Source organism: Crinia signifera, unplaced genomic scaffold (genome assembly GCF_055691185.1).
Source record: "Crinia signifera unplaced genomic scaffold, ASM5569118v1 HAP2_SCAFFOLD_153, whole genome shotgun sequence".
NCBI classification, from domain to species: Eukaryota; Metazoa; Chordata; class Amphibia; order Anura; family Myobatrachidae; genus Crinia; species Crinia signifera.
In genome coordinates this window covers 24,754-165,671 of record NW_028142046.1, presented here as the reverse complement: position 1 = coordinate 165,671, position 140,918 = coordinate 24,754, and the positions used below count along the sequence as shown (strand labels likewise).

General features: G+C 41.4%; 41 non-coding genes across 41 annotated transcripts; all 41 read left to right on the top strand.

Moving 5' to 3' along the window:
• Positions 1-10,208: 10,208 nt before the first annotated feature.
• On the top strand, positions 10,209-10,281 carry TRNAN-AUU (transfer RNA asparagine (anticodon AUU)). Its single transcript has one exon. It is a non-coding gene; the product is annotated as a tRNA-Asn (tRNA).
• A 12,963-nt stretch (positions 10,282-23,244) lies between these two features.
• TRNAN-AUU (transfer RNA asparagine (anticodon AUU)) lies at positions 23,245-23,317 on the top strand. Its single transcript has one exon. It is a non-coding gene; the product is annotated as a tRNA-Asn (tRNA).
• Positions 23,318-24,488: 1,171 nt separating this feature from the next.
• On the top strand, positions 24,489-24,561 carry TRNAK-UUU (transfer RNA lysine (anticodon UUU)). Its single transcript has one exon. It is a non-coding gene; the product is annotated as a tRNA-Lys (tRNA).
• Positions 24,562-35,519: 10,958 nt separating this feature from the next.
• TRNAK-UUU (transfer RNA lysine (anticodon UUU)) lies at positions 35,520-35,592 on the top strand. The gene has a single exon. It is a non-coding gene; the product is annotated as a tRNA-Lys (tRNA).
• A 91-nt stretch (positions 35,593-35,683) lies between these two features.
• On the top strand, positions 35,684-35,756 carry TRNAK-UUU (transfer RNA lysine (anticodon UUU)). Its single transcript has one exon. It is a non-coding gene; the product is annotated as a tRNA-Lys (tRNA).
• Positions 35,757-35,847: 91 nt separating this feature from the next.
• TRNAK-UUU (transfer RNA lysine (anticodon UUU)) lies at positions 35,848-35,920 on the top strand. Its single transcript has one exon. It is a non-coding gene; the product is annotated as a tRNA-Lys (tRNA).
• Positions 35,921-36,938: 1,018 nt separating this feature from the next.
• Positions 36,939-37,011, top strand: TRNAK-UUU (transfer RNA lysine (anticodon UUU)). The gene has a single exon. It is a non-coding gene; the product is annotated as a tRNA-Lys (tRNA).
• Positions 37,012-41,646: 4,635 nt separating this feature from the next.
• On the top strand, positions 41,647-41,719 carry TRNAR-UCU (transfer RNA arginine (anticodon UCU)). The gene has a single exon. It is a non-coding gene; the product is annotated as a tRNA-Arg (tRNA).
• Positions 41,720-48,955: 7,236 nt separating this feature from the next.
• TRNAK-UUU (transfer RNA lysine (anticodon UUU)) lies at positions 48,956-49,028 on the top strand. Its single transcript has one exon. It is a non-coding gene; the product is annotated as a tRNA-Lys (tRNA).
• Positions 49,029-50,374: 1,346 nt separating this feature from the next.
• Positions 50,375-50,447, top strand: TRNAK-UUU (transfer RNA lysine (anticodon UUU)). The gene has a single exon. It is a non-coding gene; the product is annotated as a tRNA-Lys (tRNA).
• Positions 50,448-52,938: 2,491 nt separating this feature from the next.
• TRNAK-UUU (transfer RNA lysine (anticodon UUU)) lies at positions 52,939-53,011 on the top strand. The gene has a single exon. It is a non-coding gene; the product is annotated as a tRNA-Lys (tRNA).
• Positions 53,012-53,102: 91 nt separating this feature from the next.
• TRNAK-UUU (transfer RNA lysine (anticodon UUU)) lies at positions 53,103-53,175 on the top strand. The gene has a single exon. It is a non-coding gene; the product is annotated as a tRNA-Lys (tRNA).
• A 4,588-nt stretch (positions 53,176-57,763) lies between these two features.
• Positions 57,764-57,836, top strand: TRNAK-UUU (transfer RNA lysine (anticodon UUU)). Its single transcript has one exon. It is a non-coding gene; the product is annotated as a tRNA-Lys (tRNA).
• A 2,604-nt stretch (positions 57,837-60,440) lies between these two features.
• Positions 60,441-60,513, top strand: TRNAK-UUU (transfer RNA lysine (anticodon UUU)). The gene has a single exon. It is a non-coding gene; the product is annotated as a tRNA-Lys (tRNA).
• A 1,017-nt stretch (positions 60,514-61,530) lies between these two features.
• TRNAK-UUU (transfer RNA lysine (anticodon UUU)) lies at positions 61,531-61,603 on the top strand. The gene has a single exon. It is a non-coding gene; the product is annotated as a tRNA-Lys (tRNA).
• A 91-nt stretch (positions 61,604-61,694) lies between these two features.
• On the top strand, positions 61,695-61,767 carry TRNAK-UUU (transfer RNA lysine (anticodon UUU)). Its single transcript has one exon. It is a non-coding gene; the product is annotated as a tRNA-Lys (tRNA).
• Positions 61,768-65,100: 3,333 nt separating this feature from the next.
• On the top strand, positions 65,101-65,173 carry TRNAK-UUU (transfer RNA lysine (anticodon UUU)). Its single transcript has one exon. It is a non-coding gene; the product is annotated as a tRNA-Lys (tRNA).
• Positions 65,174-66,191: 1,018 nt separating this feature from the next.
• On the top strand, positions 66,192-66,264 carry TRNAK-UUU (transfer RNA lysine (anticodon UUU)). Its single transcript has one exon. It is a non-coding gene; the product is annotated as a tRNA-Lys (tRNA).
• A 3,285-nt stretch (positions 66,265-69,549) lies between these two features.
• On the top strand, positions 69,550-69,622 carry TRNAK-UUU (transfer RNA lysine (anticodon UUU)). The gene has a single exon. It is a non-coding gene; the product is annotated as a tRNA-Lys (tRNA).
• A 1,017-nt stretch (positions 69,623-70,639) lies between these two features.
• Positions 70,640-70,712, top strand: TRNAK-UUU (transfer RNA lysine (anticodon UUU)). Its single transcript has one exon. It is a non-coding gene; the product is annotated as a tRNA-Lys (tRNA).
• A 91-nt stretch (positions 70,713-70,803) lies between these two features.
• TRNAK-UUU (transfer RNA lysine (anticodon UUU)) lies at positions 70,804-70,876 on the top strand. The gene has a single exon. It is a non-coding gene; the product is annotated as a tRNA-Lys (tRNA).
• Positions 70,877-72,273: 1,397 nt separating this feature from the next.
• TRNAK-UUU (transfer RNA lysine (anticodon UUU)) lies at positions 72,274-72,346 on the top strand. Its single transcript has one exon. It is a non-coding gene; the product is annotated as a tRNA-Lys (tRNA).
• Positions 72,347-72,953: 607 nt separating this feature from the next.
• On the top strand, positions 72,954-73,026 carry TRNAK-UUU (transfer RNA lysine (anticodon UUU)). Its single transcript has one exon. It is a non-coding gene; the product is annotated as a tRNA-Lys (tRNA).
• A 1,018-nt stretch (positions 73,027-74,044) lies between these two features.
• On the top strand, positions 74,045-74,117 carry TRNAK-UUU (transfer RNA lysine (anticodon UUU)). Its single transcript has one exon. It is a non-coding gene; the product is annotated as a tRNA-Lys (tRNA).
• Positions 74,118-74,725: 608 nt separating this feature from the next.
• On the top strand, positions 74,726-74,798 carry TRNAK-UUU (transfer RNA lysine (anticodon UUU)). Its single transcript has one exon. It is a non-coding gene; the product is annotated as a tRNA-Lys (tRNA).
• A 1,018-nt stretch (positions 74,799-75,816) lies between these two features.
• On the top strand, positions 75,817-75,889 carry TRNAK-UUU (transfer RNA lysine (anticodon UUU)). Its single transcript has one exon. It is a non-coding gene; the product is annotated as a tRNA-Lys (tRNA).
• Positions 75,890-78,657: 2,768 nt separating this feature from the next.
• TRNAK-UUU (transfer RNA lysine (anticodon UUU)) lies at positions 78,658-78,730 on the top strand. The gene has a single exon. It is a non-coding gene; the product is annotated as a tRNA-Lys (tRNA).
• A 1,017-nt stretch (positions 78,731-79,747) lies between these two features.
• Positions 79,748-79,820, top strand: TRNAK-UUU (transfer RNA lysine (anticodon UUU)). The gene has a single exon. It is a non-coding gene; the product is annotated as a tRNA-Lys (tRNA).
• A 255-nt stretch (positions 79,821-80,075) lies between these two features.
• On the top strand, positions 80,076-80,148 carry TRNAK-UUU (transfer RNA lysine (anticodon UUU)). Its single transcript has one exon. It is a non-coding gene; the product is annotated as a tRNA-Lys (tRNA).
• A 1,181-nt stretch (positions 80,149-81,329) lies between these two features.
• On the top strand, positions 81,330-81,402 carry TRNAK-UUU (transfer RNA lysine (anticodon UUU)). Its single transcript has one exon. It is a non-coding gene; the product is annotated as a tRNA-Lys (tRNA).
• Positions 81,403-82,744: 1,342 nt separating this feature from the next.
• TRNAK-UUU (transfer RNA lysine (anticodon UUU)) lies at positions 82,745-82,817 on the top strand. The gene has a single exon. It is a non-coding gene; the product is annotated as a tRNA-Lys (tRNA).
• Positions 82,818-87,753: 4,936 nt separating this feature from the next.
• Positions 87,754-87,826, top strand: TRNAK-UUU (transfer RNA lysine (anticodon UUU)). The gene has a single exon. It is a non-coding gene; the product is annotated as a tRNA-Lys (tRNA).
• Positions 87,827-89,171: 1,345 nt separating this feature from the next.
• On the top strand, positions 89,172-89,244 carry TRNAK-UUU (transfer RNA lysine (anticodon UUU)). The gene has a single exon. It is a non-coding gene; the product is annotated as a tRNA-Lys (tRNA).
• A 7,596-nt stretch (positions 89,245-96,840) lies between these two features.
• Positions 96,841-96,913, top strand: TRNAK-UUU (transfer RNA lysine (anticodon UUU)). The gene has a single exon. It is a non-coding gene; the product is annotated as a tRNA-Lys (tRNA).
• Positions 96,914-97,930: 1,017 nt separating this feature from the next.
• On the top strand, positions 97,931-98,003 carry TRNAK-UUU (transfer RNA lysine (anticodon UUU)). The gene has a single exon. It is a non-coding gene; the product is annotated as a tRNA-Lys (tRNA).
• A 6,526-nt stretch (positions 98,004-104,529) lies between these two features.
• Positions 104,530-104,602, top strand: TRNAK-UUU (transfer RNA lysine (anticodon UUU)). Its single transcript has one exon. It is a non-coding gene; the product is annotated as a tRNA-Lys (tRNA).
• A 91-nt stretch (positions 104,603-104,693) lies between these two features.
• On the top strand, positions 104,694-104,766 carry TRNAK-UUU (transfer RNA lysine (anticodon UUU)). Its single transcript has one exon. It is a non-coding gene; the product is annotated as a tRNA-Lys (tRNA).
• A 6,026-nt stretch (positions 104,767-110,792) lies between these two features.
• On the top strand, positions 110,793-110,865 carry TRNAK-UUU (transfer RNA lysine (anticodon UUU)). The gene has a single exon. It is a non-coding gene; the product is annotated as a tRNA-Lys (tRNA).
• Positions 110,866-112,211: 1,346 nt separating this feature from the next.
• Positions 112,212-112,284, top strand: TRNAK-UUU (transfer RNA lysine (anticodon UUU)). Its single transcript has one exon. It is a non-coding gene; the product is annotated as a tRNA-Lys (tRNA).
• A 1,014-nt stretch (positions 112,285-113,298) lies between these two features.
• TRNAK-UUU (transfer RNA lysine (anticodon UUU)) lies at positions 113,299-113,371 on the top strand. Its single transcript has one exon. It is a non-coding gene; the product is annotated as a tRNA-Lys (tRNA).
• An 11,402-nt stretch (positions 113,372-124,773) lies between these two features.
• On the top strand, positions 124,774-124,846 carry TRNAK-UUU (transfer RNA lysine (anticodon UUU)). Its single transcript has one exon. It is a non-coding gene; the product is annotated as a tRNA-Lys (tRNA).
• The last annotated feature ends 16,072 nt before the right edge of the window (positions 124,847-140,918 follow it).

Sequence of the window (140,918 nt, the reverse complement as noted above, 5' to 3'; positions counted from 1 at the left end):
ATCTGCACTGTAAACCTAGAGGCATATCCTTTGTGTTTTGTCAAGAGGTCCTACAAGTCAAACTTGTCAGTTTATACTTTCAGTAACACAGATCTTTTTCCATTTTTGCGTACTAAAATTTTCCCTTTTTTATAGTTTGCAAAACCTTCTAAACTGGCATCACTTTCCTACCAGAGCCTGGATAGCTCAGTCGGTAGAGCATCAGACTTTTAATCTGAGGGTCCAGGGTTCAAGTCCCTGTTAGGGCGAGATCTTTTTAAACAATACTGTTGTGCGTTTAATAAACAGCTTTTCTAAGTAAAATATTTCTTTCTGGGATGGCACAATGAGAGCATCAGAGCCTGGATAGCTTAGTCGGTAGAGCATCAGACTTTTAATATGAGGGTCCAGGGTTCAAGTCCCTGTTCGGGCATGTATATTTATGGTATCTAATGATCTGCAGCATAAGCTCAGATGCAGAAAAAAATATTTCATCAAGAGACTCTAAAAGCTAAACTTCTCTGTTTATTCTATCAATAATACAAATCTTTTTCCATTTTCAACAAAGAAAATTTTCTTTGGCATATCCCGGTTCAGGTGAGTATCTTTTTCCATTTTTGCGTACTAAAATTTTCCCTTTTTTATAGTTTGCAAAACCTTCTAAACTGTCATCACTTTCCTACCAGAGCCTGGATAGCTCAGTCGGTAGAGCATCATACTTTTAATCTGAGTGTCCAGGATTCAAGTCCCTTTTCGGGCGAGATCTTTTTAAACAATACTTTTATGCGTTTAATAAACAGCTTTTCTAAGTAAAATATTACTTTCTGGGATGGCACAATGAGAGCATCAGAGCCTGGATAGCTCAGTCGGTAGAGCATCAGACTTTTAATCTGAGGGTCCAGGGTTCAAGTCCCTTTTCGGGTGAGATCCTTTTAAACAATACTGTTGTGCATTTAATAAACAGCTTTTCTAAGTAAAATATTACTTTCTGGGATGGCACAATGAGAGCATCAGAGCCTGGATAGCTCAGTCGGTAGAGCATCAGACTTTTAATCTGAGGGTCCAGTGTTCAAGTCCCTGTTTGGGCCAGATCCTTTTAAACAATACTGTTGTGCATTTAATAAACAGCTTTTCTAAGTAAAATATTACTTTCTGGGATGGCACAATGAGAGCATCAGAGCCTGGATAGTTCAGTCGGTAGAGCATCAGACTTTTAATCTGGGGGTCCAGGGTTCAAGTCCCTGTTCGGGCGAGATCCTTTTAAACAATACTGTTGTGCGTTTAATAAACAGCTTTTCCAAGTAAAATATTACTTTCTGGGATGGCACAATGAGAACATCAGAGCCTGGATAGCTCAGTCGGTAGAGCATCAGACTTTTAATCTGAGGGTCCAGGGTTCAAGTCCCTGTTCGGGTGTGTATATTTATGGTATCTAATGATCTGCAACATAAGCTCAGATGCAGAAAAAAATATTTCATCAAGAGACTCTAAAAGCTAAACTTCTCTGTTTATTTTATCAATAATACAAATCTTTTTCCGTTTTCAACAAAGAAAATTTTCTTTGGCATATCCAGGTTCAGGTGAGTATCTTTTTAAAAACAGATTGTTCTTTGTGAAATGGAGAACTTTGCAAAGTGGAAAATCACCCATTGAGGCAGGCATCTTTTAATTGTTGTTGCTTCATATACTTATTGTTCATTGAGTATCTGTACAGGCTGGCAAATTCCAGTGAAAATTTTAAATGGACTATTGGTTTCATTGTCTTCACTCATTAAAATGATAAAGAAACTATTGAATATGCAGAGGCTAAATGTCATTTCATCTGAAATAATCTCCAGAAACAAATGTTTTACAACTGCAAAACTTTATTTAATTCTTCTTTCCTTCAGTATTTAGGTTCGTTTTAGCCTCATCACATGAGCTAGGGAGAATATGTTTTGAGCCAAGAAAAGTCTGTACATTATTTGTCAAATTTCAAATAACCACATAATAGACAATCATTTGGCCTCATTTTACATTGGACTCTACTTGATCTCTTTTCAATTGGCAGACATTAACATCTTTAGGCAGTAATTAAATCATCGCCAAGTTGTACAGTTAAAAATTAAATCTGGAAGGCTACATTTCATCAGAGACTCAAATTCATCGTACTGTGAGAGGCACACAGCATTTCAATTAGACTAGTAACAAATCAATTTTCTTTATCTATTAGAATGGAAAGACATTTTTGAAGGGTGCTAATATTGATGGCATCTAATGATCTGCACTGTAAACCTAGAGGCATATCATTTGTGTTTTGTCAAGAGGTCCTACAAGTCAAACTTCTCAGTTTATACTTTCAGTAACACAGATCTTTTTCCATTTTTGCGTACTAAAATTTTCCCTTTTTTATAGTTTGCAAAACCTTCTAAACTGTCATCACTTTCCTACCAGAGCCTGGATAGCTCAGTCGGTAGAGCATCATACTTTTAATCTGAGTGTCCAGGGTTCAAGTCCCTTTTCGGGCGAGATCTTTTTAAACAATACTGTTATGCATTTAATAAACAGCTTTTCTAAGTAAAATATTACTTTCTGGGATGGCACAATGAGAGCATCAGAGCCTGGATAGCTCAGTCGGTAGAGCATCAGATTTTTAATCTGAGGGTCCAGGGTTCAAGTCCCTTTTCGGGCGAGATCCTTTTAAACAATACTGTTGTGCATTTAATAAACAGCTTTTCTAAGTAAAATATTACTTTCTGGGATGGCACAATGAGAGCATCAGAGCCTGGATAGCTCAGTCGGTAGAGCATCAGACTTTTAATCTGAGGGTCCAGTGTTCAAGTCCCTGTTTGGGCGAGATCCTTTTAAACAATACTGTTGTGCATTTAATAAACAGCTTTTCTAAGTAAAATATTACTTTCTGGGATGGCACAATGAGAGCATCAGAGCCTGGATAGCTCAGTCGGTAGAGCATCAGACTTTTAATCTGAGGGTCCAGGGTTCAAGTCCCTGTTCGGGCGAGATCCTTTTAAACAATACTGTTGTGCGTTTAATAAACAGCTTTTCCAAGTAAAATATTACTTTCTGGGATGGCACAATGAAAACATCAGAGCCTGGGTAGCTCAGTCGGTTGAGCATCAGACTTTTAATCTGAGGGTCCAGGATTCAAGTCCCTGTTCGGTCGTGTATATTTATGGTATCTAATGATCTGCATAAGCTCAGATGCAGAAAAAAATATTTCATCAAGAGACTCTAAAAGCTAAACTTCTCTGTTTATTCTATCAATAATACAACTCTTTTTCCGTTTTAAACAAAGAAAATTTTCTTTGGCATATCCCGCTTCAGGTGAGTATCTTTTTAAAAACAGATTGTTCTTTGTGAAATGGAGAACTTTGCAAAGTGGAAAATCACCCATTGAGGCAGGCATCTTTTAATTGTTGTTGCTTCATATACTCATTGTTCATTGAGTATCTGTACAGGCTGGCAAATTCCAGTGAAAATTTTAAATGGACTATTGGTTTCATTGTCTTCACTCATTAAAATGATAAAAAAAACTATTGAATATGCAGAGGCTAAATGTCATTTCATCTGAAATAATCTCCAGAAACAAATGTTTTACAACTGCAAAACTTTATTTAATTCTTCTTTCCTTCAGTATTTAGGTTCGTTTTAGCCTCATCACATGAGCTAGGGAGAATATGTTTTGAGCCAAGAAAAGTCTGTACATTATTTGTCACATTTCAAATATCCACATAATAGACAATCATTTGGCCTCATTTTACATTGGACTCTACTTGATCTCTTTTTAATTGGCAGACATTAACATCTTTAGGCAGTAATTAAATCATCGCCAAGTAGTACAGTTAAAAATTAAATCTGGAAGGCTACATTTCATCAGAGACTCAAATTCATCGTACTGTGAGAGGCACACAGCATTTCAATTAGACTAGTAACAAATCGATTTTCTTCATCTATTAGAATGGAAAGACATTTTTGAAGGGTGCTAATATTGATGGCATCTAATGATCTGCACTGTAAACCTAGAGGCATATCATTTGTGTTTTGTCAAGAGGTCCTACAAGTCAAACTTCTCAGTTTATACTTTCAGTAACACAGATCTTTTTCCATTTTTGCGTACTAAAATTTTCCCTTTTTTATAGTTTGCAAAACCTTCTAAACTGTCATCACTTTTCTACCAGAGCCTGGATAGCTCAGTCAGTAGAGCATCAGACTTTTAATCTGAGGGTCCAGGGTTCAAGTCCCTTTTCGGGCGAGATCTTTTTAAACAATACTGTTGTGCGTTTAATAAACAGCTTTTTTAAGTAAAATATTACTTTCTGGGATGGCACAATGAGACAATCAGAGCCTGGATAGCTCAGTCGGTAGAGCATCAGACTTTTAATCTGAGGGTCCTGGGTTCAAGTCCCTGTTCGGGTGAGATCCTTTTAAACAATACTGTTGTGCGTTTAATAAACAGCTTTTCCAAGTAAAATATTACTTTCTGGGGTGGCACAATGAGAACATCAGAGCCTGGATAGCTCAGTCGGTAGAGCATCAGACTTTTAACCTGAGGGTCCAGGGTTCAAGTCCTTGTTCGGGTGTGTCTATTTATGGTATCTAATGATCTGCAGCATAAGCTCAGATGCAGAAAAAAATATTTCATCAAGAGACTCTAAAAGCTAAACTTCTCTGTTTATTCTATCAATAATACAAATCTTTTTCCGTTTTCAACAAAGAAAATTTTCTTTGGCATATCCCGGTTCAGGTGAGTATCTTTTTCCATTTTTGCGTACTAAAATTTTCCCTTTTTTATAGTTTGCAAAACCTTCTAAACTGTCATCACTTTCCTACCAGAGCCTGGATAGCTCAGTCGGTAGAGCATCATACTTTTAATCTGAGTGTCCAGGATTCAAGTCCCTTTTCGGGCGAGATCTTTTTAAACAATACTTTTATGCGTTTAATAAACAGCTTTTCTAAGTAAAATATTACTTTCTGGGATGGCACAATGAGAGCATCAGAGCCTGGATAGCTCAGTCGGTAGAGCATCAGACTTTTAATCTGAGGGTCCAGGGTTCAAGTCCCTTTTCGGGTGAGATCCTTTTAAACAATACTGTTGTGCATTTAATAAACAGCTTTTCTAAGTAAAATATTACTTTCTGGGATGGCACAATGAGAGCATCAGAGCCTGGATAGCTCAGTCGGTAGAGCATCAGACTTTTAATCTGAGGGTCCAGTGTTCAAGTCCCTGTTTGGGCCAGATCCTTTTAAACAATACTGTTGTGCATTTAATAAACAGCTTTTCTAAGTAAAATATTACTTTCTGGGATGGCACAATGAGAGCATCAGAGCCTGGATAGTTCAGTCGGTAGAGCATCAGACTTTTAATCTGAGGGTCCAGGGTTCAAGTCCCTGTTCGGGCGAGATCCTTTTAAACAATACTGTTGTGCGTTTAATAAACAGCTTTTCCAAGTAAAATATTACTTTCTGGGATGGCACAATGAGAACATCAGAGCCTGGATAGCTCAGTCGGTAGAGCATCAGACTTTTAATCTGAGGGTCCAGTGTTCAAGTCCCTGTTCGGGCGTGTATATTTATGGTATCTAATGATCTGCAGCATAAGCTCAGATGCAGAAAAAAATATTTCATCAAGAGACTCTAAAAGCTAAACTTCTCTGTTTATTCTATCAATAATACAAATCTTTTTCCGTTTTCAACAAAGAAAATTTTCTTTGGCATATCCCGGTTCAGGTGAGTATCTTTTTAAAAACAGATTGTTCTTTGTGAAATGGAGAACTTTGCAAAGTGGAAAATCACCCATTGAGGCAGGCATCTTTTAATTGTTGTTGCTTCATATACTCATTGTTCTGTAAAGGCTGGCAAATTCCAGTGAAAATTTTAAATGGACTATTGGTTTCATTGTCTTCACTCATTAAAATGATAAAGAAACTATTGAATATGCAGAGGCTAAATGTAATTTCATCTGAAATAATCTCCAGAAACAAATGTTTTACAACAGCAAAACTTTATTTAATTCTTCTTTCCTTCAGTATTTAGGTTCGTTTTAGCCTCATCACATGAGCTAGGGAGAATATGTTTTGAGCCAAGAAAAGTCTTTACATTATTTGTCACATTTAAAATATACACATAATAGACAATCATTTGGCCTCATTTTACATTGGACTCTACTTGATCTCTTTTCAATTGGCAGACATTAACATCTTTAGGCAGTAATTAAATCATCGCCAAGTAGTACAGTTAAAAATTAAATCTGGAAGGCTACATTTCATCAGAGACTCAAATTCATCGTACTGTGAGAGGCACACAGCATTTCAATTAGACTAGTAACAAATCAATTTTCTCCATCTATTAGAACGGAAAGAAATTTTTGAAGGGTGCTAATATTGATGGCATCTAATGATCTGCACTGTAAACCTAGAGGCATATCATTTTTGTTTTGTCAAGAGGTCCTACAAGTCAAACTTCTCAGTTTATACTTTCAGTAACACAGACCTTTTTTTTCATTTTTGCGTACTAAAATTTTCCCTTTTTTATAGTTTGCAAAACCTTCTAAACTGGCATCACTTTCCTACCAGAGCCTGGATAGCTCAGTCGGTAGAGCATCAGACTTTTAATCTAAGGGTCCAGGGTTCAAGTCCCTGTTCGGGCGAGATCTTTTTAAACAATACTGTTGTGCGTTTAATAAACAGCTTTTCTAAGTAAAATATTACTTTCTGGGATGGCACAATGAGAGCATCAGAGCCTGGATAGCTCAGTCGGTAGAGCATCAGACTTTTAATCTGAGGGTCCAGGGTTCAAGTCCCTGTTCGGGTGAGATCCTTTTAAACAATACTGTTGTGCATTTAATAAACAGCTTTTCTAAGTAAAATATTACTTTCTGGGATGGCACAATGAGAGCATCAGAGCCTGGATAGCTCAGTCGGTTGAGCATCAGACTTTTAATCTGAGGGTCCAGGGTTCAAGTCCCTGTTCGGGCGAGATCCTTTTAAACAATACTGTTGTGCATTTAATAAACAGCTTTTCTAAGTAAAATATTACTTTCTGGGATGGCACAATGAGAGCATCAGAGCCTGGATAGCTCAGTCGGTTGAGCATCAGACTTTTAATCTGAGGGTCCAGGATTCAAGTCCCTGTTCGGGCGTGTATATTTATGGTATCTAATGATCTGCATAAGCTCAGATGCAGAAAAAAATATTTCATCAAGAGACTCTAAAAGCTAAACTTCTCTGTTTATTCTATCAATAATACAACTCTTTTTCCGTTTTAAACAAAGAAAATTTTCTTTGGCATATCCCGCTTCAGGTGAGTATCTTTTTAAAAACAGATTGTTCTTTGTGAAATGGAGAACTTTGCAAAGTGGAAAATCACCCATTGAGGCAGGCATCTTTTAATTGTTGTTGCTTCATATACTCATTGTTCATTGAGTATCTGTACAGGCTGGCAAATTCCAGTGAAAATTTTAAATGGACTATTGGTTTCATTGTCTTCACTCATTAAAATGATAAAAAAACTATTGAATATGCAGAGGCTAAATGTCATTTCATCTGAAATAATCTCCAGAAACAAATGTTTTACAACTGCAAAACTTTATTTAATTCTTCTTTCCTTCAGTATTTAGGTTCGTTTTAGCCTCATCACATGAGCTAGGGCGAATATGTTTTGAGCCAAGAAAAGTCTGTACATTATTTGTCACATTTCAAATATCCACATAATAGACAATCATTTGGCCTCATTTTACATTGGACTCTACTTGATCTCTTTTTAATTGGCAGACATTAACATCTTTAGGCAGTAATTAAATCATCGCCAAGTAGTACAGTTAAAAATTAAATCTGGAAGGCTACATTTCATCAGAGACTCAAATTCATCGTACTGTGAGAGGCACACAGCATTTCAATTAGACTAGTAACAAATCGATTTTCTTCATCTATTAGAATGGAAAGACATTTTTGAAGGTTGCTAATATTGATGGCATCTAATGATCTGCACTGTAAACCTAGAGGCATATCATTTGTGTTTTGTCAAGAGGTCCTACAAGTCAAACTTCTCAGTTTATACTTTCAGTAACACAGATCTTTTTCCATTTTTGCGTACTAAAATTTTCCCTTTTTTATAGTTTGCAAAACCTTCTAAACTGTCATCACTTTCCTACCAGAGCCTGGATAGCTCAGTCAGTAGAGCATCAGACTTTTAATCTGAGGGTCCAGGGTTCAAGTCCCTTTTCGGGCGAGATCTTTTTAAACAATACTGTTGTGCGTTTAATAAACAGCTTTTTTAAGTAAAATATTACTTTCTGGGATGGCACAATGAGACCATCAGAGCCTGGATAGCTCAGTCGGTAGAGCATCAGACTTTTAATCTGAGGGTCCTGGGTTCAAGTCCCTGTTTGGGCGAGATCCTTTTAAACAATACTGTTGTGCGTTTAATAAACAGCTTTTCCAAGTAAAATATTACTTTCTGGGGTGGCACAATGAGAACATCAGAGCCTGGATAGCTCAGTCGGTAGAGCATCAGGCTTTTAACCTGAGGGTCCAGGGTTCAAGTCCTTGTTCGGGTGTGTCTATTTATGGTATCTAATGATCTGCAGCATAAGCTCAGATGCAGAAAAAAATATTTCATCAAGAGACTCTAAAAGCTAAACTTCTCTGTTTATTCTATCAATAATACAAATCTTTTTCCGTTTTCAACAAAGAAAATTTTCTTTGGCATATCCCGGTTCAGGTGAGTATCTTTTTAAAAACAGATTGTTATTTGTAAAATGGAGAACTTTGCAAAGTGGAAAATCACCCATTGAGGCAGGCATCTTTTAATTGTTGTTTCCTTCATATACTCTTTGTTCACTGAGTATCTGTACAGGCTGGCAAATTCCAGTGAAAATTTTAAATGGACTATTGGTTTCATTGTCTTCACTCATTAAAATGATAAAGAATCTATTGAATATGCAGAGGCTAAATGTCATTTCATCTGAAATAATCTCCAGAAACAAATGTTTTACAACTGCAAAACTTTATTTAATTCTTCTTTCCTTCAGTATTTAGGTTCGTTTTAGCCTCATCACATGAGCTAGGGAGAATATGTTTTGAGCCAAGAAAAGTCTGTACATTATTTGTCAAATTTCAAATAACCACATAATAGACAATCATTTGGCCTCATTTTACATTGGACTCTACTTGATCTCTTTTCAATTGGCAGACATTAACATCTTTAGGCAGTAATTAAATCATCGCCAAGTAGTACAGTTAAAAATTAAATCTGGAAGGCTACATTTCATCAGAGACTCAAATTCATCGTACTGTGAGAGGCACACAGCATTTCAATTAGACTAGTAACAAATCAATTTTCTTCATCTATTAGAATGGAAAGACATTTTTGAAGGGTGCTAATATTGATGGCATCTAATGATCTGCACTGTAAACCTAGAGGCATATCATTTGTGTTTTGTCAAGAGGTCCTACAAGTCAAACTTCTCAGTTTATACTTTCAGTAACACAGATCTTTTTCCATTTTTGCGTACTAAAATTTTCCCTTTTTTATAGTTTGCAAAACCTTCTAAACTGTCATCACTTTCCTACCAGAGCCTGGATAGCTCAGTCGGTAGAGCATCATACTTTTAATCTGAGTGTCCAGGGTTCAAGTCCCTTTTCGGGCGAGATCTTTTTAAACAATACTTTTATGCGTTTAATAAACAGCTTTTCTAAGTAAAATATTACTTTCTGGGATGGCACAATGAGAGCATCAGAGCCTGGATAGCTCAGTCGGTAGAGCATCAGACTTTTAATCTGAGGGTCCAGGGTTCAAGTCCCTTTTCGGGTGAGATCCTTTTAAACAATACTGTTGTGCATTTAATAAACAGCTTTTCTAAGTAAAATATTACTTTCTGGGATGGCACAATGAGAGCATCAGAGCCTGGATAGCTCAGTCGGTAGAGCATCAGACTTTTAATCTGAGGGTCCAGTGTTCAAGTCCCTGTTTGGGCCAGATCCTTTTAAACAATACTGTTGTGCATTTAATAAACAGCTTTTCTAAGTAAAATATTACTTTCTGGGATGGCACAATGAGAGCATCAGAGCCTGGATAGCTCAGTCGGTAGAGCATCAGACTTTTAATCTGAGGGTCCAGGGTTCAAGTCCCTGTTCGGGCGAGATCCTTTTAAACAATACTGTTGTGCGTTTAATAAACAGCTTTTCCAAGTAAAATATTACTTTCTGGGATGGCACAATGAGAACATCAGAGCCTGGATAGCTCAGTCGGTAGAGCATCAGACTATTAATCTGAGGGTCCAGTGTTCAAGTCCCTGTTCGGGCGTGTATATTTATGGTATCTAATGATCTGCAGCATAAGCTCAGATGCAGAAAAAAATATTTCATCAAGAGACTCTAAAAGCTAAACTTCTCTGTTTATTCTATCAATAATACAAATCTTTTTCCGTTTTCAACAAAGAAAATTTTCTTTGGCATATCCCGGTTCAGGTGAGTATCTTTTTAAAAACAGATTGTTCTTTGTGAAATGGAGAACTTTGCAAAGTGGAAAATCACCCATTGAGGCAGGCATCTTTTAATTGTTGTTGCTTCATATACTCATTGTTCTGTACAGGCTGGCAAATTCCAGTGAAAATTTTAAATGGACTATTGGTTTCATTGTCTTCACTCATTAAAATGATAAAGAAACTATTGAATATGCAGAGGCTAAATGTAATTTCATCTGAAATAATCTCCAGAAACAAATGTTTTACAACAGCAAAACTTTATTTAATTCTTCTTTCCTTCAGTATTTAGGTTCGTTTTAGCCTCATCACATGAGCTAGGGAGAATATGTTTTGAGCCAAGAAAAGTCTTTACATTATTTGTCACATTTAAAATATACACATAATAGACAATCATTTGGCCTCATTTTACATTGGACTCTACTTGATCTCTTTTCAATTGGCAGACATTAACATCTTTAGGCAGTAATTAAATCATCGCCAAGTAGTACAGTTAAAAATTAAATCTGGAAGGCTACATTTCATCAGAGACTCAAATTCATCGTACTGTGAGAGGCACACAGCATTTCAATTAGACTAGTAACAAATCAATTTTCTCCATCTATTAGAACGGAAAGAAATTTTTGAAGGGTGCTAATATTGATGGCATCTAATGATCTGCACTGTAAACCTAGAGGCATATCATTTTTGTTTTGTCAAGAGGTCCTACAAGTCAAACTTCTCAGTTTATACTTTCAGTAACACAGACCTTTTTTTTCATTTTTGCGTACTAAAATTTTCCCTTTTTTATAGTTTGCAAAACCTTCTAAACTGGCATCACTTTCCTACCAGAGCCTGGATAGCTCAGTCGGTAGAGCATCAGACTTTTAATCTGAGGGTCCAGGGTTTAAGTCCCTGTTCGGGCGAGATTCTTTTAAACAATACTGTTGTGCGTTTAATAAACAGCTTTTCTAAGTAAAATATTACTTTCTGGGATGGCACAATGAGAGCATCAGAGCCTGGATAGCTCAGTCGGTAGAGCATCAGACTTTTAATCTGAGGGTCCAGGGTTCAAGTCCCTGTTCGGGCGAGATCCTTTTAAACAATACTGTTGTGCATTTAATAAACAGCTTTTCTAAGTAAAATATTACTTTCTGGGATGGCACAATGAGAGCATCAGAGCCTGGATAGCTCAGTCGGTTGAGCATCAGACTTTTAATCTGAGGGTCCAGGGTTCAAGTCCCTGTTCGGGCGAGATCCTTTTAAACAATACTGTTGTGCATTTAATAAACAGCTTTTCTAAGTAAAATATTACTTTCTGGGATGGCACAATGCGAGCATCAGAGCCTGGATAGCTCAGTCGGTTGAGCATCAGACTTTTAATCTGAGGGTCCAGGATTCAAGTCCCTGTTCGGGCGTGTATATTTATGGTATCTAATGATCTGCATAAGCTCAGATGCAGAAAAAAATATTTCATCAAGAGACTCTAAAAGCTAAACTTCTCTGTTTATTCTATCAATAATACAACTCTTTTTCCGTTTTAAACAAAGAAAATTTTCTTTGGCATATCCCGCTTCAGGTGAGTATCTTTTTAAAAACAGATTGTTCTTTGTGAAATGGAGAACTTTGCAAAGTGGAAAATCACCCATTGAGGCAGGCATCTTTTAATTGTTGTTGCTTCATATACTCATTGTTTATTGAGTATCTGTACAGGCTGGCAAATTCCAGTGAAAATTTTAAATGGACTATTGGTTTCATTGTCTTCACTCATTAAAATGATAAAAAAACTATTGAATATGCAGAGGCTAAATGTCATTTCATCTGAAATAATCTCCAGAAACAAATGTTTTACAACTGCAAAACTTTATTTAATTCTTCTTTCCTTCAGTATTTAGGTTCGTTTTAGCCTCATCACATGAGCTAGGGAGAATATGTTTTGAGCCAAGAAAAGTCTGTACATTATTTGTCACATTTCAAATATCCACATAATAGACAATCATTTGGCCTCATTTTACATTGGACTCTACTTGATCTCTTTTTAATTGGCAGACATTAACATCTTTAGGCAGTAATTAAATCATCGCCAAGTAGTACAGTTAAAAATTAAATCTGGAAGGCTACATTTCATCAGAGACTCAAATTCATCGTACTGTGAGAGGCACACAGCATTTCAATTAGACTAGTAACAAATCGATTTTCTTCATCTATTAGAATGGAAAGACATTTTTGAAGGTTGCTAATATTGATGGCATCTAATGATCTGCACTGTAAACCTAGAGGCATATCATTTGTGTTTTGTCAAGAGGTCCTACAAGTCAAACTTCTCAGTTTATACTTTCAGTAACACAGATCTTTTTCCATTTTTGCGTACTAAAATTTTCCCTTTTTTATAGTTTGCAAAACCTTCTAAACTGTCATCACTTTCCTACCAGAGCCTGGATAGCTCAGTCAGTAGAGCATCAGACTTTTAATCTGAGGGTCCAGGGTTCAAGTCCCTTTTCGGGCGAGATCTTTTTAAACAATACTGTTGTGCGTTTAATAAACAGCTTTTTTAAGTAAAATATTACTTTCTGGGATGGCACAATGAGACCATCAGAGCCTGGATAGCTCAGTCGGTAGAGCATCAGACTTTTAATCTGAGGGTCCTGGGTTCAAGTCCCTGTTTGGGCGAGATCCTTTTAAACAATACTGTTGTGCGTTTAATAAACAGCTTTTCCAAGTAAAATATTACTTTCTGGGGTGGCACAGTGAGAACATCAGAGCCTGGATAGCTCAGTCGGTAGAGCATCAGGCTTTTAATCTGAGGGTCCAGGGTTCAAGTCCCTGTTTAGGTGTGTATATTTATGGTATATAATGATCTGCAGCATAAGCTCAGATGCAGAAAAAAATATTTCATCAAGAGACTCTAAAAGCTAAACTTCTCTGTTTATTCTATCAATAATACAAATCTTTTTCCGTTTTCAACAAAGAAAATTTTCTTTGGCATATCCCGGTTCAGGTGAGTATCTTATTAAAAAAAAAAGATTGTTCTTTGTGAAATGGAGAACTTTGCAAAGTGGAAAATCACCCATTGAGGCAGGCATCTTTTAATTGTTGTTTCCTTCATATACTCATTGTTCACTGAGTATCTGTACAGGCTGGCAAATTCCAGTGAAAATTTTAAATGGACTATTGGTTTCATTGTCTTCACTCATTAAAATGATAAAGAATCTATTGAATATGCAGAGGCTAAATGTCATTTCATCTGAAATAATCTCCAGAAACAAATGTTTTACAACTGCAAAACTTTATTTAATTCTTCTTTGCTCCAGTATTTAGGTTCGTTTTAGCCTCATCACATGAGCTAGGGAGAATATGTTTTGAGCCAAGAAAAGTCTGTACATTATTTGTCAAATTTCAAATAACCACATAATAGACAATCATTTGGCCTCATTTTACATTGGACTCTACTTGATCTCTTTTCAATTTGCAGACATTAACATCTTTAGGCAGTAATTAAATCATCGCCAAGTAGTACAGTTAAAAATTAAATCTGGAAGGCTACATTTCATCAGAGACTCAAATTCATCGTACTGTGAGAGGCACACAGCATTTCAATTAGACTAGTAACAAATCAATTTTCTTCATCTATTAGAATGGAAAGACATTTTTGAAGGGTGCTAATATTGATGGCATCTAATGATCTGCACTGTAAACCTAGAGGCATATCATTTGTGTTTTGTCAAGAGGTCCTACAAGTCAAACTTCTCAGTTTATACTTTCAGTAACACAGATCTTTTTCCATTTTTGCGTACTAAAATTTTCCCTTTTTTATAGTTTGCAAAACCTTCTAAACTGTCATCACTTTTCTACCAGAGCCTGGATAGCTCAGTCGGTAGAGCATCAGACTTTTAATCTGAGTGTCCAGGGTTCAAGTCCCTTTTCGGGCGAGATCTTTTTAAACAATACTGTTGTGCGTTTAATAAACAGCTTTTCTAAGTAAAATATTACTTTCTAAGATGGCAAAATGAGAGCATCAGAGCCTGGATAGCTCAGTCGGTAGAGCATCAGACTTTTAATCTGAGGGTCCAGGGTTCAAGTCCCTGTTTGGGCGAGTTCCTTTTAAACAATACTGTTGTGCGTTTAATAAACAGCTTTTCCAAGTAAAATATTACTTTCTGGGATGGCACAATGAGAACATCAGAGCCTGGATAGCTCAGTCGGTAGAGCATCAGACTTTTAATCTGAGGGTCCAGGGTTCAAGTCCCTGTTCGAGCGTGTATATTTATGGTATCTAATGATCTGCAGCATAAGCTCAGATGCAGAAAAAAATATTTCATCAATAGACTCTAAAAGCTAAACTTCTCTGTTTATTCTATCAATAATACAAATCTTTTTCCGTTTTCAACAAAGAAAATTTTCTTTGGCATATCCCGGTTCAGGTGAGTATCTTTTTAAAAACAGATTGTTATTTGTAAAATGGAGAACTTTGCAAAGTGGAAAATCACCCATTGAGGCAGGCATCTTTTAATTGTTGTTTCCTTCATATACTCATTGTTCATTGAGTATCTGTACAGGCTGGCATATTCCAGTGAAAATTTTAAATGGACTATTGGTTTCATTGTCTTCACTCATTAAAATGATAAAGAAACTATTGAATATGCAGAGGCTAAATGTCATTTCATCTGAAATAATCTCCAGAAACAAATGTTTTACAACTGCAAAACTTTATTTAATTCTTCTTTGCTCCAGTATTTAGGTTCGTTTTAGCCTCATCACATGAGCTAGGGAGAATATGTTTTGAGCCAAGAAAAGTCTGTACATTATTTGTCAAATTTCAAATAACCACATAATAGACAATCATTTGGCCTCATTTTACATTGGACTCTACTTGATCTCTTTTCAATTGGCAGACATTAACATCTTTAGGCAGTAATTAAATCATCGCCAAGTAGTACAGTTAAAAATTAAATCTGGAAGGCTACATTTCATCAGAGACTCAAATTCATCGTACTGTGAGAGGCACACAGCATTTCAATTAGACTAGTAACAAATCAATTTTCTTCATCTATTAGAATGGAAAGACATTTTTGAAGGGTGCTAATATTGATGGCATCTAATGATCTGCACTGTAAACCTAGAGGCATATCATTTGTGTTTTGTCAAGAGGTCCTACAAGTCAAACTTCTCAGTTTATACTTTCAGTAACACAGATCTTTTTCCATTTTTGCGTACTAAAATTTTCCCTTTTTTATAGTTTGCAAAACCTTTTAAACGGTCATCACTTTCCTACCAGAGCCTGGATAGCTCAGTCGGTAGAGCATCATACTTTTAATCTGAGTGTCCAGGGTTCAAGTCCCTTTTCGGGCGAGATCTTTTTAAACAATACTGTTATGCGTTTAATAAACAGCTTTTCTAAGTAAAATATTACTTTCTGGGATGGCACAAAGAGAGCATCAGAGCCTGGATAGCTCAGTCGGTAGAGCATCAGACTTTTAATCTGAGGGTCCAGGGTTCAAGTCCCTGTTCGGGCGAGAGCCTTTTAAACAATACTGTTGTGCGTTTAATAAACAGCTTTTCCAAGTAAAATATTACTTTCTGGGATGGCACAATGAGAACATCAGAGCCTGGATAGCTCAGTCGGTAGAGCATCAGACTTTTAATCTGAGGGTCCAGGGTTCAAGTCCCTGTTCGGGCGTGTATATTTATGGTATCTAATGATCTGCAGCATAAGCTCAGATGCAGAAAAAAATATTTCATCAATAGACTCTAAAAGCTAAACTTCTCTGTTTATTCTATCAATAATACAAATCTTTTTCCGTTTTCAACAAAGAAAATTTTCTTTGGCATATCCCGGTTCAGGTGAGTATCTTTTTAAAAACAGATTGTTCTTTGTGAAATGGAGAACTTTGCAAAGTGGAAAATCACCCATTGAGGCAGGCATCTTTTAATTGTTGTTGCTTCATATACTCATTGTTCATTGAGTATCTGTACAGGCTGGCAAATTCCAGTGAAAATTTTAAATGGACTATTGGTTTCATTGTCTTCACTCATTAAAATGATAAAGAAACTATTGAATATGCAGAGGCTAAATGTCATTTCATCTGAAATAATCTCCAGAAACAAATGTTTTACAACTGCAAAACTTTATTTAATTCTTCTTTCCTTCAGTATTTAGGTTCGTTTTAGCCTCATCACATGAGCTAGGGAGAATATGTTTTGAGCCAAGAAAAGTCTTTACATTATTTGTCACATTTCAAATATCCACATAATAGACAATCATTTGGCCTCATTTTACATTGGACTCTACTTGATCTCTTTTCAATTGGCAGACATTAACATCTTTAGGCAGTAATTAAATCATCGCCAAGTAGTACAGTTAAAAATTAAATCTGGAAGGCTACATTTCATCAGAGACTCAAATTCATCGTACTGTGAGAGGCACACAGCATTTCAATTAGACTAGTAACAAATCAATTTTCTCCATCTATTAGAATGGAAAGACATTTTTGAAGGGTGCTAATATTGATGGCATCTAATGATCTGCACTGTAAACCTAGAGGCATATCATTTGTGTTTTGTCAAGAGGTCCTACAAGTCAAACTTCTCAGTTTATACTTTCAGTAACACAGATCTTTTTCCATTTTTGCGTACTAAAATTTTCCCTTTTTTATAGTTTGCAAAACCTTCTAAACTGGCATCACTTTCCTACCAGAGCCTGGATAGCTCAGTCGGTAGAGCATCAGACTTTTAATCTGAGGGTCCAGGGTTCAAGTCCCTGATCGGGCGAGATCTTTTTAAACAATACTGTTGTGCGTTTAATAAACAGCTTTTCTAAGGAAAATATTACTTTCTGGGATGGCACAACGAGAACATTAGAGCCTGGGTAGCTCAGTCGGTAGAGCATCAGACTTTTAATCTGAGGGTCCAGGGTTCAAGTGCCTGATCAGGCGAGATCCTTTTAAACAATACTGTTGTGCGTTTAATAAACAGCTTTTCCAAGTTAAATATTACTTTCTGGGATGGCACAATGAGAACATCAGAGCCTGGATAGCTCAGTCGGTAGAGCATCAGACTTTTAATCTGAGGGTCCAGGGTTCAAGTCCCTGTTCGGGCGTGTATATTTATGGTATCTAATGATCTGCAGCATAAGCTCAGATGCAGAAAAAAATATTTCATCAAGATACTCTAAAAGCTAAACTTCTCTGTTTATTCTATCAATAATACAAATCTTTTTCCGTTTTCAACAAAGAAAATTTTCTTTGGCATATCCCGGTTCAGGTGAGTATCTTTTTAAAAACAGATTGTTCTTTGTGAAATGGAGAACTTTGCAAAGTGGAAAATCACCCATTGAGGCAGGCATCTTTTAATTGTTGTTGCTTCATATACTCATTGTTCATTGAGTATCTGTACAGGCTGGCAAATTCCAGTGAAAATTTTAAATGGACCATTGGTTTCATTGTCTTCACTCATTAAAATGATAAAGAAACTATTGAATATGCAGAGGCTAAATGTCATTTCATCTGAAATAATCTCCAGAAACAAATGTTTTACAACTGCAAAACTTTATTTAATTCTTCTTTCCTTCAGTATTTAGGTTCATTTTAGCCTCATCACATGAGCTAGGGAGAATATGTTTTGAGCCAAGAAAAGTCTGTACATTATTTGTCACATTTCAAATATCCACATAATAGACAATCATTTGGCCTCATTTTACATTGGACTCTACTTGATCTCTTTTTAATTGGCAGACATTAACATATTTAGGCAGTAATTAAATCACCGCCAAGTAGTACAGTTAAAAATTAAATCTGGAAGGCTACATTTCATCAGAGACTCAAATTCATCGTACTGTGAGAGGCACACAGCATTTCAATTAGACTAGTAACAAATCAATTTTCTTCATCTATTAGAATGGAAAGACATTTTTGAAGGGTGCTAATATTGATGGCATCTAATGATCTGCACTGTAAACCTAGAGGCATATCATTTGTGTTTTGTCAAGAGGTCCTACAAGTCAAACTTCTCAGTTTATACTTTAAGTAACACAGATCTTTTTCCATTTTTGCGTACTAAAATTTTCCCTTTTTTATAGTTTGCAAAACCTTCTAAACTGGCATCACTTTCCTACCAGAGCCTGGATAGCTCAGTCGGTAGAGCATCAGACTTTTAATCTGAGGGTCCAGGGTTCAAGTCCCTGTTCGGGCGTGTATATTTATGGTATCTAATGATCTGCAGCATAAGCTCAGATGCAGAAAAAAATATTTCATCAATAGACTCTAAAAGCTAAACTTCTCTGTTTATTCTATCAATAATACAAATCTTTTTCCGTTTTCAACAAAGAAAATTTTCTTTGGCATATCCCGGTTCAGGTGAGTATCTTTTTAAAAACAGATTGTTCTTTGTGAAATGGAGAACTTTGCAAAGTGGAAAATCACCCATTGAGGCAGGCATCTTTTAATTGTTGTTGCTTCATATACTCATTGTTCATTGAGTATCTGTACAGGCTGGCAAATTCCAGTGAAAATTTTAAATGGACTATTGGTTTCATTGTCTTCACTCATTAAAATGATAAAGAAACTATTGAATATGCAGAGGCTAAATGTCATTTCATCTGAAATAATCTCCAGAAACAAATGTTTTACAACTGCAAAACTTTATTTAATTCTTCTTTCCTTCAGTATTTAGGTTCGTTTTAGCCTCATCACATGAGCTAGGGAGAATATGTTTTGAGCCAAGAAAAGTCTTTACATTATTTGTCAAATTTCAAATAACCACATAATAGACAATCATTTGGCCTCATTTTACATTGGACTCTACTTGATCTCTTTTCAATTGGCAGACATTAACATCTTTAGGCAGTAATTAAATCATCGCCAAGTAGTACAGTTAAAAATTAAATCTGGAAGGCTACATTTCATCAGAGACTCAAATTCATCGTACTGTGAGAGGCACACAGCATTTCAATTAGACTAGTAACAAATCAATTTTCTTCATCTATTAGAATGGAAAGACATTTTTGAAGGGTGCTAATATTGATGGCATCTAATGATCTGCACTGTAAACCTAGAGGCATATCATTTGTGTTTTGTCAAGAGGTCCTACAAGTCAAACTTCTCAGTTTATACTTTCAGTAACACAGATCTTTTTCCATTTTTGCGTACTAAAATTTTCCCTTTTTTATAGTTTGCAAAACCTTCTAAACTGGCATCACTTTCCTACCAGAGCCTGGATAGCTCAGTCGGTAGAGCATCAGACTTTTAATCTGAGGGTCCAGGGTTCAAGTCCCTGATCGGGCGAGATCTTTGTAAACAATACTGTTGTGCGTTTAATAAACAGCTTTTCTAAGGAAAATATTACTTTCTGGGATGGCACAACGAGAACATTAGAGCCTGGGTAGCTCAGTCGGTAGAGCATCAGACTTTTAATCTGAGGGTCCAGGGTTCAAGTCCCTGTTCGGGCGAGATCCTTTTAAACAATACTGTTGTGCGTTTAATAAACAGCTTTTCCAAGTAAAATATTACTTTCTGGGATGGCACAATGAGAACATCAGAGCCTGGATAGCTCAGTCGGTAGAGCATCAGACTTTTAATCTGAGGGTCCAGGGTTCAAGTCCCTGTTCGGGCGTGTATATTTATGGTATCTAATGATCTGCAGCATAAGCTCAGATGCAGAAAAAAATATTTCATCAAGATACTCTAAAGGCTAAACTTCTCTGTTTATTCTATCAAAAATACAAATCTTTTTCCGTTTTCAACAAAGAAAATTTTCTTTGGCATATCCCGGTTCAGGTGAGTATCTTTTTAAAAACAGATTGTTCTTTGTGAAATGGAGAACTTTGCAAAGTGGAAAATCACCCATTGAGGCAGGCATCTTTTAATTGTTGTTGCTTCATATACTCATTGTTCATTGAGTATCTGTACAGGCTGGCAAATTCCAGTGAAAATTTTAAATGGACCATTGGTTTCATTGTCTTCACTCATTAAAATGATAAAGAAACTATTGAATATGCAGAGGCTAAATGTCATTTCATCTGAAATAATCTCCAGAAACAAATGTTTTACAACTGCAAAACTTTATTTAATTCTTCTTTCCTTCAGTATTTAGGTTCATTTTAGCCTCATCACATGAGCTAGGGAGAATATGTTTTGAGCCAAGAAAAGTCTGTACATTATTTGTCACATTTCAAATATCCACATAATAGACAATCATTTGGCCTCATTTTACATTGGACTCTACTTGATCTCTTTTTAATTGGCAGACATTAACATATTTAGGCAGTAATTAAATCACCGCCAAGTAGTACAGTTAAAAATTAAATCTGGAAGGCTACATTTCATCAGAGACTCAAATTCATCGTACTGTGAGAGGCACACAGCATTTCAATTAGACTAGTAACAAATCAATTTTCTTCATCTATTAGAATGGAAAGACATTTTTGAAGGGTGCTAATATTGATGGCATCTAATGATCTGCACTGTAAACCTAGAGGCATATCATTTGTGTTTTGTCAAGAGGTCCTACAAGTCAAACTTCTCAGTTTATACTTTAAGTAACACAGATTTTTTTCCATTTTTGCGTACTAAAATTTTCCCTTTTTTATAGTTTGCAAAACCTTCTAAACTGGCATCACTTTCCTACCAGAGCCTGGATAGCTCAGTCGGTAGAGCATCAGACTTTTAATCTGAGGGTACAGGGTTCAAGTCCCTGTTCGGGCGTGTATATTTATGGTATCTAATGATCTGCAGCATAAGCTCAGATGCAGAAAAAAATATTTCATCAATAGACTCTAAAAGCTAAACTTCTCTGTTTATTCTATCAATAATACAAATCTTTTTCCGTTTTCAACAAAGAAAATTTTCTTTGGCATATCCCGGTTCAGGTGAGTATCTTTTTAAAAACAGATTGTTCTTTGTGAAATGGAGAACTTTGCAAAGTGGAAAATCACCCATTGAGGCAGGCATCTTTTAATTGTTGTTGCTTCATATACTCATTGTTCATTGAGTATCTGTACAGGCTGGCAAATTCCAGTGAAAATTTTAAATGGACTATTGGTTTCATTGTCTTCACTCATTAAAATGATAAAGAAACTATTGAATATGCAGAGGCTAAATGTCATTTCATCTGAAATAATCTCCAGAAACAAATGTTTTACAACTGCAAAACTTTATTTAATTCTTCTTTCCTTCAGTATTTAGGTTCGTTTTAGCCTCATCACATGAGCTAGGGAGAATATGTTTTGAGCCAAGAAAAGTCTTTACATTATTTGTCACATTTCAAATATCCACATAATAGACAATCATTTGGCCTCATTTTACATTGGACTCTACTTGATCTCTTTTCAATTGGCAGACATTAACATCTTTAGGCAGTAATTAAATCATCGCCAAGTAGTACAGTTAAAAATTAAATCTGGAAGGCTACATTTCATCAGAGACTCAAATTCATCGTACTGTGAGAGGCACACAGCATTTCAATTAGACTAGTAAGAAATCAATTTTCTCCATCTATTAGAATGGAAAGACATTTTTGAAGGGTGCTAATATTGATGGCATCTAATGATCTGCACTGTAAACCTAGAGGCATATCATTTGTGTTTTGTCAAGAGGTCCTACAAGTCAAACTTCTCAGTTTATACTTTCAGTAACACAGATCTTTTTCCATTTTTGCGTACTAAAATTTTCCCTTTTTTATAGTTTGCAAAACCTTCTAAACTGGCATCACTTTCCTACCAGAGCCTGGATAGCTCAGTCGGTAGAGCATCAGACTTTTAATCTGAGGGTCCAGGGTTCAAGTCCCTGTTCGGGCGTGTATATTTATGGTATCTAATGATCTGCAGCATAAGCTCAGATGCAGAAAAAAATATTTCATCAATAGACTCTAAAAGCTAAACTTCTCTGTTTATTCTATCAATAATACAAATCTTTTTCCGTTTTCAACAAAGAAAATTTTCTTTGGCATATCCCGGTTCAGGTGAGTATCTTTTTAAAAACAGATTGTTCTTTGTGAAATGGAGAACTTTGCAAAGTGGAAAATTACCCATTGAGGCAGGCATCTTTTAATTGTTGTTGCTTCATATACTCATTGTTCATTGAGTATCTGTACAGGCTGGCAAATTCCAGTGAAAATTTTAAATGGACTATTGGTTTCATTGTCTTCACTCATTAAAATGATAAAGAAACTATTGAATATGCAGAGGCTAAATGTCATTTCATCTGAAATAATCTCCAGAAACAAATGTTTTACAACTGCAAAACTTTATTTAATTCTTCTTTCCTTCAGTATTTAGGTTCGTTTTAGCCTCATCACATGAGCTAGGGAGAATATGTTTTGAGCCAAGAAAAGTCTTTACATTATTTGTCACATTTCAAATAATCACATAATAGACAATCATTTGGCCTCATTTTACATTGGACTCTACTTGATCTCTTTTCAATTGGCAGACATTAACATCTTTAGGCAGTAATTAAATCATCGCCAAGTAGTACAGTTAAAAATTAAATCTGGAAGGCTACATTTCATCAGAGACTCAAATTCATCGTACTGTGAGAGGCACACAGCATTTCAATTAGACTAGTAACAAATCAATTTTCTCCATCTATTAGAATGGAAAGACATTTTTGAAGGGTGCTAATATTGATGGCATCTAATGATCTGCACTGTAAACCTAGAGGCATATCATTTGTGTTTTGTCAAGAGGTCCTACAAGTCAAACTTCTCAGTTTATACTTTCAGTAACACAGATCTTTTTCCATTTTTGCGTACTAAAATTTTCCCTTTTTTATAGTTTGCAAAACCTTCTAAACTGGCATCACTTTCCGACCAGAGCCTGGATAGCTCAGTCGGTAGATCATCAGACTATTAATCTGAGGGTCCAGGGTTCAAGTCCCTGTTCGGGCGAGATCCTTTTAAACAATACTGTTGTGCGTTTAATAAACAGCTTTTCCAAGTAAAATATTACTTTCTGGGATGGCACAACGAGAACATTAGAGCCTGGGTAGCTCAGTCGGTAGAGCACCAGAATTTTAATCTGAGGCTCCAGGGTTCAAGTCGTGTATATTTATGGTATCTAATGATCTGCAGCATAAGCTCAGATGCAGAAAAAAATATTTCATCAAGAGACTCTAAAAGCTAAACTTCTCTGTTTATTCTATCAATAATACAAATCTTTTTCCGTTTTCAACAAAGAAAATTTTCTTTGGCATATCCCGGTTCAGGTGAGTATCTTTTTAAAAACAGATTGTTCTTTGTGAAATGGAGAACTTTGCAAAGTGGAAAATCACCCATTGAGGCAGGCATCTTTTAATTGTTGTTGCTTCATATACTCATTGTTCATTGAGTATCTGTACAGGCTGGCAAATTCCAGTGAAAATTTTAAATGGACTATTGGTTTCATTGTCTTCACTCATTAAAATGATAAAGAAACTATTGAATATGCAGAGGCTAAATGTCATTTCATCTGAAATAATCTCCAGAAACAAATGTTTTACAACTGCAAAACTTTATTTAATTCTTCTTTCCTTCAGTATTTAGGTTCGTTTTAGCCTCATCATATGAGCTAGGGAGAATATGTTTTGAGCCAAGAAAAGTCTGTACATTATTTGTCACATTTCAAATATCCACATAATAGACAATCATTTGGCCTCATTTTACATTGGACTCTACTTGATCTCTTTTTAATTGGCAGACATTAACATCTTTAGGCAGTAATTAAATCATCGCCAAGTAGTACAGTTAAAAATTAAATCTGGAAGGCTACATTTCATCAGAGACTCAAATTCATCGTACTGTGAGAGGCACACAGCATTTCAATTAGACTAGTAACAAATCAATTTTCTTCATCTATTAGAATGGAAAGACATTTTTGAAGGGTGCTAATATTGATGGCATCTAATGATCTGCACTGTAAACCTAGAGGCATATCATTTGTGTTTTGTCAAGAGGTCCTACAAGTCAAACTTCTCAGTTTATACTTTCAGTAACACAGATCTTTTTCCATTTTTGCGTACTAAAATTTTCCCTTTTTTATAGTTTGCAAAACCTTCTAAACTGGCATCACTTTCCTACCAGAGCCTGGATAGCTCAGTCGGTAGAGCATCAGACTTTTAATCTGAGGGTCCAGGGTTCAAGTCCCTGTTCAGGCGAGATCCTTTTAAACAATACTGTTGTGCGTTTAATAAACAGCTTTTCCAAGCAAAATATTACTTTCTGGGATGGCACAATAAGAACATCAGAGCCTGGATAGCTCAGTCGGTAGAGCATCAGACTTTTAATCTGAGGGTCCAGGGTTCAAGTCCCTGTTCGGGCGTGTATATTTATGGTATCTAATGATCTGCAGCATAAGCTCAGATGCAGAAAAAAATATTTCATCAATAGACTCTAAAAGCTAAACTTCTCTGTTTATTCTATCAATAATACAAATCTTTTTCCGTTTTCAACAAAGAAAATTTTCTTTGGCATATCCCGGTTCAGGTGAGTATCTTTTTAAAAACAGATTGTTTTTTGTGAAATGGAGAACTTTGCAAAGTGGAAAATCACCCATTGAGGCAGGCATCTTTTAATTGTTGTTGCTTCATATACTCATTGTTCATTGAGTATCTGTACAGGCTGGCAAATTCCAGTGAAAATTTTAAATGGACTTTTGGTTTCATTGTCTTCACTCATTAAAATGATAAAGAAACTATTGAATATGCAGAGGCTAAATGTCATTTCATCTGAAATAATCTCCAGAAACAAATGTTTTACAACTGCAAAACTTTATTTAATTCTTCTTTCCTTCAGTATTTAGGTTCATTTTAGCCTCATCACATGAGCTAGGGAGAATATGTTTTGAGCCAAGAAAAGTCTGTACATTATTTGTCACATTTCAAATATCCACATAATAGACAATCATTTGGCCTCATTTTACATTGGACTCTACTTGATCTCTTTTCAATTGGCAGACATTAACATCTTTAGGCAGTAATTAAATCATCGCCAAGTAGTACAGTTAAAAATTAAATCTGGAAGGCTACATTTCATCAGAGACTCAAATTCATCGTACTGTGAGAGGCACACAGCATTTCAATTAGACTAGTAACAAATCAATTTTCTCCATCTATTAGAATGGAAAGACATTTTTGAAGGGTGCTAATATTGATGGCATCTAAGGATCTGCACTGTAAACCTAGAGGCATATCATTTGTGTTTTGTCAAGAGGTCCTACAAGTCAAACTTCTCAGTTTATACTTTCAGTAACACAGATCTTTTTCCATTTTTGCGTACTAAAATTTTCCCTTTTTTATAGTTTGCAAAACCTTCTAAACTGGCATCACTTTCCTACCAGAGCCTGGATAGCTCAGTCGGTAGAGCGTCAAACTTTTAATCTGAGGGTCCAGGGTTCAAGTCCCTGTTCAGGTGAGATCCTTTTAAACAATACTGTTGTGCGTTTAATAAACAGCTTTTCCAAGTAAAATATTACTTTCTGGGATGGCACAACGAGAACATTAGAGCCTGGGTAGCTCAGTCGGTAGAGCACCAGAATTTTAATCTGAGGCTCCAGGGTTCAAGTCGTGTATATTTATGGTATCTAATGATCTGCAGCATAAGCTCAGATGCAGAAAAAAATATTTCATCAAGAGACTCTAAAAGCTAAACTTCTCTGTTTATTCTATCAATAATACAAATCTTTTTCCGTTTTCAACAAAGAAAATTTTCTTTGGCATATCCCGGTTCAGGTGAGTATCTTTTTAAAAACAGATTGTTCTTTGTGAAATGGAGAACTTTGCAAAGTGGAAAATCACCCATTGAGGCAGGCATCTTTTAATTGTTGTTGCTTCATATACTCATTGTTCATTGAGTATCTGTACAGGCTGGCAAATTCCAGTGAAAATTTTAAATGGACTTTTGGTTTCATTGTCTTCACTCATTAAAATGATAAAGAAACTATTGAATATGCAGAGGCTAAATGTCATTTCATCTGAAATAATCTCCAAAAACAAATGTTTTACAACTGCAAAACTTTATTTAATTCTTCTTTCCTTCAGTATTTAGGTTCATTTTAGCCTCATCACATGAGCTAGGGAGAATATGTTTTGAGCCAAGAAAAGTCTGTACATTATTTGTCACATTTCAAATATCCACATAATAGACAATCATTTGGCCTCATTTTACATTGGACTCTACTTGATCTCTTTTCAATTGGCAGACATTAACATCTTTAGGCAGTAATTAAATCATCGCCAAGTAGTACAGTTAAAAATTAAATCTGGAAGGCTACATTTCATCAGAGACTCAAATTCATCGTACTGTGAGAGGCACACAGCATTTCAATTAGACTAGTAACAAATCAATTTTCTCCATCTATTAGAATGGAAAGACATTTTTGAAGGGTGCTAATATTGATGGCATCTAAGGATCTGCACTGTAAACCTAGAGGCATATCATTTGTGTTTTGTCAAGAGGTCCTACAAGTCAAACTTCTCAGTTTATACTTTCAGTAACACAGATCTTTTTCCATTTTTGCGTACTAAAATTTTCCCTTTTTTATAGTTTGCAAAACCTTCTAAACTGGCATCAGTTTCCTACCAGAGCCTGGATAGCTCAGTCGGTAGAGCGTCAAACTTTTAATCTGAGGGTCCAGGGTTCAAGTCCCTGTTCAGGTGAGATCCTTTTAAACAATACTGTTGTGCGTTTAATAAACAGCTTTTCCAAGTAAAATATTACTTTCTGGGATGGCACAACGAGAACATTAGAGCCTGGGTAGCTCAGTCGGTAGAGCACCAGAATTTTAATCTGAGGCTCCAGGGTTCAAGTCGTGTATATTTATGGTATCTAATGATCTGCAGCATAAGCTCAGATGCAGAAAAAAATATTTCATCAAGAGACTCTAAAAGCTAAACTTCTCTGTTTATTCTATCAATAATACAAATCTTTTTCCGTTTTCAACAAAGAAAATTTTCTTTGGCATATCCCGGTTCAGGTGAGTATCTTTTTAAAAACAGATTGTTCTTTGTGAAATGGAGAACTTTGCAAAGTGGAAAATCACCCATTGAGGCAGGCATCTTTTAATTGTTGTTGCTTCATATACTCATTGTTCATTGAGTATCTGTACAGGCTGGCAAATTCCAGTGAAAATTTTAAATGGACTTTTGGTTTCATTGTCTTCACTCATTAAAATGATAAAGAAACTATTGAATATGCAGAGGCTAAATGTCATTTCATCTGAAATAATCTCCAGAAACAAATGTTTTACAACTGCAAAACTTTATTTAATTCTTCTTTCCTTCAGTATTTAGGTTCATTTTAGCCTCATCACATGAGCTAGGGAGAATATGTTTTGAGCCAAGAAAAGTCTGTACATTATTTGTCACATTTCAAATATCCACATAATAGACAATCATTTGGCCTCATTTTACATTGGACTCTACTTGATCTCTTTTCAATTGGCAGACATTAACATCTTTAGGCAGTAATTAAATCATCGCCAAGTAGTACAGTTAAAAATTAAATCTGGAAGGCTACATTTCATCAGAGACTCAAATTCATCGTACTGTGAGAGGCACACAGCATTTCAATTAGACTAGTAACAAATCAATTTTCTTCATCTATTAGAATGGAAAGACATTTTTGAAGGGTGCTAATATTGATGGCATCTAATGATCTGCACTGTAAACCTAGAGGCATATCATTTGTGTTTTGTCAAGAGGTCCTACAAGTCAAACTTCTCAGTTTATACTTTCAGTAACACAGATCTTTTTCCATTTTTGCGTACTAAAATTTTCCCTTTTTTATAGTTTGCAAAACCTTCTAAACTGGCATCACTTTCCTACCAGAGCCTGGATAGCTCAGTCGGTAGAGCATCAGACTTTTAATCTGAGGGTCCAGGGTTCAAGTCCCTGTTCGGGCGAGATCTTTTTGAACAATACTGTTGTGCGTTTAATAAACAGCTTTTCTAAGTAAAATATTACTTTCTGGGATGGCACAACGAGAGCATCAGAGCCTGGATAGCTCAGTCGGTAGAGCATCAGACTTTTAATCTGAGGGTCCAGGGTTCAAGTCCCTGTTCAGACGAGATCCTTTTAAACAATACTGTTGTGCGTTTAATAAACAGTTTTTCCAAGTAAAATATTACTTTCTGGGATGGCACAATAAGAACATCAGAGCCTGGATAGCTCAGTCGGTAGAACATCAGACTTTTAATCTGAGGGTTCAGGGTTCAAGTCCCTGTTCGGGCGTGTATATTTATGGTATCTAAAGATCTGCAGCATAAGCTCAGATGCAGAAAAAAATATTTCATCAAGAGACTCTAAAAGCTAAACTTCTCTGTTTATTCTATCAATAATACAAATCTTTTTCCGTTTTCAACAAAGAAAATTTTCTTTGGCATATCCCGGTTCAGGTGAGTATCTTTTTAAAAACAGATTGTTCTTTGTGAAATGGAGAACTTTGCAAAGTGGAAAATCACCCATTGAGGCAGGCATCTTTTAATTGTTGTTGCTTCATATACTCATTGTTCATTGAGTATCTGTACAGGCTGGCAAATTCCAGTGAAAATTTTAAATGGACTTTTGGTTTCATTGTCTTCACTCATTAAAATGATAAAGAAACTATTGAATATGCAGAGGCTAAATGTCATTTCATCTGAAATAATCTCCAGAAACAAATGTTTTACAACTGCAAAACTTTATTTAATTCTTCTTTCCTTCAGTATTTAGGTTCATTTTAGCCTCATCACATGAGCTAGGGAGAATATGTTTTGAGCCAAGAAAAGTCTGTACATTATTTGTCACATTTCAAATATCCACATAATAGACAATCATTTGGCCTCATTTTACATTGGACTCTACTTGATCTCTTTTCAATTGGCAGACATTAACATCTTTAGGCAGTAATTAAATCATCGCCAAGTAGTACAGTTAAAAATTAAATCTGGAAGGCTACATTTCATCAGAGACTCAAATTCATCGTACCGTGAGAGGCACACAGCATTTCAATTAGACTAGTAACAAATCAATTTTCTCCATCTAATAGAATGGAAAGACATTTTTGAAGGGTGCTAATATTGATGGCATCTAAGGATCTGCACTGTAAACCTAGAGGCATATCATTTGTGTTTTGTCAAGAGGTCCTACAAGTCAAACTTCTCAGTTTATACTTTCAGTAACACAGATCTTTTTCCATTTTTGCGTACTAAAATTTTCCCTTTTTTATAGTTTGCAAAACCTTCTAAACTGGCATCACTTTCCTACCAGAGCCTGGATAGCTCAGTCGGTAGAGCAGGCTTTCCCAACCACGGTCCTCAAGGCACACCAACAGTGCAGGTTTTAGTGATATCCAGGCTTCAGCACAGATGGTTTAATCAGAATCCCTCAGATACTAATTAAGTCACCTGTGCTCAATCCTGGATAGCTACAAAACCTGAACTGTTGGTGTGCCTTGAGGACCGTGGTTGGGAATGCCTGCGGTAGAGCATCAGACTTTTAATCTGAGGGTCCAGGGTTCAAGTCCCTGATCGGGCGAGATCTTTTTAAACAATACTGTTGTGCGTTTAATAAACAGCTTTTCTAAGGAAAATATTACTTTCTGGGATGGCACAACGAGAGCATCAGAGCCTGGGTAGCTCAGTCGGTAGAGCATCAGACTTTTAATCTGAGGGTCCAGGGTTCAAGTCCCTGTTTGGGCGAGATACTTTTAAACAATACTGTTGTGCGTTTAATAAACAGCTTTTCCAAGTAAAATATTACTTTCTGGGATGGCACAATGAGAACATCAGAGCCTGGATAGCTCAGTCGGTAGAGCACCAGACTTTTAATCTGAGGGTCCAGGGTTCAAGTCCCTGTTCGGGCGTGTATATTTATGGTATCTAATGATCTGCAGCATAAGCTCAGATGCAGAAAAAAATATTTCATCAAGAGACTCTAAAAGCTAAACTTCTCTGTTTATTCTATCAATAATACAAATCTTTTTCCGTTTTCAACAAAGAAAATTTTCTTTGGCATATCCCGGTTCAGGTGAGTATCTTTTTAAAAACAGATTGTTCTTTGTGAAATGGAGAACTTTGCAAAGTGGAAAATCACCCATTGAGGCAGGCATCTTTTAATTGTTGTTGCTTCATATACTCATTGTTCATTGAGTATCTGTACAGGCTGGCAAATTCCAGTGAAAATTTTAAATGGACTATTGGTTTCATTGTCTTCACTCATTAAAATGATAAAGAAACTATTGAATATGCAGAGGCTAAATGTCATTTCATCTGAAATAATCTCCAGAAACAAATGTTTTACAACTGCAAAACTTTATTTAATTCTTCTTTCCTTCAGTATTTAGGTTCGTTTTAGCCTCATCATATGAGCTAGGGAGAATATGTTTTGAGCCAAGAAAAGTCTGTACATTATTTGTCACATTTCAAATATCCACATAATAGACAATCATTTGGCCTCATTTTACATTGGACTCTACTTGATCTCTTTTTAATTGGCAGACATTAACATCTTTAGGCAGTAATTAAATCATCGCCAAGTAGTACAGTTAAAAATTAAATCTGGAAGGCTACATTTCATCAGAGACTCAAATTCATCGTACTGTGAGAGGCACACAGCATTTCAATTAGACTAGTAACAAATCAATTTTCTTCATCTATTAGAATGGAAAGACATTTTTGAAGGGTGCTAATATTGATGGCATCTAATGATCTGCACTGTAAACCTAGAGGCATATCATTTGTGTTTTGTCAAGAGGTCCTACAAGTCAAACTTCTCAGTTTATACTTTCAGTAACACAGATCTTTTTCCATTTTTGCGTACTAAAATTTTCCCTTTTTTATAGTTTGCAAAACCTTCTAAACTGGCATCACTTTCCTACCAGAGCCTGGATAGCTCAGTCGGTAGAGCATCAGACTTTTAATCTGAGGGTCCAGGGTTCAAGTCCCTGATCGGACGAGATCTTTTTAAACAATACTGTTGTTCGTTTAATAAACAGCTTTTCTAAGGAAAATATTACTTTCTGGGATGGCACAACGAGAACATTAGAGCCTGGGTAGCTCAGTCGGTAGAGCATCAGACTTTTAATCTGAGGGTCCAGGGTTCAAGTCCCTGTTCGGGCGAGATCCTTTTAAACAATACTGTTGTGCGTTTAATAAACAGCTTTTCCAAGTAAAATATTACTTTCTGGGATGGCACAATGAGAACATCAGAGCCTGGATAGCTCAGTCGGTAGAGCATCAGACTTTTAATCTGAGGGTCCAGGGTTCAAGTCCCTGTTCGGGCGTGTATATTTATGGTATCTAATGATCTGCAGCATAAGCTCAGATGCAGAAAAAAATATTTCATCAAGATACTCTAAAAGCTAAACTTCTCTGTTTATTCTATCAATAATACAAATCTTTTTCCGTTTTCAACAAAGAAAATTTTCTTTGGCATATCCCGGTTCAGGTGAGTATCTTTTTAAAAACAGATTGTTCTTTGTGAAATGGAGAACTTTGCAAAGTGGAAAATCACCCATTGAGGCAGGCATCTTTTAATTGTTGTTGCTTCATATACTCATTGTTCATTGAGTATCTGTACAGGCTGGCAAATTCCAGTGAAAATTTTAAATGGACTATTGGTTTCATTGTCTTCACTCATTAAAATGATAAAGAAACTATTGAATATGCAGAGGCTAAATGTCATTTCATCTGAAATAATCTCCAGAAACAAATGTTTTACAACTGCAAAACTTTATTTAATTCTTCTTTCCTTCAGTATTTAGGTTCATTTTAGCCTCATCACATGAGCTAGGGAGAATATGTTTTGAGCCAAGAAAAGTCTGTACATTATTTGTCACATTTCAAATATCCACATAATAGACAATCATTTGGCCTCATTTTACATTGGACTCTACTTGATCTCTTTTTAATTGGCAGACATTAACATCTTTAGGCAGTAATTAAATCATCGCCAAGTAGTACAGTTAAAAATTAAATCTGGAAGGCTACATTTCATCAGAGACTCAAATTCATCGTACTGTGAGAGGCACACAGCATTTCAATTAGACTAGTAACAAATCAATTTTCTTCATCTATTAGAATGGAAAGACATTTTTGAAGGGTGCTAATATTGATGGCATCTAATGATCTGCACTGTAAACCTAGAGGCATATTATTTGTGTTTTGTCAAGAGGTCCTACAAGTCAAACTTCTCAGTTTATACTTTCAGTAACACAGATCTTTTTCCATTTTTGCGTACTAAAATTTTCCCTTTTTTATAGTTTGCAAAACCTTCTAAACTGGCATCACTTTCCTACCAGAGCCTGGATAGCTCAGTCGGTAGAGCATCAGACTTTTAATCTGAGTGTCCAGGGTTCAAGTCCCTGATCGGGCGAGATCTTTTTAAACAATACTGTTGTGCGTTTAATAAACAGCTTTTCTAAGTAAAATATTACTTTCTGGGATGGCACAATGAGAGCATCAGATCCTGGGTAGCTCAGTCGGTAGAGCATCAGACTTTTAATCTGAGGGTCCAGGGTTCAAGTCCCTGTTCGGGCGAGATCCTTTTAAACAATACTGTTGTGCGTTTAATAAACAGCTTTTCCAAGTAAAATATTACTTTCTGGGATGGCACAACGAGAACATTAGAGCCTGGGTAGCTCAGTCGGTAGAGCACCAGACTTTTAATCTGAGGGTCCAGGGTTCAAGTCCCTGTTCGGGCGTGTATATTTATGGTATCTAATGATCTGCAGCATAAGCTCAGATGCAGAAAAAAATATTTCATCAAGATACTCTAAAAGCTAAACTTTTCTGTTTATTCTATCAATAATACAAATCTTTTTCCGTTTTCAACAAAGACAATTTTCTTTGGCATATCCCGGTTCAGGTGAGTATCTTTTTAAAAACAGATTGTTCTTTGTGAAATGGAGAACTTTGCAAAGTGGAAAATCACCCATTGAGGCAGGCATCTTTTAATTGTTGTTGCTTCATATACTCATTGTTCATTGAGTATCTGTACAGGCTGGCAAATTCCAGTGAAAATTTTAAATGGACTATTGGTTTCATTGTCTTCACTCATTAAAATGATAAAGAAACTATTGAATATGCAGAGGCTAAATGTCATTTCATCTGAAATAATCTCCAGAAACAAATGTTTTACAACTGCAAAACTTTATTTAATTCTTCTTTCCTTCAGTATTTAGGTTCATTTTAGCCTCATCACATGAGCTAGGGAGAATATGTTTTGAGCCAAGAAAAGTCTGTACATTATTTGTCACATTTCAAATATCCACATAATAGACAATCATTTGGCCTCATTTTACATTGGACTCTACTTGATCTCTTTTTAATTGGCAGACATTAACATCTTTAGGCAGTAATTAAATCATCGCCAAGTAGTACAGTTAAAAATTAAATCTGGAAGGCTACATTTCATCAGAGACTCAAATTCATCGTACTGTGAGAGGCACACAGCATTTCAATTAGACTAGTAACAAATCAATTTTCTTCATCTATTAGAATGGAAAGACATTTTTGAAGGGTGCTAATATTGATGGCATCTAATGATCTGCACTGTAAACCTAGAGGCATATTATTTGTGTTTTGTCAAGAGGTCCTACAAGTCAAACTTCTCAGTTTATACTTTCAGTAACACAGATCTTTTTCCATTTTTGCGTACTAAAATTTTCCCTTTTTTATAGTTTGCAAAACCTTCTAAACTGGCATCACTTTCCTACCAGAGCCTGGATAGCTCAGTCGGTAGAGCATCAGACTTTTAATCTGAGGGTCCAGGGTTCAAGTCCCTGATCGGGCGAGATCTTTTTAAACAATACTGTTGTGCGTTTAATAAACAGCTTTTCTAAGTAAAATATTACTTTCTGGGATGGCACAATGAGAGCATCAGATCCTGGGTAGCTCAGTCGGTAGAGCATCAGACTTTTAATCTGAGGGTCCAGGGTTCAAGTCCCTGTTCGGGCGAGATCCTTTTAAACAATACTGTTGTGCGTTTAATAAACAGCTTTTCCAAGTAAAATATTACTTTCTGGGATGGCACAACGAGAACATTAGAGCCTGGGTAGCTCAGTCGGTAGAGCACCAGACTTTTAATCTGAGGGTCCAGAGTTCAAGTCCCTGTTCGGGCATGTATATTTATGGTATCTAATGATCTGCAGCATAAGCTCAGATGCAGAAAAAAATATTTCATCAAGAGACTCTAAAAGCTAAACTTCTCTGTTTATTCTATCAATAATACAAATCTTTTTATGTTTTCAACAAAGACAATTTTCTTTGGCATATCCCGGTTCAGGTGAGTATCTTTTTAAAAACAGATTGTTCTTTGTGAAATGGAGAACTTTGCAAAGTGGAAAATCACCCATTGAGGCAGGCATCTTTTAATTGTTGTTGCTTCATATACTCATTGTTCATTGAGTATCTGTACAGGCTGGCAAATTCCAGTGAAAATTTTAAATGGACTATTGGTTTCATTGTCTTCACTCATTAAAATTATAAAGAAACTATTGAATATGCAGAGGCTAAATGTCATTTCATCTGAAATAATCTCCAGAAACAAATGTTTTACAACTGCAAAACTTTATTTAATTCTTCTTTCCTTCAGTATTTAGGTTCGTTTTAGCCTCATCACATGAGCTAGGGAGAATATGTTTTGAGCCAAGAAAAGTCTTTACATTATTTGTCACATTTCAAATATCCATATAATAGACAATCATTTGGCCTCATTTTACATTGGACTCTACTTGATCTCTTTTCAATTGGCAGACATTAACATCTTTAGGCAGTAATTAAATCATCGCCAAGTAGTACAGTTAAAAATTAAATCTGGAAGGCTACATTTCATCAGAGACTCAAATTCATCGTACTGTGAGAGGCACACAGCATTTCAATTAGACTAGTAACAAATCAATTTTCTTAATCTATTAGAATGGAAAGACATTTTTGAAGGGTGCTAATATTGATGGCATCTAATGATCTGCACTGTAAACCTAGAGGCATATCATTTGTGTTTTGTCAAGAGGTCCTACAAGTCAAACTTCTCAGTTTATACTTTCAGTAACACAGATCTTTTTCCATTTTTGCGTACTAAAATTTTCCCTTTTTTATAGTTTGCAAAACCTTCTAAACTGGCATCACTTTCCTACCAGAGCCTGGATAGCTCAGTCGGTAGAGCATCAGACTTTTAATCTGAGGGTCCAGGGTTCAAGTCCCTGTTCGGGCGAGATCTTTTTAAACAATACTGTTGTGCGTTTAATAAACAGCTTTTCTAAGTAAAATATTACTTTCTGGGATGGCACAACGAGAGCATCAGAGCCTGGATAGCTCAGTCGGTAGAGCATCAGACTTTTAATCTGAGGGTCCAGGGTTCAAGTCCCTGTTCAGGCGAGATCCTTTTAAACAATACTGTTGTGCGTTTAATAAACAGTTTTTCCAAGTAAAATATTACTTTCTGGGATGGCACAATAAGAACATTAGAGCCTGGATAGCTCAGTCGGTAGAGCATCAGACTTTTAATCTGAGGGTCCAGGGTTCAAGTCCCTGTTCGGGCGTGTATATTTATGGTATCTAATGATCTGCAGCATAAGCTCAGATGCAGAAAAAAATATTTCATCAAGAGACTCTAAAAGCTAAACTTCTCTGTTTATTCTATCAATAATACAAATCTTTTTCCGTTTTCAACAAAGAAAATTTTCTTTGGCATATCCCGGTTCAGGTGAGTATCTTTTTAAAAACAGATTGTTCTTTGTGAAATGGAGAACTTTGCAAAGTGGAAAATCACCCATTGAGGCAGGCATCTTTTAATTGTTGTTGCTTCATATACTCATTGTTCATTGAGTATCTGTACAGGCTGGCAAATTCCAGTGAAAATTTTAAATGGACTATTGGTTTCATTGTCTTCACTCATTAAAATGATAAAGAAACTATTGAATATGCAGAGGCTAAATGTCATTTCATCTGAAATAATCTCCAGAAACAAATGTTTTACAACTGCAAAACTTTATTTAATTCTTCTTTCCTTCAGTATTTAGGTTCGTTTTAGCCTCATCACATGAGCTAGGGAGAATATGTTTTGAGCCAAGAAAAGTCTGTACATTATTTGTCACATTTCAAATATCCACATAATAGACAATCATTTGGCCTCATTTTACATTGGACTCTACTTGATCTCTTTTTAATTGGCAGACATTAACATCTTTAGGCAGTAATTAAATCATCGCCAAGTAGTACAGTTAAAAATTAAATCTGGAAGGCTACATTTCATCAGAGACTCAAATTCATCGTACTGTGAGAGGCACACAGCATTTCAATTAGACTAGTAACAAATCAATTTTCTTCATCTATTAGAATGGAAAGACATTTTTGAAGGGTGCTAATATTGATGGCATCTAATGATCTGCACTGTAAACCTAGAGGCATATCATTTGTGTTTTGTCAAGAGGTCCTACAAGTCTAACTTCTCAGTTTATACTTTCAGTAACACAGATCTTTTTCCATTTTTGCGTACTAAAATTTTCCCTTTTTTATAGTTTGCAGAACCTTCTAAACTGGCATCACTTTCTTGCCAGAGCCTGGATAGCTCAGTCGGTAGAGCATCAGACTTTTAATCTGAGGGTCCAGGGTTCAAGTCCCTGTTCAGGCGAGATCTTTTTAAACAATAATGTTGTGCGTTTAATAAACAGCTTTTCTAAGTAAAATATTACTTTCTGGGATGGCACAATGAGAGCATCAGAGCCTGGATAGCTCAGTCGGTAGAGCATCAGACTTTTAATCTGAGGGTCCAGGGTTCAAGTCCCTATTCGGGCAAGATCCTTTTAAACAATACTGTTGTGCGTTTAATAAACAGCTCTTCCAAGTAAAATATTACTTTCTGGGATGGCACAATGAGAACATCAGAGCCTGGATAGCTCAGTCGGTAGAGCATCAGACTTTTAATCTGAGGGTCCAGAGTTCAAGTCCGTGTTCGGGTGTGTATATTTATGGTATCTAATGATCTGCAGCATAAGCTCAGATGCAGAAAAAAATATTTCATCAAGAGACTCTAAAAGCTAAACTTCTCTGTCTATTCTATCAATAATACAAATCTTTTTCCGTTTTCAACAAAGAAAATTTTCTTTGGCATATCCCGGTTCAGGTGAGTATCTTTTTAAAAACAGATTGTTCTTTGTGAAATGGAGAACTTTGCAAAGTGGAAAATCACCCATTGAGGCAGGCATCTTTTAATTGTTGTTGCTTCATATACTCATTGTTCATTGAGTACCTGTACAGGCTGGCAAATTCCAGTGAAAATTTTAAATGGACTATTGGTTTGATTGTCTTCACTCATTAAAATGATAAAGAAACTATTGAATATGCAGAGGCTAAATGTCATTTCATCTGAAATAATCTCCAGAAACAAATGTTTTACAACTGCAAAACTTTATTTAATTCTTCTTTCCTTCAGTATTTAGGTTCGTTTTAGCCTCATCACATGAGCTAGGGAGAATATGTTTTGAGCCAAGAAAAGTCTGTACATTATTTGTCACATTTCAAATATCCACATAATAGACAATCATTTGGCCTCATTTTACATTGGACTCTACTTGATTTTTTTTTAATTGGCAGACATTAACATCTTTAGGCAGTAATTAAATCATCGCCAAGTAGTACAGTTAAAAATTAAATCTGGAAGGCTACATTTCATCAGAGACTCAAATTCATCGTACTGTGAGAGGCACACAGCATTTCAATTAGACTAGTAACAAATCAATTTTCTTCATCTATTAGAATGGAAAGACATTTTTGAAGGGTGCTAATATTGATGGCATCTAATGATCTGCACTGTAAACCTAGAGGCATATCATTTGTGTTTGGTCAAGAGGTCCTACAAGTCTAACTTCTCAGTTTATACTTTCAGTAACACAGATCTTTTTCCATTTTTGCGTACTAAAATTTTCCCTTTTTTATAGTTTGCAGAACCTTCTAAACTGGCATCACTTTCCTGCCAGAGCCTGGATTACTCAGTCGGTAGAGCATCAGACTTTTAATCTGAGGGTCCAGGGTTCAAGTCCCTGTTCAGGCGAGATCTTTTTAAACAATACTGTTGTGCGTTTAATAAACAGCTCTTCCAAGTAAAATATTACTTTCTGGGATGGCACAATGAGAACATCAGAGCCTGGATAGCTCAGTCGGTAGAGCATCAGATCTTTAATCTGAGGGTCCAGAGTTCAAGTCCGTGTTCGGGTGTGTATATTTATGGTATCTAATGATCTGCAGCATAAGCTCAGATGCAGAAAAAAATAATTCATCAAGAGACTCTAAAAGCTAAACTTCTCTGTCTATTCTATCAATAATACAAATCTTTTTCCGTTTTCAACAAAGAAAATTTTCTTTGGCATATCCCGGTTCAGGTGAGTATCTTTTTAAAAACAGATTGTTCTTTGTGAAATGGAGAACTTTGCAAAGTGGAAAATCACCCATTGAGGCAGGCATCTTTTAATTGTTGTTGCGGTACTTATGTAGTAACTGGGCTGCCGATTTTGAAATCGGGTCCATCGCATCGCATCGCACCCGACCAAATCGCATGCGATGCGATGCGATGGACCCGATTTTTCCATAGGATTCAATGTTAAAATGGACTGAGTCCATTTTAACATGGAATTCAATGGGAAAAAGGGGTCCTTTTCATACCCCTACTATCCAAGTGGGCATGGAGTTGGATATAAACCTGTGGCGAGCGTAGCGAGCCACCGAGCCCGAAGCGTGGCGAGCGTAGCGAGCCCCGCGAGGGGACACAGAATACCGGCCCCTCGCGGGGCTCGCTTCGCTCGCCACGCTTCGGGCTCGGTGGCTCGCTACGCTCGCCACAGGTTTATATCCAACTCCATGCCCACTTGGATAGTAGGGGTATGAAAAGGACCCCTTTTTCCCATTGAATTCCATGTTAAAATGGACTCAGTCCATTTTAACATTGAATCCTATGGAAAAATCGGGTCATCGCATCGCATCGCATCGTATGCGATGCGATGCGATATCGCATCGCATCGCATCTGATTGTATGCCTTAACTTAAGGCATACAATCAAAAAATCGGCAGCCCAGATACTACATAAGTACCGTTGTTGCTTCATATACTCATTGTTCATTGAGTACCTGTACAGGCTGGCAAATTCCAGTGAAAATTTTAAATGGACTATTGGTTTCATTGTCTTCACTCATTAAAATGATAAAGAAACTATTGAATATGCAGAGGCTAAATGTCATTTCATCTGAAATAATCTCCAGAAACAAATGTTTTACAACTGCAAAACTTTATTTAATTCTTCTTTCCTTCAGTATTTAGGTTCGTTTTAGCCTCATCACATGAGCTAGGGAGAATATGTTTTGAGCCAAGAAAAGTCTGTACATTATTTGTCACATTTCAAATATCCACATAATAGACAATCATTTGGCCTCATTTTACATTGGACTCTACTTGATCTCTTTTTAATTGGCAGACATTAACATCTTTAGGCAGTAATTAAATCATCGCCAAGTAGTACAGTTAAAAATTAAATCTGGAAGGCTACATTTCATCAGAGACTCAAATTCATCGTACTGTGAGAGGCACACAGCATTTCAATTAGACTAGTAACAAATCAATTTTCTTCATCTATTAAAATGGAAAGACATTTTTGAAGGGTGCTAATATTGATGGCATCTAATGATCTGCACTGTAAACCTAGAGGCATATCATTTGTGTTTTGTCAAGAGGTCCTACAAGTCTAACTTCTCAGTTTATACTTTCAGTAACACAGATCTTTTTCCATTTTTGCGTACTAAAATTTTCCCTTTTTTATAGTTTGCAGAACCTTCTAAACTGGCATCACTTTCCTGCCAGAGCCTGGATTACTCAGTCGGTAGAGCATCAGACTTTTAATCTGAGGGTCCAGGGTTCAAGTCCCTGTTCAGGCGAGATCTTTTTAAACAATAATGTTGTGCGTTTAATAAACAGCTTTTCTAAGTAAAATATTACTTTCTGGGATGGCACAATGAGAGCATCAGAGCCTGGATAGCTCAGTCGGTAGAGCATCAGACTTTTAATCTGAGGGTCCAGGGTTCAAGTCCCTGTTCGGGTGTGTATATTTATGGTATCTAATGATCTGCAACATAAGCTCAGATGCAGAAAAAAATATTTCATCAAGAGACTCTAAAAGCTAAACTTCTCTGTTTATTCTATCAATAATACAAATCTTTTTCCGTTTTCAACAAAGAAAATTTTCTTTGGCATATCCAGGTTCAGGTGAGTATCTTTTTAAAAACAGATTGTTCTTTGTGAAATGGAGAACTTTGCAAAGTGGAAAATCACCCATTGAGGCAGGCATCTTTTAATTGTTGTTGCTTCATATACTTATTGTTCATTAAGTATCTGTACAGGCTGGCAAATTCCAGTGAAAATTTTAAATGGACTATTGGTTTCATTGTCTTCACTCATTAAAATGATAAAGAAACTATTGAATATGCAGAGGCTAAATGTCATTTCATCTGAAATAATCTCCAGAAACAAATGTTTTACAACTGCAAAACTTTATTTAATTCTTCTTTCCTTCAGTATTTAGGTTCGTTTTAGCCTCATCACATGAGCTAGGTAGAATATGTTTTGAGCCAAGAAAAGTCTGTACATTATTTGTCACATTTCAAATATCCACATAATAGACAATCATTTGGCCTCATTTTACATTGGACTCTACTTGAACTCTTTTCAATTGGCAGACATTAACATCTTTAGGCAGTAATTAAATCATCGCCAAGTAGTACAGTTAAAAATTAAATCTGGAAGGCTACATTTCATCAGAGACTCAAATTCATCGTACTGTGAGAGGCACACAGCATTAAAATTAGACTAGTAACAAATCAATTTTCTTCATCTATTAGAATGGAAAGACATTTTTGAAGGGTGCTAATATTGATGGCATCTAATGATCTGCACTGTAAACCTAGAGGCATATCATTTGTGTTTTGTCAAGAGGTCCTACAAGTTAAACTTCTCAGTTTATACTTTTAGTAACACAGATCTTTTTCCATTTTTGCGTACTAAAATTTTCCCTTTTTTATAGTTTGCAGAACCTTCTAAACTGGCATCACTTTCCTACCAGAGCCTGGATAGCTCGGTCGGTAGAGCATCAGACTTTTAATCTGAGGGTCCAGGGTTCAAGTCCCTGATCGGGCGAGATCTTTTTAAACAATACTGTTGTGCGTTTAATAAACAGCTTTTCCAAGTAAAATATTACTTTCTGGGATGGCACAATGAGAGCATCAGAGCCTGGATAGCTTAGTCGGTAGAGCATCAGACTTCTAATCTGAGGGTCCAGGGTTCAAGTCCCTGTTCGGGCGTGTATATTTATGGTATCTAATGATCTGCAGCATAAGCTCAAATGCAGAAAAATTAATTTCATCAAGAGACTCTAAAAGCTAAACTTCTCTGTTTATTCTATCAATAATACAAATCTTTTTCCGTTTTCAACAAAGAAAATTTTCTTTGGCATATCCCGGTTCAGGTGAGTATCTTTTTAAAAACAGATTGTTCTTTGTGAAATGGAGAACTTTGCAAAGTGGAAAATCACCCATTGAGGCAGGCATCTTTTAATTGTTGTTGCTTCATATACTCATTGTTCATTGAGTATCTGTACAGGCTGGCAAATTCCTGTGAAAATATTAAATGGACTATTGGTTTCATTGTCTTCACTCATTAAAATGATAAAGAAACTATTGAATATGCAGAGGCTAAATGTCATTTCATCTGAAATAATCTCCAGAAACAAATGTTTTACAACTGCAAAACTTTATTTAATTCTTCTTTCCTTCAGTATTTAGGTTCGTTTTAGCCTCATCACATGAGCTAGGGAGAATATGTTTTGAGCCAAGAAAAGTCTGTACATTATTTGTCACATTTCAAATATCCACATAATAGACAATCATTTGGCCTCATTTTACATTGGACTCTACTTGATCTCTTTTTAATTGGCAAACATTAACATCTTTAGGCAGTAATTAAATCATCGCCAAGTAGTACAGTTAAAAATTAAATCTGGAAGGCTACATTTCATCAGAGACTCAAATTCATCGTACTGTGAGAGGCACACAGCATTTCAATTAGACTAGTAACAAATCAATTTTCTTCATCTATTAGAATGGAAAGACATTTTTGAAGGGTGCTAATATTGATGGCATCTAATGATCTGCACTGTAAACCTAGAGGCATATCATTTGTGTTTTGTCAAGAGGTCCTACAAGTCAAACTACTCAGTTTATACTTTCAGTAACACAGATCTTTTTCCATTTTTGCGTACTAAAATTTTCCCTTTTTTATAGTTTGCAGAACCTTCTAAACTGGCATCACTTTCCTGCCAGAGCATGGATAGCTCAGTCGGTAGAGCATCAGACTTTTAATCTGAGGGTCTAGGGTTCAAGTCACTGTTCAGGCGAGATCTTTTTAAACAATAATGTTGTGCGTTTAATAAACAGCTTTTCTAAGTAAAATATTACTTTCTGGGATGGCACAATGAGAGCATCAGAGCCTGGATAGCTCAGTCGGTAGAGCATCAGACTTTTAATCTGAGGGTCCAGGGTTCAAGTCCCTGTTCGGGTGTGTATATTTATGGTATCTAATGATCTGCAACATAAGCTCAGATGCAGAAAAAAAATATTTCATCAAGAGACTCTAAAAGCTAAAATTCTCTGTTTATTTTATCAATAATACAAATCTTTTTCCGTTTTCAACAAAGAAAATTTTCTTTGGCATATCCAGGTTCAGGTGAGTATCTTTTTAAAAACAGATTGTTCTTTGTGAAATGGAGAACTTTGCAAAGTGGAAAATCACCCATTGAGGCAGGCATCTTTTAATTGTTGTTGCTTCATATACTTATTGTTCATTGAGTATCTGTACAGGCTGGCAAATTCCAGTGAAAATTTTAAATGGACTATTGGTTTCATTGTCTTCACTCATTAAAATGATAAAGAAACTATTGAATATGCAGAGGCTAAATGTCATTTCATCTGAAATAATCTCCAGAAACAAATGTTTTACAACTGCAAAACTTTATTTAATTCTTCTTTCCTTCAGTATTTAGGTTCGTTTTAGCCTCATCACATGAGCTAGGGAGAATATGTTTTGAGCCAAGAAAAGTCTGTACATTATTTGTCACATTTCAAATATCCACATAATAGACAATCATTTGGCCTCATTTTACATTGGACTCTACTTGATCTCTTTTCAATTGGCAGACATTAACATCTTTAGGCAGTAATTAAATCATCGCCAAGTAGTACAGTTAAAAATTAAATCTGGAAGGCTACATGTCATCAGAGACTCAAATTCATCGTACTGTGAGAGGCACACAGCATTTCAATTAGACTAGTAACAAATCAATTTTCTTCATCTATTAGAATGGAAAGACATTTTTGAAGGGTGCTAATATTGATGGCATCTAATGATCTGCACTGTTAACCTAGAGGCATATCATTTGTGTTTTGTCAAGAGGTCCTACAAGTTAAATTTCTCAGTTTATACTTTCAGTAACACAGATCTTTTTCCATTTTTGCGTACTAAAATTTTCCCTTTTTTATAGTTTGCAGAACCTTCTAAACTGGCATCACTTTCCTACGAGAGCCTGGATAGCTCGGTCGGTAGAGCATCAGACTTTTAATCTGAGGGTCCAGGGTTCAAGTCCCTGTTCGGGCGAGTTCTTTTTAAACAATACTGTTGTGCGTTTAATAAACAGCTTTTCCAAGTAAAATATTACTTTCTGGGATGGCACAATGAGAACATCAGAGCCTGGATAGCTCAGTCGGTAGAGCATCAGACTTTTAGAAAATTTAATTTCATCAAGAGACTCTAAAAGCTAAACTTCTCTGTTTATTCTATCAATAATACAAATCTTTTTCCGTTTTCAACAAAGAAAATTTTCTTTGGCATCAGAGACTCAAATTCATCGTACTGTGAGAGGCACACAGCATTTCAATTAGACTAGTAACAAATCAATTTTCTTCATCTATTAGAATGGAAAGACATTTTAGAAGGGTGCTAATATTGATGGCATCTAATGATCTGCACTGTAAACCTAGAGGCATATCATTTGTGTTTTGTCAAGAGGTCCTACAAGTCAAACTTCTCAGTTTATACTTTCAGTAACACAGATCTTTTTCCATTTTTGCGTACTAAAATTTTCCCTTTTTTATAGTTTGCTGAACCTTCTAAACTGGCATCACTTTCCTGCCAGAGTCGGTAGAGCATCAGACTTTTAATCTGAGGGTCCAGGGTTCAAGTCCCTGTTCGGGCGAGATCTTTTTAAACAATACTGTTGTGCGTTTAATAAACAGCTTTTCCAAGTAAAATATTACTTTCTGGGATGGCACAATGAGAACATCAGAGCCTGGATAGCTCAGTTGGTAGAGCATCAGACTTTTAATTTGAGGGTCCAGGGTTCAAGTCCCTGTTCGGGCGTGTATATTTATGGTATCTAATGATCTGCAGCATAAGCTCAGATGCAGAAAAAAATATTTCATCAAGAGACTCTAAAAGCTAAACTTCTCTGTTTATTCTATCAATAATACAAATCTTTTTCCGTTTTCAACAAAGAAAATTTTCTTTGGCATATCCCGGTTCAGGTGAGTATCTTTTTAAAAACAGATTGTTCTTTGTGAAATGGAGAACTTTGCAAAGTGGAAAATCACCCATTGAGGCAGGCATCTTTTAATTGTTGTTGCTTCATATACTCATTGTTCATTGAGTATCTGTACAGGCTGGCAAATTCCAGTGAAAATTTTAAATGGACTATTGGTTTCATTGTCTTCACTCATTAAAATGATAAAGAAACTATTGAATATGCAGAGGCTAAATGTCATTTCATCTGAAATAATCTCCAGAAACAAATGTTTTACAACTGCAAAACTTTATTTAATTCTTCTTTCCTTCAGTATTTAGGTTCGTTTTAGCCTCATCACATGAGCTAGGGAGAATATGTTTTGAGCCAAGAAAAGTCTGTACATTATTTGTCACATTTCAAATATCCACATAATAGACAATCATTTGGCCTCATTTTACATTGGACTCTACTTGATCTCTTTTTAATTGGCAAACATTAACATCTTTAGGCAGTAATTAAATCATCGCCAAGTAGTACAGTTAAAAATTAAATCTGGAAGGCTACATTTCATCAGAGACTCAAATTCATCGTACTGTGAGAGGCACACAGCATTTCAATTAGACTAGTAACAAATCAATTTTCTTCATCTATTAGAATGGAAAGACATTTTTGAAGGGTGCTAATATTGATGGCATCTAATGATCTGCACTGTAAACCTAGAGGCATATCATTTGTGTTTTGTCAAGAGGTCCTACAAGTCAAACTACTCAGTTTATACTTTCAGTAACACAGATCTTTTTCCATTTTTGCGTACTAAAATTTTCCCTTTTTTATAGTTTGCAGAACCTTCTAAACTGGCATCACTTTCCTGCCAGAGCATGGATAGCTCAGTCGGTAGAGCATCAGACTTTTAATCTGAGGGTCTAGGGTTCAAGTCACTGTTCAGGCGAGATCTTTTTAAACAATAATGTTGTGCGTTTAATAAACAGCTTTTCTAAGTAAAATATTACTTTCTGGGATGGCACAATGAGAGCATCAGAGCCTGGATAGCTCAGTCGGTAGAGCATCAGACTTTTAATCTGAGGGTCCAGGGTTCAAGTCCCTGTTCGGGTGTGTATATTTATGGTATCTAATGATCTGCAACATAAGCTCAGATGCAGAAAAAAAATATTTCATCAAGAGACTCTAAAAGCTAAAATTCTCTGTTTATTTTATCAATAATACAAATCTTTTTCCGTTTTCAACAAAGAAAATTTTCTTTGGCATATCCAGGTTCAGGTGAGTATCTTTTTAAAAACAGATTGTTCTTTGTGAAATGGAGAACTTTGCAAAGTGGAAAATCACCCATTGAGGCAGGCATCTTTTAATTGTTGTTGCTTCATATACTTATTGTTCATTGAGTATCTGTACAGGCTGGCAAATTCCAGTGAAAATTTTAAATGGACTATTGGTTTCATTGTCTTCACTCATTAAAATGATAAAGAAACTATTGAATATGCAGAGGCTAAATGTCATTTCATCTGAAATAATCTCCAGAAACAAATGTTTTACAACTGCAAAACTTTATTTAATTCTTCTTTCCTTCAGTATTTAGGTTCGTTTTAGCCTCATCACATGAGCTAGGGAGAATATGTTTTGAGCCAAGAAAAGTCTGTACATTATTTGTCACATTTCAAATATCCACATAATAGACAATCATTTGGCCTCATTTTACATTGGACTCTACTTGATCTCTTTTCAATTGGCAGACATTAACATCTTTAGGCAGTAATTAAATCATCGCCAAGTAGTACAGTTAAAAATTAAATCTGGAAGGCTACATGTCATCAGAGACTCAAATTCATCGTACTGTGAGAGGCACACAGCATTTCAATTAGACTAGTAACAAATCAATTTTCTTCATCTATTAGAATGGAAAGACATTTTTGAAGGGTGCTAATATTGATGGCATCTAATGATCTGCACTGTTAACCTAGAGGCATATCATTTGTGTTTTGTCAAGAGGTCCTACAAGTTAAATTTCTCAGTTTATACTTTCAGTAACACAGATCTTTTTCCATTTTTGCGTACTAAAATTTTCCCTTTTTTATAGTTTGCAGAACCTTCTAAACTGGCATCACTTTCCTACGAGAGCCTGGATAGCTCGGTCGGTAGAGCATCAGACTTTTAATCTGAGGGTCCAGGGTTCAAGTCCCTGTTCGGGCGAGTTCTTTTTAAACAATACTGTTGTGCGTTTAATAAACAGCTTTTCCAAGTAAAATATTACTTTCTGGGATGGCACAATGAGAACATCAGAGCCTGGATAGCTCAGTCGGTAGAGCATCAGACTTTTAGAAAATTTAATTTCATCAAGAGACTCTAAAAGCTAAACTTCTCTGTTTATTCTATCAATAATACAAATCTTTTTCCGTTTTCAACAAAGAAAATTTTCTTTGGCATCAGAGACTCAAATTCATCGTACTGTGAGAGGCACACAGCATTTCAATTAGACTAGTAACAAATCAATTTTCTTCATCTATTAGAATGGAAAGACATTTTAGAAGGGTGCTAATATTGATGGCATCTAATGATCTGCACTGTAAACCTAGAGGCATATCATTTGTGTTTTGTCAAGAGGTCCTACAAGTCAAACTTCTCAGTTTATACTTTCAGTAACACAGATCTTTTTCCATTTTTGCGTACTAAAATTTTCCCTTTTTTATAGTTTGCTGAACCTTCTAAACTGGCATCACTTTCCTGCCAGAGTCGGTAGAGCATCAGACTTTTAATCTGAGGGTCCAGGGTTCAAGTCCCTGTTCGGGCGAGATCTTTTTAAACAATACTGTTGTGCGTTTAATAAACAGCTTTTCCAAGTAAAATATTACTTTCTGGGATGGCACAATGAGAACATCAGAGCCTGGATAGCTCAGTTGGTAGAGCATCAGACTTTTAATTTGAGGGTCCAGGGTTCAAGTCCCTGTTCGGGCGTGTATATTTATGGTATCTAATGATCTGCAGCATAAGCTCAGATGCAGAAAAAAATATTTCATCAAGAGACTCTAAAAGCTAAACTTCTCTGTTTATTCTATCAATAATACAAATCTTTTTCCGTTTTCAACAAAGAAAATTTTCTTTGGCATATCCCGGTTCAGGTGAGTATCTTTTTAAAAACAGATTGTTCTTTGTGAAATGGAGAACTTTGCAAAGTGGAAAATCACCCATTGAGGCAGGCATCTTTTAATTGTTGTTGCTTCATATACTCATTGTTCATTGAGTATCTGTACAGGCTGGCAAATTCCAGTGAAAATTTTAAATGGACTATTGGTTTCATTGTCTTCACTCATTAAAATGATAAAGAAACTATTGAATATGCAGAGGCTAAATGTCATTTCATCTGAAATAATCTCCAGAAACAAATGTTTTACAACTGCAAAACTTTATTTAATTCTTCTTTCCTTCAGTATTTAGGTTCGTTTTAGCCTCATCACATGAGCTAGGGAGAATATGTTTTGAGCCAAGAAAAGTCTGTACATTATTTGTCACATTTCAAATATCCACATAATAGACAATCATTTGGCCTCATTTTACATTGGACTCTACTTGATCTCTTTTTAATTGGCAGACATTAACATCTTTAGGCAGTAATTAAATCATCGCCAAGTAGTACAGTTAAAAATTAAATCTGGAAGGCTACATTTCATCAGAGACTCAAATTCATCGTACTGTGAGAGGCACACAGCATTTCAATTAGACTAGTAACAAATCAATTTTCTTCATCTATTAGAATGGAAAGACATTTTTGAAGGGTGCTAATATTGATGGCATCTAATGATCTGCACTGTAAACCTAGAGGCATATCATTTGTGTTTTGTCAAGAGGTCCTACAAGTCAAACTTCTCAGTTTATACTTTCAGTAACACAGATCTTTTTCCATTTTTGCGTACTAAAATTTTCCCTTTTTTATAGTTTGCAGAACCTTCTAAACTGGCATCACTTTCCTGCCAGAGCCTGGATAGCTCAGTCGGTAGAGCATCAGACTTTTAATCTGAGGGTCCAGGGTTCAAGTCCCTGTTCAGGCGAGATCTTTTTAAACAATAATGTTGTGCGTTTAATAAACAGCTTTTCTAAGTAAAATATTACTTTCTGGGATGGCACAATGAGAGCATCAGAGCCTGGATTGCTCAGTCGGTAGAGCATCAGACTTTTAATCTGAGGGTCCAGGGTTCAAGTCCCTGTTCGGGTGTGTATATTTATGGTATCTAATGATCTGCAACATAAGCTCAGATGCAGAAAAAAATATTTCATCAAGAGACTCTAAAAGCTAAACTTCTCTGTTTATTTTATCAATAATACAAATCTTTTTCCGTTTTCAACAAAGAAAATTTTCTTTGGCATATCCAGGTTCAGGTGAGTATCTTTTTAAAAACAGATTGTTCTTTGTGAAATGGAGAACTTTGCAAAGTGGAAAATCACCCATTGAGGCAGGCATCTTTTAATTGTTGTTGCTTCATATACTTATTGTTCATTGAGTATCTGTACAGGCTGGCAAATTCCAGTGAAAATTTTAAATGGACTATTGGTTTCATTGTCTTCACTCATTAAAATGATAAAGAAACTATTGAATATGCAGAGGCTAAATGTCATTTCATCTGAAATAATCTCCAGAAACAAATGTTTTACAACTGCAAAACTTTATTTAATTCTTCTTTCCTTCAGTATTTAGGTTCGTTTTAGCCTCATCACATGAGCTAGGGAGAATATGTTTTGAGCCAAGAAAAGTCTGTACATTATTTGTCACATTTCAAATATCCACATAATAGACAATCATTTGGCCTCATTTTACATTGGACTCTACTTGATCTCTTTTCAATTGGCAGACATTAACATCTTTAGGCAGTAATTAAATCATCGCCAAGTAGTACAGTTAAAAATTAAATCTGGAAGGCTACATTTCATCAGAGACTCAAATTCATCGTACTGTGAGAGGCACACAGCATTTCAATTAGACTAGTAACAAATCAATTTTCTTCATCTATTAGAATGGAAAGACATTTTTGAAGGGTGCTAATATTGATGGCATCTAATGATCTGCACTGTAAACCTAGAGGCATATCATTTGTGTTTTGTCAAGAGGTCCTACAAGTTAAACTTCTCAGTTTATACTTTCAGTAACACAGATCTTTTTCCAATTTTGCGTACTAAAATTTTCCCTTTTTTATAGTTTGCAGAACCTTCTAAACTGGCATCACTTTCCTACCAGAGCCTGGATAGCTCGGTCGGTAGAGCATCAGACTTTTAATCTGAGGGTCCAGGGTTCAAGTCCCTGTTCGGGCGAGATCTTTTTAAACAATACTGTTGTGCGTTTAATAAACAGCTTTTCCAAGTAAAATATTACTTTCTGGGATGGCACAATGAGAACATCAGAGCCTGGATAGCTCAGTCGGTAGAGCATCAGACTTTTAATCTGAGGGTCCAGGGTTCAAGTCCCTGTTCGGGCGTGTATATTTATGGTATCTAATGATCTGCAGCATAAGCTCAGATGCAGAAAAAAATATTTCATCAAGAGACTCTAAAAGCTAAACTTCTCTGTTTATTCTATCAATAATACAAATCTTTTTCCGTTTTCAACAAAGAAAATTTTCTTTGGCATATTCCGGTTCAGGTGAGTATCTTTTTAAAAACAGATTGTTCTTTGTGAAATGGAGAACTTTGCAAAGTGGAAAATCACCCATTGAGGCAGGCATCTTTTAATTGTTGTTGCTTCATATACTTATTGTTCATTGAGTATCTGTACAGGCTGGCAAATTCCAGTGAAAATTTTAAATGGACTATTGGTTTCATTGTCTTCACTCATTAAAATGATAAAGAAACTATTGAATATGCAGAGGCTAAATGTCATTTCATCTGAAATAATCTCCAGAAACAAATGTTTTACAACTGCAAAACTTTATTTAATTCTTCTTTCCTTCAGTATTTAGGTTCGTTTTAGCCTCATCACATGAGCTAGGGAGAATATGTTTTGAGCCAAGAAAAGTCTGTACATTATTTGTCACATTTCAAATATCCACATAATAGACAATCATTTGGCCTCATTTTACATTGGACTCTACTTGATCTCTTTTCAATTGGCAGACATTAACATCTTTAGGCAGTAATTAAATCATCGCCAAGTAGTACAGTTAAAAATTAAATCTGGAAGGCTACATTTTATCAGAGACTCAAATTCATCGTACTGTGAGAGGCACACAGCATTTTAATTAGACTAGTAACAAATCAATTTTCTCCATCTATTAGAATGGAAAGACATTTTTGAAGGGTGCTAATATTGATGGCATCTAATGATTTGCACTGTAAACCTAGAGGCATATCATTTGTGTTTTGTCAAGAGGTCCTACAAGTCAAACTTCTCAGTTTATACTTTCAGTAACACAGATCTTTTTCCATTTTTGCGTACTAAAATTTTCCCTTTTTTATAGTTTGCAAAACCTTCTAAACTGGCATCACTTTCCTACCAGAGCCTGGATAGCTCAGTCGGTAGAGCATCAGACTTTTAATCTGAGGGTCCAGGGTTCAAGTCCCTGTTCGGTCGAGATCCTTTTAAACAATACTGTTTTGCGTTTAATAAACAGCTTTTCCAAGTAAAATATTACTTTCTGGGATGGCACAATGAGAACATCAGAGCCTGGATAGCTCAGTCGGTAGAGCATCAGATTTTTAATCTGAGGGTCCAGGGTTCAAGTCCCTGTTCAGGCGTGTATGTTTATGGTATCTAATGATCTGCAGCATAAGCTCAGATGCAGAAAAAATATTTCATTACGAGACTCTAAAAGCTAAACTTCTCTGTTTATTCTATCAATAATACAAATATTTTTCCGTTTTCAACAAAGAAAATTTTCTTTGGATAGCTCAGTCGGTAGAGCATCAGACTTTTAATCTGAGGGTCCAGGGTTCAAGTCCCTGTTCGGGCGTGTATATTTATGGTATCTAATGATCTGCAGCATAAGCTCAGATGCAGAAAAAAATATTTCATCAAGAGACTCTAAAAGCTAAACTTCTCTGTTTATTCTATCAATAATACAAATCTTTTTCCGTTTTCAACAAAGAAAATTTTCTTTGGCATATCCCGGTTCAGGTGAGTATATTTTTTAAAAAAAAGACTGTTCTTTGTGAAATGGAGAACTTTGCAGAGTGGAAAATCACCCATTGAGGCAGGCATCTTTTAATTGTTGTTTCCTTCATATACTCATTGTTCATTGAGTATCTGTACAGGCTGGCAAATTCCAGTGAAAATTTTAAATGGACTATTGGTTTCATTGTCTTCACTCATTAAAATGATAAAGAAACTATTGAATATGCAGAGGCTAAATGTCATTTCATCTGAAATAATCTTCAGAATCAAATGTTTTACAACTGCAATACTTTATTTAATTCTTCTTTCCTTCAGTATTTAGGTTTGTTTTAGCCTCCTCACATGAGCTAGGGAGAATATGTTTTGAGCCAAGAAAAGTCTTTACATTATTTGTCACATTTCAAATATCCACATAATAGACAATCATTTGGCATCATTTTACATTGGACTCTACTTGATCTCTTTTCAATTGGCAGACATTAACATCTTTAGGCAGTAATTAAATCATCGCCAAGTAGTACAGTTAAAAATTAAATCTGGAAGGCTACATTTCATCAGAGACTCAAATTCATCGTACTGTGAGAGGCACACAGCATTTCAATTAGACTAGTAACAAATCAATTTTCTCCATCTATTAGAATGGAAAGACATTTTTGAAGGGTGCTAATATTGATGGCATCTAATGATTTGCACTGTAAACCTAGAGGCATATCATTTGTGTTTTGTCAAGAGGTCCTACAAGTCTAACTTCTCAGTTTATACTTTCAGTAACACAGATCTTTTTCCATTTTTGCGTACTAAAATTTTCCCTTTTTTATAGTTTGCAAAACCTTCTAAACTGGCATCACTTTCCTACCAGAGCCTGGATAGCTCAGTCGGTAGAGCATCAGACTTTTAATCTGAGGGTCCAGGGTTCAAGTCCCTGTTCGGGCGAGATCCTTTTAAACAATACTGTTTTGCGTTTAATAAACAGCTTTTCCAAGTAAAATATTACTTTCTGGGATGGCACAATGAGAACATCAGAGCCTGGATAGCTCAGTCGGTAGAGCATCAGACTTTTAATCTGAGGGTCCAGGGTTCAAGTCCCTGTTCAGGCGTGTATGTTTATGGTATCTAATGATCTGCAGCATAAGCTCAGATGCAGAAAAAATATTTCATTACGAGACTCTAAAAGCTAAACTTCTCTGTTTATTCTATCAATAATACAAATATTTTTCCGTTTTCAACAAAGAAAATTTTCTTTGGATAGCTCAGTCGGTAGAGCATCAGACTTTTAATCTGAGGGTCCAGGGTTCAAGTCCCTGTTCGGGCGTGTATATTTATGGTATCTAATGATCTGCAGCATAAGCTCAGATGCAGAAAAAAATATTTCATCAAGAGACTCTAAAAGCTAAACTTCTCTGTTTATTCTATCAATAATACAAATCTTTTTCCGTTTTCAACAAAGAAAATTTTCTTTGGCATATCCCGGTTCAGGTGAGTATCTTTTTAAAAACAGATTGTTCTTTGTGAAATGGAGAACTTTGCAAAGTGGAAAATCACCCATTGAGGCAGGCATCTTTTAATTGTTGTTGCTTCATATACTCATTGTTCATTGAGTATCTGTACAGGCTGGCAAATTCCTGTGAAAATATTAAATGGACTATTGGTTTCATTGTCTTCACTCATTAAAATGATAAAGAAACTATTGAATATGCAGAGGCTAAATGTCATTTCATCTGAAATAATCTCCAGAAACAAATGTTTTACAACTGCAAAACTTTATTTAATTCTTCTTTCCTTCAGTATTTAGGTTCGTTTTAGCCTCATCACATGAGCTAGGGAGAATATGTTTTGAGCCAAGAAAAGTCTGTACATTATTTGTCACATTTCAAATATCCACATAATAGACAATCATTTGGCCTCATTTTACATTGGACTCTACTTGATCTCTTTTTAATTGGCAAACATTAACATCTTTAGGCAGTAATTAAATCATCGCCAAGTAGTACAGTTAAAAATTAAATCTGGAAGGCTACATTTCATCAGAGACTCAAATTCATCGTACTGTGAGAGGCACACAGCATTTCAATTAGACTAGTAACAAATCAATTTTCTTCATCTATTAGAATGGAAAGACATTTTTGAAGGGTGCTAATATTGATGGCATCTAATGATCTGCACTGTAAACCTAGAGGCATATCATTTGTGTTTTGTCAAGAGGTCCTACAAGTCAAACTTCTCAGTTTATACTTTCAGTAACACAGATCTTTTTCCATTTTTGCGTACTAAAATTTTCCCTTTTTTATAGTTTGCAGAACCTTCTAAACTGGCATCACTTTCCTGCCAGAGCATGGATAGCTCAGTCGGTAGAGCATCAGACTTTTAATCTGAGGGTCTAGGGTTCAAGTCCCTGTTCAGGCAAGATCTTTTTAAACAATAATGTTGTGCGTTTAATAAACAGCTTTTCTAAGTAAAATATTACTTTCTGGGATGGCACAATGAGAGCATCAGAGCCTGGATAGCTCAGTCGGTAGAGCATCAGACTTTTAATCTGAGGGTCCAGGGTTCAAGTCCCTGTTCGGGTGTGTATATTTATGGTATCTAATGATCTGCAACATAAGCTCAGATGCAGAAAAAAAATATTTCATCAAGAGACTCTAAAAGCTAAAATTCTCTGTTTATTTTATCAATAATACAAATCTTTTTCCGTTTTCAACAAAGAAAATTTTCTTTGGCATATCCAGGTTCAGGTGAGTATCTTTTTAAAAACAGATTGTTCTTTGTGAAATGGAGAACTTTGCAAAGTGGAAAATCACCCATTGAGGCAGGCATCTTTTAATTGTTGTTGCTTCATATACTTATTGTTCATTGAGTATCTGTACAGGCTGGCAAATTCCAGTGAAAATTTTAAATGGACTATTGGTTTCATTGTCTTCACTCATTAAAATGATAAAGAAACTATTGAATATGCAGAGGCTAAATGTCATTTCATCTGAAATAATCTCCAGAAACAAATGTTTTACAACTGCAAAACTTTATTTAATTCTTCTTTCCTTCAGTATTTAGGTTCGTTTTAGCCTCATCACATGAGCTAGGGAGAATATGTTTTGAGCCAAGAAAAGTCTGTACATTATTTGTCACATTTCAAATATCCACATAATAGACAATCATTTGGCCTCATTTTACATTGGACTCTACTTGATCTCTTTTCAATTGGCAGACATTAACATCTTTAGGCAGTAATTAAATCATCGCCAAGTAGTACAGTTAAAAATTAAATCTGGAAGGCTACATTTCATCAGAGACTCAAATTCATCGTACTGTGAGAGGCACACAGCATTTCAATTAGACTAGTAACAAATCAATTTTCTTCATCTATTAGAATGGAAAGACATTTTTGAAGGGTGCTAATATTGATGGCATCTAATGATCTGCACTGTTAACCTAGAGGCATATCATTTGTGTTTTGTCAAGAGGTCCTACAAGTTAAACTTCTCAGTTTATACTTTCAGTAACACAGATCTTTTTCCATTTTTGCGTACTAAAATTTTCCCTTTTTTATAGTTTGCAGAACCTTCTAAACTGGCATCACTTTCCTACGAGAGCCTGGATAGCTCGGTCGGTAGAGCATCAGACTTTTAATCTGAGGGTCCAGGGTTCAAGTCCCTGTTCGGGCGAGATCTTTTTAAACAATACTGTTGTGCGTTTAATAAACAGCTTTTCCAAGTAAAATATTACTTTCTGGGATGGCACAATGAGAACATCAGAACCTGGATAGCTCAGTCGGTAGAGCATCAGACTTTTAATCTGAGGGTCCAGGGTTCAAGTCCCTGTTCGGTCGTGTATATTTATGGTATCTAATGATCTGCAGCATAAGCTCAGATGCAGAAAATTTAATTTCATCAAGAGACTCTAAAAGCTAAACTTCTCTGTTTATTCTATCAATAATACAAATCTTTTTCCGTTTTCAACAAAGAAAATTTTCTTTGGCATCAGAGACTCAAATTCATCGTACTGTGAGAGGCACACAGCATTTCAATTAGACTAGTAACAAATCAATTTTCTTCATCTATTAGAATGGAAAGACATTTTTGAAGGGTGCTAATATTGATGGCATCTAATGATCTGCACTGTAAACCTAGAGGCATATCATTTGTGTTTTGTCAAGAGGTCCTACAAGTCAAACTTCTCAGTTTATACTTTCAGTAACACAGATCTTTTTCCATTTTTGCATACTAAAATTTTCCCTTTTTTATAGTTTGCTGAACCTTCTAAACTGGCATCACTTTCCTGCCAGAGTCGGTAGAGCATCAGACTTTTAATCTGAGGGTCCAGGGTTCAAGTCCCTGTTCGGGCGAGATCTTTTTAAACAATACTGTTGTGCGTTTAATAAACAGCTTTTCCAAGTAAAATATTACTTTCTGGGATGGCACAATGAGAACATCAGAGCCTGGATAGCTTAGTTGGTAGAGCATCAGACTTTTAATCTGAGGGTCCAGGGTTCAAGTCCCTGTTCGGGCGTGTATATTTATGGTATCTAATGATCTGCAGCATAAGCTCAGATGCAGAAAAAAATATTTCATCAAGAGACTCTAAAAGCTAAACTTCTCTGTTTATTCTATCAATAATACAAATCTTTTTCCGTTTTCAACAAAGAAAATTTTCTTTGGCATATCCCGGTTCAGGTGAGTATCTTTTTAAAAACAGATTGTTCTTCGTGAAATGGAGAACTTTGCAAAGTGGAAAATCACCCATTGAGGCAGGCATCTTTTAATTGTTGTTGCTTCATATACTCATTGTTCATTGAGTATCTGTACAGGCTGGCAAATTCCAGTGAAAATTTTAAATGGACTATTGGTTTCATTGTCTTCACTCATTAAAATGATAAAGAAACTATTGAATATGCAGAGGCTAAATGTCATTTCATCTGAAATAATCTCCAGAAACAAATGTTTTACAACTGCAAAACTTTATTTAATTCTTCTTTCCTTCAGTATTTAGGTTCGTTTTAGCCTCATCACATGAGCTAGGGAGAATATGTTTTGAGCCAAGAAAAGTCTGTACATTATTTGTCACATTTCAAATATCCACATAATAGACAATCATTTGGCCTCATTTTACATTGGACTCTACTTGATCTCTTTTCAATTGGCAGACATTAACATCTTTAGGCAGTAATTAAATCATCGCCAAGTAGTACAGTTAAAAATTAAATCTGGAAGGCTACATGTCATCAGAGACTCAAATTCATCGTACTGTGAGAGGCACACAGCATTTCAATTAGACTAGTAACAAATCAATTTTCTTCATCTATTAGAATGGAAAGACATTTTTGAAGGGTGCTAATATTGATGGCATCTAATGATCTGCACTGTTAACCTAGAGGCATATCATTTGTGTTTTGTCAAGAGGTCCTACAAGTTAAATTTCTCAGTTTATACTTTCAGTAACACAGATCTTTTTCCATTTTTGCGTACTAAAATTTTCCCTTTTTTATAGTTTGCAGAACCTTCTAAACTGGCATCACTTTCCTACGAGAGCCTGGATAGCTCGGTCGGTAGAGCATCAGACTTTTAATCTGAGGGTCCAGGGTTCAAGTCCCTGTTCGGGCGAGTTCTTTTTAAACAATACTGTTGTGCGTTTAATAAACAGCTTTTCCAAGTAAAATATTACTTTCTGGGATGGCACAATGAGAACATCAGAGCCTGGATAGCTCAGTCGGTAGAGCATCAGACTTTTAATCTGAGGGTCCAGGGTTCAAGTCCCTGTTCGGGCGTGTATATTTATGGTATCTAATGATCTGCAGCATAAGCTCAGATGCAGAAAAAAATATTTCATCAAGAGACTCTAAAAGCTAAACTTCTCTGTTTATTTTATCAATAATACAAATCTTTTTCCGTTTTCAACAAAGAAAATTTTCTTTGGCATATCCAGGTTCAGGTGAGTATCTTTTTAAAAACAGATTGTTCTTTGTGAAATGGAGAACTTTGCAAAGTGGAAAATCACCCATTGAGGCAGGCATCTTTTAATTGTTGTTGCTTCATATACTTATTGTTCATTGAGTATCTGTACAGGCTGGCAAATTCCAGTGAAAATTTTAAATGGACTATTGGTTTCATTGTCTTCACTCATTAAAATGATAAAGAAACTATTGAATATGCAGAGGCTAAATGTCATTTCATCTGAAATAATCTCCAGAAACAAATGTTTTACAACTGCTAAACTTTATTTAATTCTTCTTTCCTTCAGTATTTAGGTTCGTTTTAGCCTCATCACATGAGCTAGGGAGAATATGTTTTGAGCCAAGAAAAGTCTGTACATTATTTGTCACATTTCAAATATCCACATAATAGACAATCATTTGGCCTCATTTTACATTGGACTCTACTTGATCTCTTTTCAATTGGCAGACATTAACATCTTTAGGCAGTAATTAAATCATCGCCAAGTAGTACAGTTAAAAATTAAATCTGGAAGGCTACATTTCATCAGAGACTCAAATTCATCGTACTGTGAGAGGCACACAGCATTTCAATTAGACTAGTAACAAATCAATTTTCTTCATCTATTAGAATGGAAAGACATTTTTGAAGGGTGCTAATATTGATGGCATCTAATGATCTGCACTGTAAACCTAGAGGCATATCATTTGTGTTTTGTCAAGAGGTCCTACAAGTTAAACTTCTCAGTTTATACTTTCAGTAACACAGATCTTTTTCCATTTTTGCGTACTAAAATTTTCCCTTTTTTATAGTTTGCAGAACCTTCTAAACTGGCATCACTTTCCTGCCAGAGTCGGTAGAGCATCAGACTTTTAATCTGAGGGTTCAGGGTTCAAGTCCCTGTTCAGGCGAGATCTTTATAAACAATAATGTTGTGCGTTTAATAAACAGCTTTTCCAAGTAAAATATTACTTTCTGGGATGGCACAATGAGAACAATGAGCACAATGAGAGCATCAGAGCCTGGATAGCTCAGTCGGTAGAGCATCAGACTTTTAATTTGAGGGTCCAGGGTTCAAGTCCCTGTTTGGGCGTGTATATTTATGGTATCTAACGATCTGCAGCATAAGCTCAGATGCAGAAAAAATATTTCATCAAGAGACTCTAAAAGCTAAACTTCTCTGTTTATTCTAACAATAATACAAATCTTTTCCCGTTTTCAACAAAGAAAATTTTCTTTGGCATATCCCGGTTCAGGTGAGTATCTTTTTAAAAACAGATTGTTCTTTGTGAAATGGAGAACTTTGCAAAGTGTAAAATCACCCATTGAGGCAGGCATCTTTTAATTGTTGTTGCTTCATATACTCATTGTTCATTGAGTATCTGTACAGGCTGGCAAATTCCTGTGAAAATATTAAATGGACTATTGGTTTCATTGTCTTCACTCATTAAAATGATAAAGAAACTATTGAATATGCAGAGGCTAAATGTCATTTCATCTGAAATAATCTCCAGAAACAAATGTTTTACAACTGCAAAACTTTATTTAATTCTTCTTTCCTTCAGTATTTAGGTTCGTTTTAGCCTCATCACATGAGCCAGGGAGAATATGTTTTGAGCCAAGAAAAGTCTGTACATTATTTGTCACATTTCAAATATCCACATAATAGACAATCATTTGGCCTCATTTTACATTGGACTCTACTTGATCTCTTTTCAATTGGCAGACATTAACATCTTTAGGCAGTAATTAAATCATCGCCAAGTAGTACAGTTAAAAATTAAATCTGGAAGGCTACATTTCATCAGAGACTCAAATTCATCGTACTGTGAGAGGCACACAGCATTTCAATTAGACTAGTAACAAATCAATTTTCTTCATGTATTAGAATGGAAAGACATTTTTGAAGGGTGCTACTATTGATGGCATCTAATGATCTGCACTGTAAACCTAGAGGCATATCATTTGTGTTTTGTCAAGAGGTCCTACAAGTCAAACTTCTCAGTTTACACTTTTAGTAACACAGATCTTTTTCCATTTTTGCGTACTAAAATTTTCCCTTTTTTATAGTTTGCAGAACCTTCTAAACTGGCATCAATTTCCTACCAGAGCCTGGATAGCTCAGTCGGTAGAGCATCAGACTTTTAATCTGAGGGTCCAGGGTTCAAGTCCCTGTCCTGGCGAGATCTTTTTAAACAATACTGTTGTCCGTTTAATAAACAGCTTTTCTAAGTAAAATATTACTTTCTGGGATGGCACAATGAGAGCATCAGAGCCTGGATAGCTTAGTCGGTAGAGCATCAGACTTTTAATCTGAGTGTCCAGGGTTCAAGTCCCTGTTCGGGCGAGATCTTTTTAAACAATACTGTTGTGCGTTTAATAAACAGCTTTTCCAAGTAAAATATTACTTTCTGGGATGGCACTATGAGAACATCAGAGCCTGGATAGCTCAGTCGGTAGAGCATCAGACTTTTAATCTGAGGGTCCAGGGTTCAAGTCCCTGTTCGGGCGTTTATATTTATGGTATCTAATGATCTGCAGCATAAGCTCAGTTGCAGAAAAAAATATTTCATCAAGAGACTCTAAAAGCTAAACTTCTCTGTTTATTCTATCAATAATACAAATCTTTTTCCGTTTTCAACAAAGAAAATTTTCTTTGGCATATCCCGGTTCAGGTGAGTATCTTTTTAAAAACAGATTGTTCTTTGTGAAATGGAGAACTTTGCAAAGTGGAAAATCACCCATTGAGGCAGGCATCTTTTAATTGTTGTTGCTTCATATACTCATTGTTCATTGAGTATCTGTACAGGCTGGCAAATTCCTGTGAAAATTTTAAATGGACATTGGTTTCATTGTCTTCACTCATTAAAATGATAAAGAAACTATTGAATATGCAGAGGCTAAATGTCATTTCATCTGAAATAATCTCCAGAAACAAATGTTTTACAACTGCAAAACTTTATTTAATTCTTCTTTCCTTCAGTATTTAGGTTCGTTTTAGCCTCATCACATGAGCTAGGGAGAATATGTTTTGAGCCAAGAAAAGTCTTTACATTATTTGTCACATTTCAAATATCCACATAATAGACAATCATTTGGCATCATTTTACATTGGACTCTACTTGATCTCTTTTCAATTGGCAGACATTAACATCTTTAGGCAGTAATTAAATCATCGCCAAGTAGTACAGTTAAAAATTAAATCTGGAAGGCTACATTTCATCAGAGACTCAAATTCATCGTACTGTGAGAGGCACACAGCATTTCAATTAGACTAGTAACAAATCAATTTTCTCCATCTATTAGAATGGAAAGACATTTTTGAAGGGTGCTAATATTGATGGCATCTAATGATTTGCACTGTAAACCTAGAGGCATATCATTTGTGTTTTGTCAAGAGGTCCTACAAGTCAAACTTCTCAGTTTATACTTTCAGTAACACAGATCTTTTTCCATTTTTGCGTACTAAAATTTTCCCTTTTTTATAGTTTGCAAAACCTTCTAAACTGGCATCATTTTCCTACCAGAGCCTGGATAGCTCAGTCGGTAGAGCATCAGACTTTTAATCTGAGGGTCCAGGGTTCAAGTCCCTGTTCGGGCGAGTTCCTTTTAAACAATACTGTTTTGCGTTTAATAAACAGCTTTTCCAAGTAAAATATTACTTTCTGGGATGGCACAATGAGAACATCAGAGCCTGGATAGCTCAGTCGGTAGAGCATCAGACTTTTAATCTGAGGGTCCAGGGTTCAAGTCCCTGTTCAGGCGTGTATGTTTATGGTATCTAATGATCTGCAGCATAAGCTCAGATGCAGAAAAAATATTTCATTACGAGACTCTAAAAGCTAAACTTCTCTGTTTATTCTATCAATAATACAAATATTTTTCCGTTTTCAACAAAGAAAATTTTCTTTGGATAGCTCAGTCGGTAGAGCATCAGACTTTTAATCTGAGGGTCCAGGGTTCAAGTCCCTGTTCGGGCGTGTATATTTATGGTATCTAATGATCTGCAGCATAAGCTCAGATGCAGAAAAAAATATTTCATCAAGAGACTCTAAAAGCTAAACTTCTCTGTTTATTCTATCAATAATACAAATCTTTTTCCGTTTTCAACAAAGAAAATTTTCTTTGGCATATCCCGGTTCAGGTGAGTATCTTTTTAAAAACAGATTGTTCTTTGTGAAATGGAGAACTTTGCAAAGTGGAAAATCACCCATTGAGGCAGGCATCTTTTAATTGTTGTTGCTTCATATACTCATTGTTCATTGAGTATCTGTACAGGCTGGCAAATTCCTGTGAAAATATTAAATGGACTATTGGTTTCATTGTCTTCACTCATTAAAATGATAAAGAAACTATTGAATATGCAGAGGCTAAATGTCATTTCATCTGAAATAATCTCCAGAAACAAATGTTTTACAACTGCAAAACTTTATTTAATTCTTCTTTCCTTCAGTATTTAGGTTCGTTTTAGCCTCATCACATGAGCTAGGGAGAATATGTTTTGAGCCAAGAAAAGTCTGTACATTATTTGTCACATTTCAAATATCCACATAATAGACAATCATTTGGCCTCATTTTACATTGGACTCTACTTGATCTCTTTTTAATTGGCAAACATTAACATCTTTAGGCAGTAATTAAATCATCGCCAAGTAGTACAGTTAAAAATTAAATCTGGAAGGCTACATTTCATCAGAGACTCAAATTCATCGTACTGTGAGAGGCACACAGCATTTCAATTAGACTAGTAACAAATCAATTTTCTTCATCTATTAGAATGGAAAGACATTTTTGAAGGGTGCTAATATTGATGGCATCTAATGATCTGCACTGTAAACCTAGAGGCATATCATTTGTGTTTTGTCAAGAGGTCCTACAAGTCAAACTTCTCAGTTTATACTTTCAGTAACACAGATCTTTTTCCATTTTTGCGTACTAAAATTTTCCCTTTTTTATAGTTTGCAGAACCTTCTAAACTGGCATCACTTTCCTGCCAGAGCATGGATAGCTCAGTCGGTAGAGCATCAGACTTTTAATCTGAGGGTCTAGGGTTCAAGTCCCTGTTCAGGCAAGATCTTTTTAAACAATAATGTTGTGTGTTTAATAAACAGCTTTTCTAAGTAAAATATTACTTTCTGGGATGGCACAATGAGAGCATCAGAGCCTGGATAGCTCAGTCGGTAGAGCATCAGACTTTTAATCTGAGGGTCCAGGGTTCAAGTCCCTGTTCGGGTGTGTATATTTATGGTATCTAATGATCTGCAACATAAGCTCAGATGCAGAAAAAAAATATTTCATCAAGAGACTCTAAAAGCTAAAATTCTCTGTTTATTTTATCAATAATACAAATCTTTTTCCGTTTTCAACAAAGAAAATTTTCTTTGGCATATCCAGGTTCAGGTGAGTATCTTTTTAAAAACAGATTGTTCTTTGTGAAATGGAGAACTTTGCAAAGTGGAAAATCACCCATTGAGGCAGGCATCTTTTAATTGTTGTTGCTTCATATACTTATTGTTCATTGAGTATCTGTACAGGCTGGCAAATTCCAGTGAAAATTTTAAATGGACTATTGGTTTCATTGTCTTCACTCATTAAAATGATAAAGAAACTATTGAATATGCAGAGGCTAAATGTCATTTCATCTGAAATAATCTCCAGAAACAAATGTTTTACAACTGCAAAACTTTATTTAATTCTTCTTTCCTTCAGTATTTAGGTTCGTTTTAGCCTCATCACATGAGCTAGGGAGAATATGTTTTGAGCCAAGAAAAGTCTGTACATTATTTGTCACATTTCAAATATCCACATAATAGACAATCATTTGGCCTCATTTTACATTGGACTCTACTTGATCTCTTTTCAATTGGCAGACATTAACATCTTTAGGCAGTAATTAAATCATCGCCAAGTAGTACAGTTAAAAATTAAATCTGGAAGGCTACATTTCATCAGAGACTCAAATTCATCGTACTGTGAGAGGCACACAGCATTTCAATTAGACTAGTAACAAATCAATTTTCTTCATCTATTAGAATGGAAAGACATTTTTGAAGGGTGCTAATATTGATGGCATCTAATGATCTGCACTGTTAACCTAGAGGCATATCATTTGTGTTTTGTCAAGAGGTCCTACAAGTTAAACTTCTCAGTTTATACTTTCAGTAACACAGATCTTTTTCCATTTTTGCGTACTAAAATTTTCCCTTTTTTATAGTTTGCAGAACCTTCTAAACTGGCATCACTTTCCTACGAGAGCCTGGATAGCTCGGTCGGTAGAGCATCAGACTTTTAATCTGAGGGTCCAGGGTTCAAGTCCCTGTTCGGGCGAGATCTTTTTAAACAATACTGTTGTGCGTTTAATAAACAGCTTTTCCAAGTAAAATATTACTTTCTGGGATGGCACAATGAGAACATCAGAACCTGGATAGCTCAGTCGGTAGAGCATCAGACTTTTAATCTGAGGGTCCAGGGTTCAAGTCCCTGTTCGGGCGTGTATATTTATGGTATCTAATGATCTGCAGCATAAGCTCAGATGCAGAAAATTTAATTTCATCAAGAGACTCTAAAAGCTAAACTTCTCTGTTTATTCTATCAATAATACAAATCTTTTTCCGTTTTCAACAAAGAAAATTTTCTTTGGCATCAGAGACTCAAATTCATCGTACTGTGAGAGGCACACAGCATTTCAATTAGACTAGTAACAAATCAATTTTCTTCATCTATTAGAATGGAAAGACATTTTTGAAGGGTGCTAATATTGATGGCATCTAATGATCTGCACTGTAAACCTAGAGGCATATCATTTGTGTTTTGTCAAGAGGTCCTACAAGTCAAACTTCTCAGTTTATACTTTCAGTAACACAGATCTTTTTCCATTTTTGCATACTAAAATTTTCCCTTTTTTATAGTTTGCTGAACCTTCTAAACTGGCATCACTTTCCTGCCAGAGTCGGTAGAGCATCAGACTTTTAATCTGAGGGTCCAGGGTTCAAGTCCCTGTTCGGGCGAGATCTTTTTAAACAATACTGTTGTGCGTTTAATAAACAGCTTTTCCAAGTAAAATATTACTTTCTGGGATGGCACAATGAGAACATCAGAGCCTGGATAGCTCAGTTGGTAGAGCGTCAGACTTTTAATCTGAGGGTCCAGGGTTCAAGTCCCTGTTCGGGCGTGTATATTTATGGTATCTAATGATCTGCAGCATAAGCTCAGATGCAGAAAAAAATATTTCATCAAGAGACTCTAAAAGCTAAACTTCTCTGTTTATTCTATCAATAATACAAATCTTTTTCCGTTTTCAACAAAGAAAATTTTCTTTGGCATATCCCGGTTCAGGTGAGTATCTTTTTAAAAACAGATTGTTCTTCGTGAAATGGAGAACTTTGCAAAGTGGAAAATCACCCATTGAGGCAGGCATCTTTTAATTGTTGTTGCTTCATATACTCATTGTTCATTGAGTATCTGTACAGGCTGGCAAATTCCAGTGAAAATTTTAAATGGACTATTGGTTTCATTGTCTTCACTCATTAAAATGATAAAGAAACTATTGAATATGCAGAGGCTAAATGTCATTTCATCTGAAATAATCTCCAGAAACAAATGTTTTACAACTGCAAAACTTTATTTAATTCTTCTTTCCTTCAGTATTTAGGTTCGTTTTAGCCTCATCACATGAGCTAGGGAGAATATGTTTTGAGCCAAGAAAAGTCTGTACATTATTTGTCACATTTCAAATATCCACATAATAGACAATCATTTGGCCTCATTTTACATTGGACTCTACTTGATCTCTTTTTAATTGGCAGACATTAACATCTTTAGGCAGTAATTAAATCATCGCCAAGTAGTACAGTTAAAAATTAAATCTGGAAGGCTACATTTCATCAGAGACTCAAATTCATCGTACTGTGAGAGGCACACAGCATTTCAATTAGACTAGTAACAAATCAATTTTCTTCATCTATTAGAATGGAAAGACATTTTTGAAGGGTGCTAATATTGATGGCATCTAATGATCTGCACTGTAAACCTAGAGGCATATCATTTGTGTTTTGTCAAGAGGTCCTACAAGTCAAACTTCTCAGTTTATACTTTCAGTAACACAGATCTTTTTCCATTTTTGCGTACTAAAATTTTCCCTTTTTTATAGTTTGCAGAACCTTCTAAACTGGCATCACTTTCCTGCCAGAGCCTGGATAGCTCAGTCGGTAGAGCATCAGACTTTTAATCTGAGGGTCCAGGGTTCAAGTCCCTGTTCAGGCGAGATCTTTTTAAACAATAATGTTGTGCGTTTAATAAACAGCTTTTCTAAGTAAAATATTACTTTCTGGGATGGCACAATGAGAGCATCAGAGCCTGGATAGCTCAGTCGGTAGAGCATCAGACTTTTAATCTGAGGGTCCAGGGTTCAAGTCCCTGTTCGGGTGTGTATATTTATGGTATCTAATGATCTGCAACATAAGCTCAGATGCAGAAAAAAATATTTCATCAAGAGACTCTAAAAGCTAAACTTCTCTGTTTATTTTATCAATAATACAAATCTTTTTCCGTTTTCAACAAAGAAAATTTTCTTTGGCATATCCAGGTTCAGGTGAGTATCTTTTTAAAAACAGATTGTTCTTTGTGAAATGGAGAACTTTGCAAAGTGGAAAATCACCCATTGAGGCAGGCATCTTTTAATTGTTGTTGCTTCATATACTTATTGTTCATTGAGTATCTGTACAGGCTGGCAAATTCCAGTGAAAATTTTAAATGGACTATTGGTTTCATTGTCTTCACTCATTAAAATGATAAAGAAACTATTGAATATGCAGAGGCTAAATGTCATTTCATCTGAAATAATCTCCAGAAACAAATGTTTTACAACTGCTAAACTTTATTTAATTCTTCTTTCCTTCAGTATTTAGGTTCGTTTTAGCCTCATCACATGAGCTAGGGAGAATATGTTTTGAGCCAAGAAAAGTCTGTACATTATTTGTCACATTTCAAATATCCACATAATAGACAATCATTTGGCCTCATTTTACATTGGACTCTACTTGATCTCTTTTCAATTGGCAGACATTAACATCTTTAGGCAGTAATTAAATCATCGCCAAGTAGTACAGTTAAAAATTAAATCTGGAAGGCTACATTTCATCAGAGACTCAAATTCATCGTACTGTGAGAGGCACACAGCATTTCAATTAGACTAGTAACAAATCAATTTTCTTCATCTATTAGAATGGAAAGACATTTTTGAAGGGTGCTAATATTGATGGCATCTAATGATCTGCACTGTAAACCTAGAGGCATATCATTTGTGTTTTGTCAAGAGGTCCTACAAGTTAAACTTCTCAGTTTATACTTTCAGTAACACAGATCTTTTTCCATTTTTGCGTACTAAAATTTTCCCTTTTTTATAGTTTGCAGAACCTTCTAAACTGGCATCACTTTCCTGCCAGAGTCGGTAGAGCATCAGACTTTTAATCTGAGGGTCCAGGGTTCAAGTCCCTGTTCAGGCGAGATCTTTATAAACAATAATGTTGTGCGTTTAATAAACAGCTTTTCCAAGTAAAATATTACTTTCTGGGATGGCACAATGAGAACAATGAGCACAATGAGAGCATCAGAGCCTGGATAGCTCAGTCGGTAGAGCATCAGACTTTTAATTTGAGGGTCCAGGGTTCAAGTCCCTGTTTGGGCGTGTATATTTATGGTATCTAACGATCTGCAGCATAAGCTCAGATGCAGAAAAAATATTTCATCAAGAGACTCTAAAAGCTAAACTTCTCTGTTTATTCTAACAATAATACAAATCTTTTCCCGTTTTCAACAAAGAAAATTTTCTTTGGCATATCCCGGTTCAGGTGAGTATCTTTTTAAAAACAGATTGTTCTTTGTGAAATGGAGAACTTTGCAAAGTGTAAAATCACCCATTGAGGCAGGCATCTTTTAATTGTTGTTGCTTCATATACTCATTGTTCATTGAGTATCTGTACAGGCTGGCAAATTCCTGTGAAAATATTAAATGGACTATTGGTTTCATTGTCTTCACTCATTAAAATGATAAAGAAACTATTGAATATGCAGAGGCTAAATGTCATTTCATCTGAAATAATCTCCAGAAACAAATGTTTTACAACTGCAAAACTTTATTTAATTCTTCTTTCCTTCAGTATTTAGGTTCGTTTTAGCCTCATCACATGAGCTAGGGAGAATATGTTTTGAGCCAAGAAAAGTCTGTACATTATTTGTCACATTTCAAATATCCACATAATAGACAATCATTTGGCCTCATTTTACATTGGACTCTACTTGATCTCTTTTTAATTGGCAAACATTAACATCTTTAGGCAGTAATTAAATCATCGCCAAGTAGTACAGTTAAAAATTAAATCTGGAAGGCTACATTTCATCAGAGACTCAAATTCATCGTACTGTGAGAGGCACACAGCATTTCAATTAGACTAGTAACAAATCAATTTTCTTCATCTATTAGAATGGAAAGACATTTTTGAAGGGTGCTAATATTGATGGCATCTAATGATCTGCACTGTAAACCTAGAGGCATATCATTTGTGTTTTGTCAAGAGGTCCTACAAGTCAAACTTCTCAGTTTATACTTTCAGTAACACAGATCTTTTTCCATTTTTGCGTACTAAAATTTTCCCTTTTTTATAGTTTGCAGAACCTTCTAAACTGGCATAACTTTCCTGCCAGAGCATGGATAGCTCAGTCGGTAGAGCATCAGACTTTTAATCTGAGGGTCTAGGGTTCAAGTCCCTGTTCAGGCAAGATCTTTTTAAACAATAATGTTGTGCGTTTAATAAACAGCTTTTCTAAGTAAAATATTACTTTCTGGGATGGCACAATGAGAGCATCAGAGCCTGGATAGCTCAGTCGGTAGAGCATCAGACTTTTAATCTGAGGGTCCAGGGTTCAAGTCCCTGTTCGGGTGTGTATATTTATGGTATCTAATGATCTGCAACATAAGCTCAGATGCAGAAAAAAAATATTTCATCAAGAGACTCTAAAAGCTAAAATTCTCTGTTTATTTTATCAATAATACAAATCTTTTTCCGTTTTCAACAAAGAAAATTTTCTTTGGCATCAGAGACTCAAATTCATCGTACTGTGAGAGGCACACAGCATTTCAATTAGACTAGTAACAAATCAATTTTCTTCATCTATTAGAATGGAAAGACATTTTTGAAGGGTGCTAATATTGATGGCATCTAATGATCTGCACTGTAAACCTAGAGGCATATCATTTGTGTTTTGTCAAGAGGTCCTACAAGTCAAACTTCTCAGTTTATACTTTCAGTAACACAGATCTTTTTCCATTTTTGCATACTAAAATTTTCCCTTTTTTATAGTTTGCTGAACCTTCTAAACTGGCATCACTTTCCTGCCAGAGTCGGTAGAGCATCAGACTTTTAATCTGAGGGTCCAGGGTTCAAGTCCCTGTTCGGGCGAGATCTTTTTAAACAATACTGTTGTGCGTTTAATAAACAGCTTTTCCAAGTAAAATATTACTTTCTGGGATGGCACAATGAGAACATCAGAGCCTGGATAGCTCAGTTGGTAGAGCATCAGACTTTTAATCTGAGGGTCCAGGGTTCAAGTCCCTGTTCGGGCGTGTATATTTATGGTATCTAATGATCTGCAGCATAAGCTCAGATGCAGAAAAAAATATTTCATCAAGAGACTCTAAAAGCTAAACTTCTCTGTTTATTCTATCAATAATACAAATCTTTTTCCGTTTTCAACAAAGAAAATTTTCTTTGGCATATCCCGGTTCAGGTGAGTATCTTTTTAAAAACAGATTGTTCTTCGTGAAATGGAGAACTTTGCAAAGTGGAAAATCACCCATTGAGGCAGGCATCTTTTAATTGTTGTTGCTTCATATACTCATTGTTCATTGAGTATCTGTACAGGCTGGCAAATTCCTGTGAAAATTTTAAATGGACATTGGTTTCATTGTCTTCACTCATTAAAATGATAAAGAAACTATTGAATATGCAGAGGCTAAATGTCATTTCATCTGAAATAATCTCCAGAAACAAATGTTTTACAACTGCAAAACTTTATTTAATTCTTCTTTCCTTCAGTATTTAGGTTCGTTTTAGCCTCATCACATGAGCTAGGGAGAATATGTTTTGAGCCAAGAAAAGTCTTTACATTATTTGTCACATTTCAAATATCCACATAATAGACAATCATTTGGCATCATTTTACATTGGACTCTACTTGATCTCTTTTCAATTGGCAGACATTAACATCTTTAGGCAGTAATTAAATCATCGCCAAGTAGTACAGTTAAAAATTAAATCTGGAAGGCTACATTTCATCAGAGACTCAAATTCATCGTACTGTGAGAGGCACACAGCATTTCAATTAGACTAGTAACAAATCAATTTTCTCCATCTATTAGAATGGAAAGACATTTTTGAAGGGTGCTAATATTGATGGCATCTAATGATTTGCACTGTAAACCTAGAGGCATATCATTTGTGTTTTGTCAAGAGGTCCTACAAGTCAAACTTCTCAGTTTATACTTTCAGTAACACAGATCTTTTTCCATTTTTGCGTACTAAAATTTTCCCTTTTTTATAGTTTGCAAAACCTTCTAAACTGGCATCATTTTCCTACCAGAGCCTGGATAGCTCAGTCGGTAGAGCATCAGACTTTTAATCTGAGGGTCCAGGGTTCAAGTCCCTGTTCGGGCGAGATCCTTTTAAACAATACTGTTTTGCGTTTAATAAACAGCTTTTCCAAGTAAAATATTACTTTCTGGGATGGCACAATGAGAACATCAGAGCCTGGATAGCTCAGTCGGTAGAGCATCAGACTTTTAATCTGAGGGTCCAGGGTTCAAGTCCCTGTTCAGGCGTGTATGTTTATGGTATCTAATGATCTGCAGCATAAGCTCAGATGCAGAAAAAATATTTCATTACGAGACTCTAAAAGCTAAACTTCTCTGTTTATTCTATCAATAATACAAATATTTTTCCGTTTTCAACAAAGAAAATTTTCTTTGGATAGCTCAGTCGGTAGAGCATCAGACTTTTAATCTGAGGGTCCAGGGTTCAAGTCCCTGTTCGGGCGTGTATATTTATGGTATCTAATGATCTGCAGCATAAGCTCAGATGCAGAAAAAAATATTTCATCAAGAGACTCTAAAAGCTAAACTTCTCTGTTTATTCTATCAATAATACAAATCTTTTTCCGTTTTCAACAAAGAAAATTTTCTTTGGCATATCCCGGTTCAGGTGAGTATCTTTTTAAAAACAGATTGTTCTTTGTGAAATGGAGAACTTTGCAAAGTGGAAAATCACCCATTGAGGCAGGCATCTTTTAATTGTTGTTGCTTCATATACTCATTGTTCATTGAGTATCTGTACAGGCTGGCAAATTCCTGTGAAAATATTAAATGGACTATTGGTTTCATTGTCTTCACTCATTAAAATGATAAAGAAACTATTGAATATGCAGAGGCTAAATGTCATTTCATCTGAAATAATCTCCAGAAACAAATGTTTTACAACTGCAAAACTTTATTTAATTCTTCTTTCCTTCAGTATTTAGGTTCGTTTTAGCCTCATCACATGAGCTAGGGAGAATATGTTTTGAGCCAAGAAAAGTCTGTACATTATTTGTCACATTTCAAATATCCACATAATAGACAATCATTTGGCCTCATTTTACATTGGACTCTACTTGATCTCTTTTCAATTGGCAGACATTAACATCTTTAGGCAGTAATTAAATCATCGCCAAGTAGTACAGTTAAAAATTAAATCTGGAAGGCTACATTTCATCAGAGACTCAAATTCATCGTACTGTGAGAGGCACACAGCATTTCAATTAGACTAGTAACAAATCAATTTTCTTCATCTATTAGAATGGAAAGACATTTTTGAAGGGTGCTAATATTGATGGCATCTAATGATCTGCACTGTTAACCTAGAGGCATATCATTTGTGTTTTGTCAAGAGGTCCTACAAGTTAAACTTCTCAGTTTATACTTTCAGTAACACAGATCTTTTTCCATTTTTGCGTACTAAAATTTTCCCTTTTTTATAGTTTGCAGAACCTTCTAAACTGGCATCACTTTCCTACGAGAGCCTGGATAGCTCGGTCGGTAGAGCATCAGACTTTTAATCTGAGGGTCCAGGTTTCAAGTCCCTGTTCGGGCGAGATCTTTTTAAACAATACTGTTGTGCGTTTAATAAACAGCTTTTCCAAGTAAAATATTACTTTCTGGGATGGCACAATGAGAACATCAGAGCCTGGATAGCTCAGTCGGTAGAGCATCAGACTTTTAATCTGAGGGTCCAGGGTTCAAGTCCCTGTTCGGGCGTGTATATTTATGGTATCTAATGATCTGCAGCATAAGCTCAGATGCAGAAAATTTAATTTCATCAAGAGACTCTAAAAGCTAAACTTCTCTGTTTATTCTATCAATAATACAAATCTTTTTCCGTTTTCAACAAAGAAAATTTTCTTTGGCATCAGAGACTCAAATTCATCGTACTGTGAGAGGCACACAGCATTTCAATTAGACTAGTAACAAATCAATTTTCTTCATCTATTAGAATGGAAAGACATTTTTGAAGGGTGCTAATATTGATGGCATCTAATGATCTGCACTGTAAACCTAGAGGCATATCATTTGTGTTTTGTCAAGAGGTCCTACAAGTCAAACTTCTCAGTTTATACTTTCAGTAACACAGATCTTTTTCCATTTTTGCATACTAAAATTTTCCCTTTTTTATAGTTTGCTGAACCTTCTAAACTGGCATCACTTTCCTGCCAGAGTCGGTAGAGCATCAGACTTTTAATCTGAGGGTCCAGGGTTCAAGTCCCTGTTCGGGCGAGATCTTTTTAAACAATACTGTTGTGCGTTTAATAAACAGCTTTTCCAAGTAAAATATTACTTTCTGGGATGGCACAATGAGAACATCAGAGCCTGGATAGCTCAGTTGGTAGAGCATCAGACTTTTAATCTGAGGGTCCAGGGTTCAAGTCCCTGTTCGGGCGTGTATATTTATGGTATCTAATGATCTGCAGCATAAGCTCAGATGCAGAAAAAAATATTTCATCAAGAGACTCTAAAAGCTAAACTTCTCTGTTTATTCTATCAATAATACAAATCTTTTTCCGTTTTCAACAAAGAAAATTTTCTTTGGCATATCCCGGTTCAGGTGAGTATCTTTTTAAAAACAGATTGTTCTTCGTGAAATGGAGAACTTTGCAAAGTGGAAAATCACCCATTGAGGCAGGCATCTTTTAATTGTTGTTGCTTCATATACTCATTGTTCATTGAGTATCTGTACAGGCTGGCAAATTCCAGTGAAAATTTTAAATGGACTATTGGTTTCATTGTCTTCACTCATTAAAATGATAAAGAAACTATTGAATATGCAGAGGCTAAATGTCATTTCATCTGAAATAATCTCCAGAAACAAATGTTTTACAACTGCAAAACTTTATTTAATTCTTCTTTCCTTCAGTATTTAGGTTCGTTTTAGCCTCATCACATGAGCTAGGGAGAATATGTTTTGAGCCAAGAAAAGTCTGTACATTATTTGTCACATTTCAAATATCCACATAATAGACAATCATTTGGCCTCATTTTACATTGGACTCTACTTGATCTCTTTTTAATTGGCAGACATTAACATCTTTAGGCAGTAATTAAATCATCGCCAAGTAGTACAGTTAAAAATTAAATCTGGAAGGCTACATTTCATCAGAGACTCAAATTCATCGTACTGTGAGAGGCACACAGCATTTCAATTAGACTAGTAACAAATCAATTTTCTTCATCTATTAGAATGGAAAGACATTTTTGAAGGGTGCTAATATTAATGGCATCTAATGATCTGCACTGTAAACCTAGAGGCATATCATTTGTGTTTTGTCAAGAGGTCCTACAAGTCAAACTTCTCAGTTTATACTTTCAGTAACACAGATCTTTTTCCATTTTTGCGTACTGAAATTTTCCCTTTTTTATAGTTTGCAGAACCTTCTAAACTGGCATCACTTTCCTGCCAGAGCCTGGATAGCTCAGTCGGTAGAGCATCAGACTTTTAATCTGAGGGTCCAGGGTTCAAGTCCCTGTTCGGGCGTGTATATTTATGGTATCTAATGATCTGCAGCATAAGCTCAGATGCAGAAAATTTAATTTCATCAAGAGACTCTAAAAGCTAAACTTCTCTGTTTATTCTATCAATAATACAAATCTTTTTCCGTTTTCAACAAAGAAAATTTTCTTTGGCATCAGAGACTCAAATTCATCGTACTGTGAGAGGCACACAGCATTTCAATTAGACTAGTAACAAATCAATTTTCTTCATCTATTAGAATGGAAAGACATTTTTGAAGGGTGCTAATATTGATGGCATCTAATGATCTGCACTGTAAACCTAGAGGCATATCATTTGTTTTTTTTTTAAGAGGTCCTACAAGTCAAACTTCTCAGTTTATACTTTCAGTAACACAGATCTTTTTCCATTTTTGCATACTAAAATTTTCCCTTTTTTATAGTTTGCTGAACCTTCTAAACTGGCATCACTTTCCTGCCAGAGTCGGTAGAGCATCAGACTTTTAATCTGAGGGTCCAGGGTTCAAGTCCCTGTTCGGGCGAGATCTTTTTAAACAATACTGTTGTGCGTTTAATAAACAGCTTTTCCAAGTAAAATATTACTTTCTGGGATGGCACAATGAGAACATCAGAGCCTGGATAGCTCAGTTGGTAGAGCATCAGACTTTTAATCTGAGGGTCCAGGGTTCAAGTCCCTGTTCGGGCGTGTATATTTATGGTATCTAATGATCTGCAGCATAAGCTCAGATGCAGAAAAAAATATTTCATCAAGAGACTCTAAAAGCTAAACTTCTCTGTTTATTCTATCAATAATACAAATCTTTTTCCGTTTTCAACAAAGAAAATTTTCTTTGGCATATCCCGGTTCAGGTGAGTATCTTTTTAAAAACAGATTGTTCTTCGTGAAATGGAGAACTTTGCAAAGTGGAAAATCACCCATTGAGGCAGGCATCTTTTAATTGTTGTTGCTTCATATACTCATTGTTCATTGAGTATCTGTACAGGCTGGCAAATTCCAGTGAAAATTTTAAATGGACTATTGGTTTCATTGTCTTCACTCATTAAAATGATAAAGAAACTATTGAATATGCAGAGGCTAAATGTCATTTCATCTGAAATAATCTCCAGAAACAAATGTTTTACAACTGCAAAACTTTATTTAATTCTTCTTTCCTTCAGTATTTAGGTTCGTTTTAGCCTCATCACATGAGCTAGGGAGAATATGTTTTGAGCCAAGAAAAGTCTGTACATTATTTGTCACATTTCAAATATCCACATAATAGACAATCATTTGGCCTCATTTTACATTGGACTCTACTTGATCTCTTTTTAATTGGCAGACATTAACATCTTTAGGCAGTAATTAAATCATCGCCAAGTAGTACAGTTAAAAATTAAATCTGGAAGGCTACATTTCATCAGAGACTCAAATTCATCGTACTGTGAGAGGCACACAGCATTTCAATTAGACTAGTAACAAATCAATTTTCTTCATCTATTAGAATGGAAAGACATTTTTGAAGGGTGCTAATATTAATGGCATCTAATGATCTGCACTGTAAACCTAGAGGCATATCATTTGTGTTTTGTCAAGAGGTCCTACAAGTCAAACTTCTCAGTTTATACTTTCAGTAACACAGATCTTTTTCCATTTTTGCGTACTGAAATTTTCCCTTTTTTATAGTTTGCAGAACCTTCTAAACTGGCATCACTTTCCTGCCAGAGCCTGGATAGCTCAGTCGGTAGAGCATCAGACTTTTAATCTGAGGGTCCAGGGTTCAAGTCCCTGTTCAGGCGAGATCTTTTTAAACAATAATGTTGTGCGTTTAATAAACAGCTTTTCTAAGTAAAATATTACTTTCTGGGATGGCACAATGAGAGCATCAGAGCCTGGATAGCTCAGTCGGTAGAGCATCAGACTTTTAATCTGAGGGTCCAGGGTTCAAGTCCCTGTTCGGGTGTGTATATTTATGGTATCTAATGATCTGCAACATAAGCTCAGATGCAGAAAAAAATATTTCATCAAGAGACTCTAAAAGCTAAACTTCTCTGTTTATTTTATCAATAATACAAATCTTTTTCCGTTTTCAACAAAGAAAATTTTCTTTGGCATATCCAGGTTCAGGTGAGTATCTTTTTAAAAACAGATTGTTCTTTGTGAAATGGAGAACTTTGCAAAGTGGAAAATCACCCATTGAGGCAGGCATCTTTTAATTGTTGTTGCTTCATATACTTATTGTTCATTGAGTATCTGTACAGGCTGGCAAATTCCAGTGAAAATTTTAAATGGACTATTGGTTTCATTGTCTTCACTCATTAAAATGATAAAGAAACTATTGAATATGCAGAGGCTAAATGTCATTTCATCTGAAATAATCTCCAGAAACAAATGTTTTACAACTGCAAAACTTTATTTAATTCTTCTTTCCTTCAGTATTTAGGTTCGTTTTAGCCTCATCACATGAGCTAGGGAGAATATGTTTTGAGCCAAGAAAAGTCTGTACATTATTTGTCACATTTCAAATATCCACATAATAGACAATCATTTGGCCTCATTTTACATTGGACTCTACTTGATCTCTTTTCAATTGGCAGACATTAACATCTTTAGGCAGTAATTAAATCATCGCCAAGTAGTACAGTTAAAAATTAAATCTGGAAGGCTACATTTCATCAGAGACTCAAATTCATCGTACTGTGAGAGGCACACAGCATTTCAATTAGACTAGTAACAAATCAATTTTCTTCATCTATTAGAATGGAAAGACATTTTTGAAGGGTGCTAATATTGATGGCATCTAATGATCTGCACTGTAAACCTAGAGGCATATCATTTGTGTTTTGTCAAGAGGTCCTACAAGTTAAACTTCTCAGTTTATACTTTCAGTAACACAGATCTTTTTCCATTTTTGCGTACTAAAATTTTCCCTTTTTTATAGTTTGCAGAACCTTCTAAACTGGCATCACTTTCCTGCCAGAGTCGGTAGAGCATCAGACTTTTAATCTGAGGGTCCAGGGTTCAAGTCCCTGTTCAGGCGAGATCTTTATAAACAATAATGTTGTGCGTTTAATAAACAGCTTTTCCAAGTAAAATATTACTTTCTGGGATGGCACAATGAGAACAATGAGCACAATGAGAGCATCAGAGCCTGGATAGCTCAGTCGGTAGAGCATCAGACTTTTAATTTGAGGGTCCAGGGTTCAAGTCCCTGTTTGGGCGTGTATATTTATGGTATCTAACGATCTGCAGCATAAGCTCAGATGCAGAAAAAATATTTCATCAAGAGACTCTAAAAGCTAAACTTCTCTGTTTATTCTAACAATAATACAAATCTTTTCCCGTTTTCAACAAAGAAAATTTTCTTTGGCATATCCCGGTTCAGGTGAGTATCTTTTTAAAAACAGATTGTTCTTTGTGAAATGGAGAACTTTGCAAAGTGTAAAATCACCCATTGAGGCAGGCATCTTTTAATTGTTGTTGCTTCATATACTCATTGTTCATTGAGTATCTGTACAGGCTGGCAAATTCCTGTGAAAATATTAAATGGACTATTGGTTTCATTGTCTTCACTCATTAAAATGATAAAGAAACTATTGAATATGCAGAGGCTAAATGTCATTTCATCTGAAATAATCTCCAGAAACAAATGTTTTACAACTGCAAAACTTTATTTAATTCTTCTTTCCTTCAGTATTTAGGTTCGTTTTAGCCTCATCACATGAGCTAGGGAGAATATGTTTTGAGCCAAGAAAAGTCTGTACATTATTTGTCACATTTCAAATATCCACATAATAGACAATCATTTGGCCTCATTTTACATTGGACTCTACTTGATCTCTTTTCAATTGGCAGACATTAACATCTTTAGGCAGTAATTAAATCATCGCCAAGTAGTACAGTTAAAAATTAAATCTGGAAGGCTACATTTCATCAGAGACTCAAATTCATCGTACTGTGAGAGGCACACAGCATTTCAATTAGACTAGTAACAAATCAATTTTCTTCATGTATTAGAATGGAAAGACATTTTTGAAGGGTGCTACTATTGATGGCATCTAATGATCTGCACTGTAAACCTAGAGGCATATCATTTGTGTTTTGTCAAGAGGTCCTACAAGTCAAACTTCTCAGTTTACACTTTTAGTAACACAGATCTTTTTCCATTTTTGCGTACTAAAATTTTCCCTTTTTTATAGTTTGCAGAACCTTCTAAACTGGCATCACTTTCCTACCAGAGCCTGGATAGCTCAGTCGGTAGAGCATCAGACTTTTAATCTGAGGGTCCAGGGTTCAAGTCCCTGTCCTGGCGAGATCTTTTTAAACAATACTGTTGTCCGTTTAATAAACAGCTTTTCTAAGTAAAATATTACTTTCTGGGATGGCACAATGAGAGCATCAGAGCCTGGATAGCTTAGTCGGTAGAGCATCAGACTTTTAATCTGAGTGTCCAGGGTTCAAGTCCCTGTTCGGGCGAGATCTTTTTAAACAATACTGTTGTGCGTTTAATAAACAGCTTTTCCAAGTAAAATATTACTTTCTGGGATGGCACTATGAGAACATCAGAGCCTGGATAGCTCAGTCGGTAGAGCATCAGACTTTTAATCTGAGGGTCCAGGGTTCAAGTCCCTGTTCGGGCGTTTATATTTATGGTATATAATGATCTGCAGCATAAGCTCAGTTGCAGAAAAAAATATTTCATCAAGAGACTCTAAAAGCTAAACTTCTCTGTTTATTCTATCAATAATACAAATCTTTTTCCGTTTTCAACAAAGAAAATTTTCTTTGGCATATCCCGGTTCAGGTGAGTATCTTTTTAAAAACAGATTGTTCTTTGTGAAATGGAGAACTTTGCAAAGTGGAAAATCACCCATTGAGGCAGGCATCTTTTAATTGTTGTTGCTTCATATACTCATTGTTCATTGAGTATCTGTACAGGCTGGCAAATTCCTGTGAAAATTTTAAATGGACATTGGTTTCATTGTCTTCACTCATTAAAATGATAAAGAAACTATTGAATATGCAGAGGCTAAATGTCATTTCATCTGAAATAATCTCCAGAAACAAATGTTTTACAACTGCAAAACTTTATTTAATTCTTCTTTCCTTCAGTATTTAGGTTCGTTTTAGCCTCATCACATGAGCTAGGGAGAATATGTTTTGAGCCAAGAAAAGTCTGTACATTATTTGTCACATTTCAAATATCCACATAATAGACAATCATTTGGCCTCATTTTACATTGGACTCTACTTGATCTCTTTTCAATTGGCAGACATTAACATCTTTAGGCAGTAATTAAATCATCGCCAAGTAGTACAGTTAAAAATTAAATCTGGAAGGCTACATTTCATTAGAGACTCAAATTCATCGTACTGTGAGAGGCACACAGCATTTCAATTAGACTAGTAACAAATCAATTTTCTTCATGTATTAGAATGGAAAGACATTTTTGAAGGGTGCTACTATTGATGGCATCTAATGATCTGCACTGTAAACCTAGAGGCATATCATTTGTGTTTTGTCAAGAGGTCCTACAAGTCAAACTTCTCAGTTTACACTTTTAGTAACACAGATCTTTTTCCATTTTTGCGTACTAAAATTTTCCCTTTTTTATAGTTTGCAGAACCTTCTAAACTGGCATCACTTTCCTACCAGAGCCTGGATAGCTCAGTCGGTAGAGCATCAGACTTTTAATCTGAGGGTCCAGGGTTCAAGTCCCTGTCCGGGCGAGATCTTTTTAAACAATACTGTTGTCCGTTTAATAAACAGCTTTTCTAAGTAAAATATTACTTTCTGGGATGGCACAATGAGAGCATCAGAGCCTGGATAGCTTAGTCGGTAGAGCATCAGACTTTTAATCTGAGTGTCCAGGGTTCAAGTCCCTGTTCGGGCGAGATCTTTTTAAACAATACTGTTGTGCGTTTAATAAACAGCTTTTCCAAGTAAAATATTACTTTCTGGGATGGCACTATGAGAACATCAGAGCCTGGATAGCTCAGTCGGTAGAGCATCAGACTTTTAATCTGAGGGTCCAGGGTTCAAGTCCCTGTTCGGGCGTTTATATTTATGGTATCTAATGATCTGCAGCATAAGCTCAGTTGCAGAAAAAAATATTTCATCAAGAGACTCTAAAAGCTAAACTTCTCTGTTTATTCTATCAATAATACAAATCTTTTTCCGTTTTCAACAAAGAAAATTTTCTTTGGCATATCCCGGTTCAGGTGAGTATCTTTTTAAAAACAGATTGTTCTTTGTGAAATGGAGAACTTTGCAAAGTGGAAAATCACCCATTGAGGCAGGCATCTTTTAATTGTTGTTGCTTCATATACTCATTGTTCATTGAGTATCTGTACAGGCTGGCAAATTCCTGTGAAAATTTTAAATGGACATTGGTTTCATTGTCTTCACTCATTAAAATGATAAAGAAACTATTGAATATGCAGAGGCTAAATGTCATTTCATCTGAAATAATCTCCAGAAACAAATGTTTTACAACTGCAAAACTTTATTTAATTCTTCTTTCCTTCAGTATTTAGGTTCGTTTTAGCCTCATCACATGAGCTAGGGAGAATATGTTTTGAGCCAAGAAAAGTCTGTACATTATTTGTCACATTTCAAATATCCACATAATAGACAATCATTTGGCCTCATTTTACATTGGACTCTACTTGATCTCTTTTCAATTGGCAGACATTAACATCTTTAGGCAGTAATTAAATCATCGCCAAGTAGTACAGTTAAAAATTAAATCAGGAAGGCTACATTTCATCAGAGACTCAAATTTATCGTACTGTGAGAGGCACACAGCATTTCAATTAGACTAGTAACAAATCAATTTTCTTCATGTATTAGAATGGAAAGACATTTTTGAAGGGTGCTACTATTGATGGCATCTAATGATCTGCACTGTAAACCTAGAGGCATATCATTTGTGTTTTGTCAAGAGGTCCTACAAGTCAAACTTCTCAGTTTATACTTTTAGTAACACAGATCTTTTTCCATTTTTGCGTACTAAAATTTTCCCTTTTTTATAGTTTGCAGAACCTTCTAAACTGTCATCACTTTCATACCAGAGCCTGGATAGCTCAGTCAGTAGAGCATCAGACTTTTAATCTGAGGGTCCAGGGTTCAAGTCCCTGTCTGGGCGAGATCTTTTTAAACAATACTGTTGTCCGTTTAATAAACAGCTTTTCTAAGTAAAATATTACTTTCTGGGATGGCACAATGAGAGCATCAGAGCCTGGATAGCTCAGTCGGTAGAGCATCAGACTTTTAATCTGAGGGTCCAGGGTTCAAGTCCCTGTTCGGGCGAGATCCTTTTAAACAATACTGTTGTGCGTTTAATAAACAGCTTTTCCAAGTAAAATATTACTTTCTGGGATGGCACAATGAGAACATCAGAGCCTGGATAGCTCAGTCGGTAGAGCATTAGACTTTTAATCTGAGGGTCAAGGGTTCAAGTCCCTGTTCGGGCATGTATATCTATGGTATCTAATGATCTGCAGCATAAGCTCAGTTGCAGAAAAAAATATTTCATCAAGAGACTCTAAAAGCTAAACTTCTCTGTTTATTCTATCAATAATACAAATCTTTTTCCGTTTTCAACAAAGAAAATTTTCTTTGGCATATCCCGGTCCAGGTATCTTTTTAAAAACAGATTGTTCTTTGGGAAATGGAGAACTTTGCAAAGTGTAAAATCACCCATTGAGGCAGGCATCTTTTAATTGTTGTTGCTTCATATACTCATTGTTCATTGAGTATCTGTACAGGCTGGCAAATTCCTGTGAAAATATTAAATGGACTATTGGTTTCATTGTCTTCACTCATTAAAATGATAAAGAAACTATTGAATATGCAGAGGCTAAATGTCATTTCATCTGAAATAATCTCCAGAAACAAATGTTTTACAACTGCAAAACTTTATTTAATTCTTCTTTCCTTCAGTATTTAGGTTCGTTTTAGCCTCATCACATGAGCTAGGGAGAATATGTTTTGAGCCAAGAAAAGTCTGTACATTATTTGTCACATTTCAAATATCCACATAATAGACAATCATTTGGCCTCATTTTAGATTGGACTCTACTTGATCTCTTTTCAATTGGCAGACATTAACATCTTTAGGCAGTAATTAAATCATCGCCAAGTAGTACAGTTAAAAATTAAATCTGGAAGGCTACATTTCATCAGAGACTCAAATTCATCTTACTGTGAGAGGCACACAGCATTTCAATTAGACTAGTAACAAATCAATTTTCTTCATGTATTAGAATGGAAAGACATTTTTGAAGGGTGCTACTATTGATGGCATCTAATGATCTGCACTGTAAACCTAGAGGCATATCATTTGTGTTTTGTCAAGAGGTCCTACAAGTCAAACTTCTCAGTTTATACTTTTAGTAACACAGATCTTTTTCCATTTTTGCGTACTAAAATTTTCCCTTTTTTATAGTTTGCAGAACCTTCTAAACTGTCATCACTTTCATACCAGAGCCTGGATAGCTCAGTCAGTAGAGCATCAGACTTTTAATCTGAGGGTCCAGGGTTCAAGTCCCTGTCTGGGCGAGATCTTTTTAAACAATACTGTTGTCCGTTTAATAAACAGCTTTTCTAAGTAAAATATTACTTTCTGGGATGGCACAATGAGAGCATCAGAGCCTGGATAGCTCAGTCGGTAGAGCATCAGACTTTTAATCTGAGGGTCCAGGGTTCAAGTCCCTGTTCGGGCGAGATCCTTTTAAACAATACTGTTGTGCGTTTAATAAACAGCTTTTCCAAGTAAAATATTACTTTCTGGGATGGCACAATGAGAACATCAGAGCCTGGATAGCTCAGTCGGTAGAGCATTAGACTTTTAATCTGAGGGTCAAGGGTTCAAGTCCCTGTTCGGGCATGTATATCTATGGTATCTAATGATCTGCAGCATAAGCTCAGTTGCAGAAAAAAATATTTCATCAAGAGACTCTAAAAGCTAAACTTCTCTGTTTATTCTATCAATAATACAAATCTTTTTCCGTTTTCAACAAAGAAAATTTTCTTTGGCATATCCCGGTCCAGGTATCTTTTTAAAAACAGATTGTTCTTTGGGAAATGGAGAACTTTGCAAAGTGTAAAATCACCCATTGAGGCAGGCATCTTTTAATTGTTGTTGCTTCATATACTCATTGTTCATTGAGTATCTGTACAGGCTGGCAAATTCCTGTGAAAATATTAAATGGACTATTGGTTTCATTGTCTTCACTCATTAAAATGATAAAGAAACTATTGAATATGCAGAGGCTAAATGTCATTTCATCTGAAATAATCTCCAGAAACAAATGTTTTACAACTGCAAAACTTTATTTAATTCTTCTTTCCTTCAGTATTTAGGTTCGTTTTAGCCTCATCACATGAGCTAGGGAGAATATGTTTTGAGCCAAGAAAAGTCTGTACATTATTTGTCACATTTCAAATATCCACATAATAGACAATCATTTGGCCTCATTTTAGATTGGACTCTACTTGATCTCTTTTCAATTGGCAGACATTAACATCTTTAGGCAGTAATTAAATCATCGCCAAGTAGTACAGTTAAAAATTAAATCTGGAAGGCTACATTTCATCAGAGACTCAAATTCATCTTACTGTGAGAGGCACACAGCATTTCAATTAGACTAGTAACAAATCAATTTTCTTCATGTATTAGAATGGAAAGACATTTTTGAAGGGTGCTACTATTGATGGCATCTAATGATCTGCACTGTAAACCTAGAGGCATATCATTTGTGTTTTGTCAAGAGGTCCTACAAGTCAAACTTCTCAGTTTATACTTTCAGTAACACAGATCTTTTTCCATTTTTGCGTACTAAAATTTTCCCTTTTTTATAGTTTGCAGAACCTTCTAAACTGGCATCACTTTCCTAACAGAGCCTGGATAGCTCAGTCGGTAGAGCATCAGACTTTTAATCTGAGGGTCCAGGATTCAAGTCCCTGTTCGGGCGAGATCTTTTTAAACAATACTGTTGTGCGTTTAATAAACAGCTTTTCCAAGTGAAATATTGCTTTCTGGGATGGCACAATGAGAGCATCAGAGCCTGGATAGCTCAGTCGGAAGAGCATCAGACTTTTAATTTGAGGGTCCAGGGTTCAAGTCCCTGTTTGGGCGTGTATGTTTATGGTATCTAATGATCTGCAGCATAAGCTCACATGCAGAAAAAATATTTCATCAAGAGACTCTAAAAGCTAAACTTCTCTGTTTATTCTAACAATAATACAAATCTTTTTCCGTTTTCAACAAAGAAAATTTTCTTTGGCATATCCCGGTTCAGGTGAGTATCTTTTTAAAAACAGATTGTTCTTTGTGAAATGGAGAACTTTGCAAAGTGTAAAATCACCCATTGAGGCAGGCATCTTTTAATTGTTGTTGCTTCATATACTCATTGTTCATTGAGTATCTGTACAGGCTGGCAAATTCCTGTGAAAATATTAAATGGACTATTGGTTTCATTGTCTTCACTCATTAAAATGATAAAGAAACTATTGAATATGCAGAGGCTAAATGTCATTTCATCTGAAATAATCTCCAGAAACAAATGTTTTACAACTGCAAAACTTTATTTAATTCTTCTTTCCTTCAGTATTTAGGTTGGTTTTAGCCTCATCACATGAGCTAGGGAGAATATGTTTTGAGCCAAGAAAAGTCTGTACATTATTTGTCACATTTCAAATATCCACATAATAGACAATCATTTGGCCTCATTTTAGATTGGACTCTACTTGATCTCTTTTCAATTGGCAGACATTAACATCTTTAGGCAGTAATTAAATCATCGCCAAGTAGTACAGTTAAAAATTAAATCTGGAAGGCTACATTTCATCAGAGACTCAAATTTATCGTACTGTGAGAGGCACACAGCATTTCAATTAGACTAGTAACAAATCAATTTTCTTCATGTATTAGAATGGAAAGACATTTTTGAAGGGTGCTAATATTGATGGCATCTAATGATCTGCACTGTAAACCTAGAGGCATATCATTTGTGTTTTGTCAAGAGGTCCTACAAGTCAAACTTCTCAGTTTATACTTTTAGTAACACAGATCTTTTTCCATTTTTGCGTACTAAAATTTTCCCTTTTTTATAGTTTGCAGAACCTTCTAAACTGGCATCACTTTCCTACCAGAGCCTGGATAGCTCAGTCGGTAGAGCATCAGACTTTTAATCTGAGGGTCCGGGGTTCAAGTCCCTGTCCGGGCGAGATCTTTTAAACAATACTGTTGTCCGTTTAATAAACAGCTTTTCTAAGTAAAATATTACTTTCTGGGATGGCACAATGAGAGCATCAGAGCCTGGATAGCTCAGTCGGTAGAGCATCAGACTTTTAATTTGAGTGTCCAGGGTTCAAGTCCCTGTTCGGGCGAGATCTTTTTAAACAATACTGTTGTGCGTTTAATAAACAGCTTTTCCAAGTAAAATATTACTTTCTGGGATTGCACAATGAGAACATCAGAGCCTGGATAGCGCAGTCGGTAGAGCATCAGACTTTTAATCTGAGGGTCCATGGCTCAAGTCCCTGTTCGTGCGTTTATATTTATGGTATCTAATGATCTGCAGCATAAGCTCAGTTGCAGAAAAAAATATTTCATCAAGAGACTCTAAAAGCTAAACTTCTCTGTTTATTCTATCAATAATACAAATCTTTTTCCGTTTTCAACAAAGAAAATTTTCTTTGGCATATCCAGGTTCAGGTGAGTATCTTTTTAAAAACAGATTGTTCTTTGTGAAATGGAGAACTTTGCAAAGTGGAAAATCACCCATTGAGGCAGGCATCTTTTAATTGTTGTTGCTTCATATACTCATTGTTCATTGAGTATCTGTACAGGCTGGCAAATTCCTGTGAAAATTTTAAATGGACATTGGTTTGATTGTCTTCACTCATTAAAATGATAAAGAAACTATTGAATATGCAGAGGCTAAATGTCATTTCATCTGAAATAATCTCCAGAAACAAATGTTTTACAACTGCAAAACTTTATTTAATTCTTCTTTCCTTCAGTATTTAGGTTCGTTTTAGCCTCATCACATGAGCTAGGGAGAATATGTTTTGAGCCAAGAAAAGTCTGTACATTATTTGTCACATTTCAAATATCCACATAATAGACAATCATTTGGCCTCATTTTACATTGGACTCTACTTGATCTCTTTTCAATTGGCAGACATTAACATCTTTAGGCAGTAATTAAATCATCGCTAAGTAGTACAGTTAAAATTTAAATCAGGAAGGCTACATTTCATCAGAGACTCAAATTTATCGTACTGTGAGAGGCACACAGCATTTCAATTAGACTAGTAACAAATCAATTTTCTTCATGTATTAGAATGGAAAGACATTTTTGAAGGGTGCTACTATTGATGGCATCTAATGATCTGCACTGTAAACCTAGAGGCATATCATTTGTGTTTTGTCAAGAGGTCCTACAAGTCAAACTTCTCAGTTTATACTTTTAGTAACACAGATCTTTTTCCATTTTTGCGTACTAAAATTTTCCCTTTTTTATAGTTTGCAGAACCTTCTAAACTGGCATCACTTTCCTACCAGAGCCTGGATAGCTCAGTCGGTAGAGCGTCAGACTTTTATTCTGAGGGTCCAGGGTTCAAGTCCCTGTTCGGGCGTGTATATTTATGGTATCTAATGATCTGCAGCATAAGCTCAGTTGCAGAAAAAAATATTTCATCAAGAGACTCTAAAAGCTAAACTTCTCTGTTTATTCTATCAATAATACAAATCTTTTTCCGTTTTCAACAAAGAAAATTTTCTTTGGCATATCCCGGTTCAGGTATCTTTTTAAAAACAGATTGTTCTTTGTGAAATGGAGAACTTTGCAAAGTGTAAAATCACCCATTGAGGCAGGCATCTTTTAATTGTTGTTGCTTCATATACTCATTGTTCATTGAGTATCTGTACAGGCTGGCAAATTCCTGTGAAAATATTAAATGGACTATTGGTTTCATTGTCTTCACTCATTAAAATGATAAAGAAACTATTGAATATGCAGAGGCTAAATGTCATTTCATCTGAAATAATCTCCAGAAACAAATGTTTTACAACTGCAAAACTTTATTTAATTCTTCTTTCCTTCAGTATTTAGGTTCGTTTTAGCCTCATCACATGAGCTAGGGAGAATATGTTTTGAGCCAAGAAAAGTCTGTACATTATTTGTCACATTTCAAATATCCACATAATAGACAATCATTTGGCCTCATTTTAGATTGGACTCTACTTGATCTCTTTTCAATTGGCAGACATTAACATCTTTAGGCAGTAATTAAATCATCGCCAAGTAGTACAGTTAAAAATTAAATCTAGAAGGCTACATTTCATCAGAGACTCAAATTCATCGTACTGTGAGAGGCACACAGCATTTCAATTAGACTAGTAACAAATCAATTTTCTTCATCTATTAGAATGGAAAGACATTTTTGAAGGGTGCTAATATTGATGGCATCTAATGATCTGCACTGTAAACCTAGAGGCATATCATTTGTGTTTTGTCAAGAGGTCCTTCAAGTTAAACTTCTCAGTTTATACTTTCAGTAACACAGATCTTTTTCCATTTTTACGTACTAAAATTTTCCCTTTTTTATAGTTTGCAGAACCTTCTAAACTGACATTACTTTCCTACCAGAGCCTGGATAGCTCAGTCGGTAGAGCATCAGACTTTTAATCTGAGGGTCCAGGGTTCAAGTCCCTGTTCGGGCGAGATCTTTTTAAACAATACTGTGGTGCGTTTAATAAACAGCTTTTCTAAGTAAAATATTACTTTCTGGGATGGCACAATGAGAACATCAGAGCCTGGATAGCTCAGTCGGTAGAGCATCAGACTTTTAATCTGAGAGTCCAGGGTTCATGTCCCTGTTCAGGCGAGATCCTTTTAAACAATACTGTTGTGCGTTTAATAAACAGCTTTTCCAAGTAAAATATTACTTTCTGGGATGGCACAATGAGAACATCAGAGCCTGGATAGCTCAGTCGGTAGAGCATCAGACTTTTAATCTGAGGGTCCAGGGTTCATGTCCCTGTTTGAGCGTTTATATTTATGGTATCGAATGATCTGCAGCATAAGCTCAGATGCAGAAAAAAATATTTCATCAAGAGACTCTAAAAGCTAAACTTCTCTGTTTATTCTATCAATAATACAAATCTTTTTCCGTTTTCAACAAAGAAAATTTTCTTTGGCATATCCCGGTTCAGGTGAGTATCTTTTTAAAAACAGATTGTTCTTTGTGAAATGGAGAACTTTGCAAAGTGGAAAATCACCCAATGAGGCAGGCATCTTTTAATTGTTGTTGCTTCATATACTCATTGTTCATTGAGTATCTGTACAGGCTGGCAAATTCCTGTGAAAATTTTAAATGGACATTGGTTTAATTGTCTTCACTCATTAAAATGATAAAGAAACTATTGAATATGCAGAGGCTAAATGTCATTTCATCTGAAATAATCTCCAGAAACAAATGTTTTACAACTGCAAAACTTTATTTAATTCTTCTTTCCTTCAGTATTTAGGTTCGTTTTAGCCTCATCACATGATCTAGGGAGAATATGTTTTGAGCCAAGAAAAGTCTGTACATTATTTGTCACATTTCAAATATCCACATAATAGACAATCATTTGGCCTCATTTTACATTGGACTCTACTTGATCTCTTTTCAATTGGCAGACATTAACATCTTTAGGCAGTAATTAAATCATCGCCAAGTAGTACAGTTAAAAATTAAATCAGGAAGGCTACATTTCATCAGAGACTCAAATTTATCGTACTGTGAGAGGCACACAGCATTTCAATTAGACTAGTAACAAATCAATTTTCTCCATCTATTAGAATGGAAAAACATTTTTGAAGGGTGCTAATATTGATGGCATCTAATGATTTGCACTGTAAACCTAGAGGCATATCATTTGTGTTTTGTCAAGAGGTCCTACAAGTCAAACTTCTCAGTTTATACTTTCAGTAACACAGATCTTTTTCCATTTTTGCGTACTAAAATTTTCCCTTTTTTATAGTTTGCAAAACCTTCTAAACTGGCATCATTTTCCTGCCAGAGCCTGGATAGCTCAGTCGGTAGAGCATCAGACTTTTAATCTGAGGGTCCAGGGTTCAAGTCCCTGTTCGGGCGCGATCTTTTTAAACAATACTGTTGTGCGTTTAATAAACAGCTTTTCTAAGTAAAATATTACTTTCTGGGATGGCACAATGAGAACATCAGAGCCTGGATAGCTCAGTCGGTAGAGCATCAGACTTTTAATCTGAGGGTCCAGGGTTCATGTCCCTGTTCAGGCGAGATCCTTTTAAACAATACTGTTGTGCGTTTAATAAACAGCTTTTCCAAGTAAAATATTACTTTCTGGGATGGCACAATGAGAACATCAGAGCCTGGATAGCTCAGTCGGTAGAGCATCAGACTTTTAATCTGACGGTCCAGGGTTCAAGTCCCTGTTCGGGCGAGATCTTTTTAAACAATACTGTTGTGCGTTTAATAAACAGCTTTTCTAAGTAAAATATTACTTTCTGGGATGGCACAATGAGAACATCAGAGCCTGGATAGCTCAGTCGGTAGAGCATCAGACTTTTAATCTGAGGGTCCAGGGTTCATGTCCCTGTTCAGGCGAGATCCTTTTAAACAATACTGTTGTGCGTTTAATAAACAGCTTTTCCAAGTAAAATATTACTTTCTGGGATGGCACAATGAGAACATCAGAGCCTGGATAGCTCAGTCGGTAGAGCATCAGACTTTTAATCTGAGGGTTCAGGGTTCATGTCCCTGTTCGGGCGTTTATATTTATGGAAGCGGAAGTGGGCGGGGTCTTGCGCCCTCCAGCCCCCTGTCATGCCCAGGGTTGCCCTGCCAACTGTTGCTGGCCCCCCAAAGCGGAAGTGGGCGGGACCTGGTGCCCTCAAGCCCCATGCCATGCCCAGAGTTGCACTGGCAACTGTTGCTGACCCCCAAAGCGGAAGTGGGAGGGTCCAGGCGCCCTTTAGCCCACTGCCATGCCCAGGGTTGCCCTGACAACTGTTGCTGGCCCCCAAAGCGGAACTGGGCGGGTCCAGGCGCCCTTAAGCCCCCTGCCATGCCCTGGGTTGCCGTGGCAACTGTTGCTGGCCCCCAAAGTGGAAGTGGGCGGGTACAGGCGCCCTTAAGCCCACTGCCATGCCAAGGGTTGCCCTGGCAACTGTTGCTGGCCCCCAAAGCGGAAGTGAGCGGGGCCTGGCGCCCTCAAGCCCCCTGCCATGCCCAGGTTTGCTCTGGCAACTGTTTCTGGCCCCCAAAGCGGAAGTGGGCGGGGCCTGGCGCCCTCCAGCCCCCTGCCATTCCCAGGGTTGCCCTGGCAACTGTTGCTGACCCCAAAAGCGGAAGTGGGAGGGTCCAGGCGCCCTTTAGCCCACTGCCATGCCCAGGGTTGCCCTGGCAACTGTTGCTGGCCCCCAAAGCGGAACTGGGTGGGTCCAGGCGCCCTTAAGCCCCCTGCCATAAACCAGGGTTGCCGTGGCAACTGTTGCTGGCCCCCAAAGCGGAAGATGGCGGGGCATGGCGCCCTCAAGCCCCATGCCATGCCCAGGGTTGCCATCGCAACTGTTGCTGGCCACCAAAGCGGAAGTAAGTGGGGCATGGCGCCCTCAAGCCCCCTGCCATGCCCAGGGTTGCCATGGCAACTGTTGCTGGCCACCAAAGCGGAAGTAAGCGGGATCTGGCGCCCTCAAGCCCCCTGCCATGCCCAGGCTTGCTCTGGCAACTGTTTCTGGGCCCCAAAGCGGAAGTGGGCGGTGCCTGGCGCCTCCAGCCCCCTGCCATGCCCTGGGTTTTCCTGGCAACTGTTGCTGGGCCCCAAAGCGGAAGTGGGCGGAGTCAGGCGCCCTCAAGCCCCCTGCCATGCCCAGGTTTGCCCTGTCAACTGTTGCTGGGCCTCAAAGCGGAAGTGGGCGGGATCTGGCGCCCTCAAGCCCCCTGCCATGCCCAGGCTTGCTCTGGCAACTGTTGCTGGGCCCCAAAGCGGAAGTGGGCGGGGCCTGGCACCCTCCAGCCCCCTGCCATGCCCAGGGTTGCCCTGGCAACTGTTGCTTGCCCCAAAGTGGAAGTGGGCAGGGCCTGGCTTCCTCCAGCCCCCTGCCATGCCCAGGGTTGCCCTGCCAACTGTTGCTGGCCCCCCAAAGCGGAAGAGGGCGGGACCTTGCGCCCTTAAGCCCCCTGCCATGCCCAGTGTTGCCCTGGCAACTGTTGCTGGCCCCCAAAGCGGAAGTGGGCGGGGCATGGCGTCCTTAAGCCCCCAGCCATGCCCAGGTTTGCCCTAGCAACTGTTGCTGGCCCCAAAAGCGGAAGTGGGCGGGGCATGGCGCCCTCAAGCCCCCTGCCATGCCCAGGGTTGCCCTGTCAACTGTTGCTGGCCCCCAAAGCGGAAGTGGGTGGGGCATGGTGCCCTCAAGCCCCCTGCCAAGCCCAGGGTTGCCCTGGCAACTGTTGCTGACCCCCAAAGCGGAAGTGGGCGGGGCCTGGAGCCCTAAAGCCCCCTGCCATGCCCAGGGTTGCCCTGGCAACTGTTGCTGGCCCCCAAAGCGGAAGTGGGCGGGGCCTGGCGCCCTCCAGCCCCCTGCCATTCCCAGGGTTGCCCTGGCAACTGTTGCTGACCCCCAAAGCGGAAGTGGGAGGGTCCAGGCACCCTTTAGCCCACTGCCATGCCCAGGGTTGCCCTGGCAACTGTTGCTGGCCCCCAAAGCGGAACTGGGTGGGTCCAGGCGCCCTTAAGCCCCCTGCCATGCCCAGGGTTGCAGTGGCAACTGTTGCTGGCCCCCAAAGCGGAAGTGGGCGGGGCCTGGCGCCCTCAAGCCCCATGCCATGCCCAGGGTTGCCATGGCAACTGTTGCTGGCCCCCAAAGCGGAAGTAAGTGGGGCATGGCGCCCTCAAGCCCCCTGCCATGCCCAGGGTTGCCCTGGCAAATGTTGCTGGGCCCCAAAGCGAAGTGGGCGGGATCTGGCACCCTCAAGCCCCCTGCCATGCCCAGGCTTGCGCTTGCAACTGTTTCTGGGCCCCAAAGCGGAAGTGGGCGGTGCCTGGCGCCTCCAGCCCCCTGCCATGCCCTGGGTTTCCCTGACAACAGTTGCTTGCCCCCAAACCGGAAGTGGGCGGGGCCTGGCGCCCTCCAGCCCCCTGCCATTCCCAGGGTTGCCCTGGCAACTGTTGCTGACCCCCAAAGCGGAAGTGGGAGGGTCCAGGCGCCCTTTAGCCCACTGCCATGCCCAGGGTTGCCCTGGCAACTGTTGCTGGCCCCCAAAGCGGAACTGGGTGGGTCCAGGCGCCCTTAAGCCCCCTGCCATGCCCAGGGTTGCCGTGGCAACTGTTGCTGGCCCCCAAAGCGGAAGTGGGCGGGGCATGGCGCCCTCAAGCCCCATGCCATGCCCAGGGTTGCCATGGCAACTGTTGCTGGCCCCCAAAGCGGAAGTAAGTGGGGCATGGCGCCCTCAAGCCCCCTGCCATGCCCAGGGTTGCCCTGACAAATGTTGCTGGGCCCCAAAGCGAAAGTGGGCGGGATCTGGCGCCCTCAAGCCCCCTGCCATGCCCAGGCTTGCTCTGGCAACTGTTTCTGGGCCCCAAAGCGGAAGTGGGCGGTGCCTGGCGCCTCCAGCCCCCTGCCATGCCCTGGGTTTCCCTGGCAACTGTTGCTTGGCCCCAAAGTGGAAGTGGGCGGGGTCTGGCGCCCTCAAGCCTTCTGCCAAGCCAAGGCTTGCCCTGGCAACTGTTGCTGGGCCCCAAAGCGGAAGTGGGCGGGGCCTGGCGCCCTCAAGCCCCCTGCCATGCCCAGGCTTGCCCTAGCAACTGTTGCTGGGCCCCAAAGCGGAAGTGGGCGGAGTCAGGCACCCTCAAGCCCCCTGCCATGCCAAGGCTTGCCCTGTCAACTGTTGCTGGGCCTCAAAGCGGAAGTGGGCGGGATCTGGCGCCCTCCAGCCCCCTGCCATGCCCAGGGTTGCCCTGGCAACTGTTGCTTGCCCCAAAGCGGAAGTGGGCAGGGCCTGGCGCCCTGCAGCCCCCTGCCATGCCCAGGGTTGCCCTGCCAACTGTTGCTGGCCCCCCAAAGCGGAAGTGGGCGGGACCTTGCGCCCTTAAGCCCCCTGCCATGCCCAGTGTTGCCCTGGCAACTGTTGCTGGCCCCCAAAGCGGAAGTGGGCGGGGCATGGCGTCCTTAAGCCCCCAGCCATGCCCAGGTTTGCCCTAGCAACTGTTGCTGGCCCCAAAAGCGAAAGTGGGCGGGGCATGGCGCCCTCAAGCCCCCTGCCATGCCCAGGGTTGCCCTGTCAACTGTTGCTGGCCCCCAAAGCGGAAGTGGGTGGGGCATGGTGCCCTCAAGCCCCCTGCCATGCCAAGGGTTGTCCTGGCAACTGTTGCTGACCCCCAAAGCGGAAGTGGGCGGTGCCTGGAGCCCTCCAGCCCCCTGCCATGCCCAGGGTTGCCCTGGCAACTGTTGCTGACCCTCAAAGCGGAAGTGGGCGGGGTCTGGCGCCCTCCAGCCCACTGCCATACCCAGGGTTGCCCTGGCAACCGTTGCTGGCCCCAAAGCGGAAGTGGGCGGGGCCTGGCACCCTCAAGCCTTCTGCCATGCCCAGGCATGCCCTGGCAACTGTTGCTGGGCCCCAAAGCGGAAGTGGGCGGGGCCTGGCGTCCTCAAGCCCCCTGCCATGCCCAGGCTTGCCCTGGCAAATGTTGCTGGGCCCCAAAGTGGAAGTGGGCGGGACCTTGCGCCCTTAAGCCCCCTGCCATGCCCAGTGTTGCCCTGGCAACTGTTGCTGGCCCCCAAAGCGGAAGTGGGCGGGGCATGGCGTCCTTAAGCCCCCAGCCATGCCCAGGTTTGCCCTAGCAACTGTTGCTGGCCCCAAAAGCGGAAGTGGGCGGGGCATGGCGCCCTCAAGCCCCCTGCCATGCCCAGGGTTGCCCTGTCAACTGTTGCTGGCCCCCAAAGCGGAAGTGGGCGGTGCCTGGCGCCCTCAATCCCCCTGCCATGCCCAGGCTTGCCCTGCCAACTGTTGCTGGCCCCCCAAAGCGGAAGTGGGCGGGACCTTGCGCCCTTAAGCCCCCTGCCATGCCCAGTGTTGCCCTGGCAACTGTTGCTGGCCCCCAAAGCGGAAGTGGGCGGGGCATGGCGTCCTTAAGCCCCCAGCCATGCCCAGGTTTGCCCTAGCAACTGTTGCTGGCCCCAAAAGCGGAAGTGGGCTGGGCATGGCGCCCTCAAGCCCCCTGCCATGCCCAGGGTTGCCCTGTCAACTGTTGCTGGCCCCCAAAGCGGAAGTGGGTGGGGCATGGTGCCCTCAAGCCCCCTGCCATGCCCAGGGTTGCCCTGGCAACTGTTGCTGACCCCCGAAGCGGAAGTGGGCGGTGCCTGGAGCCCTCCAGCCCCCTGCCATGCCCAGGGTTGCCCTGGCAACTGTTGCTGACCCTCAAAGCTGAAGTGGGCGGGGTCTGGCGCCCTCCAGCCCACTGCCATACCCAGGGTTGCCCTGGCAACCGTTGCTGGCCCCAAAGCGGAAGTGGGCGGGGCCTGGCACCCTCAAGCCTTCTGCCATGCCCAGGCATGCCCTGGCAACTGTTGCTGGGCCCCAAAGCGGAAGTGGGCGGGGCCTGGCGTCCTCAAGCCCCCTGCCATGCCCAGGCTTGCCCTGGCAAATGTTGCTGGGCCCCAAAGCGGAAGTGGGCGGTGCCTGGCGCCCTCAAGCCCCCTGCCATGCCCAGGCTTGCTCTGGCAACTGTTGGTGGCCCCCAAAAATGAAGTGGGCGGGGCCTGGCGCCCTCCAGCCCCCTGCCATGCCCTGGGTTGCCCTGGCAACTGTTGCTTGGCCCCAAAGTGAAAGTGGGCGGGGTCTGGCGCCCTCCAGCCCCCTGTCATGCCCAGGGTTGCCCTGCCAACTGTTGCTGGCCCCCCAAAGCGGAAGTGGGCGGGACCTGGCGCCCTTAAGCCCCCTGCCATGCCCAGGGTTGCCCTGGCAACTGTTGCTGGCCCCCAAAGCGGAAGTGGGCGGGGCATGGCGTCCATAAGCCCCCTGCCATGCCCTGGGTTGTCCTGGCAACTGTTGCTTGGCCCCAAAGCGAAAGTGGGCGGGGTCTTGCGCCCTCCAGCCCCCTGTCATGCCCAGGGTTGCCCTGCCAACTGTTGCTGGCCCCCCAAAGCGGAAGTGGGCAGGACCTGGCGCCCTTAAGCCCCCTGCCATGCCCAGGGTTGCCCTGGCAACTGTTGCTGGCCCCCAAAGCGGAAGTGGGCGGGGAATGGCGTCCTTAAGCCCCCAGCCATGCCCAGGCTTGCCCTGTCAACTGTTGCTGGGCCCCAAAGCGGAAGTGGGCGGGATCTGGCGCCCTCAAGCCCCCTGCCATGCCCAGGCTTGCTCTGGCAACTGTTGCTGGGCCCCAAAGCGGAAGTGGGCGGTGCCTGGCGCCCTCCAGCCCCTGCCATGCCCTGGGTTGCCCTGGCAACTGTTGCTGTGCCCCAAAGCGGAAGTGGGCGGGGCCTGGCGCCCTCAAGCCCCCTGCCATGCCCAGGCTTGCCCTAGCAACTGTTGCTGGGCCCCAAAGCAGAAGTGGGCGGAGTCAGGCCCCCTTAAGCCCCCTGCCATGCCCAGGCTTGCCCTGTCAACTGTTGCTGGGCCTCAAAGCGGAAGTGGGCGGGATCTGGCGCCCTCAAGCCCCCTGCCATGCCCAGGCTTGCTCTGGCAACTGTTGCTGGGCCCCAAAGTGGAAGTGGGCGGGGCCTGGCGCCCTCCAGCCCCCTGCCATGCCCAGGGTTGCCCTGTCATTTCATCTGAAATAATCTCCAGAAACAAATGTTTTACAACTGCAAAACTTTATTTAATTCTTCTTTCCTTCAGTATTTAGGTTCGTTTTAGCCTCATCACATGAGCTAGGGAGAATATGTTTTGAGCCAAGAAAAGTCTGTACATTATTTGTCACATTTCAAATATCCACATAATAGACAATCATTTGGCCTCATTTTACATTGGACTCTACTTGATCTCTTTTCAATTGGCAGACATTAACATCTTTAGGCAGTAATTAAATCATCGCCAAGTAGTACAGTTAAAAATTAAATCTGGAAGGCTACATTTCATCAGAGACTCAAATTCATCGTACTGTGAGAGGCACACAGCATTTCAATTAGACTAGTAACAAATCAATTTTCTTCATGTATTAGAATGGAAAGACATTTTTGAAGGGTGCTACTATTGATGGCATCTAATGATCTGCACTGTAAACCTAGAGGCATATCATTTGTGTTTTGTCAAGAGGTCCTACAAGTCAAACTTCTCAGTTTACACTTTTAGTAACACAGATCTTTTTCCATTTTTGCGTACTAAAATTTTCCCTTTTTTATAGTTTGCAGAACCTTCTAAACTGGCATCACTTTCCTACCAGAGCCTGGATAGCTCAGTCGGTAGAGCATCAGACTTTTAATCTGAGGGTCCAGGGTTCAAGTCCCTGTCCTGGCGAGATCTTTTTAAACAATACTGTTGTCCGTTTAATAAACAGCTTTTCTAAGTAAAATATTACTTTCTGGGATGGCACAATGAGAGCATCAGAGCCTGGATAGCTTAGTCGGTAGAGCATCAGACTTTTAATCTGAGTGTCCAGGGTTCAAGTCCCTGTTCGGGCGAGATCTTTTTAAACAATACTGTTGTGCGTTTAATAAACAGCTTTTCCAAGTAAAATATTACTTTCTGGGATGGCACTATGAGAACATCAGAGCCTGGATAGCTCAGTCGGTAGAGCATCAGACTTTTAATCTGAGGGTCCAGGGTTCAAGTCCCTGTTCGGGCGTTTATATTTATTGTATCTAATGATCTGCAGCATAAGCTCAGTTGCAGAAAAAAATATTTCATCAAGAGACTCTAAAAGCTAAACTTCTCTGTTTATTCTATCAATAATACAAATCTTTTTCCGTTTTCAACAAAGAAAATTTTCTTTGGCATATCCCGGTTCAGGTGAGTATCTTTTTAAAAACAGATTGTTCTTTGTGAAATGGAGAACTTTGCAAAGTGGAAAATCACCCATTGAGGCAGGCATCTTTTAATTGTTGTTGCTTCATATACTCATTGTTCATTGAGTATCTGTACAGGCTGGCAAATTCCTGTGAAAATTTTAAATGGACATTGGTTTCATTGTCTTCACTCATTAAAATGATAAAGAAACTATTGAATATGCAGAGGCTAAATGTCATTTCATCTGAAATAATCTCCAGAAACAAATGTTTTACAACTGCAAAACTTTATTTAATTCTTCTTTCCTTCAGTATTTAGGTTCGTTTTAGCCTCATCACATGAGCTAGGGAGAATATGTTTTGAGCCAAGAAAAGTCTGTACATTATTTGTCACATTTCAAATATCCACATAATAGACAATCATTTGGCCTCATTTTACATTGGACTCTACTTGATCTCTTTTCAATTGGCAGACATTAACATCTTTAGGCAGTAATTAAATCATCGCCAAGTAGTACAGTTAAAAATTAAATCTGGAAGGCTACATTTCATCAGAGACTCAAATTCATCGTACTGTGAGAGGCACACAGCATTTCAATTAGACTAGTAACAAATCAATTTTCTTCATGTATTAGAATGGAAAGACATTTTTGAAGGGTGCTACTATTGATGGCATCTAATGATCTGCACTGTAAACCTAGAGGCATATCATTTGTGTTTTGTCAAGAGGTCCTACAAGTCAAACTTCTCAGTTTACACTTTTAGTAACACAGATCTTTTTCCATTTTTGCGTACTAAAATTTTCCCTTTTTTATAGTTTGCAGAACCTTCTAAACTGGCATCACTTTCCTACCAGAGCCTGGATAGCTCAGTCGGTAGAGCATCAGACTTTTAATCTGAGGGTCCAGGGTTCAAGTCCCTGTCCGGGCGAGATCTTTTTAAACAATACTGTTGTCCGTTTAATAAACAGCTTTTCTAAGTAAAATATTACTTTCTGGGATGGCACAATGAGAGCATCAGAGCCTGGATAGCTTAGTCGGTAGAGCATCAGACTTTTAATCTGAGTGTCCAGGGTTCAAGTCCTTGTTCGGGCGAGATCTTTTTAAACAATACTGTTGTGCGTTTAATAAACAGCTTTTCCAAGTAAAATATTACTTTCTGGGATGGCACTATGAGAACATCAGAACCTGGATAGCTCAGTCGGTAGAGCATCAGACTTTTAATCTGAGGGTCCAGGGTTCAAGTCCCTGTTCGGGCGTTTATATTTATGGTATCTAATGATCTGCAGCATAAGCTCAGTTGCAGAAAAAAATATTTCATCAAGAGACTCTAAAAGCTAAACTTCTCTGTTTATTCTATCAATAATACAAATCTTTTTCCGTTTTCAACAAAGAAAATTTTCTTTGGCATATCCCGGTTCAGGTGAGTATCTTTTTAAAAACAGATTGTTCTTTGGGAAATGGAGAACTTTGCAAAGTGTAAAATCACCCATTGAGGCAGGCATCTTTTAATTGTTGTTGCTTCATATACTCATTGTTCATTGAGTATCTGTACAGGCTGGCAAATTCCTGTGAAAATATTAAATGGACTATTGGTTTCATTGTCTTCACTCATTAAAATGATAAAGAAACTATTGAATATGCAGAGGCTAAATGTCATTTCATCTGAAATAATCTCCAGAAACAAATGTTTTACAACTGCAAAACTTTATTTAATTCTTCTTTCCTTCAGTATTTAGGTTCGTTTTAGCCTCATCACATGAGCTAGGGAGAATATGTTTTGAGCCAAGAAAAGTCTGTACATTATTTGTCACATTTCAAATATCCACATAATAGACAATCATTTGGCCTCATTTTAGATTGGACTCTACTTGATCTCTTTTCAATTGGCAGACATTAACATCTTTAGGCAGTAATTAAATCATCGCCAAGTAGTACAGTTAAAAATTAAATCTGGAAGGCTACATTTCATCAGAGACTCAAATTCATCTTACTGTGAGAGGCACACAGCATTTCAATTAGACTAGTAACAAATCAATTTTCTTCATGTATTAGAATGGAAAGACATTTTTGAAGGGTGCTACTATTGATGGCATCTAATGATCTGCACTGTAAACCTAGAGGCATATCATTTGTGTTTTGTCAAGAGGTCCTACAAGTCAAACTTCTCAGTTTATACTTTCAGTAACACAGATCTTTTTCCATTTTTGCGTACTAAAATTTTCCCTTTTTTATAGTTTGCAGAACCTTCTAAACTGGCATCACTTTCCTAACAGAGCCTGGATAGCTCAGTCGGTAGAGCATCAGACTTTTAATCTGAGGGTCCAGGATTCAAGTCCCTGTTCGGGCGAGATCTTTTTAAACAATACTGTTGTGCGTTTAATAAACAGCTTTTCCAAGTGAAATATTGCTTTCTGGGATGGCACAATGAGAGCATCAGAGCCTGGATAGCTCAGTCGGAAGAGCATCAGACTTTTAATTTGAGGGTCCAGGGTTCAAGTCCCTGTTTGGGCGTGTATGTTTATGGTATCTAATGATCTGCAGCATAAGCTCACATGCAGAAAAAATATTTCATCAAGAGACTCTAAAAGCTAAACTTCTCTGTTTATTCTAACAATAATACAAATCTTTTTCCGTTTTCAACAAAGAAAATTTTCTTTGGCATATCCCGGTTCAGGTGAGTATCTTTTTAAAAACAGATTGTTCTTTGTGAAATGGAGAACTTTGCAAAGTGTAAAATCACCCATTGAGGCAGGCATCTTTTAATTGTTGTTGCTTCATATACTCATTGTTCATTGAGTATCTGTACAGGCTGGCAAATTCCTGTGAAAATATTAAATGGACTATTGGTTTCATTGTCTTCACTCATTAAAATGATAAAGAAACTATTGAATATGCAGAGGCTAAATGTCATTTCATCTGAAATAATCTCCAGAAACAAATGTTTTACAACTGCAAAACTTTATTTAATTCTTCTTTCCTTCAGTATTTAGGTTGGTTTTAGCCTCATCACATGAGCTAGGGAGAATATGTTTTGAGCCAAGAAAAGTCTGTACATTATTTGTCACATTTCAAATATCCACATAATAGACAATCATTTGGCCTCATTTTAGATTGGACTCTACTTGATCTCTTTTCAATTGGCAGACATTAACATCTTTAGGCAGTAATTAAATCATCGCCAAGTAGTACAGTTAAAAATTAAATCTGGAAGGCTACATTTCATCAGAGACTCAAATTCATCTTACTGTGAGAGGCACACAGCATTTCAATTAGACTAGTAACAAATCAATTTTCTTCATGTATTAGAATGGAAAGACATTTTTGAAGGGTGCTACTATTGATGGCATCTAATGATCTGCACTGTAAACCTAGAGGCATATCATTTGTGTTTTGTCAAGAGGTCCTACAAGTCAAACTTCTCAGTTTATACTTTCAGTAACACAGATCTTTTTCCATTTTTGCGTACTAAAATTTTCCCTTTTTTATAGTTTGCAGAACCTTCTAAACTGGCATCACTTTCCTAACAGAGCCTGGATAGCTCAGTCGGTAGAGCATCAGACTTTTAATCTGAGGGTCCAGGATTCAAGTCCCTGTTCGGGCGAGATCTTTTTAAACAATACTGTTGTGCGTTTAATAAACAGCTTTTCCAAGTGAAATATTGCTTTCTGGGATGGCACAATGAGAGCATCAGAGCCTGGATAGCTCAGTCGGTAGAGCATCAGACTTTTAATTTGAGGGTCCAGGGTTCAAGTCCCTGTTTGGGCGTGTATGTTTATGGTATCTAATGATCTGCAGCATAAGCTCACATGCAGAAAAAATATTTCATCAAGAGACTCTAAAAGCTAAACTTCTCTGTTTATTCTAACAATAATACAAATCTTTTTCCGTTTTCAACAAAGAAAATTTTCTTTGGCATATCCCGGTTCAGGTGAGTATCTTTTTAAAAACAGATTGTTCTTTGTGAAATGGAGAACTTTGCAAAGTGTAAAATCACCCATTGAGGCAGGCATCTTTTAATTGTTGTTGCTTCATATACTCATTGTTCATTGAGTATCTGTACAGGCTGGCAAATTCCTGTGAAAATATTAAATGGACTATTGGTTTCATTGTCTTCACTCATTAAAATGATAAAGAAACTATTGAATATGCAGAGGCTAAATGTCATTTCATCTGAAATAATCTCCAGAAACAAATGTTTTACAACTGCAAAACTTTATTTAATTCTTCTTTCCTTCAGTATTTAGGTTGGTTTTAGCCTCATCACATGAGCTAGGGAGAATATGTTTTGAGCCAAGAAAAGTCTGTACATTATTTGTCACATTTCAAATATCCACATAATAGACAATCATTTGGCCTCATTTTAGATTGGACTCTACTTGATCTCTTTTCAATTGGCAGACATTAACATCTTTAGGCAGTAATTAAATCATCGCCAAGTAGTACAGTTAAAAATTAAATCTGGAAGGCTACATTTCATCAGAGACTCAAATTCATCTTACTGTGAGAGGCACACAGCATTTCAATTAGACTAGTAACAAATCAATTTTCTTCATGTATTAGAATGGAAAGACATTTTTGAAGGGTGCTACTATTGATGGCATCTAATGATCTGCACTGTAAACCTAGAGGCATATCATTTGTGTTTTGTCAAGAGGTCCTACAAGTCAAACTTCTCAGTTTATACTTTCAGTAACACAGATCTTTTTCCATTTTTGCGTACTAAAATTTTCCCTTTTTTATAGTTTGCAGAACCTTCTAAACTGGCATCACTTTCCTAACAGAGCCTGGATAGCTCAGTCGGTAGAGCATCAGACTTTTAATCTGAGGGTCCAGGATTCAAGTCCCTGTTCGGGCGAGATCTTTTTAAACAATACTGTTGTGCGTTTAATAAACAGCTTTTCCAAGTGAAATATTGCTTTCTGGGATGGCACAATGAGAGCATCAGAGCCTGGATAGCTCAGTCGGTAGAGCATCAGACTTTTAATTTGAGGGTCCAGGGTTCAAGTCCCTGTTTGGGCGTGTATGTTTATGGTATCTAATGATCTGCAGCATAAGCTCACATGCAGAAAAAATATTTCATCAAGAGACTCTAAAAGCTAAACTTCTCTGTTTATTCTAACAATAATACAAATCTTTTTCCGTTTTCAACAAAGAAAATTTTCTTTGGCATATCCCGGTTCAGGTGAGTATCTTTTTAAAAACAGATTGTTCTTTGTGAAATGGAGAACTTTGCAAAGTGTAAAATCACCCATTGAGGCAGGCATCTTTTAATTGTTGTTGCTTCATATACTCATTGTTCATTGAGTATCTGTACAGGCTGGCAAATTCCTGTGAAAATATTAAATGGACTATTGGTTTCATTGTCTTCACTCATTAAAATGATAAAGAAGCTATTGAATATGCAGAGGCTAAATGTCATTTCATCTGAAATAATCTCCAGAAACAAATGTTTTACAACTGCAAAACTTTATTTAATTCTTCTTTCCTTCAGTATTTAGGTTCGATTTAGCCTCATCACATGAGCTAGGGAGAATATGTTTTGAGCCAAGAAAAGTCTGTACATTATTTGTCACATTTCAAATATCCACATAATAGACAATCATTTGGCCTCATTTTACATTGGACTCTACTTGATCTCTTTTCAATTGGCAGACATTAACATCTTTAGGCAGTAATTAAATCATCGCCAAGTAGTACAGTTAAAAATTAAATCAGGAAGGCTACATTTCATCAGAGACTCAAATTTATCGTCCTGTGAGAGGCACACAGCATTTCAATTAGACTAGTAACAAATCAATTTTCTTCATGTATTAGAATGGAAAGACATTTTTGAAGGGTGCTACTATTGATGGCATCTAATGATCTGCACTGTAAACCTAGAGGCATATCATTTGTGTTTTGTCAAGAGGTCCTACAAGTCAAACTTCTCAGTTTATACTTTTAGTAACACAGATCTTTTTCCATTTTTGCGTACTAAAATTTTCCCTTTTTTATAGTTTGCAGAACCTTCTAAACTGGCATCACTTTCCTACCAGAGCCTGGATAGCTCAGTCGGTAGAGCATCAGACTTTTAATCTGAGGGTCCGGGGTTCAAGTCCCTGTCCGGGCGAGATCTTTTTAAACAATACTGTTGTCCGTTTAATAAACAGCTTTTCTAAGTAAAATATTACTTTCTGGGATGGCACAATGAGAGCATCAGAGCCTGGATAGCTCAGTCGGTAGAGCATCAGACTTTTAATTTGAGTGTCCAGGGTTCAAGTCCCTGTTCGGGCGAGATCTTTTTAAACAATACTGTTGTGCGTTTAATAAACAGCTTTTCCAAGTAAAATATTACTTTCTGGGATGGCACAATGAGAACATCAGAGCCTGGATAGCGCAGTCGGTAGAGCATCAGACTTTTAATCTGAGGGTCCAGGGTTCAAGTCCCTGTTCGTGCGTTTATATTTATGGTATCTAATGATCTGCAGCATAAGCTCAGTTGCATAAAAAAATATTTCATCAAGAGACTCTAAAAGCTAAACTTCTCTGTTTATTCTATCAATAATACAAATCTTTTTCCGTTTTCAACAAAGAAAATTTTCTTTGGCATATCCCGGTTCAGGTGAGTATCTTTTTAAAAACAGATTGTTCTTTGTGAAATGGAGAACTTTGCAAAGTGGAAAATCACCCATTGAGGCAGGCATCTTTTAATTGTTGTTGCTTCATATACTCATTGTTCATTGAGTATCTGTACAGGCTGGCAAATTCCTGTGAAAATTTTAAATGGACATTGGTTTGATTGTCTTCACTCATTAAAATGATAAAGAAACTATTGAATATGCAGAGGCTAAATGTCATTTCATCTGAAATAATCTCCAGAAACAAATGTTTTACAACTGCAAAACTTTATTTAATTCTTCTTTCCTTCAGTATTTAGGTTAGTTTTAGCCTCATCACATGAGCTAGGGAGAATATGTTTTGAGCCAAGAAAAGTCTGTACATTATTTGTCACATTTCAAATATCCACATAATAGACAATCATTTGGCCTCATTTTACATTGGACTCTACTTGATCTCTTTTCAATTGGCAGACATTAACATCTTTAGGCAGTAATTAAATCATCGCCAAGTAGTACAGTTAAAATTTAAATCAGGAAGGCTACATTTCATCAGAGACTCAAATTTATCGTACTGTGAGAGGCACACAGCATTTCAATTAGACTAGTAACAAATCAATTTTCTTCATGTATTAGAATGGAAAGACATTTTTGAAGGGTGCTACTATTGATGGCATCTAATGATCTGCACTGTAAACCTAGAGGCATATCATTTGTGTTTTGTCAAGAGGTCCTACAAGTCAAACTTCTCAGTTTATACTTTTAGTAACACAGATCTTTTTCCATTTTTGCGTACTAAAATTTTCCCTTTTTTATAGTTTGCAGAACCTTCTAAACTGGCATCACTTTCCTACCAGAGCCTGGATAGCTCAGTCGGTAGAGCATCAGACTTTTAATCTGAGGGTCCAGGGTTCAAGTCCCTGTTCGGGCGAGATCCTTTTAAACAATACTGTTGTGCGTTTAATAAACAGCTTTTCCAAGTAAAATATTACTTTCTGGGATGGAACAATGAGAACATCAGAGCCTGGATAGCTCAGTCGGTAGAGCATCAGACTTTTAATCTGAGGGTCCAGGGTTCAAGTCCCTGTTCGGGCGTGTATATTTATGGTATCTAATGATCTGCAGCATAAGCTCAGTTGCAGAAAAAAATATTTCATCAAGAGACTCTAAAAGCTAAACTTCTCTGTTTATTCTATCAATAATACAAATCTTTTTCCGTTTTCAACAAAGAAAATTTTCTTTGGCATATCCCGGTTCAGGTATCTTTTTAAAAACAGATTGTTCTTTGTGAAATGGAGAACTTTGCAAAGTGTAAAATCACCCATTGAGGCAGGCATCTTTTAATTGTTGTTGCTTCATATACTCATTGTTCATTGAGTATCTGTACAGGCTGGCAAATTCCTGTGAAAATATTAAATGGACTATTGGTTTCATTGTCTTCACTCATTAAAATGATAAAGAAACTATTGAATATGCAGAGGCTAAATGTCATTTCATCTGAAATAATCTCCAGAAACAAATGTTTTACAACTGCAAAACTTTATTTAATTCTTCTTTCCTTCAGTATTTAGGTTCGTTTTAGCCTCATCACATGAGCTAGGGAGAATATGTTTTGAGCCAAGAAAAGTCTGTACATTATTTGTCACATTTCAAATATCCACATAATAGACAATCATTTGGCCTCATTTTAGATTGGACTCTACTTGATCTCTTTTCAATTGGCAGACATTAACATCTTTAGGCAGTAATTAAATCATCGCCAAGTAGTACAGTTAAAAATTAAATCTAGAAGGCTACATTTCATCAGAGACTCAAATTCATCTTACTGTGAGAGGCACACAGCATATCAATTAGACTAGTAACAAATCAATTTTCTTCATGTATTAGAATGGAAAGACATTTTTGAAGGGTGCTACTATTGATGGCATCTAATGATCTGCACTGTAAACCTAGAGGCATATCATTTGTGTTTTGTCAAGAGGTCCTACAAGTCAAACTTCTAAGTTTATACTTTCAGTAACACAGATCTTTTTCCATTTTTGCGTACTAAAATTTTCCCTTTTTTATAGTTTGCAGAACCTTCTAAACTGGCATCACTTTCCTAACAGAGCCTGGATAGCTCAGTCGGTAGAGCTTCAGACTTTTAATCTGAGGGTCCAGGATTCAAGTCCCTGTTCGGGCGAGATCTTTTTAAACAATACTGTTGTGCGTTTAATAAACAGCTTTTCCAAGTAAAATATTGCTTTCTGGGATGGCACAATGAGAGCATCAGAGCCTGGATAGCTCAGTCAGTAGAGCATCAGACTTTTAATTTGAGGGTCCAGGGTTCAATTCCCTGTTTGGGCGTGTATATTTATGGTATCTAATGATCTGCAGCATAAGCTCAGATGCAGAAAAAATATTTCATCAAGAGACTCTAAAAGCTAAACTTCTCTGTTTATTCTAACAATAATACAAATCTTTTTCCGTTTTCAACAAAGAAAATTTTCTTTGGCATATCCCGGTTCAGGTGAGTATCTTTTTAAAAACAGATTGTTCTTTGAGAAATGGAGAACTTTGCAAAGTGTAAAATCACCCATTGAGGCAGGCATCTTTTAATTGTTGTTGCTTCATATACTCATTGTTCATTGAGTATCTGTACAGGCTGGCAAATTCCTGTGAAAATATTAAATGGACTATTGGTTTCATTGTCTTCACTCATTAAAATGATAAAGAAACTATTGAATATGCAGAGGCTAAATGTCATTTCATCTGAAATAATCTCCAGAAACAAATGTTTTACAACTGCAAAACTTTATTTAATTCTTCTTTCCTTCAGTATTTAGGTTCGATTTAGCCTCATCACATGAGCTAGGGAGAATATGTTTTGAGCCAAGAAAAGTCTGTACATTATTTGTCACATTTCAAATATCCACATAATAGACAATCATTTGGCCTCATTTTACATTGGACTCTACTTGATCTCTTTTCAATTGGCAGACATTAACATCTTTAGGCAGTAATTAAATCATCGCCAAGTAGTACAGTTAAAAATTAAATCAGGAAGGCTACATTTCATCAGAGACTCAAATTTATCGTCCTGTGAGAGGCACACAGCATTTCAATTAGACTAGTAACAAATCAATTTTCTTCATGTATTAGAATGGAAAGACATTTTTGAAGGGTGCTACTATTGATGGCATCTAATGATCTGCACTGTAAACCTAGAGGCATATCATTTGTGTTTTGTCAAGAGGTCCTACAAGTCAAACTTCTCAGTTTATACTTTTAGTAACACAGATCTTTTTCCATTTTTGCGTACTAAAATTTTCCCTTTTTTATAGTTTGCAGAACCTTCTAAACTGGCATCACTTTCCTACCAGAGCCTGGATAGCTCAGTCGGTAGAGCATCAGACTTTTAATCTGAGGGTCCGGGGTTCAAGTCCCTGTCCGGGCGAGATCTTTTAAACAATACTGTTGTCCGTTTAATAAACAGCTTTTCTAAGTAAAATATTACTTTCTGGGATGGCACAATGAGAGCATCAGAGCCTGGATAGCTCAGTCGGTAGAGCATCAGACTTTTAATTTGAGTGTCCAGGGTTCAAGTCCCTGTTCGGGCGAGATCTTTTTAAACAATACTGTTGTGCGTTTAATAAACAGCTTTTCCAAGTAAAATATTACTTTCTGGGATGGCACAATGAGAACATCAGAGCCTGGATAGCGCAGTCGGTAGAGCATCAGACTTTTAATCTGAGGGTCCAGGGTTCAAGTCCCTGTTCGTGCGTTTATATTTATGGTATCTAATGATCTGCAGCATAAGCTCAGTTGCAGAAAAAAATATTTCATCAAGAGACTCTAAAAGCTAAACTTCTCTGTTTATTCTATCAATAATACAAATCTTTTTCCGTTTTCAACAAAGAAAATTTTCTTTGGCATATCCCGGTTCAGGTGAGTATCTTTTTAAAAACAGATTGTTCTTTGTGAAATGGAGAACTTTGCAAAGTGGAAAATCACCCATTGAGGCAGGCATCTTTTAATTGTTGTTGCTTCATATACTCATTGTTCATTGAGTATCTGTACAGGCTGGCAAATTCCTGTGAAAATTTTAAATGGACATTGGTTTGATTGTCTTCACTCATTAAAATGATAAAGAAACTATTGAATATGCAGAGGCTAAATGTCATTTCATCTGAAATAATCTCCAGAAACAAATGTTTTACAACTGCAAAACTTTATTTAATTCTTCTTTCCTTCAGTATTTAGGTTCGTTTTAGCCTCATCACATGAGCTAGGGAGAATATGTTTTGAGCCAAGAAAAGTCTGTACATTATTTGTCACATTTCAAATATCCACATAATAGACAATCATTTGGCCTCATTTTACATTGGACTCTACTTGATCTCTTTTCAATTGGCAGACATTAACATCTTTAGGCAGTAATTAAATCATCGCCAAGTAGTACAGTTAAAATTTAAATCAGGAAGGCTACATTTCATCAGAGACTCAAATTTATCGTACTGTGAGAGGCACACAGCATTTCAATTAGACTAGTAACAAATCAATTTTCTTCATGTATTAGAATGGAAAGACATTTTTGAAGGGTGCTACTATTGATGGCATCTAATGATCTGCACTGTAAACCTAGAGGCATATCATTTGTGTTTTGTCAAGAGGTCCTACAAGTCAAACTTCTAAGTTTATACTTTCAGTAACACAGATCTTTTTCCATTTTTGCGTACTAAAATTTTCCCTTTTTTATAGTTTGCAGAACCTTCTAAACTGGCATCACTTTCCTAACAGAGCCTGGATAGCTCAGTCGGTAGAGCTTCAGACTTTTAATCTGAGGGTCCAGGATTCAAGTCCCTGTTCGGGCGAGATCTTTTTAAACAATACTGTTGTGCGTTTAATAAACAGCTTTTCCAAGTAAAATATTGCTTTCTGGGATGGCACAATGAGAGCATCAGAGCCTGGATAGCTCAGTCAGTAGAGCATCAGACTTTTAATTTGAGGGTCCAGGGTTCAATTCCCTGTTTGGGCGTGTATATTTATGGTATCTAATGATCTGCAGCATAAGCTCAGATGCAGAAAAAATATTTCATCAAGAGACTCTAAAAGCTAAACTTCTCTGTTTATTCTAACAATAATACAAATCTTTTTCCGTTTTCAACAAAGAAAATTTTCTTTGGCATATCCCGGTTCAGGTGAGTATCTTTTTAAAAACAGATTGTTCTTTGAGAAATGGAGAACTTTGCAAAGTGTAAAATCACCCATTGAGGCAGGCATCTTTTAATTGTTGTTGCTTCATATACTCATTGTTCATTGAGTATCTGTACAGGCTGGCAAATTCCTGTGAAAATATTAAATGGACTATTGGTTTCATTGTCTTCACTCATTAAAATGATAAAGAAACTATTGAATATGCAGAGGCTAAATGTCATTTCATCTGAAATAATCTCCAGAAACAAATGTTTTACAACTGCAAAACTTTATTTAATTCTTCTTTCCTTCAGTATTTAGGTTCGTTTTAGCCTCATCACATGAGCTAGGGAGAATATGTTTTGAGCCAAGAAAAGTCTGTACATTATTTGTCACATTTCAAATATCCACATAATAGACAATCATTTGGCCTCATTTTACATTGGACTCTACTTGATCTCTTTTCAATTGGCAGACATTAACATCTTTAGGCAGTAATTAAATCATCGCCAAGTAGTACAGTTCAAAATTAAATCTGGAAGGCTACATTTCATCAGAGACTCAAATTCATCGTACTGTGAGAGGCACACAGCATTTCAATTAGACTAGTAACAAATGAATTTTCTTCATGTATTAGAATGGAAAGACATTTTTGAAGGGTGCTACTATTGATGGCATCTAATGATCTGCACTGTAAACCTAGAGGCATATCATTTGTGTTTTGTCAAGAGGTCCTACAAGTCAAACTTCTCAGTTTATACTTTTAGTAACACAGATCTTTTTCCATTTTTGCGTACTAAAATTTTCCCTTTTTTATAGTTTGCAGAACCTTCTAAACTGGCATCACTTTCCTACCAGAGCCTGGATAGCTCAGTCGGTAGAGCATCAGACTTTTATTCTGAGGGTCCAGGGTTCAAGTCCCTGTTCGGGCGTGTATATTTATGGTATCTAATGATCTGCAGCATAAGCTCAGTTGCAGAAAAAAATATTTCATCAAGAGACTCTAAAAGCTAAACTTCTCTGTTTATTCTATCAATAATACAAATCTTTTTCCGTTTTCAACAAAGAAAATTTTCTTTGGCATATCCCGGTTCAGGTATCTTTTTAAAAACAGATTGTTCTTTGTGAAATGGAGAACTTTGCAAAGTGTAAAATCACCCATTGAGGCAGGCATCTTTTAATTGTTGTTGCTTCATATACTCATTGTTCATTGAGTATCTGTACAGGCTGGCAAATTCCTGTGAAAATATTAAATGGACTATTGGTTTCATTGTCTTCACTCATTAAAATGATAAAGAAACTATTGAATATGCAGAGGCTAAATGTCATTTCATCTGAAATAATCTCCAGAAACAAATGTTTTACAACTGCAAAACTTTATTTAATTCTTCTTTCCTTCAGTATTTAGGTTCGTTTTAGCCTCATCACATGAGCTAGGGAGAATATGTTTTGAGCCAAGAAAAGTCTGTACATTATTTGTCACATTTCAAATATCCACATAATAGACAATCATTTGGCCTCATTTTAGATTGGACTCTACTTGATCTCTTTTCAATTGGCAGACATTAACATCTTTAGGCAGTAATTAAATCATCGCCAAGTAGTACAGTTAAAAATTAAATCTAGAAGGCTACATTTCATCAGAGACTCAAATTCATCGTACTGTGAGAGGCACACAGCATTTCAATTAGACTAGTAACAAATCAATTTTCTTCATCTATTAGAATGGAAAGACATTTTTGATGGGTGCTAATATTGATGGCATCTAATGATCTGCACTGTAAACCTAGAGGCATATCATTTGTGTTTTGTCAAGAGGTCCTTCAAGTCAAACTTCTCAGTTTATACTTTCAGTAACACAGATCTTTTTCCATTTTTACGTACTAAAATTTTCCCTTTTTTATAGTTTGCAGAACCTTCTAAACTGGCATCACTTTCCTACCAGAGCCTGGATAGCTCAGTCGGTAGAGCATCAGACTTTTAATCTGAGGGTCCAGGGTTCAAGTCCCTGTTCGGGCGAGATCTTTTTAAACAATACTGTGGTGCGTTTAATAAACAGCTTTTCTAAGTAAAATATTACTTTCTGGGATGGCACAATGAGAACATCAGAGCCTGGATAGCTCAGTCGGTAGAGCATCAGACTTTTAATCTGAGGGTCCAGGGTTCATGTCCCTGTTCAGGCGAGATCCTTTTAAACAATACTGTTGTGCGTTTAATAAACAGCTTTTCCAAGTAAAATATTACTTTCTGGGATGGCACAACGAGAACATCAGAGCCTGGATAGCTCAGTCGGTAGAGCATCAGACTTTTAATCTGAGGGTCCAGGGTTCATGTCCCTGTTTGGGCGTTTATATTTATGGTATCGAATGATCTGCAGCATAAGCTCAGATGCAGAAAAAAATATTTCATCAAGAGACTCTAAAAGCTAAACTTCTCTGTTTATTCTATCAATAATACAAATCTTTTTCCGTTTTCAACAAAGAAAATTTTCTTTGGCATATCCCGGTTCAGGTGAGTATCTTTTTAAAAACAGATTGTTCTTTGTGAAATGGAGAACTTTGCAAAGTGGAAAATCACCCATTGAGGCAGGCATCTTTTAATTGTTGTTGCTTCATATACTCATTGTTCATTGAGTATCTGTACAGGCTGGCAAATTCCTGTGAAAATATTAAATGGACTATTGGTTTCATTGTCTTCACTCATTAAAATGATAAAGAAACTATTGAATATGCAGAGGCTAAATGTCATTTCATCTGAAATAATCTCCAGAAACAAATGTTTTACAACTGCAAAACTTTATTTAATTCTTCTTTCCTTCAGTATTTAGGTTCGTTTTAGCCTCATCACATGAGCTAGGGAGAATATGTTTTGAGCCAAGAAAAGTCTGTACATTATTTGTCACATTTCAAATATCCACATAATAGACAATCATTTGGCCTCATTTTACATTGGACTCTACTTGATCTCTTTTCAATTGGCAGACATTAACATCTTTAGGCAGTAATTAAATCATCGCCAAGTAGTACAGTTCAAAATTAAATCTGGAAGGCTACATTTCATCAGAGACTCAAATTCATCGTACTGTGAGAGGCACACAGCATTTCAATTAGACTAGTAACAAATCAATTTTCTCCATCTATTAGAATGGAAAAACATTTTTGAAGGGTGCTAATATTGATGGCATCTAATGATTTGCACTGTAAACCTAGAGGCATATCATTTGTGTTTTGTCAAGAGGTCCTACAAGTCAAACTTCTCAGTTTATACTTTCAGTAACACAGATCTTTTTCCATTTTTGCGTACTAAAATTTTCCCTTTTTTATAGTTTGCAAAACCTTCTAAACTGGCATCATTTTCCTGCCAGAGCCTGGATAGCTCAGTCGGTAGAGCATCAGACTTTTAATCTGAGGGTCCAGGGTTCAAGTCCCTGTTCGGGCGTGTATATTTATGGTATCTAATGATCTGCAGCATAAGCTCAGTTGCAGAAAAAAATATTTCATCAAGAGACTCTAAAAGCTAAACTTCTCTGTTTATTCTATCAATAATACAAATCTTTTTCCGTTTTCAACAAAGAAAATTTTCTTTGGCATATCCCGGTTCAGGTATCTTTTTAAAAACAGATTGTTCTTTGTGAAATGGAGAACTTTGCAAAGTGTAAAATCACCCATTGAGGCAGGCATCTTTTAATTGTTGTTGCTTCATATACTCATTGTTCATTGAGTATCTGTACAGGCTGGCAAATTCCTGTGAAAATATTAAATGGACTATTGGTTTCATTGTCTTCACTCATTAAAATGATAAAGAAACTATTGAATATGCAGAGGCTAAATGTCATTTCATCTGAAATAATCTCCAGAAACAAATGTTTTACAACTGCAAAACTTTATTTAATTCTTCTTTCCTTCAGTATTTAGGTTCGTTTTAGCCTCATCACATGAGCTAGGGAGAATATGTTTTGAGCCAAGAAAAGTCTGTACATTATTTGTCACATTTCAAATATCCACATAATAGACAATCATTTGGCCTCATTTTAGATTGGACTCTACTTGATCTCTTTTCAATTGGCAGACATTAACATCTTTAGGCAGTAATTAAATCATCGCCAAGTAGTACAGTTAAAAATTAAATCTAGAAGGCTACATTTCATCAGAGACTCAAATTCATCGTACTGTGAGAGGCACACAGCATTTCAATTAGACTAGTAACAAATCAATTTTCTTCATCTATTAGAATGGAAAGACATTTTTGAAGGGTGCTAATATTGATGGCATCTAATGATCTGCACTGTAAACCTAGAGGCATATCATTTGTGTTTTGTCAAGAGGTCCTTCAAGTCAAACTTCTCAGTTTATACTTTCAGTAACACAGATCTTTTTCCATTTTTACGTACTAAAATTTTCCCTTTTTTATAGTTTGCAGAACCTTCTAAACTGGCATCACTTTCCTACCAGGGCCTGGATAGCTCAGTCGGTAGAGCATCAGACTTTTAATCTGAGGGTCCAGGGTTCAAGTCCCTGTTCGGGCGAGATCTTTTTAAACAATACTGTGGTGCGTTTAATAAACAGCTTTTCTAAGTAAAATATTACTTTCTGGGATGGCACAATGAGAACATCAGAGCCTGGATAGCTCAGTCGGTAGAGCATCAGACTTTTAATCTGAGGGTCCAGGGTTCATGTCCCTGTTCAGGCGAGATCCTTTTAAACAATACTGTTGTGCGTTTAATAAACAGCTTTTCCAAGTAAAATATTACGGTACTCTTTACCTAGAACGGCGCCCGCGATGTTCATCGCGATTGTCGGGTGTAAAATTGCGCTCATCGCGGTGATTGAGGCATCGCGGGTACTATTTGCGGGCCAAGATCATCGCGATGACCGCGATTCCTCAACTTTCTAATCGGCAGCATGTAAAATCGCGGTGATTGAGGCATCGCGGGTGTTATTTTGGTGGTCAAGATTCCCGCGATGCCCGCGATCACCGCGATGGTAGTGATTCCTCAACTTTTTCGTCGGCCCCATTGTAGAATCGCGGTGATTGAGGCATCGCGGGTGTAATTTTGTGCACAAGATGCCCGCGATCACCGCGATGACCGCGATTTCGCATCTGTAATGGGTTCAAATGACCCATTCACATCTGTAATGGGTTCAAATGACCCTTTAATGACCCTAATTCTGCATGGTAACATCTGTAATAGGTGGAATGGCCCTTAGTCTGCCTAGCTACATCTGCCCTAGGTACGTCTGCCTAGTTACTCATGTTGACACCATCCTCCTGTCTGAGGCCAACGCCCTGTGTCTGCATAGTGACAGATGTTTATAGGACAATAACAACAAAGGGTACATCCCACTGCCTCAGACTGCCCCCCTGTGACAGTTTAAAAGACCTTGATTTTGGGGGGAAATTTGTGGGTTGAGAGGAGCTGTGGTTTGAGAGAGAGAGATTTGCGTTTTGATTGATTATTACTGATTCCTGAGAGACTTCTGCTGATTCCAGTGTTGCTGCTGCTGCTGTTCATTCTGCTGCTGAGTCACCGTGATTACAGAGACTGTGCTGCTGTTGCTGTTGGTGACTGAGGCCCTTCTGCTAATTCGGCCTTCTGCTGTTTCTGCTGTTCCTGTCATGGCCATGGCATCTGGAGTGAACATGTACTCCCTGCCTCAGACGGAGGCGGAGGCGATCCGATTTCTCCAGGAGCATCACCTGTTGCCCAAGGAAGCTACCTGCGGCAATGGGCATGCCATGAAGCTCAGCGAGAAGGAGGTGATGTGGCGCTGCCACGTGAGAGCCTGCCGCCAGAAGATCAGTCTCCGCGCTGGCCTCTTCATTCCTGGGTGCCGGATGTCGTTTGTGAACATCATCAGGTTTATCTTCAACTGGTGCGAGGAGCTGACTTCCGGCGACTACTGTGAGCGGCACCTTGGCATCTCCCCCAAGACAACGGTGCTGTACAATAAGTACATGAGGGAGGCGTGCCTCATGGACTTGATGGCTCAGCCCCAGCGCCGCATTGGAGGGCCCGACAAAATAGTCGAGGTCGACGAGACTCTGTTTGTCCGCCGCAAATCCCATGTCGGCCGTGTGCTACCCCAACAGTGGGTTTTTGGGGGCATCTGCCGGGAAACTGGGCAGTGCTTTGCCACAAAAGTGGCCACCCGGGACGCCCCCACTTTATTGGCTGCCATTGTGGAGCATGTGGAGCCGGGCACCACCATCTACAGCGATTGCTGGAGGGCCTATAATACAGAACAGCTGGAGGCTGCAGGCTTCCAGCACGCTCAAGTGAATCATAGGTTTAACTTTGTGGACCCCACAACAGGGGTGCACACCCAGAACATTGAGCGCATGTGGGGGGCGGCGAAATGGCGCAATAAACGCCACCGGGGTACTGCCAGACATTTGCTGGAAGGGTATCTACAAGAATTTATGTGGAGAAAGAGCATAGGTATGAACCAAACTTTTGAGCGTATTTTACACGCCTTAACATTGTTAGAGAAAGATGACTGAAAAACTATGGACTTTAAACTTGAAAAGCTGTTTTTTTTATGCTACTGTTTGTTTGCATTTCAATGTTATCTATTTTTTATTCAAGTAAATTACTGCCTTTTATTCAAACTTGTCTTTACTGCTTTACTGAGTCAGTTGAGTGATTTTGCATGTATGAGTGAATTTGCACACACACCTGAATTAGGCCCATTTCATGCTCTCACCCCCAAAAAAGTAGTTAGATTCCCTGGCATCTTAAGCAGTGTTTCACCCATAATGTTGCACCCCTTAGCCATATTTTGTCCCTGTAATTAATCATATATCCCCCCCTTAGCCGTATTGGGTCCCTGTAATAGTTCATGAATCACCCCTAGCTGTATTGGGTCCCTGTACTTTTTTGCTAAATGTACATTTGGTTCAAATCACTTGCTGACACCTCTCACACTGCTTATGTGTGACAGAGGATCACAGCAATCTCATTTTAGTATATCACCCCTTGCCTTATAGTGGCCCTGTAATTATTGACCTGTAATTATTGCCCCCCTCGAAATTACACCTGCTGTCACATCTCACAATGTTTCTGTGTGACAGAGGTTCACAGAAATGTGATTCCAGCATCATTTTAGGCCAGATAACATTGAAATCGCGCTCATCGCGGGCATCTCGGGCATTGAGCTGTGTAATGTACACCACAATGCCTGGGATGCCCGCGATGACCGCGATTTCATGCACTTTTAGCACTAGTAAAGTAACATTAAAATCGCGGTCATCGCGGGCATCGCGGGTATTGAGCTGTGCATTGTACACCTCAATGCCCGCGATTACCGCGATGCCCGCGATTTCATACAGTAATGTCACTCAAACTGAAAAAATGCATGTAGGGAAGGCAGGAAGTGTCCCAGCATGCATTTCATTCAGTACAGAGCGCGCATTAGCTTCCACACCCTGCCCCTGAGCACATGTAAGTGGCCTGTGGCGTTTTTGGATGAATTTTGGGGGGGGAGAGGGGGACAGGGGGGGACAGGGGGACAGGGGGGGAGAGGGAGGGGGGGAGAGGGAGGGGGGAGGGGGGGGGAGAGGGAGGGAGGGGGGGGGGGAGAGGGAGGGAGGGGAGGGGGCACATGGCTTCTGTGGAAGAAGGGTAGAAGGGGGTCCCAGTGGCAGTTGGAGGGGTGTGGATCATTGGATCTAATGTCATTTGGTCGACCCCAGTAGATTGAATGTGTGAAAAGGTTGACATGGGTTTATGTCGACCTTCCAACTATGTCGACTGCAATTAGGTCGACTGGGGTTAGGTCGAATTGCTCTTTTGGGGTTTTTTTGGGCCAAAATGTCAACAGTGTTGACATGGACACTGTTGACATAGTGAATCGGACACTCAACCACGCCCTAGTGGATGGTAGGGCATGAACCACCGCCTGTCGGCACATGTCAGCACCAAAAAAACCCAAAAAGAGCAATTCCACCTAAGCCCAGTCGACCTAATGGCAGTCGACATAAACCCATGTCAACCTTTTCACACATTCAACATAGTGGGGTCGACCAAAAGACATTCAAACTAATGTCATTCGATAAAATGACCGCATCCCATATTATCAGTGAGTGACTTATGTTGCTATATGGTATTGCACATAGCAACCAATGTAAGTCTGTTAAAATTACAGTGGATAACATTGGTTGCTATGCGAAATAGCGCATAGCAACATACGTCACCTGCATATATTAAGTTTGTGACAAGTGTTGCTATGCACTCTTGCACATAGCAACCAGCATTTTACACTGTAAATTAACATTGAAACGGTGGTTGCTATGTGTAAAAAGCCATAGCAACATATGTCACCATGCCTTTTTACACATAGCAACCACCGTTTTTAACACCGCTTGCTATGTGCAGTAGCACACGGCAATGTACGTCACCATATTATCAGTGAGTGACTTATGTTGCTATATGGTATTGCACATAGCAACCAATGTAAGTCTGTTAAAATTACAGTGGATAACACTGGTTGCTATGCGAAATAGCGCATAGCAACATACGTCACCTGCATATATTATGTTTGTGACAAGTGTTGCTATGCACTCTTGCACATAGCAACCAGCATTTTACACTGTAAATTAACATTGAAACGGTGGTTGCTATGTGTAAAAAGCCATAGCAACATATGTCACCATGCCTTTTTACACATAGCAACCACCGTTTTTAACACCGCTTGCTATGTGCAGTAGCACACGGCAATGTACGTCACCATATTATCAGTGAGTGACTTATGTTGCTATATGGTATTGCACATAGCAACCAATGTAAGTCTGTTAAAATTACAGTGGATAACACTGGTTGCTATGCGAAATAGCGCATAGCAACATACGTCACCTGCATATATTATGTTTGTGACAAGTGTTGCTATGCACTCTTGCACATAGCAACCAGCATTTTACACTGTAAATTAACATTGAAACGGTGGTTGCTATGTGTAAAAAGCCATAGCAACATATGTCACCATGCCTTTTTACACATAGCAACCACCGTTTTTAACACCGCTTGCTATGTGCAGTAGCACACGGCAATGTACGTCACCATATTATCAGTGAGTGACTTATGTTGCTATATGGTATTGCACATAGCAACCAATGTAAGTCTGTTAAAATTACAGTGGATAACACTGGTTGCTATGCGAAATAGCGCATAGCAACATACGTCACCTGCATATATTATGTTTGTGACAAGTGTTGCTATGCACTCTTGCACATAGCAACCAGCATTTTACACTGTAAATTAACATTGAAACGGTGGTTGCTATGTGTAAAAAGCCATAGCAACATATGTCACCATGCCTTTTTACACATAGCAACCACCGTTTTTAACACCGCTTGCTATGTGCAGTAGCACACGGCAATGTACGTCACCATATTATCAGTGAGTGACTTATGTTGCTATATGGTATTGCACATAGCAACCAATGTAAGTCTGTTAAAATTACAGTGGATAACACTGGTTGCTATGCGAAATAGCGCATAGCAACATACGTCACCTGCACGCTGCGCTTGCCACGCTTTGGGTCCGCGTGGATAGTGGCTGTGGTTTTTTATGTCATTGAAATTGGATTATTGATGGGGTTTTTTTTTTGTGGTTTGTTTTTGCAGTTGCTGTGTTGCGTTTTGTTCGGCCTGCAGTTTGGCCCGTGGCCAATTGAGCGCCTTTAAATAAGGTAAATTGTGCTTCTAATTAATTTGTAAATGTGTCCTAAATACCTTTTTTCCCCAGTGTACCACGGCCACTATCCACGCGTACCCGAAGCGTGGCGAGCGCAGCGAGGCCCGCGAGGGGCGGCGGTACGCGTCCTCCGACCTTTTCATACCCCCACTATCCACGTCGGCGTGGAGTTGAGAATAGAATAGTGTGGCGAGCGCAGCGAGCCACCGAGCCCGAAGCGTGGCGAGCGCAGCGAGCCCCGCGAGGGGACGCGGATACCTTCACAGGTAAGCGCGTCCCTTTGCGGGCTTCACTGCAATACGACCACAGATACCAGTGAAGGCCGCAAAGGGACGCGCTTACCTGTGAAGGTATCCGCGTCCCCTCGCGGGGCTCGCTGCGCTCGCCACGCTTCGGGCTCGGTGGCTCGCTGCGCTCGCCACACTATTCTATTCTCAACTCCACGCCGACGTGGATAGTGGGGGTATGAAAAGGTCGGAGGACGCGTACCGCCGCCCCTCGCGGGCCTCGCTGCGCTCGCCACGCTTCGGGTACGCGTGGATAGTGGCTGTGGTTTTTTATGTCATTGAAATTGGATTATTGATGGGGTTTTTTTTTTTGTGGTTTGTTTCTGCAGTTGCTGTGTAGTGTTTTGTGTGGCCTGCAGTTTGGCCCGTGGCCAATTGAGCGCCTTTAAATAAGGTAAATTGTGCTTCTAATTAACTTGTAAATGTGTCCTAAATACCTTTTTTCCCCAGTGTACCACGGCCACTATCCACGCGTACCCGAAGCGTGGCGAGCGCAGCGAGGCCCGCGAGGGGCGGCGGTACGCGTCCTCCGACCTTTTCATACCCCCACTATCCACGTTGGCGTGGAGTTGAGAATAGAATAGTGTGGCGAGCGCAGCGAGCCACCGAGCCCGAAGCGTGGCGAGCGCAGCGAGCCCCGCGAGGGGACGTGGATACCTTCACAGATAAACGCGTCCCCTCGCGGGCTTCACAGGTGTCCGCTTTTCGCCACGGACACCTGTGAAGCCCGCCAGGGGACGCGTATAACTGTGAAGGTATCCGCGTCCCCTCGCGGGGCTCGCTGCGCTCGCCACGCTTCGGGCTCGGTGGCTCGCTGCGCTCGCCACACTATTCTATTCTCAACTCCACGCCGACGTGGATAGTAGGGCATGAAAAGGTCGGAGGACGCGTACCGCCGCCCCTCGCGGGGCTCGCTGCGCTCGCCACGCTTCGGGTACGCGTGGATAGTGGCTGTGGTTTTTTATGTCATTGAAATTGGATTATTGATGGGGTTTTTTTTTTTGTGGTTTGTTTCTGCAGTTGCTGTGTAGTGTTTTGTGTGGCCTGCAGTTTGGCCCGTGGCCAATTGAGCGCCTTTAAATAAGGTAAATTGTGCTTCTAATTAACTTGTAAATGTGTCCTAAATACCTTTTTTCCCCAGTGTACCACGGCCACTATCCACGCGTACCCGAAGCGTGGCGAGCGCAGCGAGGCCCGCGAGGGGCGGCGGTACGCGTCCTCCGACCTTTTCATACCCCCACTATCCACGTCGGCGTGGAGTTGAGAATAGAATAGTGTGGCGAGCGCAGCGAGCCACCGAGCCCGAAGCGTGGCGAGCGCAGCGAGCCCCGCGAGGGGACGTGGATACCTTCACAGATAAACGCGTCCCCTCGCGGGCTTCACAGGTGTCCGCTTTTCGCCACGGACACCTGTGAAGCCCGCCAGGGGACGCGTATAACTGTGAAGGTATCCGCGTCCCCTCGCGGGGCTCGCTGCGCTCGCCACGCTTCGGGCTCGGTGGCTCGCTGCGCTCGCCACACTATTCTATTCTCAACTCCACGCCGACGTGGATAGTAGGGCATGAAAAGGTCAGAGGACGCGTACCGCCGCCCCTCGCGGGGCTCGCTGCGCTCGCCACGCTTCGGGTGCGCGTGGATAGTGGGGGGGGATTTCTATGTCATTGAATTTTAATTAATGATGTTTTTTTTATTTTTTGGGGGAATTGAAGTTGCTGTAATCGGTGGAAGTGCAGATAAACAAATTAAAAAGTAAACGCCGTTATCTCCTGAATTAGGTAAGTCGTGCTTAAATTGTTCTTCTAATTAATTTGTAAATGTAACCCAAATGCCTTTTTTTCCCAGGGTACCACCCCCACTATCCACGCGCACCCGAAGCGTGGCGAGCGCAGCGAGCCCCGCGAGGGGCGGCGGTACGCGTCCTCCGACCTTTTCATGCCCTACTATCCACGTCGGCGTGGAGTTGAGAATAGAATAGTGTGGCGAGCGCAGCGAGCCACCGAGCCCGAAGCATGGCGAGCGCAGCGAGCCCCGCGAGGGGACGCGGATACCTTCACAGGTAAGCGCGTCCCCTCGCGGGCTTCACAGGTGTCCACTTTTCGCCACGGACACCTGTGAAGCCCGCCAGGGGACGCGTATAACTGTGAAGGTATCCGCGTCCCCTCACGGGGCTCGCCACGCTTCGGGTGCGCGTGGATAGTGGGGGTGGTATACTAGCAAATGTGAATGATTTTTGGTGAAAATGGAATCGCCTCACATCAGATGCCATGGGACTTGTGCCATTTGGTGTGATGCGATACCATTTTGACATACCGTATAGACATCAATTACTTATAGATGGTTTTGTTTGTGTTTTTGTTTTACAGCAATGTCTGAGCGAGAACTCACAAATGGTTTTATGGCGAAGGTCATTGATCTGTATAAGGAGAATAGGTGCCTCTGTGAGATGAAACACCCGGATTACCACAACAAGGCGAAGAGGAATGAGGCGTATCGGAAAATGGTGGCTCTTATACGCAAACGGGTACCTCGTGCAGACGTCGCCTGGGTACAGAAGAGGATGACGAATATGCGGACAGTTATGGTGAAGGAGATGAAGCGAGTACAGCAGTCTCAGAGTTCCGGAGCCGATGCTGATGACGTCTACGTGCCGAAATTATGGTACTACGAGCGGATGAAGTTTATCTTGGAGTAGAACAGGGGGAAGTGATACGGAGGACACCTCTTCGTCCGTTGCAGCGGAGAGTGTGGACGTTGTAAGTATTTCCTGACAAATGTCTTGCATGTAAGTGACTGTGAAATGTCATGTTATTAACATTTTCCCTTTTTTTCCCCTTTCTAGGAAGTTCCCCCTGAGACAGAGCAGGAGCCTGTGGCAGTTGCAGAGGGGGACAGTACTCCGATGACGGAGAGCACTGCACCTGCTATCCCGAGGAGGCGTCCCAGAAGACAGCTGTCCAGCACTGCTCGTAATGTCCAAGGGCATGCTAGCACGTCGGCACCGGAGGCACCGGAAATTCCCCTTGACGATTTCCAAATTTTTTGTAATAATCTTGCCGTGGAAATGCGAGGCATGGCGCCAGACCAGCTCCATGAGTCCAAGAGGTTGATATATGGCGTTATAATGCGTGCATCAGAGAGAAGTCTTTCTAGTGCATGCAGTATAGAGCCACCTGCCAACGTCGTATGGCAAGCAGCCCAAATGCCCAATTACCCCTATCACTACCCTTCGTACAGTGCGTCGGGTTATGCTCCGCCTCCTCCTGCCCCTGTAATGTACGCGCCGAGGCCCCCTTTGCCACCAGTCACAGACCCTTCGTCTTTGCCTGGGACTATTTCAAGAGCTCTGTTGAGCACACAAAGTCCCCTCCCAGGTGAAGAGCGCCATTAATTAGTGATTTGGTTTTAATTTGTTTCTAATTATTGTGCCTTGCAGCAATGCCCTTGTTCCACTCTGTTTGTTATTTGCTCCATGATGAACTTTGTTGCTCGTAGGCCATAATTTCGGTTACTGATGGTCGCAGTATCGGACTCCTGGACTTTGAGCTGTCCGTACTTGTTTTGCACCTTCACCATGGACTGTTCCGCATATTTGCATTTTCTTCTGTACCCAGTGCATGTTTGCATTAGGGTGCCTTTTTGCGTATTGAGCCCCATTTTTTGTATGCCTCATTCCGATTTGCCTTGTTGTAATCCAGTTCCTCCCAAGAGGCATCTATTCTCCTATACTTTCAATGACCTTCGCCCAGACCTTCCCCCCCCCCCCCCCATTCTTAAAAAAAAAATGAAAAAATAAAAAAAAATAATTTATTTTATACTACATTTAAAAAATAAGATATTTTATTAAAAAATAAAAAAAAAGCGTCATAATTTGAAATTCATAACCTGTGTCGTGTCTTATTTCATTGTCTTATAATTAAGGGATGCCAAGTAATTTGATGTCTTTTTTAATGGTATTTTGTTGCTTTTTTGCGCAACTATCGCCGTGATTGCAGGCACATGACGGCCGTGGTCACCCGTGATGCAACCGGACGCCATGTGCCCGCAATCACGGCGATATGTGCGCGGTTTGCCATGTAATTTGATGTGTTTTTTTATTGAATTTTGTTGCTTTTTGCGCAACTATCCCCGTGATTGCAGGCACATGACGGCCGTGGTCACCCGTGATGCAACCGGACGCCATGTGCCCGCAATCACGGCGATATGTGCGCGGTTTGCCATGTAATTTGATGTGTTTTTTTATTGATTTTTGTTGCTTTTTGCGCAACTATCGCCGTGATTGCAGGCACATGACGGCCATGGTCACCCATGATGCAACCAGCCGCCATGTGCCCGCAATCACGGCGATATCTGCGCAGTTTTAATGTTAAATCGCCGCGATATGTGCGCGTTTTTACTGTAAAATCACCGCAACAGGTGTGCGGTTTGATTGTTATCTATGACATTTAAGTGTTAGGTGGAATTTTCATGTATTTTTGTATTTTTCACCTTTTTTTAATTGAGGGATGCCATGTCATTTGCTGTGTTTTTCCTTATTTTCACTTGTCTTTTTCCACAGCCAGAAATCGTGGTCATCGCGGTCATCGCGGGTACATTATTGTGCGCCCGCGATGCTAGCGACATCGCGATGACCGCGATGATTGATCAATCGCGCCCATCGCGGTCATCGCGGTCGTCGCGGGTACATTCTTGGCCACCCGCGATGCTAACGACGCGATCAATCATCGCGTCGGTCGCGATGTCGTTAGCATCGCGGGTGGCTACTAATGTACCCGCGATGTACCAGCGACGACCGCGATGGGCGCCGTTCTAGGTAAAGAGTACCAATATTACTTTCTGGGATGGCACAATAAGAACATCAGAGCCTGGATAGCTCAGTCGGTAGAGCATCAGACTTTTAATCTGAGGGTCCAGGATTCATGTCCCTGTTTGGGCGTTTATATTTATGGTATCGAATGATCTGCAGCATAAGCTCAGATGCAGAAAAAAATATTTCATCAAGAGACTCTAAAAGCTAAACTTCTCTGTTTATTCTATCAATAATACAAATCTTTTTCCGTTTTCAACAAAGAAAATTTTCTTTGGCATATCCCGGTTCAGGTGAGTATCTTTTTAAAAACAGATTGTTCTTTGTGAAATGGAGAACTTTGCAAAGTGGAAAATCACCCATTGAGGCAGGCATCTTTTAATTGTTGTTGCTTCATATACTCATTGTTCATTGAGTATCTGTACAGGCTGGCAAATTCCTGTGAAAATTTTAAATGGACATTGGTTTAATTGTCTTCACTCATTAAAATGATAAAGAAACTATTGAATATGCAGAGGCTAAATGTCATTTCATCTGAAATAATCTCCAGAAACAAATGTTTTACAACTGCAAAACTTTATTTAATTCTTCTTTCCTTCAGTATTTAGGTTCGTTTTAGCCTCATCACATGAGCTAGGGAGAATATGTTTTGAGCCAAGAAAAGTCTGTACATTATTTGTCACATTTCAAATATCCACATAATAGACAATCATTTGGCCTCATTTTACATTGGACTCTACTTGATCTCTTTTCAATTGGCAGACATTAACATCTTTAGGCAGTAATTAAATCATCGCCAAGTAGTACAGTTAAAAATTAAATCAGGAAGGCTACATTTCATCAGAGACTCAAATTTATCGTACTGTGAGAGGCACACAGCATTTCAATTAGACTAGTAACAAATCAATTTTCTCCATCTATTAGAATGGAAAAACATTTTTGAAGGGTGCTAATATTGATGGCATCTAATGATTTGCACTGTAAACCTAGAGGCATATCATTTGTGTTTTGTCAAGAGGTCCTACAAGTCAAACTTCTCAGTTTATACTTTCAGTAACACAGATCTTTTTCCATTTTTGCGTACTAAAATTTTCCCTTTTTTATAGTTTGCAAAACCTTCTAAACTGGCATCACTTTCCTGCCAGAGCCTGGATAGCTCAGTCGGTAGAGCATCAGACTTTTAATCTGAGGGTCCAGGGTTCAAGTCCCTGTTCGGGCGCGATCTTTTTAAACAATACTGTTGTGCGTTTAATAAACAGCTTTTCTAAGTAAAATATTACTTTCTGGGATGGCACAATGAGAACATCAGAGCCTGGATAGCTCAGTCGGTAGAGCATCAGACTTTTAATCTGACGGTCCAGGGTTCAAGTCCCTGTTCGGGCGAGATCTTTTTAAACAATACTGTTGTGCGTTTAATAAACAGCTTTTCTAAGTAAAATATTACTTTCTGGGATGGCACAATGAGAACATCAGAGCCTGGATAGCTCAGTCGGTAGAGCATCAGACTTTTAATCTGAGGGTCCAGGGTTCATGTCCCTGTTCAGGCGAGATCCTTTTAAACAATACTGTTGTGCGTTTAATAAACAGCTTTTCCAAGTAAAATATTACTTTCTGGGATGGCACAATGAGAACATCAGAGCCTGGATAGCTCAGTCGGTAGAGCATCAGACTTTTAATCTGAGGGTCCAGGGTTCATGTCCCTGTTCGGGCGTTTATATTTATGGAAGCGGAAGTGGGCGGGGTCTTGCGCCCTCCAGCCCCCTGTCATGCCCAGGGTTGCCCTGCCAACTGTTGCTGGCCCCCCAAAGCGGAAGTGGGCGGGACCTGGTGCCCTCAAGCCCCATGCCATGCCCAGAGTTGCACTGGCAACTGTTGCTGACCCCCAAAGCGGAAGTGGGAGGGTCCAGGCGCCCTTTAGCCCACTGCCATGCCCAGGGTTGCCCTGACAACTGTTGCTGGCCCCCAAAGCGGAACTGGGCGGGTCCAGGCGCCCTTAAGCCCCCTGCCATGCCCAGGGTTGCCGTGGCAACTGTTGCTGGCCCCCAAAGCGGAAGTGGGCGGGTACAGGCGCCCTTAAGCCCACTGCCATGCCAAGGGTTGCCCTGGCAACTGTTGCTGGCCCCCAAAGCGGAAGTGAGCGGGGCCTGGCGCCCTCAAGCCCCCTGCCATGCCCAGGTTTGCTCTGGCAACTGTTTCTGGCCCCCAAAGCTTAAGTGGGCAGGGCCTGGAGCCCTAAAGCCCCCTGCCATGCCCAGGGTTGCCCTGGCAACTGTTGCTGGCCCCCAAAGCGGAAGTGGGCGGGGCCTGGCGCCCTCCAGCCCCCTGCCATTCCCAGGGTTGCCCTGGCAACTGTTGCTGACCCCCAAAGCGGAAGTGGGAGGGTCCAGGCGCCCTTTAGCCCACTGCCATGCCCAGGGTTGCCCTGGCAACTGTTGCTGGCCCCCAAAGCGGAACTGGGTGGGTCCAGGCGCCCTTAAGCCCCCTGCCATAAACCAGGGTTGCCGTGGCAACTGTTGCTGGCCCCCAAAGCGGAAGATGGCGGGGCATGGCGCCCTCAAGCCCCATGCCATGCCCAGGGTTGCCATGGCAACTGTTGCTGGCCACCAAAGCGGAAGTAAGTGGGGCATGGCGCCCTCAAGCCCCCTGCCATGCCCAGGGTTGCCATGGCAACTGTTGCTGGCCACCAAAGCGGAAGTAAGCGGGATCTGGCGCCCTCAAGCCCCCTGCCATGCCCAGGCTTGCTCTGGCAACTGTTTCTGGGCCCCAAAGCGGAAGTGGGCGGTGCCTGGCGCCTCCAGCCCCCTGCCATGCCCTGGGTTTTCCTGGCAACTGTTGCTGGGCCCCAAAGCGGAAGTGGGCGGAGTCAGGCGCCCTCAAGCCCCCTGCCATGCCCAGGCTTGCCCTGTCAACTGTTGCTGGTCCTCAAAGCGGAAGTGGGCGGGATCTGGCGCCCTCAAGCCCCCTGCCATGCCCAGGCTTGCTCTGGCAACTGTTGCTGGGCCCCAAAGCGGAAGTGGGCGGGGCCTGGCGCCCTCCAGCCCCCTGCCATGCCCAGGGTTGCCCTGGCAACTGTTGCTTGCCCCAAAGCGGAAGTGGGCAGGGCCTGGCTTCCTCCAGCCCCCTGCCATGCCCAGGGTTGCCCTGCCAACTGTTGCTGGCCCCCCAAAGCGGAAGAGGGCGGGACCTTGCGCCCTTAAGCCCCCTGCCATGCCCAGTGTTGCCCTGGCAACTGTTGCTGGCCCCCAAAGCGGAAGTGGGCGGGGCATGGCGTCCTTAAGCCCCCAGCCATGCCCAGGTTTGCCCTAGCAACTGTTGCTGGCCCCAAAAGCGGAAGTGGGCGGGGCATGGCGCCCTCAAGCCCCCTGCTATGCCCAGGGTTGCCCTGTCAACTGTTGCTGGCCCCCAAAGCGGAAGTGGGTGGGGCATGGTGCCCTCAAGCCCCCTGCCATGCCCAGGGTTGCCCTGGCAACTGTTGCTGACCCCCAAAGCGGAAGTGGGCGGGGCCTGGAGCCCTAAAGCCCCCTGCCATGCCCAGGGTTGCCCTGGCAACTGTTGCTGGCCCCCAAAGCGGAAGTGGGCGGGGCCTGGCGCCCTCCAGCCCCCTGCCATTCCCAGGGTTGCCCTGGCAACTGTTGCTGACCCCCAAAGCGGAAGTGGGAGGGTCCAGGCGCCCTTTAGCCCACTGCCATGCCCAGGGTTGCCCTGGCAACTGTTGCTGGCCCCCAAAGCGGAACTGGGTGGGTCCAGGCGCCCTTAAGCCCCCTGCCATGCCCAGGGTTGCAGTGGCAACTGTTGCTGGCCCCCAAAGCGGAAGTGGGCGGGGCCTGGCGCCCTCAAGCCCCATGCCATGCCCAGGGTTGCCATGGCAACTGTTGCTGGCCCCCAAAGCGGAAGTAAGTGGGGCATGGCGCCCTCAAGCCCCCTGCCATGCCCAGGGTTGCCCTGGCAAATGTTGCTGGGCCCCAAAGCGAAGTGGGCGGGATCTGGCACGCTCAAGCCCCCTGCCATGCCCAGGCTTGCGCTTGCAACTGTTTCTGGGCCCCAAAGCGGAAGTGGGCGGTGCCTGGCGCCTCCAGCCCCCTGCCATGCCCTGGGTTTCCCTGACAACAGTTGCTTGCCCCCAAACCGGAAGTGGGCGGGGCCTGGCACCCTCCAGCCCCCTGCCATTCCCAGGGTTGCCCTGGCAACTGTTGCTGACCCCCAAAGCGGAAGTGGGAGGGTCCAGGCGCCCTTTAGCCCACTGCCATGCCCAGGGTTGCCCTGGCAACTGTTGCTGGCCCCCAAAGCGGAACTGGGTGGGTCCAGGCGCCCTTAAGCCCCCTGCCATGCCCAGGGTTGCCGTGGCAACTGTTGCTGGCCCCCAAAGCGGAAGTGGGCGGGGCATGGCACCCTCAAGCCCCATGCCATGCCCAGGGTTGCCATGGCAACTGTTGCTGGCCCCCAAAGCGGAAGTAAGTGGGGCATGGCGCCCTCAAGCCCCCTGCCATGCCCAGGGTTGCCCTGACAAATGTTGCTGGGCCCCAAAGCGAAAGTGGGCGGGATCTGGCGCCCTCAAGCCCCCTGCCATGCCCAGGCTTGCTCTGGCAACTGTTTCTGGGCCCCAAAGCGGAAGTGGGCGGTGCCTGGCGCCTCCAGCCCCCTGCCATGCCCTGGGTTTCCCTGGCAACTGTTGCTTGGCCCCAAAGTGGAAGTGGGCGGGGTCTGGCGCCCTCAAGCCTTCTGCCAAGCCAAGGCTTGCCCTGGCAACTGTTGCTGGGCCCCAAAGCGGAAGTGGGCGGGGCCTGGCGCCCTCAAGCCCCCTGCCATGCCCAGGCTTGCCCTAGCAACTGTTGCTGGGCCCCAAAGCGGAAGTGGGCGGAGTCAGGCACCCTCAAGCCCCCTGCCATGCCAAGGCTTGCCCTGTCAACTGTTGCTGGGCCTCAAAGCGGAAGTGGGCGGGATCTGGCGCCCTCCAGCCCCCTGCCATGCCCAGGGTTGCCCTGGCAACTGTTGCTTGCCCCAAAGCGGAAGTGGGCAGGGCCTGGCGCCCTGCAGCCCCCTGCCATGCCCAGGGTTGCCCTGCCAACTGTTGCTGGCCCCCCAAAGCGGAAGTGGGCGGGACCTTGCGCCCTTAAGCCCCCTGCCATGCCCAGTGTTGCCCTGGCAACTGTTGCTGGCCCCCAAAGCGGAAGTGGGCGGGGCATGGCGTCCTTAAGCCCCCAGCCATGCCCAGGTTTGCCCTAGCAACTGTTGCTGGCCCCAAAAGCGGAAGTGGGCGGGACCTGGCGCCCTTAAGCCCCCTGCCATGCCCAGGGTTGCCCTGGCAACTGTTGCTGGCCCCCAAAGCGGAAGTGGGCGGGGCATGGCGTCCATAAGCCCCCTGCCATGCCCAGGGTTGTCCTGGCAACTGTTGCTTGGCCCCAAAGCGAAAGTGGGCGGGGTCTTGCGCCCTCCAGCCCCCTGTCATGCCCAGGGTTGCCCTGCCAACTGTTGCTGGCCCCCCAAAGCGGAAGTGGGCAGGACCTGGCGCCCTTAAGCCCCCTGCCATGCCCAGGGTTGCCCTGGCAACTGTTGCTGGCCCCCAAAGCGGAAGTGGGCGGGGAATGGCGTCCTTAAGCCTTCTGCCATGCCCAGGCATGCCCTGGCAACTGTTGCTGGGCCCCAAAGCGGAAGTGGGCGGGATCTGGCGCCCTCAAGCCCCCTGCCATGCCCAGGCTTGCTCTGGCAACTGTTGCTGGGCCCCAAAGCGGAAGTGGGCGGTGCCTGGCGCCCTCCAGCCCCCTGCCATGCCCTGGGTTGCCCTGGCAACTGTTGCTGTGCCCCAAAGCGGAAGTGGGCGGGGCATGGCGTCCTTAAGCCCCCAGCCATGCCCAGGTTTGCCCTAGCAACTGTTGCTGGCCCCAAAAGCGGAAGTGGGCTGGGCATGGCGCCCTCAAGCCCCCTGCCATGCCCAGGGTTGCCCTGTCAACTGTTGCTGGCCCCCAAAGCGGAAGTGGGTGGGGCATGGTGCCCTCAAGCCCCCTGCCATGCCCAGGGTTGCCCTGGCAACTGTTGCTGACCCCCGAAGCGGAAGTGGGCGGTGCCTGGAGCCCTCCAGCCCCCTGCCATGCCCAGGGTTGCCCTGGCAACTGTTGCTGACCCTCAAAGCTGAAGTGGGCGGGGTGTGGCGCCCTCCAGCCCACTGCCATACCCAGGGATGCCCTGGCAACCGTTGCTGGCCCCAAAGCGGAAGTGGGCGGGGCCTGGCACCCTCAAGCCTTCTGCCATGCCCAGGCATGCCCTGGCAACTGTTGCTGGGCCCCAAAGCGGAAGTGGGCGGGGCCTGGCGTCCTCAAGCCCCCTGCCATGCCCAGGCTTGCCCTGGCAAATGTTGCTGGGCCCCAAAGCGGAAGTGGGCGGTGCCTGGCGCCCTCCAGCCCCCTGCCATGCCCTGGGTTGCCCTGGCAACTGTTGCTGTGCCCCAAAGCGGAAGTGGGCGGGGCATGGCGTCCTTAAGCCCCCAGCCATGCCCAGGTTTGCCCTAGCAACTGTTGCTGGCCCCAAAAGCGGAAGTGGGCTGGGCATGGCGCCCTCAAGCCCCCTGCCATGCCCAGGGTTGCCCTGTCAACTGTTGCTGGCCCCCAAAGCGGAAGTGGGTGGGGCATGGTGCCCTCAAGCCCCCTGCCATGCCCAGGGTTGCCCTGGCAACTGTTGCTGACCCCCGAAGCGGAAGTGGGCGGTGCCTGGAGCCCTCCAGCCCCCTGCCATGCCCAGGGTTGCCCTGGCAACTGTTGCTGACCCTCAAAGCTGAAGTGGGCGGGGTGTGGCGCCCTCCAGCCCACTGCCATACCCATGGCACCCTCAAGCCTTCTGCCATGCCCAGGCATGCCCTGGCAACTGTTGCTGGGCCCCAAAGCGGAAGTGGGCGGGGCCTGGCGTCCTCAAGCCCCCTGCCATGCCCAGGCTTGCCCTGGCAAATGTTGCTGGGCCCCAAAGCGGAAGTGGGCGGTGCCTGGCGCCCTCAAGCCCCCTGCCATGCCCAGGCTTGCTCTGGCAACTGTTGGTGGCCCCCAAAAATGAAGTGGGCGGGGCCTGGCGCCCTCCAGCCCCCTGCCATGCCCTGGGTTGCCCTGGCAACTGTTGCTTGGCCCCAAAGTGAAAGTGGGCGGGGTCTGGCGCCCTCCAGCCCCCTGTCATGCCCAGGGTTGCCCTGCCAACTGTTGCTGGCCCCCCAAAGCGGAAGTGGGCGGGACCTGGCGCCCTTAAGCCCCCTGCCATGCCCAGGGTTGCCCTGGCAACTGTTGCTGGCCCCCAAAGCGGAAGTGGGCGGGGCATGGCGTCCATAAGCCCCCTGCCATGCCCAGGGTTGTCCTGGCAACTGTTGCTTGGCCCCAAAGCGAAAGTGGGCGGGGTCTTGCGCCCTCCAGCCCCCTGTCATGCCCAGGGTTGCCCTGCCAACTGTTGCTGGCCCCCCAAAGCGGAAGTGGGCAGGACCTGGCGCCCTTAAGCCCCCTGCCATGCCCAGGGTTGCCCTGGCAACTGTTGCTGGCCCCCAAAGCGGAAGTGGGCGGGGAATGGCGTCCTTAAGCCCCCAGCCATGCCCAGGCTTGCCCTGTCAACTGTTGCTGGGCCCCAAAGCGGAAGTGGGCGGGATCTGGCGCCCTCCAGCCCCCTGCCATGCCCTGGGTTGCCCTGGCAACTGTTGCTGTGCCCCAAAGCGGAAGTGGACGGGGCCTGGCGCCCTCAAGCCCCCTGCCATGCCCAGGCTTGCCCTAGCAACTGTTGCTGGGCCCCAAAGCGGAAGTGGGCGGAGTCAGGCCCCCTTAAGCCCCCTGCCATGCCCAGGCTTGCCCTGTCAACTGTTGCTGGGCCTCAAAGCGGAAGTGGGCGGGATCTGGCGCCCTCAAGCCCCCTGCCATGCCCAGGCTTGCTCTGGCAACTGTTGCTGGGCCCCAAAGTGGAAGTGGGCGGGGCCTGGCGCCCTCCAGCCCCCTGCCATGCCCAGGGTTGCCCTGCCAACTGTTGCTGGCCCCCCAAAGCGGAAGTGGGCGGGACCTTGCGCCCTTAAGCCCCCTGCCATGCCCAGGTTTACCCTAGCAACTGTTGCTGGCCCCAAAAGCGGAAGTGGGCGGGGCATGGCGCCCTCAAGCCCCCTGCCATGCCCAGTGTTGCCCTGTCAACTGTTGCTGGCCCCCAAAGCGGAAGTGGGTGGGGCATGGTGCCCTCAAGCCCCCTGCCATGCCCAGGGTTGCCCTGGCAACTGTTGCTGACCCCCAAAGCGGAAGTGGGCGGTGCCTGGAGCCCTCCAGCCCCCTGCCATGCCCAGGGTTGCCCTGGCAACTGTTGCTGACCCTCAAAGCGGAAGTGGGCGGGGTCTGGCGCCCTCCAGCCCACTGCCATACCCAGGGTTGCCCTGGCAACCGTTGCTGGCCCCAAAGCGGAAGTGGGCGGGGCCTGGCACCCTCAAGCCTTCTGCCATGCCCAGGCATGCCCTGGCAACTGTTGCTGGGCCCCAAAGCGGAAGTGGGCGGGGCCTGGCGTCCTCAAGCCCCCTGCCATGCCCAGGCTTGCCCTGGCAAATGTTGCTGGGCCCCAAAGCGGAAGTGGGCGGGACCTTGCGCCCTTAAGCCCCCTGCCATGCCCAGTGTTGCCCTGGCAACTGTTGCTGGCCCCCAAAGCGGAAGTGGGCGGGGCATGGCGTCCTTAAGCCCCCAGCCATGCCCAGGTTTGCCCTAGCAACTGTTGCTGGCCCCAAAAGCGGAAGTGGGCGGGGCATGGCGCCCTCAAGCCCCCTGCCATGCCCAGGGTTGCCCTGTCAATTGTTGCTGGCCCCCAAAGCGGAAGTGGGCGGTGCCTGGCGCCCTCAAGCCCCCTGCCATGCCCAGGCTTGCCCTGCCAACTGTTGCTGGCCCCCCAAAGCGGAAGTGGGCGGGACCTTGCGCCCTTAAGCCCCCTGCCATGCCCAGTGTTGCCCTGGCAACTGTTGCTGGCCCCCAAAGCGGAAGTGGGCGGGGCATGGCGTCCTTAAGCCCCCAGCCATGCCCAGGTTTGCCCTAGCAACTGTTGCTGGCCCCAAAAGCGGAAGTGGGCTGGGCATGGCGCCCTCAAGCCCCCTGCCATGCCCAGGGTTGCCCTGTCAACTGTTGCTGGCCCCCAAAGCGGAAGTGGGTGGGGCATGGTGCCCTCAAGCCCCCTGCCATGCCCAGGGTTGCCCTGGCAACTGTTGCTGACCCCCAAAGCGGAAGTGGGCGGTGCCTGGAGCCCTCCAGCCCCCTGCCATGCCCAGGGTTGCCCTGGCAACTGTTGCTGACCCTCAAAGCTGAAGTGGGCGGGTCTGGCGCCCTCCAGCCCACTGCCGTACCCAGGGTTGCCCTGGCAACCGTTGCTGGCCCAAAGCGGAAGTGGGCGGGGCCTGGCACCCTCAAGCCTTCTGCCATGACCAGGCATGCCCTGGCAACTGTTGCTGGGCCCCAAAGCGGAAGTGGGCGGGGCCTGGCGTCCTCAAGCCCCCTGCCATGCCTAGGCTTGCCCTGGCAAATGTTGCTGGGCCCCAAAGCGGAAGTGGGCGGGACCTTGCACCCTTAAGCCCCCTGCCATGCCCAGTGTTGCCCTGGCAACTGTTGCTGGCCCCCAAAGCGGAAGTGGGCGGGGCATGGCGTCCTTAAGCCCCCAGCCATGCCCAGGTTTGCCCTAGCAACTGTTGCTGGCCCCAAAAGCGGAAGTGGGCGGGGCATGGCGCCCTCAAGCCCCCTGCCATGCCCAGGGTTGCCCTGTCAACTGTTGCTGGCCCCCAAAGCGGAAGTGGGCGGTGCCTGGCGCCCTCAAGCCCCCTGCCATGCCCAGGCTTGCTCTGGCAACTGTTGGTGGCCCCCAAAAATGAAGTGGGCGGGGCCTGGCGCCCTCCAGCCCCCTGCCATGCCCTGGGTTGCCCTGGCAACTGTTGCTTGGCCCCAAAGTGAAAGTGGGCGGGGTCTGGCGCCCTCCAGCCCCCTGTCATGCCCAGGGTTGCCCTGCCAACTGTTGCTGGCCCCCCAAAGCGGAAGTGGGCGGGACCTGGCGCCCTTAAGCCCCCTGCCATGCCCAGGGTTGCCCTGGCAACTGTTGCTGGCCCCCAAAGCGGAAGTGGGCGGGGCATGGCGTCCTTAAGCCCCCTGCCATGCCCTGGGTTGTCCTGGCAACTGTTGCTGGCCCCCAAAGCGGAAGTGGGCGGGGCATGGCGTCCTTAAGCCCCCAGCCATGCCCAGGTTTGCCCTAGCAACTGTTGCTGGCCCCAAAAGCGGAAGTGGGCTGGGCATGGCGCCCTCAAGCCCCCTGCCATGCCCAGGGTTGCCCTGTCAACTGTTGCTGGCCCCCAAAGCGGAAGTGGGTGGGGCATGGTGCCCTCAAGCCCCCTGCCATGCCCAGGGTTGCCCTGGCAACTGTTGCTGACCCCCAAAGCGGAAGTGGGCGGTGCCTGGAGCCCTCCAGCCCCCTGCCATGCCCAGGGTTGCCCTGGCAACTGTTGCTGACCCTCAAAGCTGAAGTGGGCGGGTCTGGCGCCCTCCAGCCCACTGCCATACCCAGGGTTGCCCTGGCAACCGTTGCTGGCCCAAAGCGGAAGTGGGCGGGGCCTGGCACCCTCAAGCCTTCTGCCATGACCAGGCATGCCCTGGCAACTGTTGCTGGGCCCCAAAGCGGAAGTGGGCGGGGCCTGGCGTCCTCAAGCCCCCTGCCATGTCTAGGCTTGCCCTGGCAAATGTTGCTATGCCCCCAAAGCGGAAGTGGGCGGGGAATGGCGTCCTTAAGCCCCCAGCCATGCCCAGGCTTGCCCTGTCAACTGTTGCTGGGCCCCAAAGCGGAAGTGGGCGGGATCTGGCGCCCTCAAGCCCCCTGCCATGCCCAGGCTTGCTCTGGCAACTGTTGCTGGGCCCCAAAGCGGAAGTGGGCGGTGCCTGGCGCCCTCCAGCCCCCTGCCATGCCCTGGGTTGCCCTGGCAACTGTTGCTGTGCCCCAAAGCGGAAGTGGGCGGGGCCTGGCGCCCTCAAGCCCCCTGCCATGCCCAGGCTTGCCCTAGCAACTGTTGCTGGGCCCCAAAGCGGAAGTGGGCGGAGTCAGGCCCCCTTAAGCCCCCTGCCATGCCCAGGCTTGCCCTGTCAACTGTTGCTGGGCCTCAAAGCGGAAGTGGGCGGGATCTGGCGCCCTCAAGCCCCCTGCCATGCCCAGGCTTGCTCTGGCAACTGTTGCTAAGCCCCAAAGCGGAAGTGGGCGGGGCCTGGCGCCCTCCAGCCCCCTGCCATGCCCAGGGTTGCCCTGGCAACTGTTGCTTGCCCCAAAGCGGAAGTGGGCGGGGCCTGGCGCCCTCCAGCCCCCTGCCATGCCCAGGCTTGCCCTGGCAACTGTTGCTGGGCCCCAAAGCGGAAGTGAGTGTGGCCTGGCGCCCATCAGCCCCCAGCCATGCCCAGGGTTGCCCTGGCAACTGTTGCTGGCCCCAAAAGCGGAAGTGGGCAGGGCATGGCGCCCTCAAGCCACCTGCCATGCCCAGGGTTGCCCTGGCAACTGTTGCTGGCCCCCAAAGCGGAAGTGGGCGGGGCATGGCGCCCTCAAGCCCCATGCCATGCCCAGAGTTGCACTGGAAACTGTTGCTGGCCCCCAAAGCGGAACTGGGCGGGTCCAGGCGCCGTAAAGCCCCCTGCCATGCCCAGGGTTGCCGTGGCAACTGTTGCTGGCCCCCAAAGCGGAAGTGGGCGGGTACAGGCACCCTTAAGCCCACTGCCATGCCAAGGGTTGCCCTGGCAACTGTTGCTGGCCCCCAAAGCGGAAGTGGGCGGGGCCTGGCGCCCTCAAGCCCCCTGCCATGCCCAGGTTTGCTCTGGCAACTGTTTCTGGCCCCCAAAGCGGAAGTGGGCGGGGCCTGGAGCCCTAAAGCCCCCTGCCATGCCCAGGGTTGCCCTGGCAACTGTTGCTGGCCCCCAAAGCGGAAGTGGGCGGGGCCTGGCGCCCTCCAGCCCCCTGCCATTCCCAGGGTTGCCCTGGCAACTGTTGCTGACCCCCAAAGCGGAACTGGGTGGGTCCAGGTGCCCTTAAGCCCCCTGCCATGCCCAGGGTTGCCTTGGCAACTGTTGCTGGCCCCCAAAGCGGAAGTGGGCGGGGCATGGCGCCCTCAAGCCCCATGCCATGCCCAGGTTTGCCCTAGCAACTGTTGCTGGCCCCAAAAGCGGAAGTGGGCGGGGCATGGCGCCCTCAAGCCCCCTGCCATGCCCAGGGTTGCCCTGTCAACTGTTGCTGGCCCCCAAAGCGGAAGTGGGTGGGGCATGGTGCCCTTAAGCCCCCTGCCATGCCCAGTGTTGCCCTGGCAACTGTTGCTGGCCCCCAAAGCGGAAGTGGGCGGGGCATGGCGTCCTTAAGCCCCCAGCCATGCCCAGGTTTGCCCTAGCAACTGTTGCTGGCCCCAAAAGCGGAAGTGGGCGGGGCATGGCGCCCTCAAGCCCCCTGCCATGCCCAGGGTTGCCCTGTCAACTGTTGCTGGCCCCCAAAGCGGAAGTGGGCGGTGCCTGGCGCCCTCAAGCCCCCTGCCATGCCCAGGCTTGCTCTGGCAACTGTTGGTGGCCCCCAAAAATGAAGTGGGCGGGGCCTGGCGCCCTCCAGCCCCCTGCCATGCCCTGGGTTGCCCTGGCAACTGTTGCTTGGCCCCAAAGTAAAAGTGGGCGGGGTCTGGCGCCCTCCAGCCCCCTGTCATGCCCAGGGTTGCCCTGCCAACTGTTGCTGGCCCCCCAAAGCGGAAGTGGGCGGGACCTGGCGCCCTTAAGCCCCCTGCCATGCCCAGGGTTGCCCTGGCAACTGTTGCTGGCCCCCAAAGCAGAAGTGGGCGGGGCATGGCGTCCTTAAGCCCCCTGCCATGCCCTGGGTTGTCCTGGCAACTGTTGCTTGGCCCCAAAGCGAAAGTGGGCGGGGTCTTGCGCCCTCCAGCCCCCTGTCATGCCCAGGGTTGCCCTGCCAACTGTTGCTGGCCCCCCAAAGCGGAAGTGGGCAGGACCTGGCACCCTTAAGCCCCCTGCCATGCCCAGGGTTGCCCTGGCAACTGTTGCTGGCCCCCAAAGCGGAAGTGGGCGGGGAATGCCGTCCTTAAGCCCCCAGCCATGCCCAGGCTTGCCATGTCAACTGTTGCTGGGCCCCAAAGCGGAAGTGGGCGGGGAATGGCGTCCTCAAGCCCCCTGCCATGCCCAGGCTTGCTCTGGCAACTGTTGCTGGGCCCCAAAGCGGAAGTGGGCGGTGCCTGGCGCCCTCCAGCCCCCTGCCATGCCCTGGGTTGCCCTAGCAACTGTTGCTGTGCCCCAAAGAGGAAGTGGGCGGGGCCTGGCGCCCTCAAGCCCCCTGCCATGCCCAGGCTTGCCCTAGCAACTGTTGCTGGGCCCCAAAGCGGAAGTGGGCGGAGTCAGGCCCCCTTAAGCCCCCTGCCATGCCCAGGCTTGCCCTGTCAACTGTTGCTGGGCCACAAAGCGGAAGTGGGCGGGATCTGGCGCCCTCAAGCCCCCTGCCATGCCCAGGCTTGCTCTGGCAACTGTTGCTGGGCCCCAAAGCGGAAGTGGGCGGGGCCTGGCGCCCTCCAGCCCCCTGCCATGCCCAGGGTTGCCCTGGCAACTGTTGCTTGCCCCAAAGCGGAAGTGGGCGGGGCCTGGCGCCCTCCAGCCCCCTTCCATGCCCAGGCTTGCCCTGGCAACTGTTGCTGGCCCCCAAAGCGGAAGTGGGCTTGGCATGGCGCCCTCAAGCCCCATGCCATGCCCAGAGTTGCACTGGCAACTGTTGCTGGCCCCCAAAGCGGAACTGGGCAGGTCCAGGCGCCCTAAAGCCCCCTGCCATGCCCAGGGTTGCCGTGGCAACTGTTGCTGGCCCCCAAAGCGGAAGTGGGCGGGTACAGGCGCCCTTAAGCCCACTGCCATGCCAAGGGTTGCCCTGGCAACTGTTGCTGGCCCCCAAAGCGGAAGTGGGCGGGGCCTGGCGCCCTCAAGCCCCCTGCCATGCCCAGGTTTGCTCTGGCAACTGTTTCTGGCCCCCAAAGCGGAAGTGGGCGGGGCCTGGAGCCCTCAAGCCCCCTGCCATGCCCAGGGTTGCCCTGGCAACTGTTGCTGGCCCCCAAAGCGGAACTGGGTGGGTCCAGGCGCCCTTAAGCCCCCTGCCATGCCCAGGGTTGCCTTGGCAACTGTTGCTGGCCCCCAAAGCGGAAGTGGGCGGGGCATGGCGCCCTCAAGCCCCATGCCATGCCCAGGGTTGCCATGGCAACTGTTGCTGGCCCCCAAAGCGGAAGTAAGTGGGGCATGGCGCCCTCAAGCCCCCTGCCATGCCCAGGGTTGCCCTGGCAAATGTTGCTGGGCCCCAAAGCGAAAGTGGGCGGGATCTGGCGCCCTCAAGCCCCCTGCCATGCCCAGGCTTGCTCTGGCAACTGTTTCTGGGCCCCAAAGTGGAAGTGGGCGGTGCCTGGCGCCCTCCAGCCCCCTGCCATGCCCAGGCTTGCCCTGTCAACTGTTGCTGGGCCTCAAAGCGGAAGTGGGCGGGATCTGGCACCCTCAAGCCCCCTGCCATGCCCAGGCTTGCTCTGGCAACTGTTGCTGGGCCCCAAAGCGGAAGTGGGCGGGGCCTGGCGCCCTCCAGCCCCCTGCCATGCCCAGGGTTGCCCTGGCAACTGTTGCTTGCCCCAAAGCGGAAGTGGGCAGGGCCTGGCGCCCTCAAGCCCCCTGCCATGCCCAGTGTTGCCCTGTCAACTGTTGCTGGCCCCCAAAGCGGAAGTGGGTGGGGCATGGTGCCCTCAAGCCCCCTGCCATGCCCAGGGTTGCCCTGGCAACTGTTGCTGACCCCCAAAGCGGAAGTGGGCGGTGCCTGGAGCCCTCCAGCCCCCTGCCATGCCCAGGGTTGCCCTGGCAACTGTTGCTGACCCTCAAAGCGGAAGTGGGCGGGGTCTGGCGCCCTCCAGCCCACTGCCATACCCAGGGTTGCCCTGGCAACCGTTGCTGGCCCCAAAGCGGAAGTGGGCGGGGCCTGGCACCCTCAAGCCTTCTGCCATGCCCAGGCATGCCCTGGCAACTGTTGCTGGGCCCCAAAGCGGAAGTGGGCGGGGCCTGGCGTCCTCAAGCCCCCTGCCATGCCCAGGCTTGCCCTGGCAAATGTTGCTGGGCCCCAAAGCGGAAGTGGGCGGGACCTTGCGCCCTTAAGCCCCCTGCCATGCCCAGTGTTGCCCTGGCAACTGTTGCTGGCCCCCAAAGCGGAAGTGGGCGGGGCATGGCGTCCTTAAGCCCCCAGCCATGCCCAGGTTTGCCCTAGCAACTGTTGCTGGCCCCAAAAGCGGAAGTGGGCGGGGCATGGCGCCCTCAAGCCCCCTGCCATGCCCAGGGTTGCCCTGTCAACTGTTGCTGGCCCCCAAAGCGGAAGTGGGCGGTGCCTGGCGCCCTCAAGCCCCCTGCCATGCCCAGGCTTGCCCTGCCAACTGTTGCTGGCCCCCCAAAGCGGAAGTGGGCGGGACCTTGCGCCCTTAAGCCCCCTGCCATGCCCAGTGTTGCCCTGGCAACTGTTGCTGGCCCCCAAAGCGGAAGTGGGCGGGGCATGGCGTCCTTTAACCCCCAGCCATGCCCAGGTTTGCCCTAGCAACTGTTGCTGGCCCCAAAAGCGGAAGTGGGCTGGGCATGGCGCCCTCAAGCCCCCTGCCATGCCCAGGGTTGCCCTGTCAACTGTTGCTGGCCCCCAAAGCGGAAGTGGGTGGGGCATGGTGCCCTCAAGCCCCCTGCCATGCCCAGGGTTGCCCTGGCAACTGTTGCTGACCCCCAAAGCGGAAGTGGGCGGTGCCTGGAGCCCTCCAGCCCCCTGCCATGCCCAGGGTTGCCCTGGCAACTGTTGCTGACCCTCAAAGCTGAAGTGGGCGGGTCTGGCGCCCTCCAGCCCCATGCCGTACCCAGGGTTGCCCTGGCAACCGTTGCTGGCCCAAAGCGGAAGTGGGCGGGGCCTGGCACCCTCAAGCCTTCTGCCATGACCAGGCATGCCCTGGCAACTGTTGCTGGGCCCCAAAGCGGAAGTGGGCGGGGCCTGGCGTCCTCAAGCCCCCTGCCATGCCTAGGCTTGCCCTGGCAAATGTTGCTGGGCCCCAAAGCGGAAGTGGGCGGGACCTTGCACCCTTAAGCCCCCTGCCATGCCCAGTGTTGCCCTGGCAACTGTTGCTGGCCCCCAAAGCGGAAGTGGGCGGGGCATGGCGTCCTTAAGCCCCCAGCCATGCCCAGGTTTGCCCTAGCAACTGTTGCTGGCCCCAAAAGCGGAAGTGGGCGGGGCATGGCGCCCTCAAGCCCCCTGCCATGCCCAGGGTTGCCCTGTCAACTGTTGCTGGCCCCCAAAGCGGAAGTGGGCGGTGCCTGGCGCCCTCAAGCCCCCTGCCATGCCCAGGCTTGCTCTGGCAACTGTTGGTGGCCCCCAAAAATGAAGTGGGCGGGGCCTGGCGCCCTCCAGCCCCCTGCCATGCCCTGGGTTGCCCTGGCAACTGTTGCTTGGCCCCAAAGTGAAAGTGGGCGGGGTCTGGCGCCCTCCAGCCCCCTGTCATGCCCAGGGTTGCCCTGCCAACTGTTGCTGGCCCCCCAAAGCGGAAGTGGGCGGGACCTGGCGCCCTTAAGCCCCCTGCCATGCCCAGGGTTGCCCTGGCAACTGTTGCTGGCCCCCAAAGCGGAAGTGGGCGGGGCATGGCGTCCTTAAGCCCCCTGCCATGCCCTGGGTTGTCCTGGCAACTGTTGCTGGCCCCCAAAGCGGAAGTGGGCGGGGCATGGCGTCCTTAAGCCCCCAGCCATGCCCAGGTTTGCCCTAGCAACTGTTGCTGGCCCCAAAAGCGGAAGTGGGCTGGGCATGGCGCCCTCAAGCCCCCTGCCATGCCCAGGGTTGCCCTGTCAACTGTTGCTGGCCCCCAAAGCGGAAGTGGGTGGGGCATGGTGCCCTCAAGCCCCCTGCCATGCCCAGGGTTGCCCTGGCAACTGTTGCTGACCCCCAAAGCGGAAGTGGGCGGTGCCTGGAGCCCTCCAGCCCCCTGCCATGCCCAGGGTTGCCCTGGCAACTGTTGCTGACCCTCAAAGCTGAAGTGGGCGGGTCTGGCGCCCTCCAGCCCACTGCCATACCCAGGGTTGCCCTGGCAACCGTTGCTGGCCCAAAGCGGAAGTGGGCGGGGCCTGGCACCCTCAAGCCTTCTGCCATGACCAGGCATGCCCTGGCAACTGTTGCTGGGCCCCAAAGCGGAAGTGGGCGGGGCCTGGCGTCCTCAAGCCCCCTGCCATGTCTAGGCTTACCCTGGCAAATGTTGCTATGCCCCCAAAGCGGAAGTGGGCGGGGAATGGCGT